The sequence below is a fragment of the Pecten maximus genome, chromosome 14, assembly GCF_902652985.1.
Source record: "Pecten maximus chromosome 14, xPecMax1.1, whole genome shotgun sequence".
NCBI lineage: Eukaryota > Metazoa > Mollusca > Bivalvia > Pectinida > Pectinidae > Pecten > Pecten maximus.
In genome coordinates this window covers 32,595,466-32,739,644 of record NC_047028.1, presented here as the reverse complement: position 1 = coordinate 32,739,644, position 144,179 = coordinate 32,595,466, and the positions used below count along the sequence as shown (strand labels likewise).

Genomic DNA, 144,179 nt, shown 5'->3' with positions numbered 1-144,179 from the left:
GTGTGATAAATGGATTAAATGTAAAATAGGAAGAATGTGTGATAAATGGATTAACTGTTAAATAGGACGAATATGTGATCAAAGGGATTAAATGTAAACAGGACGAATGTGTGATAAATGGATTAAATGTAAAATAGGACGAATGTGTGATAAATGGATTAAATGTAAAATAGGACGAATATGTGATCAAAGGGATTAAATGTAAACCGGACGAATGTGTGATAATATGGATTGAATGTAAACCGGACGAATGTGTGATAAAATGGATTAACGGTAAAACAGGACGAATGTGTGATCAAATGGATTAACTGTCAAACAGGACGAATGTGTGATCAAATGGATTAAATGTAAAATAGGACGAATGTGTGATAAAATGGATTAAATGTAAAACAGAACGAATGTGTGATAAATTGGATTAAATGTTAACAGGACGAATGTGTGATCAAATGGATTAACGGTAAAACAGGACGAATGTGTGATCAAATAGATAAACTGTCAAACAGGACGAATGTGTGATAAAATGGATTAAATGTAAACAGGACGAATGTGTGATAAATGGATTAAATGTAAAACAGAACGAATGTGAGATAAAGTTGATTGAATGTAAAACAGGACGAATGTGTGATCAAATGGATTAACTGTCAAACAGGACGAATGTGTGATAAATGGATTAAATGTAAAATAGGACGAATGTGTGATAAAATGGATTAAATGTAAAACAGAACGAATGTGTGATAAATTGGATTAAATGTAAACAGGACGAATGTGTGATCAAATGGATTAACGGTAAAACAGGACGAATGTGTGATAAAATTGATTAACTGTTAAATAGAACGAATGTCTGATAAAATGGATTAAATGTAAAACAGGACGAATGTGTGATAAAATGGATTAACTGTAAACCGGACGAATATTTGATCAAAGGGATTAACTGGAAAACAGGACGAATGTGTGATAAAATGGATTAAATGTAAACAGGACGAATGTGTGATAAATGGATTAAATGTAAAACAGAACGAATGTGAGATAAAGTTGATTGAATGTAAAACAGGACGAATGTGTGATCAAATGGATTAACTGTCAAACAGGACGAATGTGTGATAAATGGATTAAATGTAAAATAGGACGAATGTGTGATCAAATGGATTAACTGTTAAATAGGACGAATGTGTGATAAAATGGATTAACGGTAAAACAGGACGAATGTGTGATAAAATGGATTAAGAGCACATTTAAATAACATTTATGAAATCCGTAATGTATACAGAAATTCTTGAAGGACGGGAAGAAACTTCTAAATAAAAAATGCACATAAACACCCGCCTGTAAGTTGTTCTCAAACACTCGATAAATGAAATATCCAAACAATAAACCTCAGCTCCCAGCAAACCAAGTTGTTGCTGGCTAGAGTAATTAGTGAATGTGTACGTAATTAAGACTTTATCATTTGATTCAGCTGTATTACCCAAACAACTTCATTTCTATTTAGTGGATAGATGCGGTACTAGAGGGCCATTTACTCCCAGTCGGCAGTGAAGTATGGAAGTACTGCTGTTCTGCTTCCTTCTGTTAACATCTCAACTTCAACATGGAACATGCTCCTGTGATATAAATGCAGAAGTTTGTAAGTTCAATTAAATCGTTTGTGTTGATTTAATGATTACTGTAACAAATACGCGTACACCTTAACACATTTAAATGAATCTAAACGACATTTAGCGCCTAAATAACTTGATCAAGTTACACAGATGTGTCCCTCACATAAGGGTACTCGACGACGCCCAGACGTAAGTTACAAACTAGCGCACAAATATAAAGTTACAAACTAGCGCCCAACATCAAGTTACAAACTAGCGCACAATATAAAGTTACAAACTAGCGCACACATATAAAGTTACAAACTAGCGCCCAACATCAAGTTACAAACTAGCGCACAAATATAAAGTTACAAACTAGCGCCAACATAAAGTTACAAACTAGCGCACAAATATAAAGTTTCAAACTAGCGCACAAATATCAAGTTACAAACTAGCGCCCAAACATCAAGTTACAAACTAGCGCACAAATTCCACATATAACATTACAAGCTTGAGTCCCGATACAAGAATACTAAAACTATAGGCTCCACACCTGGGGCCTGATACATGTGCAAATTATTGAACTGCGAAGTTCATAAAACAAAACTTTGTATTTTCAGATATATCGCCAAAAAGTCCATTCCGGTACCAAGGCGAGCCCTTAAATATGATTTGCAAAGTGCGTGCAAGTTCTCGTCACACTCTCAAGAGCGGCACAGACGTGCGTATGGTATTACCAGACGGTGACATGAATTTGACTGAGGTCAATACCACCATTAACGTCCAAAACGCCACTACCATCATCAGACGTACGACTGCGGACGTCATCACTCCAGAAAATAGAAAAATTCGTGAGATTCAATATACATGTGTCGTCATCAATCCACAATGCGAAAACCTGCAAACCGATCCATTAGAGAAATTCACTTTTGTGGCAGTAGACAGTAAGTATCGTCAATATCAGAAAACAAATGGTATTGTTTAGGATTTACAAAACATGGATGCGGACATTTTAAAAAATTTTAACCAACGAAAGGTTTTTGTTTTATGATATATCAAACATTTGTATCGGTTAAAAACATTAATTATTTAAGGTTATCAAACATTTGTATAGGTTATAAGGATTAATAAGTTAAGGTTATCAAACATTTGTATAGGTTATAAACATCAATTAGTTAAGGTTACATATTTTGATCATGTATATCTGGAAAATCGAATGTTCTCAGAGATTGAGTATCTCGTTGTCAGATACCTTTATGTCAATGGCTTAAAAATTCAAGTTGTCAGCAAGGATGACGGCAATAAAGAAAAGTAGAATTGAAAAGCTAAAAGAGAGTCAGAACAAACAGAGGAATAACGCAGGATGTTCTCATTCTTGTGACAGCAGTGTATTCTCTAAGTACAATCAATACTATTTAAGGATGGTCGTGTTTTTGTCTGTTGTGTCTGCCTTTGTCTAGTTGAAAAACAATCTTCTTCGAAATTGTCATGTGATCAGTGTGTTTAGTTCATCTCGGGACATTTTCTAACAGATTTATAAAATGAGCATAAATAGTTATCATTCAACACAGCAGTGTTAACTGGTATGCACAACATTATTATCTGATTGTAACATGTAACCAAGACAGACATATTTGTTTTCGTACACCAAATCCCCACTCGACGAGTTGTGAATGGCTAATGACAAATCTAACTTCACAAGTGACCGACTTCAGTGAAAACAACACACTAGGGTCATTGTGTCTGTAATCTGTAGTTCTGTCCCGGCAATTACATAATTTGTAATCTCACAACGAACGAGAACATTTTTTTCCTGTTTCCTTAATTACTGCATTGATAGTACAATCGCAATCATACAATACATTTAATGGTATTTAAACTTCCTGTGGCGTGACTACGGGTGCCCTATCTTTAATCGGTGATCATGTAAGCTCGCGTTTTTAGATATTATATACATGAATGGAGTGAAGTTTATTTCTCAGGACTGCATGTATTTTATTTATTAGGTGATATTATATGAAATAAAAACTTTAATTTAAATTTGCTACATTTAAGTTTTAAGTCTCTAATTAACAGGCTTACTCATGCCTATTTTCAGCCGTCAAACACAGGACTTATTTATACCGAAATATTTTAAATAGATTAATACAGCAGTTGAAATTGACGATAAAATAGTAAAATCGATCATCGGAATATGTGAATAATAATGAAAAATATTGAAATAGACGAGGGATAAAGACAATAATAAAGGTATAACTATGGCATATTTGATCATAAAACTGTGAAATAATGGTAAAGATGGAAAATTGATTATAAAAATGGAGAATCCCATTATGGAATCGTGAAAATGATTATGAAAATTGTATAAACTGATTATCGAAAAAAGTGAAATTGATGATTAAAAATGGTGAATTAAAAATGAATTATAAAGAAGATGAATTGATAACGCTGTATTTAAAGCTGTACTATCTATATTTCTTTGTATTCAGCTTCCTTGTTTACACTTACTGGTTACTTTTTAATCCTCTTTTAATCTTACCATTTCATCGTTCTGGAAACAAACAAAGCTTTGCTGCTATACCATGTACTTGTTGTATCTTGAATAGATATCTTGTAACTCTGTCTTTGATTTCAAACAATTACCTTTATAGATTAATTAAAGGTTACTTTGTATCTCTGGTCAGTACTTTATTTTCGAAATATCTTCTTAATATTTTCATTTTCTTGTTTAGTTAATACATATTTAATGTGTTGTCAAATAAATAAAAAAATGATTTGGCACAACTTACTGAGTATTACAACTCATACAGTTAGAATCAGATCTTTGTATTATTGTTTTCCCTTTTTTCCCCTTTTGAGAATAAATTAACAACTGAATCAAAACTACAACAGTTTTGCTGTCCTACAACCTACCCAACCTAAATTAAGCGCTCTGTTTAAAGTTTATACGCTTTTATAGTTTCAAAACATGCCTAGCTATCGATACATTTTTAGGATTGGGCTGCACGATTTACGATAGTTTGGTTATCGATATCCTGATAGGAGTCATGAATGATGAAACAAGATGTTTGGTAAAACAAGGTGATAAGTAAAACAGGTTGAATGGTGAAACATGATGATTGGTGTAACAAGATGATTGGTGAAACAAGATTTTTCGTGAAACATGATGATGGGTGAAACTGGATGATTGGTAAAACAGCATGATTGGTGAAACAGGCTGATTGGTGAAACATGATGATTGATGAAACATGTTGATTGGTGAAACATGATGATTGGTGAAGGATGAATGGTGAAACAGGCTGATTGGTGAGACATGATGATTCGTGAAACATGTTGATTGGTGAAACTGGATGATTGGTGAAGGACGAATGGTGAAACAGGATGATTGATGAAACTGGATGATTGGTGAAACTGGATGATTGATGAAGGACGAATGGTGAAACAGGATGATTGATGAAACTGGATGATTGGTGAAGGACGAATGGTGAAACTGGATGATTGATGGAACTGGATGATTGGTGAAACTGGATGATTGATGAAGGACGAATGGTGAAACAGGATGATTGATGAAACTGGATGATTGGTGAAGGACGAATGGTGAAACAGGATGATTGATGAAACATGATGATTCGTGAAACATGATGATGGGTGAAACTGGATGATTTATGAAGGACGAATGGTGAAACAGGCTGATTGATGAAACATGATGATTCGTGAAACTGGATGATTGGTGAAACTGGATGATTGATGAAGGACGAATGGTGAAACAGGATGATTGATGAAACATGATGATTGGTGAAGGACGAATGGTGAAACAGGATGATTGATGAAACATGATGATTCGTGAAACATGATGATGGGTGAAACTGGATGATTGATGAAGGACGAATGGTGAAACAGGCTGATTGATGAAACATGCTGATTCGTGACACTGGATAATTGGTGAAACTGGATGATTGGTGAAGGACGAATGGTAAAACAGGATGATTGATGAAACATGATGATTCGTGAAACATGATGATGGGTGAAACTTGATGATTGATGAAGGACGAATGGTGAAACAGGCTGATTGATGAAACATGATGATTCGTGAAACATGATGATGGGTGAAACTGGATGATTGATGAAGGACGAATGGTGAAACAGGCTGATTGATGAAACATGATGATTCGTGAAACTGGATGATTGGTGAAACTGGATGATTGATGAAGGACGAATGGTGAAACAGGATGATTGATGAAACATGATGATTGGTGAAGGACGAATGGTGAAACAGGATGATTGATGAAACATGATGATTCGTGAAACATGATGATGGGTGAAACTGGATGATTGATGAAGGACGAATGGTGAAACAGGCTGATTGATGAAACATGATGATTCGTGAAACTGGATAATTGGTGAAACTGGATGATTGGTGAAGGACGAATGGTGAAACAGGATGATTGATGAAACATGCTGATTCGTGAAACATGATGATGGGTGAAACTGGATGATTGGTTAAACTGGATGATTGGTGAAGGAAGAATGGTGAAACAGGATGATTGATGAAACATGATGATTGGTGAAACTGGATGATTGGTTAAACTGGATGATTGATAAAGGATGAATGGTGAAACATGATGATTGGTGAAGGATGAATGGTGAAACATGATGATTGGTGAAACTGGATGATTGGTGAAACAGGGTGAATGATAAAACAGAATAACTGGGAAAGAGGCTGATTGGTGAAACAGGGTGTTAAGTAAAGTAGGATGATTGGTAATGGATGATTGATGAAACAAGATGATTGGTCAAACATAATAATTGTTGGAACAGGATTTTTTTCTGTATGGATTCCGGGTTATTTAAGTTTGTTACTGTGTTATATCATTGGGTGTGTAATGCATGTACCACGTTAATAAATCCAACTCCACGCCAGAGGTTTCCTGTGATAATTAAAGGTAATATGGTCCTAATCAGTTATAAAGGTAGCACTATCATTTTTCCAGACCACCCTAAGCCCGTGGAGGATGTATCTTGTATCATCTATGACTGTAAAGCCATCACATGTGTCTTTGACCTCGGGCAGTTTTACAGAAATCAACCGAATGGGAATCCTTATAATCGTGACGAAGGAATCAACATAGACATCGATATGAAGAATGCGTCACGTGACCACACAACGTAAGTATGATATCATAGTAAGGCTCACTATAATTTTGAAACAAAACAGTGGCACTTACAATATTCCTTCAATTCCTTTATATAACTTGACAAGAAATGGCTCTATCCCTGGGGGCCGCGGTGGCCGAGTGGTTATGGTGTCCCGACACTTTATCACTAGCCCTCCACCTCTGGGTTGCGAGTTCGAAACCTGCGTGGGGCAGTTGCCAGGTACTGACAGTAGGCCGGTGGTTTTTCTCCGGGTACTCCGGCTTTCCTCCGCCTCCAAACCTGGCACGTCCTTAAATGACGCTGGCTGTTAATAGGACGTTAAACAAAAAAACAAACAAAACTATCCCGGAAGTGACGTTGTCTATACCCGAAGCGGGGACTCGATGGTCGTATTTTGACTTTGTACAACGTATCGAAGGGTCGTTAGTTTCTTTGTACCTTTTACAGGGATACTGTATGGTAGGACAGTACATGAAACAGTTGTGCTACAGTATGGAAAGCCGATACGACATGCTAAATGTGAATGCTTTATGCTAAATGTTTACTGCTAAATGTGAATGCTTTATGCTAAATGTTTACTGCTAAATGTGAATGCTTTATGCTAAATGATTACTGCTAAATGTGAATACTTTATGCTAAATGTTTACTGCTAAATGTGAATGCTTTATGCTAAATGTTTACTGCTTAATGCGAAATGCTTGATGCTAAATGTTTATTGCTTAATGTGAATGCTTTATGCTAAATGTTTACTGCTAAATGTGAATGCTTTATTCTAAATGTTTACTGCTACATGTGAAATGCTTGATGCTAAATGTTTACTGCTACATGTGAAATGCTTTATGCTAAATGTTTATTGCTTAATGCGAAATGCTTGATGCTAAATGTTTATTGCTTAATGCGAAATGCTTTATGCTAAATGTTTACTGCTTTAATGCGAAATGCTTGATGCTAAATGTTTACTGCTAAATGTGAATGTTTTATGCTTAATGGTTACTGTTAATTGCGAAATGATCAATGCTGATTGTTCGATTCTAAATGGTAAAAGCTTGAGTTGTACTTTTGATATCTTTCCATTATACTACATATCAAAAGTTGTTAATGAGGATAAATGTTTATTTGTAATTGAGGACGTCGTCGGATATCACTAAGCTAAGTTTATCACGTGATAAGTGTAGCGTGGTGCAAATAGCCGTGGGTATCCGACGATGAATTAAGATTAATAATACTAGAAACAGAAAAAACACCCATGATTTGCTAAAGCTGAACGACAGTTGGTCCTGAGCAGATCGGGAATATTCCGCATTTCTAAAGACTTAGGCCAACTGTAAGGCTATTTCACAAAACAAGATTTTTGCAATAAGCATTGACCATTTTGGTTAAATGCGAAATGCTTAATGTTAAATGCGAAAAAATACATGCTTATTGCTTATTCGAAATGCTTTGTAGACCTAAAAGACGGAAATTCAAATCAAACGATGGTCGCTTTGTTTGTTAAAATTGATCCCTTTTGGTTCAATTATGCTCAATTACAAAGGATTTATGCTTTAAAAAATTCGCATGAAGCATTTCAAATAAAGCATTTCGCAAAAAGCAGAACGCATGTCGTACCGGCATTCCAGGTTTAGTACAAGATGTAAGCGCAAAATGGAAGGTAATGTGGTATGATCTCCATGGAGTTCAGGAAGATGTAAGCTAGCAGCCAAATACTATATAACTATGGATAATAATCACTAGTGTGACAAAGCGATATGAAAAAAATTCTAAATTGCCATTATCATCTATTCAGACGAATTAAATAAATAAATAAATAATCATTCAATATGTTCTAGGTTTAAGATGTAAATTCTGTATATCGACTTTAATTTTGTTACTGGCGTACTTAGTTTTATCTGTGTGTGTTGATGATATAGTACGGTTTTGTTTCTATGTGTTAATTGTTGATGATTTAGTATAGTTTTGTCTGTGTATTGATGATTTAGTTTATTTTTTCTATGTATGTGATGATCGACTTCTTTGTCTCCGTATGTTGACAATTTCGATTTTTTTATAACTTAGACCTTGACAGTGTTACCCTGTATACTGAATCTTTACAATGATTATATTTTGTTTATACAGTATGCGCCTTATATGTGTTACCATCTTGGTTTGTATTTGACCATAGTGGGTTTTCCAGAGATTGATTCGTGAGGCTATATTATAAGGTTATAACCGTACCTGGGACAAACAGGTACAGCAATGTATATCGACTTACGTCTAACACGCGCTAGCAGAGTGCCAGTCTTTATGTCACTGTGATGGTAATCTCGTGTGCCAGCGTTGCGTCGTTGATGCTATCTTTACAGAGACAATGGTTCACCAAGTTGGAATTCCGGGGGGCATGAACTCATTAACGAACCGATACGAAGATATATCTAAATGATTCAGGTTTTTATATTTGTGATATGGCCAGTCTAGCGTGGGAGAGCAGTACAGACAACACAATATAATCATAACACACAAAGTTCTCTACACGTCTTGTAGTAAATAATGTTTTGTAGCAATCCTTGTTTTTCCATATGGACATTACCACCGTCGTTTGATTAATTATTATTATTTAACATAGAAAACGAAGAGTAACAACATCAAATCGATTAAACGAGGGAAAATATAAGCAAGAAATATAACTTTGTATGAAGAATCATAGAAAAGTACAAAGGGGAACAAGACCAGGTGTTTCGGAAGAGTAAGTCTCGTCTGTCTCATCGAGGACACCTGGCAAATCTAGGTCAAATCCGGGTAAAGTTAGATAAGAGTTAGGAATGTGGTGTCACTGTCATAAGACAAGTAGAGACAATAGTCATGATATACATACAGAACATATTTTTATACACCCTATTAAATCAAGACGTATTATTACTATTATCTCTGATACATTTCATCATTAGATTATACATATTGTTAAGTATATTTCAAAGTGTTCTCCAGGCGATACAATGATAGATTGTATAGCTTATGGAATTTGATTCAATCATAGATAAAGAATATATATGTTAACGCATGAAAGGAAACATTCGATCAGTTATGTAATTGAATATGCTAACACAATGATACATTCCATATAATGAAGGTAGTTTACTTCAGTAAACTACTAACAATAACGTAAAGGACTGTATCAACATCTCTTTAATGACATGTACTGTATCAACATCTCTCTCTAATGACATGTACTGTATCAATGTCTCTCTTTAATGACATGTACTGTATCAATATCTATATTTAATGGCATGTACCGTATCAACATTTCTCTTTAATGACATGTACTGTATCAATATCTCTCTTTAATGGCATGTACTGTATCAACATTTCTCTTTAATGACATGTAGTGTATCAATATCTCTCTTTAATGGCATGTACCGTATCAACATTTCTCTTTAATGACATGTACTGTATCAATATATCTCTTTAATGACGTGTACTGTATCAACATCTCTCTTTAATGACATGTACTGTATCAACATCTCTCTTTAATGACATGTACTGTATCAACATCTCTCTTTAATGACATGTACTGTATCAATATATCTTTAATGACATGTACTGTATCAATATCTCTCTTTAATGACATGAACTGTATCAACATCTCTCTCTAATGACATGTACCGTATCAACATCTCTTTTTAATGACGTGTACTGTATCAACATATCGTTAATGACATGTACTGTATCAACGTCTCTCTTTAATGACATGTACTGTATCAATATCTCTCTTTAATGACATGTACTGTATCAATATCTCTCTTTAATGACATGTACCGTATCAACATCTCTCTTTAATTATATGTAATGTATCAACGTCTCTCTTTAATGGCATGTACTGTAGCAATATCTATATTTAATGACATGTACTCTTAATGTAATTGATAAGTTCCATAGATAAGCGCCTTCTTCTGACATTATTAAATACCTTTAACAATATTATATAAATAGCAGTACCAGGTTCTATAACAAAAGGAAACCCCATACTTTGCTGATGTTTGGTGACGATAGCAAAATAAAACAACAATATAGTTTTATCTTTATCATTATAAGCGTATTTGTTTATAAGCATAGTACATAAGATATATACTTAACCAATGTTTTGTAAACTAGATCAAATAAGAACATTCATATTCACAGCAAATTAGTTTTGTTTACATTTACATCAATTTTAAGAACACAAAACATAGATACTCAAATACACCTCTCTTGATCAAACATATCTTCAAACTTTTTTTTTAACAGTTGGAAGTAAATATTTGCGTTTTGATTGTTTTCAAAACATATTTTTCTTTAGAAATCGTATTTAAGACAATTGTATTCAGACTTTCAGATTTTGTCTACACGTATCCATACACAGTGTTTTCTGTGGAGGAACTCACCTTTAATGCTACATAGGTATTCCAATAGTAAAGTGGTTTCCTAGGAGGAATTCACCCTAAATGTTATTTACTATAATCAATTGTTTTCTCAGGAGAAATTCACCCTGAATGCTATTTACTATAATGAATTATTTTCTCTGGAGAAACTCACTTTTAATGATATTTCCTTAAGTAACGTCAAGTTATTTCAAAAATCAAATTTGATGTCAAAGATTATGAAAATGTTCGATAATATATCCGTCCTCGAAAATGTATCGTTTAAGTTATGAACCGTGTACTTTTACAACGATGGCAATCCATGATTTATTTTAGAGTGTTGGACAATCATTTTCATCATATTCGATGCTTCAAACTGTTGTCTTTTTGTTTGGTTTATGTTTTATGAAAAATACAGCTGGTGAAGATGGTTAAATATTATCAAATGCTCATACTGCGCATGTGCAGGTAATGCGCATAGTTTGTTCTTATCATTTGATCATTTACACATAATGCTCGAGCACTGGATCTCCCATCTCGGGTGATATCACCATTCCGTTATTATTCAGATATAAATATATCCAGGTTTACATATGTCTGTTTCAGGAAATCAAACTGGACAAGGTGTAATGATTTGTCCTTCACCGACGATAAGACTAGGGATGCCGTGACCTGTACCTGGCACGGGCAGGATTTACAGTCAGGGATATATGAGTTCAAGGTCAATGTCACTAACAAGTTTAGGAAAGATACTGCCATTTCCAATCCTCATACAACGGTATTTGGTGAGTATTGTAGAAATAAATGAATATCTATGTGTGTACAGGAAAAAACACCTTTTAATGAGATAAGCAAATGTATTTCAACCCTCATGATGTTTTGACGTGAACGATAGGTATTGATTTGTCCTACCATCTATTGCTACCTTTGTTTCGTTGTATAATTGATTTCATACCTTATAATTTAATGACGTTTATAATACGTTTTTATTGGTTCTTGGTGATTGCTGCTTTCTGGGTGTTTTTCTTTTGCTTCAAAGTTTTTAATTTGTCCTTTGTTTTCATTGTTTTATAACGACACATGTTCATATTATGCTTACACGTTTCTATTGTTCTAACATGCTCCTTATCACTTTATTTAGCATGTCCTCTGTTTCTATTGTTTTCGCATGTCCTCTGTTTCTATTGTTTTAGCATGTCCTCTGTTTCTATTGTTTTAGCATGTCCTCTATTTCTATTGTCTAGCATGTCCTCTATTTCTATTGTTTTCGCATGTCCACTGTTTCTATTGTTTTAGCATGTCCACTGTTTCTATTGTTTTAGCATGTCCACTGTTTCTATTGTTTTAGCATGTCCTCTATTTCTATTGTTTTAGCATGTCCTCTGTTTCTATTGTTTTAGCATGTCCTCTATTTCTATTGTTTTAGCATGTCCTCTATTTCTATTGTTTTAGCATGTCCACTGTTTCTATTGTTAGCATGTCCTCTGTTTCTGTTGTTTTAGCATGTCCACTGTTTCTATTGTTAGCATGTCCTCTGTTCTATTGTTTTAATATGTCCTCCATTTCTATTGTTTTAGCATGTCCTCTCTTGCTATTGTTTAGCATGTGTACTGTTTCTATTGTTTTAGCATGTCCACTGTTTCTATTGTTAGCATGTCCTCTGTTTCTATTGTTTTAGCATGTCCTCTGTTTCTATTCTTTAAACATGTCCACTGTTTCTATTGTTTTAGCATGTCCACTGTTTCTATTGTTTTAGCATGTCCACTGTTTCTATTGTTTTAGCATGTCCACTGTTTCTATTGTTTTAGCATGTCCTCTATTTCTGCTGTTTTAGCATGTCCTCTGTTTCTATTGTTTTAGCATGTCCACTGTTTCTATTGTTTTAACATGTCCACTGTTTCTGCTGTTTTAGCATGTCCTCTGTTTCTATTGTTTTAGCATGTCCACTGTTTCTATTGTTTTAACATGTCCACTGTTTCTATTGTTTTAGCATGTCCACTGTTTCTATTGTTTTAGCATGTCCTCTGTTTCTATTGTTTTAGCATGTCCTCTGTTTCTATTGTTTTAGCATGTCCTCTGTTTCTATTGTTTTAGCATATCCTCTGTTTCTATTGTTTTAGCATGTCCTCTATTTCTATTGTTTTAGCATGTCCTCTGTTTCTGTTGTTTTAACGTGTCCTTTTTTCTATTGATTGAATATTTTCTCTGTTCCTTAAGACATTTGATGTTGTTTGATTCTTTCTTGATATTTTACTCTTTTTTTACTGTCGAAGTAGTTCATACAATAACTTACACGAAAATTGCTTTCTTAGTAAAACCAGACCCTGTCACGAATGTATTTGTGAGGAAGATGAGTAGTACTGAGGTAACATTGGACTGGAACCACGCGTTATGTTGTCCTGTGGCGTACATAGTTAACATCCTCCCGTGGAGCAATTCGTGCGGACCATCGACACCTCAGGTACATTTATATAGCTTACAAATTATACATATGGCGTCTAAAACGAGTTCTTCAGGATTTTATTCTTTACATATATAACATTTCATTTCATTTCAACAAATTTTATTTCTCAAAGAAAATAATTCTGAAAGAAAAAGGATTGAACAACAGGCATAGCCTATGTAAGTTCTCTCCATTTAGTAACAATGAGTATATACATGTTAACATCATTCATATAATATATAATATAGTGAGATATCAGTTAAGTAGGGACAACTCTGAATCAAGTATAATTAGTCGATTTTATTTAATATATTTCATCCAGTTTATTTTTATAGAAAATTTTAAAATCCTGTAACCAAAACAGGATTCCCTCCGCCTATGGGATACCGACCAGTAAAGTATATAACATACGTTTGTATATATAAAATCACTGAATTAATTGAAACATGAGTTAAGTGCATCTCCTCATCCTGATTGATACATGTACGTTTGTTTCCACCTATTTTGAGTTGCCGGGGTATATTCCCAGGATTTATCAGGCCATTAGCCTGACTGACGAGTCCTACAAGACAAAACAGTTGTAGGATAATGTCTAATAATCAAGTTCTATCGAAATGTACTGAATATCTTATGGCTTTTGTACAATACTTTCATATCTTATAATATTACTCAAACCCAGTTTATTTTTACGGTACAAATATCGTACCCCTTCCCCAGCAGTAGATATATAAATACATATCTGTAGGCATCCAGCCAACGTCTGTAGGATCCAGTTCCTATATTGGACCATACCATCCAGCCAACGTCTGTAGGATCCAGTTCCTACATTGGACCATACCATCCATCAAACCCCTGTTTGTTAGGATCCAGTTCCTATATTGGACCATACCATCCATCAAACGTCTGTTTGTTAGTATCCAGTTCCTATATTGGACCATACCATCCATCAAACCCCTGTTTGTTAGGATCCAGTTCCTATATTGGACCATAAATTTGTTATTATCTAGATATATAAATATCATTTTTATATCATTATTGTATATATGCATTAATCAATGGATTTTCAGGGTTTGGGAGCCCTGGGTTCAGTTCCCCGAACAATAGGGTGTCCTCAAGCAAACCAGTTATAAAAAAAACAGTCTTGGAGTTTAAGTTATATTGATGCGTCACCATTTCTGTTAGCATCTAATTTGAATATCATGCATATTCATATTAATGAATACACTTTAGCTTAGAGAAAGTGTCCTGAAAGTATTTTTCATGGGGAATATTTACATTTGCTCCGCATTTCCCCATTGACACAATGCTAAGAGGCAGTTGCCACCATACGCCTATAACACCCAGTGCCTCAGGCTATAACACCCAGTGGGTCACGTGACATTAAAAAGGCGGGATTTTTTTTTTTTTTGTTGGTTCAGTTTTTTTCAAAGTTGACGGAAATGGTAAGACAATGTAAATATAAGTATTGAACAGTGGATTTGATTGTTGTTATAGTCGATATGGCAGCAAGATGTATGGTGGGCAAATGTAGCATTGGAACCCTTACATTTGCCCACCATACATCTTGCTGCCATATCGACTATAACAACATTAAAACCACTGTTCATTGCTTAAATGTTGTCCAAAAGATGTCAATAAATCAATAATCGAATGCTTCTATAAAATAATTACTTTATATCTCCCTAGAATGTGTCGACCAACATCACATCGGTGACAATACCGGGTCTGAGACCATTCAACAACTATTCAATTTCCATCACCGCCTACCAAGTGATACAGGGCATCAGTGAGGAACATATGAGTGATCCGACCTCTATCAACCTAACCACACTGGCTGATGGTAAGTAATAATGAGTCTATTGTTCACTATATCTATCTTACACTTATACACTATACGTGAAGGCATTCGGCTATCATTACGGCTTCGCAGAACTGTACAAGACACACAAAATATTTGCATATTTAAAAACAAATTAATTGTTTCATAAAGTAGAACCGTAACGAATCAGACTGGGCTCTGCTTCGTCATTCATGGAATCATCAGTGAATTGTTTATATAGGAGGCGACAAAAAACACCCTCAAAATTTGTCCAAAAAGACGTTTAAAATTGTTCTCATTTATCTAAAACTAGCTGTGTGTGGTCTTGAAATATAATGTGCTTCACATTCTTTTAATTTTGAGTTTCTATCAATTACTATGCTTAACAATACCAACAAGTTCTAAACGGACGAACCAGCGGTATGGTGCAAGTTCATTCATTTTGTCTCTACTGTTTAATTTAATCGAAATTTTAACAAAAGGTCTTGCGTGTCTATTGTACAATGAACATATTTTATAAAATTAAAGTTAAATATCAAGTGAAAATGGTAAAACATTTGTTTTATATTACACTAGTTAAATAAGAATTTATAAACATATTATTTTTCAGTTCCACAAGCCAATCCCAACATGCACCCAGGATCATTTTATACGGATGGTAACAGCAGCCGAACCCACCTTTCCTGGAATGTAAATATACCAACACATTTTGTTCATTAAATGTGGACATACGTATCAAGGACATTGATAAATATACCGTGTACCTGTATTTACATTGGCGCTGCTTTATCACTATATAAACCTCAGTTTATAACCTCTGTTTTAGTTCATAGGACTATATGAACCAACATGAGTACGAATCATGAATGAATTAATCATAGACCAAATCCAGTAATCTGATTAATTCTGAAGGAAATGTCAACGAAAACTCTGACCAATCAGAACCATTTTCTGGTATGTTCTTTGGTTTATTTGGCAAGCTGTGATACGGTAACTAACCATGACAAAACATGGGCGGAGACATCTTGTTATATCGTTCTTGATAATTCTGGAGTACCAGTTTGCGATCCATCGCTGGCAGAGCATTTATAAACCGAAATCGAGGCGTAAACAAATGTAAACAGGTGTCACACTTGTATCCCAGTCGCTATCCTCTTCCGTCTTTGTCGTGTTTATACCCGAGTTTTCTATTTCGATTTATAGATGATAATGTGTTCAGTAATACGAAATATTGTTCACGAGTGGGGCTTAATATACATTTTGATAATATTGAAGATAATCTTCGATATTCTGTTTAATTACATTTTATTCAAAACATACCGGACATATTTAAAGTTCGTCCATTGTCGGTTGTAAGCAGTGCTTTGATTAATCAAATCAGATTTAAGTGATATTTATCATTAGTGAAAAATATCAGTTTTACAGAATGAATATTCTTCAATGTTTCACTGGTAAAAATGTAAAGAAAAAAGTGTCTTTAATCGGCGATGTAACTTTAACAGAACTTATAAAATATTACGAAAATTCATTTTGGCTGTCCTTAGATAAATATCGATACAAGATGATTTTTAAGCGATTCATTTTTTGTACCTTTGTTTGTCATCAGCCACTTAACATCTGTCAATACAACGGTCCAGGCTTTCACTACAAAACTACCATCAAGTATGAAAATGGAACGGATGTTGTGGTGATATCTGAGGGGTTTTCGACTAGTTTGCCTACAGATTACAACGACACCAGCACAATCTATCTGCAAGCCTGCAATGATGTGGGGTGTGTGAAGGACCTGCCCCGTTTTACCACCATCTCCAACAAGCGTAAGTTTTATATTTACATATGAGCTGCTATATTGCTGTTTGTTTGATTTTTGATCACAGACAAATCTGACTAATGCTATTTCAAAAATTCACTTTAATAATGCGTTTATTCTTCTACACTATCATAATAACATTGACTTTAAACAAAACAGATCCGCCTTGGATTTCCGTAAAATCAAGTGTATTTTATATAGATAATTATTATCAGAATATTTAAACATTTTCTGCAAATAAAAAAGAAAGTCTGTCATTCTAAATATCTCCCTGCGTACAATCATATCTACGTCAGCACATTAAAGTTCGTCGTTATTGTTTGATATGTTTGGTTGATTTCGCCTTTTTTCTTATTTAAGTTTGCTCGTCGATTGTCATGAATTGATGTCATAGTCTTTGGATGACTATCTGTAACATCTCATTCTCGCCTTTTGAGATATCTTCTTATACATTGTCATTCAACAACTGATATAAATCGAACCCGAATGTATAGTTTCAAATTATGATTGCATGAAGTTTCCATGGTTCACGTTGTTAAGTATAATCCAGTTGAGGGTTATAGTTGAGAGGGGCGATAAACTTCACATAGAGACCATCACTAAAGATTAAGTAAACATGTGGCAAACCTGATTATACAACAACAGGTCCAGAAAAGTCAGCCGCAGTGACAGTAGACGCTATCAACAACACCTCGGTACTAATATCTTGGTCACGTGACAACCATTCGAATGCTTCGGCGATTACTGTACACTACTGTAAGACAATTGGGAATCACACATGCGTTGTAAGTAAATTTAATGTCTATAAAAAGTTGCATTTTATCATCAACAATTATGGAGCAGGCAGAATGTTATGATTTAAGCACCACTCACTAGGCCAAGGTGCCAAATGTACCATTTCTTTAATTGCTTTTCAAATGCATATCTCCGATTTGGGAGTCGAACCTTGGTCGTTAAATGTGTCTAGAACGCTTCCCACTGTGGGCCTCGAATTTCTATTGTATGGAATTGAATGGTATTCCTCTCAAAAGTCAAAAATATCGCTGATACTAATTATTAATTACCAATTGTTTATTATTTTAAATGCATCTTGAATTTCAGTCTTCTATGACGAACCGTACAACTTATCCAAACGAGAGCAGTATGGCTGTGATGCTTCCAGGTCATTATAAACAATACTTGTTCGGTGTATCAGTTGAGGCAGAATCAAATGGAGGACAGATTTTCAGTTCGGGGATAAGCTGGGCTACGTGTACACACTTTAGATACGGAGGTGAGATGTACTTTGATGTAAATGAGTATTTCTCGCTTTTTGATAATGTCCGTCCGTAACACGACTATTGACAAATATAACAAATCTGAACTGATAGGTACACGTATCATATGATCTATCTTCGCCTGCCACGAACCCTGACTATGCAATCGGAACACCTCGCCTCCGTCTGCGAACGTAGGGGAGTTTCGGAGAAAATGACGAGGGGTTCCGATTGCCTGACTATGGTGTGTGTATCACGTATCACGTGATCTGTATCGCCTGCCAAGAACCCTGACTATGGTGTGTGTATCACATATCACGTGATCTGTATCGCCTTCCACGATGCCTGACTATGGTGTGTGTATCACATATCACGTGATTACTTTATCGTTTTATATTTAGAACTTGGTATACCGATGTGGCATGATGGAATTCATCGTGGTCAATATACCCATAATGCCATAATGGTTTAAAGTGAACTGCGGTTCATTATGTTGAAATAACGGTAAATGAAGCCGCCATACATATTTTATCCAATGGATCCTATTGTGGCTGAATCACTGCTCCAAACCAAATAAGGGTTGGGCAAGGCCGACCTTCATTACTTCACCTCTATGGTAAAAAAAAAATTCTTACTTATTTTTTCGTGCAATCTTTTCAGATTGCATCGATTCATTTCTTGAAACACAACAACAACATAAAATACGTCTAGGGGTTAGTAACTTTATGGTGGGGCACTTTACCTTTTTCTTACTGATTTACTATCCAGTTAATTTACAGGTTAGTTTTTTTTTATTAATTTCATAATAAATCAGATGTATTTTCTTCTCACTTTTCAGTACTGCAATTTTTGCGTTAACCAAACTTACCATAGCGACAAAGCGGTACAAGCGAGATATATAAGTCGTGTTATTATTGTAAATATTCAATATCTGAAAACAAGATTCCGGTTCTAGTACAATTCGAAATGTGTTCGCACTTTTTTGTCTTGTCAGTGTTTTTAGTAAAAAATCATTCAAAACGTATGTGCACTGTACTTTCTTTATGTACAACTGAACTATCAAAACACATATCTGACATTATTCGAATAAGTGCCGATATCTTGAAATATAGAGATATTTCTTCTTTAATACAATGTTGTCGTCTTAACACTCATCGATAGTGCCAACAAATGTAAGAAAACCATTATTGTTTTACGTTTACAGTGCCTATAACTGTCATGAAAACGTCGGTCAACTACAAAGACGAAGGTGTCCTACTGGCGTGGGTCCCATATCCGGACTGTGATCCGAACTACGGAGTGGCGAAATTCGCCATAATCACGATTATGGATGAGAATATGCACAACACGACCAGTATGTTCCTTGATGTGTAACAAGATTGATAATTTAATGTATTATAACGTCAATAGACGAGATAAATCCAATGTATCATAACGTCAATAGACGAGATAAATCCAATGTATTATAACGTCATCAGATGTGAGAAATTCATTGTATTATAAAGTCAATAGATGTGAGAAATTCATTGTATTATAACGTCAATAGATGTGAGAAATTCATTGTATTATAACGTCAACAGATGTGAGAAATTCATTGTATTATAACGTCAACAGATGTGAGAAATTCATTGTATTATAACGTCAACAGATGTGAGAAATTCATTGTATTATAACGTCAACAGATGTGAGAAATTCATTGTATTATAACGTCAACAGATGTGAGAAATTCATTGTATTATAAAGTCAATAGATGTGAGAAATTCATTGTATTATAACGTCAACAGATGTGAGAAATTCATTGTATTATAACGTCAACAGATGTGAGAAATTCATTGTATTATAACGTCATCAGATGTGAGAAATTCATTGTATTATAAAGTCAACAGATGTGAGAAATTCATTGTATTATAACGTCAACAGATGTGAGAAATTCATTGTATTATAACGTCATCAGATGTGAGAAATTCATTGTATTATAAAGTCAATAGACGAGATAAATCCAATGTATTATAACGTCATCAGATGTGAGAAATTCATTGTATTATAAAGTCAATAGACGAGATAAATCCAATGTATTATAACGTCATCAGATGTGAGAAATTCATTGTATTATAAAGTCAATAGACGGCATAAATCCAATGTATTATAACGTCATAGATGTGAGAAATCCAATGTATTATAACGTCAACAGATGTGAGAAATCCATTGTATTAAAACGTCATAGATGTGAGAAATCCAATGTATTATAACGTCAATAGATGAGAGAAATCCATTTAAGCATTGATGTCATTTTTTTCAGTTTCATCGGGGTATGAAACGTTTGCAAACTGTATGAATCCGCGTAGAAGTTTGCAAACAAAATTTGTTTCATACCTCGATGAAACTAAAAAGAAATTGACATCAACGCTTATATTTTCTAATTTAAAACATGTTTTATGTACAATTTTACTTGTTTATAAATGGGATTATTTTTCTCAAATCAATACGCAACGTCAATTGTCGTATTGTGACGTCACATTTTTCGCGCAATTCTCGGAATTTCTTTCATAGAAGAATGATTTTTTTTTCAACCAATCACATTTGAGTATTTACCATGAAAACAAAGAAAAAATAATTATTGTATTAAAACGTCATAGATGTGAGAAATCCATTGTATTATAACGTCAATAGATGTGAGAAATCCATTGTATTATAACGTCAATAGATGTGAGAAATCCATTGTCGACACAACATATACATGCATTGTGTCATAGATTTTTCACAAGAAAACAGGAAATTAATTTTACATTTTTAGACATTCTAGTTTTCCTTTTCACAACATTTATTGTATTTGCAGTCAACGTTACAATGTCTAGTAAATCTCATCTCCTGAAAAACCTACAAGCCGGGCGCTATAATTGGTGGATACAGGGTGACTTTCCAGGAGATTTGAGCAGACGGAGTAAGGGGATTCCCTTTGTCATTCACGGTAAGTGATTTTGAATAAGGTCAATGAAAAGATGAACGCTTTTCTGTTATACTCGAGCAAAATTGTAAGAAATGATAAAAAAAATGGAACAAATTGTCACCATACCTAACATCGTGCAACATAAATACCGTACACGACGGATGTATCACATAATATATATAATACAGGCCTGGTGACTTGAGGTACGTGGCAAGTTTCAGCTTATATATTTAATCTGAAGAGAGCCGTTTGAAATAAGATCCAGAAGCAAGTAGCACACAAATGTAACCAACAGTACGACACAAAATCATAAACAAGTTTCCCGTTACTAACTTTACCGCGTTACTCTTTCCCTTCTAAACAGTCTAGTTTTTCGTTGATGTCACCACTGAAAATTCCGAAGCTATAAGATGTAGCTTTTCTTTGTGTTGTTGGACATATTAAGGTACATTTGATTTTTATATATAGATAGCAAACATCGTGTGAATTCAACTGATGTATATTCGAGTATGAATAACTACTTTTTACAAAATCTAAATACTATTATTACACCCTATGATAACTGTCGATTTTGTGAATCATAGATACATATGTCTTGTTTTAGGAGATCCAAACTACTTGACGTATGTCCTCATCTCTCTGGCTATTGTGTTGGCGTTGGTCATTTTAGGCATTATTGTGATCTGCTGCACAAAGTTCAGGTTAGTGTGTTTACTAGGAAGATGAATAGTAACAATCCAAAAGTTACAATAAAGGGAGACAAAACTTTTAAAACGGGATATGTGACACATTGAAGTACTTTTAATACAAGGAGGATTTAACTAAAGGGGCAAAACTGTGAATACAAGGGTGGGTAACAAATGGAAGTAACTGTGAATACAAGGAAGGGTAACAAATGGAAGTAACTGTGAATACAAGGATGGGTAACAAAGGGAAGTAACTGTGAATACAAGGAAGGGTAACAAATGGAAGTAACTGTGAATACAAGGATGGGTAACAAAGGGAAGTAACTGTGAATACAAGGAAGGGTAACAAATGGAAGTAACTATGAATACAAGGATGGGTAACAAAGGGAAGTTACTCTGAATACAAGGATGGGTAACAAAGGGAAGTAACTGTGAATACAAGGAAGGGTAACAAATGGAAGTAACTGTGAATACAAGGATGGGTAACAAAGGGAAGTAACTGTGAATACAAGGATGGGTAACAAAGGGAAGTAACTGTGAATACAAGGGGGATGTAAGAAATTGAAGTAATTTGGAATACATGGAGATGTAACAAGTGAAGTAACTCGAAATACAGGGAGATGTAACAAAGGGAAATAACTGTGAATACAAGGGAGATGTAACAAGGGAAATAACTGAAAACAAGGGAGATGTAACAAAGGGAAGTAACTTGGAATACAAGGGAAGTGTAACGAAGGGAAATAACTGAAAACAAGGGAGATGTAACAAAGGAACGTAACTGTTAATATGAAGGAAATATTGGTGAGAGAAAAAAAACGAAAAGTGTTCATACGAAATGCACAACAATGAGAGGAAGGAAAGTGATAACATGCTGAGAAATTGGATTTATTACACATTCAATGATCAATGATTGAGACGTTATTAATGATTTATTGTAATTTTTCATTTAGAAATATTCAAATGGGTATACAATAAATGGAGATAAAATTAACCTCAAGCAAGATGCTAGAACATATCAATATAACAAAGAGATTTTTATGTTTTTTCTTTTTAAAAAAATGTTAAAAAATTAATCCCTTGCTACTACTTTACATTTCAGAACCTATTTTAACGAGGTTGAAAAAGAAATGAGGCAGATACATACCCCGCTTATTAATATCGATGTAAGTAGAATCATAAAACAGCAATATAGGGGAACAAGTGCTATTTATGATATTACTGGATTTTTTAGCCTACCATCATCAGATTCTATTTCTCAGAATGTAGTGAAAGGATCTTTCTCAAATTTCATTTGTAGGTTTCCCATGGTCCCTAGTTATGCATATTGCATTTTGGACCAGTCGGAAAATAACATGGCCGACAGGCAGCCTTCTTGGATTTTGACAATTGAAGTTTGTTAAGGCTATTTCTTAGGAAGTACTAAAGGGATCTTTCTCAAATTTCATATCTATGTTCCCCTTGTGTGAAAGTACTTGAGGGATGTTTCTCAATTTGCACAGATTAGTAAGAGGAAGGGAAAAATAGAGAAAAGATCAATCTGACATGGAACCTATAAAGATCATTCAATGATGGGCGCCAAGATCCCTCTGGGATCTCTTGTTTATAATTGTGGTCATATTTAATTAGTACATGTATGTTATACAAATACCACACGCGTTTTATACTGGGTATCGTTCAGCACGGAAGAGTGGCATACATTTAGCTATTGAACAGTACTTAGTCACGTAAATAATATATTCTGTTTATCATACAACGCGATCAAAGTAATTACCATATAACGTCCAAAAAACTGATGCAGAAAGTATCTTTAAGATAAAATGCTAACCTGCAATATCACCAATGCATCATCAAAGGACGAAACCGCGCTGTTTATTTCTCAGTATATTCCTTTACTTAATTCATATAATTTAAACGGTTTCCTTCTTTTTTTTGCAATTCATTATTTACTTATAAATCAGCCGTGTCTTTCTAAAATAACGGGCAGTTATTTGAGCAATCAAAAGACAGAAAGGGTCTGATATAAGTAGTGGAAAAGACGTGCTTTATTTTACAAATTAATCTAGAGCATTTATTTATTTAGGTACCTGATTCCGGTATAGGAGCAGACGAACCATTGTTAATGAAAGAAATTGCTAATGAGAATGCTAATGAGAATGCTGATGAGAATGCTAATGAGAATGCCAATAACGACCTGCATGATTCAGGGAATATAAATAGTGGATCTGAAGAATGCTTCTCCTTGAGCGAGATTGTTAAAACGCGTCCGCCCAATCTCCGTGATGACCCTTTGCAGAAACGTTTAAACCCCGAGGGAAGGAACGGCATACCGATCCCCTGTGAATGACTATTCCATGGCTGACTTACATGATTCAGGGAATTCTAGTAAGTACACTTATACTGATAGCCCCTCCTGTATGTGTGATGAATCTAGGTCGGTGCCGGAGAATCATCTACCTAACCCCGAGAAAACAGACCACGACCATTTATCATATGAACCATTTTTAAAACCTGAGAGTACAATCAATGATAACAATTCGCAGCAGCACGTGCTCCACCATGATAACACAGTCAACGATTATGTTTCAGAGGCTCACGTGCTCAACCTCGATGATACAGTCAATGATTCTGTTTCGGAGGGACAAGTCCTCCACCATGATAACACAGTCAACGAATATGTTTCGGAGGGACAAGTGCTCAACCCTGATAACACAGTCAACGAATATGTTTCGGAGGGACAAGTGCTCAACCCTGATAACACAGTCAACGAATATGTTTCGGAGGGACAAGTGCTCCGCCATGATAATACAGACAATATTTATGTTTTAGAGGGACAAATGCTCCACCCTGATAATACAGACAATAGTTATGTTTTGGAGGGACAAGTGATCAACTCTGATTATACAGACAATGGTTATGTTTTGGAGGGACAAATGCTCCACCCTAATAAAATAGGAAATTCTATTTCTGAGGAACAAAGTTTAAAATCTGATAACACTAACAATGACCATGCTTCAGATTCTGGTAATAATTTCGTCTCAGAAGAACAGATTTGTGGAGATGAAGCTAACGAAAACCAACTGTCAGAAGGTACATTCTCAACACCGGAAAATCGTAGACCTACAAACAATAACCATGTTTCAGAGGGCCCACTGTTACTGGGACATAAGAATACGAGAAAATCTATGAAAGATACGAAACTTCAGCCACTGAAAGATGATTACGTAAAAGCTGTATTGCCATAAACAACGGCCTCTTTTCAGCCGTTTTCAAGACAAGAACCATTTCTTCATTACCTTTTTAGTCAACAGCTGTAGCAAAAATGGTTATGTTCAAGGGGTAAAAGATACATTAAACAAATATGCATTATCTAAGAAATTGTGCGAAAGACACTTGAAACTTTTGATAATGGTGTAGGGTGATGTATGCGTGGTGTTTATTTGGCAGCTTGTTAGGTAGACATTTGTGAAGAATGTAGCTTTAGTTACTGAACCCAACTTTATAAAATTGTCCCTCGCAAATCGGGAACAAATATAAACTTAACATTGAAAAGTGAGAAAGACACTATTCATATATGAAAGGACCATGAAGAATGTTTTTCTTGTAAACTAAAAAGGGCCATAGTGTTAGAAACATTTTTAAAAAGTATGTTATTTACATTAAGAACATGACTTATTGATATTGTAAGCCAAAAAGTATTGCATTTATATTCTTTTGAACCAACTATGGGTAATCGTGTGTTTTATGCCTATAGAATATGTTTGCTTAAATATTACTTATTAATGCGTTATGTTTAATTGCCCTAGAGAGTATATTATACTGAGTATTATTTTACGTATAGGCTACTACTGACTATACTTCAAATTGGAATATTCTATAGAGTACAAAGCAACGAAACCGGATTCCCTTCGTACTTTTTAAATATTTTTTCTTTTGTTTTATCAATATAATTGAATTCGTAAATGTAGCATTATTCGCAACTTAATTAGATGCTAAGACCGGCTTCTGGATTGTTTTCTGTTGTTTACATGAAGTGACCTGATTTATTAATCTTATTCATTTATTTATTTATTCCTTTTTTTCTTCTTTAAAAATCTTTTGTTAGAAATATTCTTGTGAACAGATTTGATAGTGAAAAATCAAATTGAGTTACTAAATGTATATACATCTGTAAATTTCATTTAAGTATCAAATTTTCATATTTCGACCATGCAGCATCACGATAGAAATTATCATAGTTCTTTTTTACATGCAATATTTTTACAAACGTATTGTATAACGAAAAAAATATATCGCATCTCCCATTGTAAAAATATTGTATAAAATGTAGCACTGCTTTGCCATGTTTGGGTTTATATTTTAAACAAATATACATTTTTTGTATTATATACGTTTTTACCAGGGCATTTATCTGTAAAATCAGGGACCGGTAGGGTTTTACATTTTATAAAAATCACACTGTGATTGAAAATCCGTCTAGAAATGAAATATTGACAATAGTGAAGCGATTTCGGTATAAGCCCTATCCGTAATCCTCTATATCCTCATTTGTGTAATGTTACCGGTTGTATGAATGACAACGGGGGTATTTCCCTCCCGTGTCACCAACTCATCGGATTTTGTTTCTTTTACATTTTCCAGTCATACGTCCAATCTACAATGTATGATCTATTGTGATACAATGGATGATCTTCTTTTGTCTCCATCTTATAACGTACGATTTGATTGATATAACACTGTATGACATACTTGATTTTAAAAATGTATGATCCATTACATCAAATTATGTCTTACTATTATTTCAAAATGCATGACATGTTCTAATAAGAAAATCTAACCTCAATTTTGATCCGACAATCTACACTCTATTCGATAAAACAATAGTTGAGTGTTTGATTAAATGATATGATTATGTTTCATTAGGTATAAAATATTTTGATTATTGTCTGATTCATATTTCATTCAATGATAACATTTGATTTGATAATCCATGATTTGACTAAACAAGGTATGAGGTATTTTGAATTACAATGTATGATATACTTGATTTCTTTGATCAAACAATGTATACATGTATCTGTTTAGATTCATCAATGTATCAAGGTGATAGTACATGCAACAATTTTTGTTGACCCAACATGAGAGTATGTGAAACGAGCTCAAATATATGGGTCAATAATGTATGTTACATGTCAATAATTAATGTGTAATACATGTGATATATTGATGTACCATCTATGTTATCTAATAACATATAGCATTTGATCCATCAAAGATTGATCTGTAGATATTAACTATTCCAGTAACCATATGATCTATCCGATTGAAAATGTAGGACCAATTTAATCCATCAATGAACTAACCATCTTATCCAACTCTCATCTATTTTTTTCTTATTTATTTATTTCTTCTTTTTTTACGTTATCAAAATTATTAAAAATGCCCGAAATAAGAAATTATGATCTACAAAACTGGACAAAACGATATGATCCATCTTTTCCAAAATGTATACATGTACCTTGCTTGATAAATCAATGCATGACATATTCCATACTATACTGATTGATGTGTGTGGTTGTACATATGGTTTGGTATTCATGTTCTCGTTATATCTCCGTGTTTGATACTTCCGTGTCTTCCTACCCTCTATGAACCCAATAATCGTCTTTGTTCGAATATTTATTCCGATAGCTATGCTACCTGAGCATATATTTTGACTTATTTATCTTACTTGACAGTTTTATCGTTTGATATGATATTAACCAGTTATACTTTGGCTTTAGTAAACAAGTTAATGCTAAAAAGGTTCATCATTTGCTACTAATATATACACTCTATATGCCATACTTGTATTGAGAAACATTTTGTACGAATTTAATAAATATAAGTTTATATTTTTCTTCAATGCTATATAGTCTGGCCTGATTCCATATCACTCTGATGCTCTTTCCATCAACTTTTCTGTTTTATTTTCTGTTCTTCTTTTCTTTTTCCAGCTCTCTACCATGTTACTAACTATGTCGTTGACCTAACCTCTTGCTCATGTACCAGTTCCTGCACATCGTCCTTATTTATTCATTGTTTGCTTGGCCCATAATATAATGCCTGTTAGTTTATCATCGTATCATTCTTGCCTTTGACAACTGTATAGTCTGCAAACTATGCTATTTTTGTGACCGTCCTTGACAAACATGTGTAAGGTTATTGCTATTGTTTATATACTTGTTAATATCTTATGTCAGTCTTTGCATCTCTTCATTTCATGAATGTTGTAACTATTAATCTCTTATCACATTTTCTATTGTTCAGTAGACGCTATGAGTGTTATTTCTATAGACAGTATCTGGTGACATTGAATCAAATCATTGTCCTTCTTTCTTTAGTTCATCAGATTCTTCCTTGATTTTTAATATTAGTGATCTGTTTGTTTCTGACAGTAAATACTACCGTGGATGTCTAATGAAATTCAAAGATTCATTACGAAACGGAAACGTGCACATAAAGGAGCCAAACGTGCAATTATCAATGATCATTGGGCTAAATTCCGTCAAATTCGTAATAAATGCATTAACACTATTCAGCATGCAAAAGCCGCATATATTAACAATATCTGTAGTACACTCGAGAAACCATCTACTCTCAATGTGAAGTGGTGGAAAACTGTATACTCATTATTCCCAAATTATAGAAAATCACCGATTCCACCACATCTTCACAATGACTAGTTTCAGATGATCTCGAAAAAGCTTCCATGTTCAACGTTTTTTACCTGTGCCCTATTAAATATTGATGATTCCAACTCTGGACTCAGAATCTTTCTAATACACATATCACTGCTACTGACGTAAACGACGCTTTGTTAAATTTAAACTGTTCTAAAGCCATTTAGACCCTGTGAATCCTCGATTGCTTTAAAGAATCTGTTGATATTTTATGTAAGCCCTAAGTTCACTCTTTAACCTATCTCTAACATCCGGTGGTTTCCCAACAGAATGTTAATGTAACCCCTGTGCATAAAAAAGAAAATAAGTGTATATGATCAAACTATAGACCGATATCCTTATTATCTATTGTTGGAAAATTAATGGAACAATAGATTTTTTAATATGTTTACAATTTTTTGCATACCCACTCGCTACTATCTCCCTAGACTGGCCACCAGACCCTAAGTTTTTTTTAAGAATTGCCAAGCTAAATTCTAATACCAGATTATCTGCCCCTAGTTTAAACTTAGGATCAGACATATCCTAGGGATCAAAATCATAAAGCTCAATTTTATTTATAATTTTAATATTCTAGAGACAGGGGGCCTAGAATCAGACATTTTGACGGCGTTTGGCATAAAGTAATAGTAAGTAACCTTTCAAGTTTTGGCATTCTGGGTTCACTTCTAAAATGGCTCGAATGTTAACTTTACAATCGTAAGCAAAGTTGTTATCTACGGAAAGTTTTGTAATTGGTCGGATTTAAAGGCCTTGGTTCCCCAGGGTATTGGACCCCTTTTGTTTCTTTTATTAATAAATGACATTGTGAAAGACACACCTGCTAATATTAGATTATTGCAGATGACACCTCTTTGTATTTCATTAATTTCGACCTTATTAAAATCCATGAACGTTCAGAGAATTAGTTGGTAACTTCACTCCTACTAAAACGGAAACCCTGTTGATATCTGAAAAGACTGATTCCCCAATTCATCCTCCACTATACATGAACAATATTTTGCTTACTTTTCATCTCTCCTCTTTTCTCAATATGCTCTTTTTTCATTTATGCAAGCATTACATTGCTTACTTATCTATTCTCTGACTTGCTGCCGTTTACTTAATGTGTCATAAAAAGGAGACGGATTAATAAAAGTTTAAAACTTGTTTCCGAATCCCTTTCAAATTATGATTCTATGATTGTGTATTGTATATGTATGAATTGAATGAATAAAATAAAAGTTTATATTAAAATGGTTTGGAGAGGGTCACATTTGATATGGAGAGAGTGGTATTATGTGATTTGTGTTTTAGTGATAAACAAAAGACAATGAAAAACTTCCTTGTATTGTAATATATAACAATAAAAAATAAAAATGTGAAGTTCATAAACGTGTTCTAAGCGTGACTTTTAATAACACTGTATAATGTAGAATGTTGTGATACTGTGTGCTTGAATCGGTCAAACGTATTTCCAAAGTCAGAGAGCAATATATTTGACCTTACATCACTTCGTTCTGGCAATCTACAGACCGACTTATCATATTCTTCAGTGTTCATTTCATGAAATAGACACCCTCCAGGTTGGGAGTAAAAGCCACGCCTACAGGTAATCAATGTATGCTTAATAGGAGGCGACAAATGTGAAACTTCGAAATTGGAGATTGGCGTCTATGGCATATATGAGATCGGAATTCGCGAAATTATGATTCGCGAATAAGTCAAATTAGGTGAGTTCGCGAAATTAAGTACTCGCGAAATATAAGTGATTTACAGTACTTGCAGATATCAAAGAGACAAAAATCAACCTGCTGTGACTATTTCAAGATTTAAGGAAATGTTTTTGTCTGATGTATCACTTCTTATAGAAGTGCTGAGTGTCAGTGAAGGGAGGTCATGGATTCTAAGCCCCTACCCACTACACAAATCAACTTCAGTAACTAGACCGATATGTGTATGGTGGGTGTCGTCGATGAAGAAGATGATTCACCATACAGAACACTAGGGTTTGTTTTATTTTATTCTCCTTATATTTTCCAAGTGCCCGAAGCAAATCTATATTTTGTTCATATTTTGCATATTTTCTGTCGATTTTGAGATATAACACTCTCGTTTTTGGGAGAAGTAACGCTCTCGTTTATGAGATAAGTTACACTCTCTTTTTTAAGATAAGTTATGCTCTCGTTTTCAAGATAAGTTACGCTCTCGATTTTAGGATAAGTTACGCCCTCATTTTTAAGATAAGTCATGCCCTCGATTTTAAGATAAGTCATGCCCTCGATTTTAAGATAAGCTATGCTCTCGTTTTTAAGATAAGCTACATTTGTATGCTCTCGTTCATAAGATGAGCTATGCTCACGTTTTTAAGATAAAGCCCGCTCTCGTTTTAAAGATAAGCTACTCTCACGTTTTTAAGATAAAGTCCGCTCTCGTTTTTAAGATAAGCTACTCTCTCGAAAATAAGATAAGTTATGCTCGCGTTTGCATGTCAGTGTCCATTGTTTGTATGTGCCGGCAGTTGACATTTGAAAATATTCTGTAAAAAAACTGGGCACAGCAATCACTGTAGCTTGTGGAAGAAGGGTCGGTAATCGGCTAACGGTGGCCTTAATTGTACGTCATGCATTAGAGGCAATTGCAAATTACATTCCATGGTTTGAAGTCGTCAGTATGGATTCTTTGACTCGTTTGGTTCTGTTTTATATAGACTAGAACTTCCCCATACTCCGTCGACATGTTTTTTATCAAGACTCACAAGCCTTTTGTCGATGTAATTACTTTATTACAGGTATACACGCCAATAGTTGAACTGAACTTGTTGAGCTCAATGTGATGTTAAATCAATGGTAACTCTTTTACAGAAAGTTCATCTTCTAGAAGTATGCTATGTCACCGTTACCATTTTAGCTCACCTGGTCCGAAGTGTCGGTAAGCTTTTGGCATGGAGCAGCCATTTTCTTTAAAATCGTTACTAGTCATGAACGACTGAATGGATTTTAATGAAATTTGGTCTGGAGGACTATTAGGCAACGGAGATCCAGGGTTATATAAAGAAAGGGTGTGGCTTTGCGTGGGGACGGAGAGGTGGGGCCCTATAGGGGAAATTAAGGTAATGTCTTTAAATTGCTACAAGTGAAAATTTCCCAATGCGTATTATTTTAAAATGTATGAAGTATTTATTGGACATTTAAAAAATTTTAAAGGTAAAACCTTTAAATTGCTATTGGTTCAAACAAATGAATGGATTTTGATAAAATTGAGCATTAATTGGCAAATGAGATCTAATGTTGTATTAACAGAGGAAGTGACCTCTCTGTCGCCGGAGGGGCGTGGTCGAAAGGAGAATTATAGCAAAACACTTGAAAATCCCTCCTCTTTTTTTTAATAATAATAAGCATTCAGTCCACACTTGGCTTGAAACATAATTGTGAGAGACAGCTCAAAAGGTAGGGAAATATTTGCAATATAACTTATATGAGAGTATTTTTTTATTTTCAAGCATGACAGGATTTGGTCCGCATTTAATTTGTACCAATGTTGGAAGATGCAGCTCAAAAAGTTGAAAAATATCTGTAATATAACTTAAATGAGCGTATTTTGCCATGATTATTGACATATCCAGGCGAAATATGCAGGCCATTTGGGACTCTTGTTTCCTTGATTGCAATAGGAACATCATCCTTGCTAGCCAAGTGTGTCTCGCGTGATGCTCCCATTTTGAAGTGCATACTGTAAACGTGGAAACGAGGGAGGACTTATGCTAAATAAGTGAAGGTCATTCTGCCACGAAAACTTCCCCATACGTATTATTTTAAAATGTATGAAGTATGGGACAGGTGAAAAAGATTTATTCTCGCAAATAACGCCACAAGTGTATAGTTTACCTTTTGAAATCGTGAAATTAAACCCCCCTCGGATATAACCACATTTCCAGTACTGTAAATTTATAAATTTTAATGACAATCTTGTTGTTGCACGTTTTGCACTGGGAACATTCCGCCAAATACCGATTGTGCGTACCGCAGTTCCCAATATTGTTTTCTGTCACAAGAATCATGGTTGCATCCATTTCGTCAATGCGCTTATTTGGTTAAGTTTATTTATGTACTCAAATTTGGGTGCGCAAAACTAAATGCGCTATTTTTTCCTAAAAGAAAGATCCAACAATTTTTTTCCAGCAATATGGATTGCTGAAGTAATCATTCTTATGGCCAGACATTTAATAAGAGTTCTGACATTTTTTTCAGTTTTTACACGCTAATTTTTGGCCCATCATCATATGGTGGGTAAATCGCCCTATGCCCTTGATCCGTCCGTAAAAAACCTTGTTATTGCGATTTTTTGAGAAGTACGGAAGTCTTATTTCTCTAACTGCATATGTTGTTCATATTGATTCCCAGTTGTACCTGTGCCAATTCAGTTTTGAATCTGAGAGAGACACTCGAGTTCTGAAATACATACTGATAGATTTTTGTTTTTATATCAAGAATTTAACACATTTGAAAAGTGTGACCTTCAAAACATATGAAGATCTTTCAATTCAACACACTTTTTCGGTCCGTTATCAAAGCATGCTACTGTCCTAGTATCATGACCCTGGTCCTCTTGGTTATTGATCTCTGTGACCTTGACAGTACATCAAGGTCATTCATTTGAACAACTATGGTAGCCCTTGTTCCAAGCCTGCTACAGGCCCAATATGGCTCTGGACCTCTTGGTTACTGAAAAGAAGTCATTCAAAGATTTTAAGACTTTTGACCCTGTGAATTTGAAAGTAGGTAAAGGTCATTCATCCCAGTATGGTACTGAGACAATCTCATGACCCTGGGCCTCTTGGTTAATGAGAAGAAGTTGATAATGTAAATTGGTTACGATGCACAATGCATGACACACAGTGCACAACTGACGCCGATCGCAATAGGTCACCTGAGACCTAAACACAAATGGCCGACAAACAGCCATCTTGGATGCTGACAGTTGAAATTGATCATCACTTTTGAGAAGCATGGGAAGGATTTTTTTCAAAGTTTTAAGTGGGTTGCCATTGGTCTTTAGGTGTGCCAATTCATTTCCGAGTCTGATAGGGAAAAACAAACGATGAGTGGCCATATTGGATTTTGATGGTTGAAGTTTTTATCAATTTCCTGGAGAGAACTCGCAGATATTTTTTCCCCAAGCTTGACATGTAGGTTGCACTTATTCCCTTTTCATAACAATTTGAATTTGGGACTGATCACAAAAAGATATGACTGATGGGTGACCATGTTGGAATTTTTAGATGTTAGTTATTATCACTGTACTCAGAATGTTCTTGATTTTTTCTCAAATTACGTAATCATTATGTAGATTCAACTTGTCTTCAAATGACTAAGAGGAGGAGAGGAAATATGAATAAGTAGATATAGATCAGTCTTACATAGACCCAATAAAGATCCTTCAATGATGGGCACCAAAATCCTTCAATGATGGGCACCAAAATCCTTCAATGATGGGCACCAAGATCCTTCAATGATGGGCACCAAGATCCTTCAATGATTGGCACAAAGATCCTTCAATGATTGGCAATCAAGATCCCTCTGGATGGGCACCAAGATCCCTCTGGGTGGGCACCAAGATCTCTCTGGATGGGCACTAAGATCCCTCTGGATGGGCACCAAGATCTCTCTGGATGGGCACCAAGATCCCTCTGGATGGGCACCAAGATCTCTCTGGATGGGCACCAAGATCTCTCTGGATGGGCACCAAGATCCCTCTGGATGGGCACCAAGATCCCTCTGGATGGGCACCAAGATCTCTCTGGATGGGCACCAAGATCCCTCTGGATGGGCACCAAGATCCCTCTGGATGGGCACCAAGATCCCTCTGGATGGACACCAAGATCTCTCTGGATGGGCACTAAGATCTCTCTGGATGGGCACCAAGATCCCTCTGGATGGGCACTAAGATCTTTCTGGATGGGCACCAAGATCCCTCTGGATGGGCACCAAGATCCCTCTGGATGGACACCAAGATCTCTCTGGATGGGCACCAAGATCCCTCTGGATGGGCACTAAGATCCCTCTGGGTGGGCACCAAGATCTCTCTGGATTGGCACTAAGATCCCTCTGGACGGACACTAAGATCTCTCTGGATTGGCACCAAGATCCCTCTGGATGGGCACTAAGATCTCTCTGGATTGGCACTAAGATCCCTCTGGATGGACACTAAGATCCCTCTGGATGGGCTCCAAGATCCCTCTGGATGGACACGTAGATCCCTCTGGATGGACTCAAAGATCCATTGGGGATCTTTTGTTTATCAATGGAAATATATCAATAATTTCCAAAGCAAGAATTATGCACAATTATATAAATATGACCTACTTTGTGAGTATGGCAAGTTTTTAGCAAAATATTTTCATAAATCAAACAAATTTTCAAATTAATGAAGTACAAGCAAACACCCTATATGTATGTTGTATTAAATATTGATGCATTACAAAATATGAATTGCTAATATCTAAAATTCACCTTAAGACTGTTAATGTATTTGTCTAACTATATCATTCCTTCTAAAAAGAGAGACAGAAGAAAATATAAGGTTACTTTTGAATGAATTTGAGAAATAATCAGATATCATAGAAATTCACAAAATATAAATCAGCCTTTTTCCTACTCAAAAATGCTTCAAAACTGAAATTCAAATAATCTTTAATTTGAGATACCAATACATAATAGCTACAATACCATTGTTTTAAATTTGTTTGGAATAACAAATATAATTTCTGAGACACTCAATTAAATGCAAATCTTTCAAGTGAAAGCTTCCTAGCATGTCAAAGTTTCCGAGGCCCAGAAAATAATATTTGAATGATATTCAGCAAATGATGCGTGTGTTGAGATGCATGTCCAGTTACATCATTATCAAATCATCAACAACATCAATTCTGAATTTCCTTTGGAAAGCAATTTATTGATCAACAAGGAAGCAAAATATACATTTTAAATTTACTATTATTTGACTCTTCCTTCCACCTCCATATCTGCTTGGCCTACAGAAATATAAATACATGTGAAATCTTCATTTGTTAGTTTTGATTTGTTTTATTTCAACTTAAAAACCTCCTCGATAAAGTGCCAGGTTCGTAGTCAGAAATCTGTGTTGTCTTTGACCTTTGGACCTAAATGACCTTGACCTTAAATCCAGTGAGGGGCTGCTATAACCTTATAACTTCAGATAAAGATCAGAGGTGAGTGGTTTTTTACTTCCTACCAAAGGTGGTTTGTGTTTCTTGAGAAGCTAAGAAACGGACACCTTGGAAAGACATGTTAAGCTAATTGCTCTTGATTTCATGTGACGTGCCTCCCCTATTTCGTTTATTGAGGTAGCCATAAGCTATACTATAGGGAGACCCCGCCTCAAAATGACCCTAGCTGTTCAGGGGGAGATAAATCCAACAAACTATAATCCAGTGGCCTTGGTCTTTGGTCAGTTGACTTATCCTTTAATTAAGACCAATTTTGCTTCATATTAACACAACAAAACGTTCATCACTAATAAGATACACAAATGTACATCAGTGAAAGATACAAATGTCACTTTGACTTTTCGTCAGTAGACTCCTTGTTTAATTGTGAGAAATTGCAACTTTCATAAAAAATTTTATCATTGAAAAGATGCAAAATTTGACCTTGACCTTTCAACCTGATGACCTTGACTTTTTTACCCGAGTGTTTATTTTTGTGAAATGAACATATTGACCAAGTTTCATATGGACTGGTCCATAAGAACTTAAGTTCAAGCCAGGAGTAAAATACTGAGTGATTGTACTATGGGTACAGATATGGGTCTTTAAATGAAGTCAATATTTGGGAACCACTTATTATTCATAATGTTTTAATATTTAATATATTGTAAGAGCCATGTTAAAGGTTATGAAGATAAATTGCAACAAAAGCACTAAATTCTTATGTTTTAGATCCAAAACCAGAGTTCTATCTTGGAAGTCACCAAAGTTTCTTCTCTGTGACTTCTTTCCCTTTAACCATCAGATTTTAATCCCTGCCAAACACGAGTTTATCTTAATCAACCCTCATCACTTGTCACAGACTTCACAGAGTCTCTTGGACTTTTGTCCTCCGAACTTTTATCAGAAGTCTTCTCTGATTGGCTGCCTCCAACGGCAGGTTTAATTCCCTGTTGTCGTTTCTCGAAGGCTTTCCGTGGGTCGTAGATGGCCCTCTCTGGGCGTTCCTGAGAGAAGGTTAAATAATATCAGTACATGATCATTTCTATCATTCATTTCCTTTGAATTTATATCTTATACATTTCTATCATTCATTTCCTTTGAATTTATATTCTATACATTTCTATCATTCATTTTCTTTGAATTTATATTTTATATATTTCTATCATTCATTTTCTTTGAATTTATATTTTATATATTTCTATCATTCATTTTCTTTGAATTTATATTTTATATATTTCTATCATTCATTTTCTTTGAATTTATATTTTATACATTTCTATCATTCATTTTCTTTGAATTTATATTTTATACATTTCTATCATTTATTTTTCCTTGAATTTATATTCTATATATTTCTATCATTCATTTTCTTTGAATTTATATCTTATACATTTCTTTCCTTCATTTTTTTGAATTTATATTTTATACAGACATGGAGATTTGTGACAAGCTAAGACCACATTGTACTGGACGAGTACTTAAGAAACAGAAGAGTAGGCCCCTAAATGGATTGTAGCTAATAAATAGTCCATAGAGAAATGTAGGAGTATTAAAGTAATAAAGTTTGTTACAGATGAAATCATAACTTGGAATTACTTAGTTTATATTTCACAGAATTCACTTCAAACAATATATGTTTACTTATTATACCTATGTATTACAGTAACTAAACATATATCTACACTTACTCGTCTTTTCCTTCTTTTATCTTCTTTGTCTCCATCTCCTGAATCTGCTCTCTCCAACTTTCTCCCATCTTCCTTTCTTGAAGACCCTAACTTCCCTACATCCTCCTTCCCAGAATCTTCCAAATTCTTATCACCATCCTCGTTCCCTGAAGTTTCTGACTTCCTGTCACTATCCTCCTTCCCTGAAGTTTCTGACTTCCTGTCACCATCTCTCTTCCCTGAACACACTAACTTTACATCACCATCCTCCTTCCCTGACCCATCTGATTGACTAGCAGGCTCAGAGTTTGTTTGTTTAGCAGATACACCTGATTTTGATTGGTCAGTTTTCGTCCTATATTCAGAAGCACTGCCCGACCTTTTGTCTCTTTGTGAGTTAACTTCCTCAACTTTCTTGTCTGTCTGTGTGTCTCCAGATGACTTTTCATTATTGGCTTTACTGTCTGTTGTCCTGGCAGCTCCAGATTTTGTGTCAGCTCCAGATTTTGTCTCTACTGCAGGTTTGTTATCCCCATGGAATTTTGTGTCTGTGTGTGCTTTGGTGTCACCCTGTTCAACGTAATGAAAAGGAAACTTGTTAAGCATATTTAAGACATTAACATTAAATCTATACCAAGCAGAGGATCAAAACTAATTGAATAACTGTCACAAACACATTCAATTCTAGAACTCATTCTGTTTGTCACATAACTGATACTCTGTTTGTCACATAACTGATACTCTGTTTGTCACATAACTGATACTCTGTTTGTCACATAACTGATACTCTGTTTGTCACATAACTCATACTCTGTTTGTCACATAACACATACTCTGTTTGTCACATAACTCATAATCTGTTTGTCACATAACACATACTCTGTTTGTCACATAACACATACTCTGTTTGTCACATAACACATAATCTGTTTGTCACATAACACATACTCTGTTTGTCACATAACACATAATCTGTTTGTCACATAACTGATACTCTGTTTGTCACATAACTCATACTCTGTTTGTCACATAACACATACTCTGTTTGTCACATAACTCATACTCTGTTTGTCACATAACTCATACTCTGTCACATAACTCATAATCTGTTTGTCACATAACTCATAATCTGTTTGTCACATAACTCATACTCTGTTTGTCACATAACACATAATCTGTTTGTCACATAACACATACTCTGTCACATAACTCATAATCTGTTTGTCACATCACTCATACTCTGTCACATAACTCATAATCTGTTTGTCACATAACTCATACTCTGTTTGTCACATAACACATACTCTGTTTGTCACATAACACATAATCTGTTTGTCACATAACTCATACTCTGTCACATAACTCATAATCTGTTTGTCACATCACTCATACTCTGTCACATAACTCATAATCTGTTTGTCACATAACTCATACTCTGTTTGTCACATAACACATACTCTGTTTGTCACATAACACATAATCTGTTTGTCACATAACTGATACTCTGTTTGTCACATAACTCATACTCTGTTTGTCACATAACTCATACTCTGTTTGTCACATAACACATACTCTGTTTGTCACATAACACATAATCTGTTTGTCACATAACACATAATCTGTTTGTCACATAACTCATACTCTGTTTGTCACATAACTCATAATCTGTTTGTCACATAACACATACTCTGTTTGTCACAGAACTCATACTCTGTTTGTCACATAACTCATACTCTGTCACATAACTCATACTCTGTTTGTCACATAACTCATACTCTGTCACATAACTCATACTCTGTTTGTCACATAACACATAATCTGTTTGTCACATAACTCATACTCTGTTTGTCACAGAACTCATAATCTGTTTGCCACATAACTCATACTCTGTCACATAACTCATACTCTGTTTGTCACATAACTCATACTCTGTTTGTCACATAACTCATACTCTGTTTGTCACATAACTCATACTCTGTTTGTCACATAACTCATACTCTGTTTGTCACATAACACATACTCTGTTTGTCACATAACTCATACTCTGTTTGTCACATAACGCATACTCTGTTTGTCACATAACTGATACTCTGTCACATAACTGATACTCTGTTTGTCACATAACTCATAATCTGTTTGTCACATAACTCATACTCTGTTTGTCACATAACTCATACTCTGTTTGTCACATAACTCATACTCTGTTTGTCACATAACTCAAACCCTGTTTGTCACATAACTCATACTCTGTTTGTCACATAACTCATACTCTGTTTGTCACATAACTCATACTCTGTTTGTCACATAACACATACTCTGTTTGTCACATAACTCATACTCTGTTTGTCACATAACTCATACTCTGTTTGTCACATAACTCATACTCTGTTTGTCACATAACCGATACTCTGTTTGTCACATAACTCATACTCTGTTTGTCACATAACTCATACTCTGTTTGTCACATAACTCATTCTGTTTGTCACATAACACATACTCTGTTTGTCACATAACTCATACTCTGTTTGTCACATAACTGATACTCTGTTTGTCACATAACTGATACTCTGTTTGTCACATAACTGATACTCTGTTTGTCACATAACCGATACTCTGTTTGTCACATAACTGATACTCTGTTTGTCACATAACTCATACTCTGTTTGTCACATAACACATACTCTGTTTGTCACATAACACATACTCTGTTTGTCACATAACTCAAACTCTGTTTGTCACATAACTCATACTCTGTTTGTCACATAACTCATACTCTCTTTGTCACATAACGCATTCTCTGTTTGTCACATAACACATACTCTGTCTGTCACATAACTCATACTCTGTCTGTCACATAACACATACTCTGTTTGTCACATTACTCATACTCTGTCACATAACTCATACTCTGTCACATAACTCATACTCTGTTTGTCACATAACGCATACTCTGTTTGTCACATAACTCAAATTCTGTTTGTCACATAACTCAAATTCTGTTTGTCACATAACTCATACTCTGTTTGTCACATAACTCATACTGTTTGTCACATAACTCATACTCTGTTTGTCACATAACTCATACTCTGTTTGTCACATAACTCATACTCTGTTTGTTACATAACTCATACTCTGTTTGTCACATAACTGATACTCTGTTTGTCACATAACACATAATCTGTTTGTCACAGAACTCATACTCTGTTTGTCACATAACTCATACTCTGTTTGTCACATAACTCATACTATGTTTGTCACATAACTCATACTCTGTTTGTCACATAACTCATACTCTGTTTGTCACAGAACTCATACTCTGTTTGTCACAGAACTCATACTCTGTTTGTCACATAACTCATACTCTGTTTGTCACAGAACTCATACTCTGTTTGTCACAGAACTCATACTCTGTTTGTCACATAACACATACTCTGTTTGTCACATAACTCATACTCTGTTTGTCACATAACTCATACTCTGTTTGTCACATAACTCATACTCTGTTTGTCACATAACACATACTCTGTTTGTCACATAACACATACTCTGTTTGTCACAGAACTCATACTCTGTTTGTCACATAACTCATACTCTGTTTGTCACATAACTCATAATCTGTTTGTCACATAACACATACTCTGTCACATAACTCATACTCTGTTTGTCACATAACTCATACTCTGTCACATAACTCATACTCTGTTTGTCACATAACACATACTCTGTTTGTCACATAACACATACTCTGTCACATAACTCATACTCTGTTTGTCACATAACTCATACTCTGTTTGTCACATAACACATACTCTGTCACATAACTCATACTCTGTTTGTCACATAACTCATACTCTGTTTGTCACATAACTCATACTCTGTCACATAACTCATACTCTGTTTGTCACATAACTCATACTCTGTCACATAAATCATACTCTGTTTGTCACATAACTCATACTCTGTTTGTCACATAACTCATACTTATCAGAATATACCATTAAAGTAAAAACTCAGTAATTAATGTAAGAGAAGTGATTTTCAATTCAGGTGGGATGTTTTTCTGCACAAAGACAATTGTGTAATGTCATATGTTATTGTCATGTTATAAGCTATTTATGACGTTACAATAGTGTTATTACACAATTGTGCCTTAAAATATGTATGTCATGGCCAAGAACAGACCAGTTTTACCATGTGATATGTTACAGTTAACATTGTTGAATGCTCTACTGACTTGTCTGACCATACAATCTACTGGTTATTAGTGTACAACCTATTTACAGTCAACCTTTTTTTATTTGAAACAAGAGATCCCAGAGGGATCTTGGCGCCCACCATTGAATGATCTTCATAGGTTCCATGTCAGATTGATCTTTTCCCTACTTTTCCCTTCATTCTACTAATCTGTGCAAATTGAGACATCCCTCCAGTACTTTTCAAGGGAATCCTAGCTATATAAGAAATTTGAGATTTAACGATAATGGCTGTTTGTTTGCGAGGTTGTTTTCAGGACAGACTGGTCCAAAAATGCAATACAAGGGACCAAGGGGAACCTACTAATGAAATTTGAGAAAGATCCATTCATTACTTTGAGAAATAGCGATAACAAACTTTAATTGTCAAAATCCAAGATGGCTGCCTGTCGGCCATGTTATTTTCAGATTGGTCTCAAAACGCAATATGCATAACTAGGCACCAAGGGAAACTTACATATGAAATTTCAGAAAGATCCATTCAGTACTTTCTCAGAAATAGTGATAACAAACTTCAATTGTCAAAATCCAAGATGGCTGCCTGTCGGCCATGTTGTTTTCAGATTGGTCTCAAAACGCAATATGCATAACTAGGCACCAAGGGAAACCTTCATATGAAATTTGAGAAAGATCCATTCAGTACTTTCTCAGAAATAGCGATAACAAACTTCAATTGTCAAAATCCAAGATGGCTGCCTGTTGGCCATGTTGTTATCCGATTGGTCTCAAAACGCAATATGCATAACTAGGCACCAAGGGGAACCTTCATATGAAATTTGAGAAAGATCCCTTCAGTACTTTCTCAGAAATAGCGATAACAAACTTCAATTGTCAAAATCAAAGATGGCTGCCTGTCGGCCATGTTGTTTTCCGATTGGTCTTAAAACGCAATATGCATAACTAGGCACCAAGGGGAACCTACATATGAAATTTGAGAAAGATCCCTTCAGTACTTTCTGAGAAATAGCGATAACAAGAATTGTTTACGGACGGAGGGACGGACGGACGGACGGACGGACGATGGACCACGGACGCAGGGCGATTTGAACAGCCCACCATCTGATGATGGTGGGCTAAAAAGTTCCACCTTCTGATCCGGGTACCTTCAAATCATAGCTATCAAATCCATGTTTCACAAGTCCAGAGACATAGTGGATTACTTTTTGTGAAATGATCCTAAATATTTACATATCTGTAGACTAAAAGTAGATATTTGAACTACAGAACTGTACTGTAATTAAAATTTGGACAGAAAATTATGAAATTTTACAATGGAGAAATTATAATCTTTCCAGAATGTAGGCAATTTTGGAGGACCACTAAAAATCGATGTACAGCACAGAGTGCTACCGTACGACAATGTGACGAAGACAGACTTTTACTTTAGTTACCTTTCCTTTTGGCTTGTCATACTTGTGACTAGTTGTCTCCCTCCTGGTGCGGGCAGACGTCTCTCTATAATCATATAAATCTTTATCATCATTCATAGTTATGTATCATGGGTTCATTAAATTTCAAAAAAAATTCAACTTTTCAGGTTGAAAAATAGTAACAATTGATCGGAATGTGTCCTATGTTGTAATAAACATCCAACAATTTTTTTGAATTAAGAAACTACTATATTTATCCAGAAATTACCCCATCCCCTACTGTAGCTATTAATTAAGTACAGTTCAGTATCCCCCTCCCTCAGAAACTTATTGCAGGATAATATCAAGGTATGAAAGAAGAGCAACAACTCCAGAGTCCAGGTTTTCAAACTTGGACTCTTAAGTTGCTGCTCTTTTTTCATACCTTGATATTTCTACTTCTTAAGAGCGCCCTGCATACCTTGTGGTATCCTCCTGAGACCTAGAAGACGAAGTTTTTCCTTAACTACACTGAATGGACGTTGGTTCTTTGGGGATTTCCCCACTTTAATTTATTGCAGGATAAACATGCCAGTTGCCAGCACAGTGAAGACACAATAATCCAATATCTCATGGGACATATAATTTACTTGGTTATAACTAAATCATGACAATATTTGGATATATGACTGTACAAATAGAACCTACACAGTCTGAAACACGATAAAAACAAACAAAGACAAACCTTCTATCGGAGTCTACATCTCTCTTGCCATATCCACGGTCTCGATTCCTGTCATACTCTCGATCTCTGTTTCGATCATAGTCTCTGTTTCTATCATAATCCCAATCACCATCATGGTCGTAATCTCTGTCTCTCCCCGATTTATATCTGTCCTGCTGTCGTGACTCCTCCTTCCCAGATTTCGGTCTATCAGAACCCCCTCTAGAGTTACCTCCCTTGCTTCTGTCATCATCTTTTCGGTCAGACTTATAGTCATCCTTCCCTGATTTCCCTTTATCTCCCGGACGAGTATCCCGTCCAGATCGGGGACGTTCTGCGGCAGCTTTCTCATTCTTCTGGTCTCGCTGCCGTTCCCGATTTTCTTTAGAGAATCTGAGTTTCTCCCTGTCCTTGGATTTAGAGTCGGAGGACTTTTCCTCCCTCGCTCTGGAAGTGTCCTTAGGTTTGACGTCATGTGACTTGTCTTTATCACCCTCCTTGTCTCTCTCGGGGTTTTTCAGAAGCTGTGTAAACACAGAAATGTATTTAATTAGCATGTAACAGTAACTACAGTGCTGTCAGTTTACTGACGCTAATTATAATTACATGACACATTATTATATTATGTAACAAGACCTAGTGCCTAGCAAAGCTGTAATTACTTTTATGTTACCATTGTTTTTGATTGTGACATCATATCTTCATGGCATCCATGTACTTCCAAGTCAGAAGTGAAAGACAGTAGAAATATCACCATTTTAGTGATCGTATCAGCCTGTCAAAATCCTCTACGAAAGTTTGCAAACAACTCTCAATTACATGACGGAACAACATCTTATATGCATTTTCATTTCATCTGAAATTTATGAAACTTTTAATGATTGATATATTCTCGGTTCATAACAATAGATTTTGTAAGAGGCCATTTTTTTGTCATTGCTAAACTGTACCAACACATCTAGGGACTAATTATTTAATTGAGGAGACCATATAACTTAGGAGACCATGTAATTGAGGAGACCATGTAATTGATCAGGAGACCATGTAATTTAGGAGACCATGTAATTGAGGAGACCATGTAATTGAGGAGACCATGTAATTAACGAGACCATGTAATTGAGGAATCCATGTAATTGAGGAGACCTTGTGTTTTTTTTCATATCTTTGTACATGATTAAGAAATATTTAACAAAATAAGATATATTATATATATGTCAGATTGAACACTCTGAAACATCCTAGACTCGACAGTGGGGAAGAGGGAGCTTGAAATTATGTCGACTATAGTCGACAACGGTACTGAAAGAATTAATCAGAAGAAAATGATCAATCCTAATTTATACACTGTGGTACATCTTTACATCTTTATACAAAATAATATGTTGATTTGCTTTCAGAATCACTGTCAGACTCTCTGATAATTTTTATATACCAATTTTTGAAAGTATCACTTGAGAAAATTTGTAATTCCTTTTTATATAAAACATCTTGGCACACACAGAAATATATACGAACGTTTGATTTTGTATTGAAAATTCTCCTTGACTGACACGTCCAACTGGCATGTAGGCATATCTACTACACTGTAGTTTAAAAAGTAAATGTGATATTGAAAGCTTTATATATTTATGTGACAACCATTTCTGATGACACTTAGTGTCAAATTTCAGTTTACTTTCAGAAAATTGTTTTTGCTGATATTCTTTTTTACAAACAAGGTCCATGCATGGAGGTATACTCAACTATCAATAAGGGACGAAAACATACATCTACAACAATCTGGTTTGATACGATATGTCGGAACTACAACACTACAATAATTATACACAACAACCATCCATATCGTTGGCCAGTAAACTTACAACCTTGATGGGCTGGTCTTTACTACTACTTCTATCAGGTCTTTCTTTCTCCTTCTCTGTGTCTTTATCTCTCTGTCGTTCTCGTTCACGTTCTTTATCTTTTCTTCGTTTCTTTTCTTCCTCCCTCACCTTTCTACGTTCCTGTTCCCGTTTCTTCCTCTCTTCCCTTATTTTCTGAAAACCATAAAATAAAAATTTATTTTAGAATCATACAATATTGACTATAATGTGTTGAAGCCTGTCTTTTTGAGCAACACAAGTCTTTTTGTATACAGGGGTGCACGCTTTCATATTTTTCACTTTGAAGCTCAAGTCTCAATGGAAACAGTAACAAACGTTTTTCAAAACATTCCCCAATTTCTCTAGCAGTTAAAAATGCAAATGATGAGCATGACAAAAGAGGGCAATCAAATCTTTCATGCAGTAAATGTGTGGGGATTATTTAATGAATGGTTATCTTTGTGTGTTTGACAGATTTTATAATATTCTGAAATGCCCGAATGCCAGCATGTGACGATCAAGTCTCATCTTCCCTGCTGTGACATAATAATGATTGATTATTATCCAACTATCCAAAACACAATCAATAAATAAATTCTATGCATTGTGGGTACTGGACAAAATATGGGTTCTCATTGGGTACACTTCATTAATCTTATAAATCAGTTCTTTTACAAACCTAGAATCATTGTTAGGTAAATATTTCAATGGAACAGCAGACATTGTATTACTGGATGAATGTTAGTAATAGCATTACGAACCAGAGCTAAAAATAGCAGACAAGGTAGTATTCAAGCTTAGAGCTGACATAAAGAAATACATGTATTATGCATGGTGAGGGTTGCAGAAAATGAAATCTAATAGCTAAGTACTAATTTAATTGAGAGACTTGTATGAGAGGTCTGAAAGTGACAAACCTGTAGACCTGTTGATATTTTACTAGAAGGGTGACAAACCTGTAGTCCTGTTTATATTTGACTAGAATAGTGACAAACCTGTTGTCCTGTTGATATTTACTAGAATAGTGAAAAACATGTTGTCCTGTTGATATTTTACTAGAAAAGTGACAAACATGTTGTCCTGTTGATATTTACTAGAATAGTGACAAACCTGTAGTCCTGTTGATATTTACTAGAATAATGACAAACCTGTTGTCCTGTTTATATTTGACTAGAATAGTGACCAACCTGTTGTCCTGTTGATATTTTACTAGAAGAGCCCTAAGTCTTACATACCAGTATAACTGCTTTCTTTTCCTCTCTGCGTTTCTTCAGGTATTCTATTAATGGTGTCGAGTTCTGAGGATTTCCATGGTGTGCTTCAAAATTAGGATTTGTTTCAATATTAAGTTAATATGCACCTATAATGTTTCTTAACTATTCAAAAATTCATGACAGATTTAATTTTAAAAAATTTAGTTTCTGTTTTTTAATTAATATCTTAAATTGATTACTGCTTCTTTTTACAAGAGTAAACTTAGATTGTTTGATGGAGTGAAACAGTATAGGACTGCTCAATCCCAAAATGACCTACATTCCTGTATTGATATGACGAAGTTTCCTAGAGATCATTAAAACAGTCTCCAGACAAGATTAATTACTGAAATAAAAGGAGGGAACTATTTCAAAAATTATTACCAGTAAATAAAACCATCGCTGAAGAAAACACAACTACAAACAATGATATGAGGCCCAGAGGGCCTGCATCACTCAGATGGATATTTCAGTAATTTATGATAATGGCAAAATATTCTCATATAAATCATATTACAAAAATTTTACTACATTTTAAGCTGCCTCTTCCAACAATGGATCAAACCAAATGTGGGCCAAATCATGTCGTTATAAAAGAAGAAGACAGATTTTAAAGTTTTTGCTACGTTTCCCCTACTGGGCCCTACCCCTCTGGCCCCAGGGGAACCACACCTTTGGACCATTTATACAACCCTGGATCTCCTTTGCTCAATAATGCACCAGACCAAATTTCATTAAAATCCATTTGGTCGTTCAGGACAAGTAGCGATTTCAAGGATCAATTATCCCTATTGGGCCCAGTCCCTCCAGCACCACCAGAGCCACACCCTCTGTTTATACAACATTAGCTCTCCTTTGCCCAATAATGCTCCAGACCAAATTTCATCAAAATCCAATCCATCGTTCAGGACTAAAATTGATTTTCCTCTATTAAGCCTATTGGGGCCCACCCCTCCAGCTTTTGGAAAGGTATATGCCCTCTGTTTATACAAGACTGGATTTCCTTTGTAAGATCAAATTTCATCAAAATCAATTGAGTCATTCATGACTAGTAGTGATTTAAAGGATTTACCATAATTTCACCTATTGCGCCGGCCTCTCTAGCCACAGGGGCCTGACACACACACACAACATTATACAAAATTGATTCCCCATTGCCCAAGGATGTTTTTATAGACAAAATTATAACAAAATCCTAGCATTTCATCTTCAGATAAAGGATTTTTTAAGAATTTGCACTATTTCCCATATTGGGTCCCACCCCTCCACCCCCAGGTGGCTGAGATACATCTAGGATCTGTTCATATCAATGGTACAAAATTGATTTGCCTTCACCCAAGTATGCTTCAGACTAAATCCAGTCAAAATCTGCTAAGCGCTTTATGACAAGTAGGGATTTACATAAAAAGTTGATGGACGACGGAGGATGGATGGAGGATGGACGACGGAGGATGGACGGCGTATGGACGGAAGATGGATCATGGAGGTCGCATCACAACATATATAGAAACTCACCTTGGTCCTCTGGACCAGGTGAGCTAAAATATATACTACAAATACTCCAGGACCTTTCAAATTTTGATCAGTGTACAAAAAGTCCATTATTGGGTTGGAGAAAACTAAAGATTTAATCATAACAAGACAATACGGATGAATGTGGCTTAGAAAAGTAAACTGACATTACACAAGATTACTGATTATACCTTTCAGACCTTTTTCTCGGTTTTCCAGTGTCTCAAGATAAGTTTCAATGGAAACTACCTCTTCTTCCTCTGGGTTCTCCAAACTCTCCACAAACTTAAGATAGTCAGAATCTGAAAAGAAATAATATTACATACTGTTTTAGTGCATTATTGAATTCTATTGGGTCAACAAGAAACATATATACAGTGGAACTTTGTTAACTCGAACTCGGATAACTCGAATACCTCGCTTAACTCGAAGTACCTCGCCGGTCCCGGCCGAATTCTCTCTTTATCTTAGTAAAAAAAACTCGGATAATTCGAATTCGGATAACTCGAAAAACTCGGATAATACGAAGTAAAAATTTGGTCCCAACAATAAAAATCCTACTTGAAATGTTCGAATAACTCGAAGTATAATTTTCGTCGATCGGTGGCAAACGCCGACATTTTTTAAGAGCTAAATTCCGTTTGTAATACTGAACATATCGGCACTACTAACCTACATGCTATTATAAGTGTTTCATAAATTCATAAAAGAAATTGTCGGTTGAATCTTATAACAACAAGTCTTGGTGATAAAAAGTACTGCTTTACTTACATCAGGTAATTTCCCAAGGCGGTCGCCGATATCAGTACACACGATAGTCAACTCATCTACCCGTTCGCTCAAGCGGAACTAATCTCTGACACACCGGTAGATCTACCCGGCTGATGTTTTTACAGGTGTAGAAATGACACAGTCACCGGCGCCTATTAAATCTTTAAACTGCTGAAACAATAGCGTAATTACTGCCGAGGTGTTCAGAGTACAACTGTAACGATCAGTGCTGTCTATTAAATCGGATAAAACGCCAACTCAGTTACAGTAACATTTTATACGCACATGCGCAGCCCAACTTCCGGTGCTAATACACATGGAAATGGCGTGGTTATCAATAAAAAGTAAGTAGGCCGATCAAACAGTATTTTATATATGTCCAATAAAAGGTAATGGTTCTATTACGTTTTGTATGCAATCTGTGTTAAACTTAAACGGTTATTTGTTTTGACATTAATAACTTGTTATTTTGTCGAATTCTGTTTTATCGTTTACCTTTTGCAAACATGACTTGCACATGAGATCGTTATTGAAGTGACTAAGTGAAAGAAACTTTATCGTGACTGTATATCGGCAAAACTACACCAAATTACAAGTGACATAACGAAACATTACATATATATTTACATGTATTGACCAGTCTTCACACTAAACTGATGAGCGACAGAGCGAAGTTATAATGATTATATAATGTTGACAAATATTGACCAAACTTTTCACCAAAAACGATAACTCGCTTAATTCGAACACTCGGATAACTCGAAGTTTTTTCGTGGTCCCGTCGACTTCGAGTTAACGAAGTTCCACTGTACAAGGTATTTAACATTTCAAATTAATGCATGTTTTATAAAGCCCTACTAAAATGCCAATTTAATGATTGGCTTTGAAATTAGTTGTCTATGTAATTTAGCGACTTCTATGCCCACGTCTTAAGCTGACATTAACTTTGGATTAATAGGAATTTGCCAAGATTTTATATTACTTAACCTTACAGCTAAGATTGATCTGGACAAGTCCTTTCTCTGGAGCTGAATTTGGATCGGGTCTACACTTATCAATGGAACTGACAGTTGTGTGGATTGATCTTGTCTTGAAACCTGGAGTCTTGAAATTACTGTGGTCTAGGGTGACCTTGCTGTGGATTTAACTTTGATCACAAGTTGACCATTCCCCATGGTTAGCCAAGGTTAACATTAGGTCTTAGAGGTCACATTAGTCTTAGATTGACCTTGTTTAGTGGTTGATTTTTAACCTTGCCCTACGGTTGACCTTGCCCTATGGTTGACCTTGCCCTACACTACTGTTGACCTTGCCCTACACTACTGTTGACCTTGCCCTACACTACTGTTGACCTTGCCCTACACTACTGTTGACCTTGCCCTACACTACTGTTGACCTTGCCCTACACTACTGTTGACCTTGCCCTACACTACTGTTGATCTTGCCCTACACTACTGTTGACCTTGCCCTATAGTTGACCTTAACCTACACTACTGTTGACCTTGCCCTATAGTTGACATTCACCTTGATCTATGGTCCCTTTCTTTGTGTCGGTTTTCTTTGATTTTCTCTTTGGAACTTTCTGGAATGGTGCAAACTCAACCAAAGCTGGGAACTCATTTCCTAAAGAAGAGAGAAACTACATTTAACATATCATTAATACAATGTTATTTGGCAAATCCTTATTTCTACTTATATTTAGTCCACCATGTTATAGGACATCTTCAGATGGTTTAATTTTTCTTGTCATTAATTGTGTCAAAATTGCCCAAAATCTATAACGCAATAGTTTTTATTTCTAGGTAAATCATTGTACATTATATGTATCGCTGATTAGATGAACATACTGTATTTATCCTCAAATAAGCCTCCTCTTTATTTTAATCATAGAATTGATGATTCTTCAAAGAAAAGGGAGGGGGCTCATGTATGTGTGGGTGAAATGGCTTATTGATGGGTAGGGGCTAATTTGTTGGTAGGTGCTTAGTTTTAGGGTAGGGACTCAGTTATGGGTTACAGGGGTAGATGCATATATGTGTGTAGAGGCTTGTTTGTGGGTAGGGGCTCATTTGCTGGGATGTGCTTATTTGTTGGTATAAGCTTATTTAGGGTTAGTGCTTATTTGTGGGTAGGAGCTCATTTGCATATACATAATCACTAATTTGCCAAACTGTTTATAATTGTAAGCACATAAATATTTACTGTAAACAAGAAGTAATTGTTCATTTTACAGTAAAACATGTTTAGTACTTGATTATTTACACGAGAAAAGACGTTTTCTGGAGTCTCAAAATGATAGGTTAGGTAGCACACCACAGTAAGACAGCCTGGCCATGGGCAATTTTTTTGTTAAGCAAATAACTCCTGTATTATGATATGCATAAAAAATGAAAAAATAAATGTACACTATAATTGGTATATTCAGTATGAAGTAGTACATACAGGCTTCACATTTATTAAAACAAAAATCAATAAATTGGTTCCGGATTTTAAATATCCGGATTTTCCGAACGTGTGTTTACACGGGAAATTTAGTTTTGCCTACAGCGCAAAATGGAAGCCCACAGAAAAGGTAAGATAGCAGAAAAACTTAATTTACAACATATGTCCAAACAAGATTAATTCTGTCTTTGGAATAGAGATATTTAATTTTAAATAGGTTTCAGAAAAAATATTGTGTAGAGTATTGTGCCATTTTGGGTCAAATATCATAATATTTTGCAATTTTTGAGAATTTTTTAAGCTGTTACCATGGTATTCACAGCTCTAAAAATCACAGAAAATATCAGTTTACTTATCCTTCAGAGCTCTATTAAAATTACAAATGTTGTACAGATTTCAAATATATATACTTTATTAGAGGTTATATGTAAGGTTAACTGGCAATGTTTACATATCTAAAACATGTGCCATATTTTTCAGAATTTGGCATTTTTACTGTACACTGCTACCTTAGATGTTTTTAGTACTTTGCACACACTTGCCTCACATGAAAAATTTCGGCAGAAAGTTGTAACCGACTTAAAATAATTGCATCGCTTTTAATTTGTACTTGTTTTTATTTTTATTTAATATTTTCATACAGCGAAATTTTTAGGAAAAAAAACAATAAAATTCGTAATACACGTAATACGAACTATCAATATAACGAACTGGGATTCATTATAACCGTGTTTTACTGTACATACAAAAGAAAATTCATAATTTTTCATGTAAAACAAAAGTTGTTCTGTTTCTATTGCCAGTGAACTTATATCAATCTAATGTTCAAAACATAGAAATGCTTGGTGAATGTATTTGTCAATGTGTATTGGTGACTTGTACAAATATTCATGTCAAAAACTGAAAAGAAAATCAGGTTGTTTGGTCACACTAGTTAAAGTAAAACTAATTTGATTTCAAAACATTGCAAAACCATATAAATACCTTTACTGTCCAAGAAAATGTAGTTGTCAAAGCGATCTCTGAAGTTGTAGACATCTTCATGGCTGTGGAAATTTAGATATGCTCTGGAGAAGGCATTCACACCAAGGCTATAAAAAGTCAAGGAAAAGTAGGATCATTTTCCTATCCTAAACATAACTGAAGTACAATACTGACTATATCTCACTAGGTCACTGAAAACCTGAATCATCGTATGTTAAAGAAACACCCATGATGTTCAATGCATTTCCTGTCTGTATATTTGGGTCTAAATACAACTCCTGGCTCCCTAATTTATATGCTGTTTATAATTTATTCTTCTCAATGAAGTCCCCAAAATTCCCCAAATCTTTTGTGATTACATGAAATCCAGTAACTTGTAAACTTAATTTTCCTCCTAATTCTAAACTTTTGCTGCAAATAATATTTCCAATTTCAGACAGCTGGTGCCAGTTTCCCAATATGGAAGAACATTTCCATCCCAATTAAGTAGGAAGCTTCTTAGTTGGACCCTAAATCAAAATATCAGTAAAATCTTTTTTATTGTTGATCATTTGTTATATAGTCACACAAATGATATACTTTTTATATTTTTGATAAACAAAGAACATTTAAACCAAAATTTCTTTCCTTTGTCTAAAAAGTACATTTAGTCAAAACAATATTTCATACTTCAGCTGCTGTTTCTATTACAAGTATTTTAATCAGCTTGAAAGTCTTAAAAAAATTGCGACATGAAGGCCTCAGATTGCCATCGCCAACCTTGATGGCAACCTACTTTTCCCACCTTGAAAATTTGATTTTAGATTACAACAAGAAAAATAAAGATATTTCAACTACTAATCATTAATTTCAATATATCTTTACCATACCACTACACTAAAGTCATTCTTGTAAACTCCTAATCACACAGAATTCAGGAAATCAAAAATGGAAACCATGTTAGAGATATATCTTACTTGTCCTGTATACAAACACATTTCACCTGTCTGAACCAAAATTTGGTTGCCCAAGATGTCAGGCAAGTGGATTTTTACACTCCTGCATGCTGACTTACTGCCAAGAAATTGAAACAAAAATGCCCAAGTGAACTGAACTTGTAGCATCATATCAAAGAAAAAAAGGGAAGTAATTTGCCTATGAGGTAAGTTGTCACCAACATTTACTTGCAAATGGACTAAATCTACTGGCCATAGGCCAATATGTTGGGCATGAGGTTTTCTTTGGGCAATTCATTTGAGATCCCACCCCAAACTAGTGTTATATAGATACATCACATTTGAGTACAAAATCCTGCATTCCAAGACTGTCAGGGCCCCATTTCCAACAACATAATAACTGATATTTTAAGAAACATGTGGTTCTTTATATGATAGCATTTTAGTGGAAAAAACAGCTAATTGTTGCTTCTGAAAGATGTTAACTTGCTAAGGGGACATGGGAAAGGAATAGGGCAAGGGGTTTAGGCCCCCAAAGGCTCACAAAGAAATGGTGCAAATTCCTGCATCCTTCAACTGTGAGCAAAAGCATGACATTCAATTTCGATTGCATGTGACCAATCAATGAAAAGACAGCCTATATCAAGAATAAACCCGTGAAAAGACAGGACAGGATTGGAAATGATTTTATTCCAAGGGGCGTCAAAAAACAGTTTTTTCACTTTAATTATTATTTTACCCCAATATTTCTGTAGAACAAATCATATAATTCTCTAATTCCTTAGTGATACCTCATGTCAGCCTTGACGAAGTAAAAGTCATGTTCTGTGAGTGGAGATATTTGCTCCAGAAGAGATTCTGGTGTAAGACTTGGCGGCAAACGACGAATCACAACCTGGAAGCAATAATCATAAATCATACCAGGTATCATTACATCATAAAAACAACATCAAATCAAAGTACATGATTGCAAGCATTCAGCACCCCCCCCCCCCCCCCCCCCCCCCCCACACACACCACCACCAACCAAGAGACAGACTGTAGAGTAATATATAAAAGATATCTATAATGTACATGACTAGCTATATATATACTATAGTATAACAAGTTTTGAAGGAAACACTGCTAAATATTCTACAGAATTATATATATAATTACAGACCGTAGTTTTTATCAGACAAGAGCATGGACGCGTGCTATTACAGTATAAACGATCTGGTGTGGATAAGATTAGGCCATACATAGTCACTAGGCCTAATTATCGTAAATTTTGATAATTAGACCTGAGACCAAAATAACTATTATAAGTATATGATTAGACGGACAAAAATATTTATATTTAAATCGATAGACCTCTTCCGACTCCTGCCGCGTCGGATACATTGTGCCTTCGATTTACAGGTTACCTTCGACGGAGGGTTTTCCCTGTCTCTTCGTTTTGATGACGACGACTTCTGTTTGTCGTTTTTATCGTGCGTCATTGTGTGTGCTTCGATGTTTAGGCCTACATGATAGGCTACTTCAACGACGACGATAATATCTGTTTATTTTCTTTTTGAATCTTAATCACGCGAACGCTTAAAATCCTTCACAGAAAAATACGAAACTACGATTTAACTTGTAACACTGACTCGACTTCCTCAAGGTCGTTGGGAAGAAGCTGAACGATGTGGTATGATGTTATACCAAGTGGCGGGGTTTTACTCGGACTGATGGCATCAACGTTCGCAGTACCTCCAATTGTCGCATGGGTCGTCCGCAGTAATAGAAAGGTGATGTTTTTTGAAGCTAGAAAAATGCATGCCATACCAGTAGCTTGTGTATAGACTTGTCAAATCTTGATCATGGTAATGTGTTGTACAGTAGTCTAGCTAGCTTACATTTATATTATGTCCTTGACTAGATATAATTATAAGGTTATATAATTATTGCACACTGGTTAAATGACCGAAATGGAGTTGAAAATTCCGAAATGGAGTTAAAAAAAAAAGCGCAGAGATTGACCAATTAACACATCTCTCACAGTAGTGCTGGCAAGTAGTAAATTTAAATGTCAATATAAATCATGTCAGTTATAAATAAATACTAATTTTACGTCACAAAAAAAATGTTATTCACTTACCTAACAGAAACAGGTCACCAAAAGTATACGCTGGTCATTACCACAAAGGCACATTTCCTCACAGTGATGACGTCACATGTCTAGTCTTATATATATAATTTTTTAAAATATCTAGAAATACATTGCGCCTGTCTTTATTTATAGGTATTTCTGGACATTTTTAGATGGCGATATGTCCTAATCCGAAGGGTTCTGATGTTAATATTGCCTTTAAAGCTGCATATCAGCCTTATGGCAAGATTGTCAGAATTCGGACTAGACATGAACCAGTGCTATATATACGTACAATATAGAAGAGTCGAAAGAATAAAAACACCATAATAAATCAGTAGGGATGCCTATGAAAATCATATTGTGACGTATTGCGATATTTATCCAATAGGCTGTACAGTGTCCACTCCATTATTGCCAGATATATATAAAAAGCATAATATACAATTGTCAGTAGCAAGAAGAGAAGGATTCTTAATAAGATAATTTTGAGAATGTTGTTAGTCTAGACTAATACATGTACATGTATATGTTTTGTATATATATATATTGATGAAAAACCTGCTTATTAACATAATGATTTTGAAAATATACTATTAATTATTCAAGTGATATGGTTCCAAGTATTTTGAAAATATACAACATTTCGTCAATATAGTCCATTAAGATGTTTTTTCTCATTTATAATCTTTCCTGAATTGCTAATAATAATAACTGACTGACTTGTGACTACAGAGTTGTTTGATATCCTTATTTAGTATTTCTGTAACAGAATTATCCTTTGTCTTTACAGTATCCACGCCGTTACTTCCATGGGTCTGAAGTTGACTACAGGCTGTATGTGCGGGACATCTATAAATTTGGTTCTGTATACAAACCACAGGTAAGAAAGAAAATTCAACTCAATCCTGTTTGGAAAATTTTCCTCTTAGTTAAATAAAATACAGTAATGTATAGCCTACAGATAGATGGTGAATTGGTACTTCTGACACCATGTGAAGATTGGATGAGGCTTTGCAATATGTTCGCATATTAAAACTGTTTGTGTCAGTTGTGCAGAGAGTTGTCTCCCCTGCCTGTATTCACAAGTGATGGGCCTCCTATAGGGGCTGCGGTGGCCGAGTGGTTAAGGTGTCCCGACACTTTAACACTAGCCCTCCACCTCTGGGTTGCGAGTTCGAAACCTACGTGGGGCAGTTGCCAGGTACTGACCATCTATAGGCCAGTGGTTTTTTCTCTGGGTACTCCGGCTTTCCTCCACCTCAAAAACCTGGCATGTCCTTAAATGACCCTGGCTGTTAATAGGACGTTAAACAAAAACAAACCAAATCCTATAGACTGTGCTGTATATATTTGATGTAAACCTATTCAGTAACTGTGTGTTTATAGCTATATAATCATGATGGTGATAATTAAAAGTCTGCTAAAAGGAGAGACGTATAGTGGATTATAAATATCTGGATATTTCTTGAAAAATACTGGAGGGATATTCCTCAAAATTCAAATATATGTTCCCCTCAGTCGCTAGTTGTGCAAATTCAATTTAGATTTTTGATCAAAAACAAAATGGCAGAAGGGCAGCCATCTTAAAGTATGAAAATTGAAGTTTGTTATCGCAATTTCTTGAAAAGAACTCGAGTAATATTCTTCAAACTTCATGTGTAGGTTCCCCTTGGTTCCTAGTTATGCCAATCCAATATAGATTTTTTGATCAGAGAACTTTTTTTGTGAAAATAACAATTAATGCAAAGTTTCTTCCAGATCTGAAGTCTATGAAGGCTTTTTCTCTGGAGATGATTTTAAAGTATGTTTCATGGGAGCTCTTTTATGTTACAGGGACTGGAAGCTTTGGACAAAGCATAGGGAAAGGATGTAACATGTCATTGATGGACAGCATTTGTACGACTTTGTTTTAACTGTTTTTACTTAAAATGTGCCTAGAGAGGTTTAATTCTGTTTAGTATTTACAAGATGGCTGAATGACATTTAACTCCAAGAAAATAAGTTAAAAACAAGGTTTCTTCCTTATTGGACTTATCACAGTTTGAAACATTTGTGATGGAGAGAAAACATCTGTGTGATTATATCAAAACTTGTACTTCAAATGGACAGATTGTTGGATTGCTCTAATTGGACTAAACTCTTGTAATGGATTGTGTGAATGGATTCTGTCGTGCTTCATACCACTGCTGATGAAATTCAACAGGATATAGCAGCTGATATACTTGTTTAGGCATCAGTCTTTTCTCATTTTAAAGGAAAACTTGAAAATGATGACAGAGATATCGACTTGTGATAAATAAAATAGTTCTATTCAAGGATGTACTGCTGTTGTTGTTGGGTTTTTTTTTTTTTTTTTTGCTTGGATGTTTTGCTCCCCATCTCAATTATGTATGTTGATGCATGTGAGGACATGACCAAGTAATCTTGCATTACCAATTTTTCCTCAAAAGAAAAACTTTCACAAAAAACATCAACCGAAAGAGAACTTCCAACATCAGAAAAGCTACATGTTCAAATGGGCAACTTGTTTCTACCTTTTTATGCCCGTCCAAATCCAGCATAAACTTATATTCATCCAGAGATCTACAATTTTCAACTAATCACTTTGAAACTTGGTACACTTCATAATCACAGTTGTACAGTTGTAATCTCCAGAATGGCATCATGATTTCACCTGTTTTTAGGTCACCTGAAACAAAATCGCAAATGACCAATTTTAATAATTTTTGTCGTGCATGAACCATAAACAATTTACATTTTTGATTATTTCTCAGAAATCCCTGAACCATGGCCAAAGGTCAACTAAAATGGGTAAAATTAACTGACAGTTCCAAAAAATTTCTCAATACCCAAATATACCGGGTAGTAGAATCATATATTCTTCAAAGATGGGCCTTAATAAAGTTGTTTACAGAAATTGTGAATTTCATTACCCCGAGGTCTCACATTTACCCCTAGGGAAGGGGTCAAGTGTTCTGTAGTTTTTTTTGAGATCTATCATTTTTATAACCCCGCAACGAAGTTAGGGGGGTATACTGGAATCAGGTTGTCCGTCCGTCTGTCTGTCTGTTGACACATATTGTCCAGACAACTCCTCCTAAACTGATGGGCCCGATTCCAATGAAACTTCACACAAAGATTAATGATCATGTTCTCAAAATTATGGTTGCTATGGCAACTGGACATTATAAAAAGTTTTTTCGGTAAGAACTATAACTGTAAGTTTGTCTGGACGACTCCTCCTAAACCAATTGGCCGATTTAATGAAACATCACACAAATATAGAGGACCATGTATAGATGTGCATGCCACTTTCTTTTTCTCAAAATTATGGTTGCTATGGCAACTGGTCACTATAAACAGGTTTTCCGATAAGAACCATAACTTTAAGTTTGTCCGGACAACTCCTAAACCGAAGGACCGATTCCAATGAAACTTCACACAAATATTAATGATCAAGTATAGATGTGCATCTCACTTTATTTTTCTCAAAATTATGGTTGCTATGGTAACTGGTCACTGTAAACAGGGTTTTAATGTCCAGACAACTCTTCCAAATCCTGTGGACCGATTTCAACAAATTTCAGAAATATTGGCATACACGGGTTATCTTAGTTAGCCTCTAATTTATACAGTTCCAATTCACCATTGACTCGTGCAGATTGCAGGGGTAATAGTCAGCCATCCTGGCGACAGTTCTGTCATGTATGTATTTTACCAGTCGGTAATTGTCGCCATTGTCCATACTGTAGGTCAATTAGTATATGGAAGTCACTCGCATGTTTGTATACTATAGCAATACTGTCCTACTATGCTAAGCGTTTGTATGACCATGATCGACATATAATAAAGTGACTTGTACCAGGAATACGATGTGGTGTTATGACAAGTTCTAGTTTAAAATATTTTTATTGGTATTTATTCTAACTTGGTTCAAATTAGCAGGTGGGGATGGCAGTTTTATGGTTTGCACAGGTTGGACCTGACTGACTCCCTTGGCTGATAGGCAGGTCCAAAAAGGGTCAAATTGAACAAAATATTTCAAAACTCAGTTGACTGTTGAAGCCCAAAAACCTTTTGTTTCAAAAGTTATTGCCCTTTGTTTAGGATTATATTTGAAACTTATGCATTGTGATATATAATAATCATGGATATGTCACTTGGCTTCCAAAGGGAAAATTGTTCTGTCTCGCAGTATTCTTCAGACTTGTTCATCAAATAGGAAACATACATTATGTACTTTTTATCCAAATGAGCCAACATTTGCCTCCTTTTACTTCAAATAGGCTAATAAAAAACAAACAAGTGAATATTTTTGTATACTTTCATTTAATTTTTGAAAGCGTGAATTGCACACACATCATAACAAAATACAATTTCTGTCTTTTTTACTTCAATTTGAACGATATTCTAGCAGAAACCTTGCAACAGTTGCAACTGACTAGTGACAATTGTAAACAAACACAGACCAAATGAGAATACACGGTATAGAATGATGTATAACAGTACCATGCCATTGATGTAACACAACTTTTCATTGGTTAATAACTATTATGTAGATTAGAAATTAATACCTGTGGAAGCAACAATCTATGCATGAGGAATATTCATCCAAAAACCTCCCAGTCCTGCAAATGCTGACAAGTGACTGAGCTCTGACATTTGCTTTGTCAGTTTTGTCAGAATGCATGTACAAATTTTGGACATTTCCTCAGCATTACACTGGCAACATGAATAGTGATATTAGACTGCTGAAGAAAGGAAACTCAAAGTTAAGAATCATAATAGGAAGATTGTTGTCTTATAGACAGTAAGAATACAATACATACATCTTTAATGTCATAATAAGTTATAATCAAGGATATGGAAACGTTGAAAAAATAGTTAAGTCGGGACTTGAGCAAGTATAGAAGCAAACACCATATTCAGCAGTACTATCATAATGTATTTCATAACATAACTATCATAAAGGCATCATCGTCATGACTTCCATGTAATCAGCGTCATAATAACTCCCAACACATGACTACCATGTTATCAGTGTCGTAATACCTATCACATTTGGCTGTAGGGCTTCTAGTCACTTTTCAAATCAGTTTTTGAGTTTGATATCTGCATAACTGGTTTAATATGAATTCTGGCCTTGACTCTTTCGCGTAAGATCAGATCCTCAGAATTTGTAAATCAAAATCTGCCAACACTTGCCAAGCTTCCTATTGAACATCTTCTAATTAAAATCTTCCCCTTTGGATTAAGCTTTCTTTACATAAACTTTAAGGAAGTGGTATATTGGACCTGTAAGTCTTATAAATACTACAGGTTAAGTTGTAATAATGATCTCGGAAAGACATGGCAGGCACACTTCTTAATTATGTCGAATCACATTTTGAAAATTTGATATTGAAAATTGTACACATCATTAATTAGTCATGTTTAGACACTTCTTTCACAAACAGATATACATATTAATATACATTTGTGTATGTTTCATTAAAATAAAAACAATTTTTAATGCAAATGAAAAAGACACGGAACACAGAAAAAAAATCTCAACTCATTCTGTTCATAATATGTATTATCGTATATAACAAAATTTGAGGACGGGAAGAAATGTATGGATGGATTTCAGTTTCAATAAATAAGATTAAAAATAAATGTATAGATATCATATATGTATATAGAAATGTTAAAAACGTATGCACAATAGGATAACTATGGAATGATGTTACGCTATTAACACCATCACAGACAGATTGTTTTCTTCAGTGGACGGAAACTATACAATCATAGGAGGTACTTCATCAACACAGACAAATTATATCACTTTATGTTTTTCAGTTTTATGTATCATTGAATCTGGTATTTGACAATTATTGATGTCAGCAGTCGAGGGGTACAGTATGTTATTCCATTTTTGGTTATATAAACACAAAGTAGCATATATCACGATCAATCTCCCACTGACAATAGATCACCTGTCACTAGCGGATCCGGGGTGGGGTGGGGGGGTCCCGAAAGATTGCAAAATTTGCCATAATCATTTCATTTTCCGTAATTTTGCCCCCCCCCCCCCCTCAAATTCCTGGATCCGTGCCTGCATGTCCCATATTTAGGGCTATTCCATTAATATATACCCCACAGGAGGACTCCAGAAATATAAAGAATATATGCATGTTGTAAACTGTAATCTGTTATAAAGCCCAAGACATGTTGGTCCTTGTTAAATTCTGATCAACTGTTTGCTTCAACATGTCATAAATAGAGAATAAGTCGTCTATAGCAATAAAACCGAATTGCCCCTTTTTGGTCGCACCCCCTCAATAAGCTAAAAAAAAATCATAGAATAGTAGAATAGAATTCAACAATTTGTATTTTATTTTGCTCTTGACAGCATAATGAGGGATAGTTTCAAATTGAAAATAAAAAATGTCCATTTGAATGAGACGACAGCAGTTTTAAACAAATTGAAAAAGATATAAAATCTAGTACTGGCTTTTGATTTCCTTATAGGAAATACATCACATAGGTCTGATTGGCAGCTCTAGACAAGTGAACAGATAACAGTGAATTGACAGGCTTATATGATTATCATAACATGATTTTAAACCTTAGAGACATCTATTAGCTGTTACATGTTTATTTATACCCGAGTTTTTATCTCGACAACCTTTACTGATAAATGGCAACAATAACTATTTAACATAACCTAGAAAAGGTGGATTGGAATGCACAAAATAAATGATTGTATATATGGCTAGATTTTTGGAATGTATGACGATTTGTTACCTAATGTACCACACTATACACTACAAACACACAAGATTTCCATTACTGTATTCTAAATAACAGCAAGTACTTTTATACAAAATTTTGTGGAACATATTTCTATCTACAAATTTTCAGCTTCTACACATATATATGTATTAGAACTACAACATGATGAAATGAAAGTCAAAATACATAGGCATGCTAATTAATTATACAAATTTTCTGTGCTTTGTTTAAGATATGATTGCCACACTAACCTCATGTTATACACATAAAATAATTTGAATTTTTTAGGTAAACTCAAAGCTGTACATAATGCCATCGACAACCTACATTACGACCTAACTCAGACCAGAGTGACCAGTCATCTATTGACAACCTACATTACGACCTGACTCAGACCAGAGTGACCGGTCATCCATCGACAACCTACATTACAACCTGACTCAGACCAGAGTGACCAGTCATCTATTGACAACCTACATTACGACCTGACTCAGACCAGAGTGACCGGTCATCCATCGACAACCTACATTACAACCCGACTCAGACCAGAGTGACCGGTCATCCATAGACAACCTACATTACGACCCGACTCAGACCGGAGTGACCGGTCATCCATCGACAACCTACATTACGACCTGACTCAGACCAGAGTGACCTATCATCCATAGACAACCTACATTACGACCTGACTCAGACCGGAGTGACCGGTCATCCATCGACAACCTACATTACGACCCGACTCAGACCAGAGTGACCGGTCATCCATCGACAACCTACATTACGACCTGATTCAGACCAGAGTGACCAGTCATCTATCGACAACCTACATTATGACCTAAATCAGTCAAGAATGACCGGTCATGTTGGCCTCCAGTCTAACTGCTACATAGAAAAGAAAGTGATCATCAGACAAGACATCCGAGACTGTTCACCATACTTGATACACCTGAACAATTAAAAGGTTGGAGAAAAAATACCCCATTCTAAACATTTATGTTACCCAGTTACGTGACAGATCACTTGGTCTGACTATATCATAATTTCACTTTATTCAATGTTAACACAATCTTGAAAATATAACTTCAAGCAGACTCTTCAATACAAATTACTAACATTTCATTTAAACCAAGCTTTCACAATAAAATGTGCTAATTTACTTATCTGATATACTCGCTGATCATAAATACACATATTCAAGTTTTTATTCTCTGCACTTGGAGAAACAAATTTCCATATCCTAAATGAGCACAGTCCAGTTACATGTATATATGGATTGCAGGTAAGAAGTTTGTTCCAAGTGCCTGTTTTCTCTTACTATGCCATACACCTTTCAACACAGACAATTAAAATTTTATTCTTGGAATGAAAAAGTATCATGATAAATAAAAAAGACGGAATGAAAAACTCCATTAATTTGAGGCGATCACAACCAATACATCCATATGGCAAGCGCTAACATGAATTCAATATCCTCCAATCAAAAACTGTACAAGTTCCTTGTAGACTGATGACTGTCTTTCCCAATGACCCTGATGTCCACAGTCTCCTACAGCGGAAAATGGTGAAGACGTTGCTGTGATATATGGGCCAGTCATCCAAGCGGACTGGTAAAAATGTTTTAATACTGACAAAGTTTTCTTCTTCCGCTAACATCACCTCCATATTCGACAAGTGTTGTCTTTGCTCCCTGCAAAAGTCATTTTATGTTAATTCATCAGTGACTGCAATAATAGATTTTATCATAAAGATGAAAATGTAGGTGACATAATTATAACAACCAAGCATATAACAAGATGCGAACCTGGGGACCTTAAGACCCTTCCATCTACGAAGAATATTTGATTCTATCCCATTTGGGTTTTGAGAAGAAGATTTTTTGAAATGTCAGTCAATTTGACCCCTTTGGCCATGCCCCTCAGTACCCTGCTGGTGGGTGGGGACCATATCATTTAATAATTCACAATTTAGGTTGATCTTTTGCCATGGAAGGTTTCTCCAATATTTCATTAAAATTGATTCAGGTATTTCAGAAAAGAAGTAGAAAATGTAAATTGATTGTGGACGCATGACAGACAAGGGAAGATTAGAAACTTTGTCCCACATGACCAAGCTATCCTACTGTGGTCTGCTACTAGAAGGCGATGAAAGATTTTAACCCCTTTGACCTCGAGAATAAGTTAAGATCATTCATTTGAACAAACTTGGAAGCCCTTCATCCAGAAAGCTATTAGCCCAATATCATGACCATGGACCTATTGTTTACTGAAAAGAAGTCAAAAGCAGACGACGGAAGAACTATGACAGACAAAAGATGATATATTGGACAAAAGACAATCACAATAGATCACTTGAGAAGTCCTCTCAGGTGCCCTTATAACTTACTGTGAAAAATAACCCAATATTTCTGAATCCCTTTAACACAAAATTTCTTGATAATTATGGCTTACAAACAAAATTTTCTGATAATTCTGGATTACAATGAAAATTCCTGATACATTTTGATTACAAACAAAATTTTCTAATAATTCTGGATCCAAAACACAAAATTTCCTGATAATTCTGGATTACAATGAAAATTCCTGATATATTTTGATAACAAACAAAATTTTCTGATAATTCTGGATCCCTAACAAAATTTCTGGATATTTCTGGATCCCAAACACAAAATTTCTTGATATTTCTATCACCAAAGTATTTTCATATACACACATCACCATCTACCATTAAACAGAGAATCACAATTAGTCATATCTTACAAGCTACAAATTTGAAGGTCTATTCAAAATCTGGAAACTATGTTTTAGTCCGATGACATGGGTTAAATGAATCACTGTTATAATGACACCTGGGCCCAGTTGTTCAAAAGGTGATTAGGCTAATCACATTTTAACAACATTTTTCAAATCCTGATATAATAATTTCTTGTAGAACTACCTTGACAAAACTTTATAAAATTCTGTAATTTTTAATTCTCTTCCAACTGGCATAATTCTAAAGACGTTATACTCACAGGTTTTTCAACAAATGAGAAATGAAATTTTCACTATTCATGTGATTAAGCTAATCACCTTTTGAATAACTGGGCCCTGGTAGAAGATTCTAGATACTTCACCAGAAAGACTACAAACTATTCAGTAAATTAATGTGCAAGTACCTGTGATAACCGTGTTTCCTTCATAATTAAAAGCACAGCTAAATATTTCATCGGAGTGTCCTTCCAGAATTTGTTTACATGTGCCTGTATTAGGATCCCAGAGTCGTGCTGTTTTGTCTGAACTTGCTGTGAGCACTGAGGTCCCTTGTGGGTTAAAGCAGATCTGTGGAATAATTATTATATTTGACATATGCTTCAATTCACAAAGGAGACAAAACAAAACAAAACAAGAGGCCAAGAAGGCCTGCATCACTCACCTGGAAATATCAATGCTTAACTTCAGCTGTCAGCAATTTTGCTTTCTTGGATCAGACTCAAAATCAAACAGGAACAACTAACGACCAAGGGAAACCTAGATATGAAGCTTGACATTTTACCCAAGTGACCTTGACCTTTGTCAATATGATCTGACCTTTAGTCAGCTGTCTACTTGTTTAATTGTGACCAACTTTGTTTCAAAATGTCATAAATTGTTCGTCAGTGAAAAAAAACACAAAATTTCACCTTAACCTTTGACACTATGACCTTTAGTTTTAGTTGGTTGACTCCTTATCTAAATCGGAACAACTTTGCTTCATCACGTCATAACAAAATTTCCATTAGTTAAATAATACAAAAAGTGAAGCTTGACGTTTTACCCAGTGACCTTGACCTTTAGTCGATCAACTCCTTGTTTAATTTAACAAAGTGGTCATCAGTGAAAAGATACAAAATTTGACCCGAACATTTGACACCACGATATTGTGTCAGTAGACTCCTTGTTAAATTCTGACCAAATTTGCTTCATTATTTTTATTACAGTATATCCATCAGTTAAAAGACACAAAATATGATTTTTGGCCTCTCACCCCATGACCTTGACCTTAAGCCAGCTGGCTCCTTGTTTAATTATGCCTAACTTTGCTTCATAATACATGTATCTTATCAAAATGCTTATCAGTGAAAAGATAAAAAATATGACATTGACATTTGGTCAGCTGACTCCATGTTTAATTCTGGACAACTAGGGTAATGTACATGTGAAGTTTGAGAAATATCCCTCCTTTAGTTTCCAAGAAATAGTAACAACAAACTTCAAATCTCAAAATCAAGATAGTTGCTGTGGGCCATCTTTTTCCCAGATCAGACACCAAATCAAACATGCTCAACTAAGGATCAAGTTGAAGCTATCTGTGAAGTTTGAGAATTTTCCCCGCAGTACTACAGAAATAGCAATAACAATACTCAATTGTCAAAATCCAAGACTGCCGCCAGACTGCCATCTCGTATCCAAATCAGACTCAAAATCAAATGGGCACAACTTAGGACCAAGAGGAACCGTCATGTGAAGTTTGAGAAATATCCCTCCTTTAGTTTCTACTAAATAGCGATAACAATCTTTTCTCAAAATCCAAGATGGCCACCATTTGGTTTCCTGTATCGGACTCAAAATTAAAAGGACACAACTACAGTCCAATGGGAACATAGATTTGAAGTTAGAGAAAATCCTCCTCGTGCTTCTCAAGAAATAGCAATAACAATCAAATGGGCACAAATACTGGCCAAGGGGAGCCCACATATGAAGTTTGTGGAAAATCATTGGAGTTCTTTTCCAGAAAAAGCGATAACAGGGTTTGCAGTGTTTGAAAGTATATATGAAAATTCCTTAGACAATTGGTCTACAGAAAATTTAAATTCCTTAGCCCAAGTCATTTTTCGATAGACCCATTTTGTAAACATATATTGTTTAAAGTAGCATAACTGCATCACGCAAAAGCTTGCATCATCAAGTTCATATTCGCTTAAATGTTTGAAGCCAATAACGCGCTATTCTCAGTAAAAACACCTTGATTGTAAACTCTGATTTCATATGATCGTTTGTCAGAAAATATAGAAATTTTGTTTGCATGAATTGAAATGTATGTCAGGACTCAAACCTTTCATAGCCATTCGGGCAAACATTGGAAAATTTTACATAGACCGGCCAGGTTTTCTATAGCCTCGGGCCATCGGACCACCTTTACTTTCGAACACTGGGTTTGTTTATGAACTAAGCTCTGTAATGCTACTTTTAAACTTCAAAACATTTATGAAGAAATGAAAGTCTCTATGCTGTGAAATGATGCTGTTAACCATGAAATTTTAAACTTTAAACTTCTACAGTAACTTTACCTTGGATATTTCGCCCTCATGCCCCTCCAGTTTACAGAGCAATTTGAAATTCACTGTTTCGTAGACACGGGCAGTGGAGTCCGCGGAGGCTGTCAATATATGCTGTCCAGTGTAATCAAACCCGACATCCAGCACTTCATCATCGTGGCCACGTAACGTCCCAACACATTTCCCTGCAGGGATGATAACAATCTTATGATGGTAACAATTCGAAAGTCACAGTAACACAAAACTAAGACTTGCTGGAATAACATTTTAATGTCATCTTACTGATGAGGTTGATAAAAATTGATAAAAACAACAAAATAATGTATCCAGAAATTCTGTTTTCTCTACCCTCAGGGAGTCTCTAAACTTCTGTCTTAAGGGTGTTTTTTATGTGAACAGCTGAAATTGTTGAACCCAAGAGACAAATATGAAGTTAATTGATTATATCTAACAATTTTCTCACCACTATGAGAACTATGTATTTCCAACTCTATCACATAGTAATATCAGGTATAAGTACACACTTTTATTTATAAATCACAGTTTAGTTCACCCATACTTTTCAACCGGGTTATGTGAAAGCAGCCTTTCAACCCATATCAAAGATCTATAAACAGTCACACCTTTATATGTGGACTGAACAGCTAAATTTTGTGTTACTTGCTCCATTTGACCAGTGGTCATCATGGGATATGTTAACAGTTGTAAGGTCATATAAAGACAGGTGTTGAATACTCATGTTTCCAAAATGGTTCAGAAACTTTCATCTATCAAATTCTGTGGCAAGACACAAACCTGAAGCCGCATCCCAGACGCGACATGTTTTGTCCATGGAGCCTGTGGCGATTAAAGAACAATCATAGTTGAACTGGGCACTGCTGATTTCTGCCTTGTGGCCGATCAAAGTGTGAATTTTTCTGAAAACACAAAATGTTAAGATTTACAAGAAGATGGCCTATATGTTGATGTCATTAAATAGAAGAATGTGGGAGATGAATTACATGTTTTTATATACAGTCAGGAAGATATCAAACAACATACATAGAGAATACATGGTCAGTGTCTTGAAATATAAGCTGTATTTTGGCGAGGGAAAAGAAAGACAAGAGTGGCGAGCCTTATCCTGCAACAATGAAAAAATAATCATCAAAAATAATCATTTTGAAGTGAAACGGTGTCAAAAATGACAGAAATGTGTTTGCCTTTTAAACGTTTCACTTTGAAATAGGTCAGTCGAATTGACGCAGGTGCTAAGATTCCATAATACAGCCGTTTTCCATCACTGCTGTATAAATATATACGGTGGGTGTATTCCAACAATGCGGTGGCAGTTGCAGGATAAAAACATACATTTTTACCAGTGTGTAATTGTCCGTCTGGACTGTTTAGAGTGATCATCCAGGTCCTAAACATGACCCTAGACCCGTTGGTTATAGAGGAAAATTAGTTTTAAAAAGAAAACAGAATGTGTCAGATAGACAATGGAAAAACACCATACAAAGACAAAATATTGCTTACTGTTTGGACAGGTGAGCTCATTATAGCACTGGAGATGAGAGTTAACTTTCCATTAATAATCAACCATTTTCTATATGCTTGTTTGTAGTGGTGTAAAGATTCACTGATGCATTGATACATTGGATCGCAGTGTGGTGCATCGATGCATCATCTATCTTTGATTTGTATCGCGATACTTGAAAATGCGAAGTTATCTCCCTTGACCAACGTTATATTACGTTTTGTAGTAAACAACGTGGCTGACAAGGCCTTTCTAGCAGCTTATAAAGCTGCCTGTTGGAGTTCTTTCAAATCCAAATTATCTAAATTCAAGAACGCTTCGTGGAACTCTCATATTCTGAAATACCAAAACATGCCTACTGTACAATGGAATATCAGCATCTGATAGGTCATCAGCTTCTCATATATCGCGATATATATCGTATCGTGACCCCTGTATCGTGATACGAATCATATCGCTATTCACCTTGCGATACACAGCTCTACTTGTTTGACTCGAACAATTAGCCAAAGCATGTGTAAACTCAAACCTAATCATTAATCATTTTTGAATTTGTGTGAAAACTGCGGAAAAAATTATCTACTGGGAGGAAAACAAGTGTTAGTAATGCATTGTAAACAGTTTGACCTTAACATGAACATGTTAGACAATGACCCACTCAAGAATGACCTTGACCTGTGGCTAAAGTGTAACCTCTGACCCAGATGTGAATGACCGTGACCTATGGGGTATGCATAATTCTGACACAGACAATTATGAAGTATGACTGAACTGAACTTTGACCTGAGCATACCTTCCCGAGTTGACATCCCAAACAGACACTGTGTGGTCAAATGAACCTGTGATAAGCTGACAACCATTGGAACTGAAGGATAAGGAGATGATTTCAGCCGAATGACCCTACAAACAGAAAGAATTTGAAAGAATGAAAATCAAATCTTAATTTAGTTTGAAAGGACAAAAGGCACACAATCAATAATTGAGAGTCAGTGTAGTAGAGACAGAAACTGAATTATAATCTGTGTTATACGGCTGTATTGTCCTTCTAGCACTTATCAATATCTTGGAGGTGATAGAGGAAACTCAAGAAGTTGAAAGAAATGTCATAATCTGGATGGATAGGTTCAATGGCTTTATAATTCAATATATAATTTTCAAAATTAGATTTTCAAAAGTTTGTATTGTCCCAATATGTAAATGAACTAGAACTAAATGATCTCATGGTAGGTTCATTTCAACATTTAAAATCCAACAGAATGTTGTTACATGTGTACTGTCAATTCAAAAGAAGAAAGAGAGTGTAGTTACCGAGAGAGTTGCCTTCTCCTGTCCTGTTTCAACATCCCACAGTTTGGCAGTGGTGTCCATACTACCAGTGGCGATCACAGAACTTTGGGGGTTAAAGCTTAGACACACCTGTAAATTATAGTCATGCACAATTTGATTTTAAGTGAAACTAGAAAATTTCTATATGGCTTAAACGCCCCCATTGCCACCCCGAACCACAGTTTGGTGAGGATTGCATCAGCAGTTCCTGAGATTAGCCAGTTACATTGCATCGGGACAGGGCAGACATTCTATTTTATTTTTACCATCTCGTCACACTATTTTATTTTTACCATCTCGTCACACTATTTTATTTTTACCATCTCGTCACACTATTTTATTTTTACCATCTCGTCACACTATTTTATTTTCACCATCTCGTCACACTATTTTTGAACTTGGTGTCAATAGGATCATTATTAAGACGAAACATCTTTCAGAGTAGATTGAATCTGTTACTATTTCGGACACTACATAAGACAGTGCTAGTACGTATTAGATTGGTCATTAATCTGATGAGGGTGAAAGTGTAGTCATTGAAACGTCACACTCTTAAATATCATATTGGTTGTGTCATATAACTTCTATCATATTTACTTTACCAACCTGAAGAAATGTTCAAAAATATGAAATCAAAGGTTTGGAAAGATGAAAAGTTCTTTAAAAAGAGCCAAGTCACACATAATATACTGGTTTTCACTTACAATTTCTGCTGTATGACCTCGGAATGTATGAAAGCACTTGCCAGTCTCGGAACTCCACAGCTTACATGTTTTATCAAAAGAACCTGTAGCTATCTTGTCCCTGAAATAATAATTAAATAAATATTCACTAACAGTTAAACAAGTCAATTTTGTAGACCGTGTAATCAAAGTTTAATGACTCAAATCATTGGTTCCATTTTCATTTGAGAAACGAGGGAAAAAATGCCATTAATGTCAGCAAAGTATTTGAATGTTTTATTTTCCAGATATTACTGTTTTGCAGAGAGAGTTAAACCTGTCTATAAAGGCCATTGAAGGAAGTAGAGAAAAGTGACCTTTTGACAGTTGGCCTTTTTCAAAGATTTATACAGTGGATCCTGCTTATTATTACAATATTATTACAATATTCTACTTTCCAGAGAAACATATTATAATTGCCTGGATATTACATGTATAATAACCATTTTATGCCCCTTGAACCGGAAGTTGGGCCCATTATGACCATAAGACGTGTATGCGACTAAGTGTAGAAAGAGATGAAAAACATGAAAGCAATATTATACAAAAACTATGTAACAACTGATATAAACAAGAAAACTTGTGGAATTTATACCCTCCGCTTTCCTGACACATTCTAGTTAAACATTTTTGAGGTTAGGAGAAAATATGTCATTCAGATCTACAAAATTATTAATTCTGTCAAATCATGGGATGATGATAATAATATTTGTGGGAGAAATAGCATGGTATCATCACAAAGCAAATTTTTTCATTAATCCAGGGGTCATAACTCTGCCAAATAACATTTGACTAAAGTGGTAATCGAACCTAAAGGCTTGTTACCAAGATTGAAGAAAATCTGTTAAGAACTGTTCCAGATATTTCATGGAAATGGCAGGAAAGGAATTTAGTTAATGAAGGGGCCGTAACTCTGTCAAATAATGCCTAGCAAAAGTGGCAATGAAATGTGGCCGAGCATGGAAACTAAGGGTGACAGAATAACAGTCAGCCTGCCGGCCAGACAGACAGTCGGCCAGACAGCCAGCCGGCCAGACAGACGGACGAACCCAATTTAGTGGCCATCTTGGATTCAGATTGACAAAAAAAAAAACACTCGGTCAGGACATATCAGGATCAATTCAGGCAAGTCTGAGCTGAATCCAACTGATGGAACTTGATAAGTTTAAAAAAGGTGTTGTTTACGGAAAACCAGGATTGCTCAATTATGTTAAAAATGGCCACTATGACTGCTGTGTCAAAGTTTTCAGTTATTAGGTACATGTAAAAATACAAGAATAAGTGTGATATTAAAATATCTGATGAGAAGCGAGATCCACTGTACTTCCAAGAGAGATCACCTTTCAGTTAATACATGCATGAAGTGCTGTCTAATACATATTGAATATTTGTAGACATATTGGTTACTTTTGAGAATGTATAGTTCATACAGATTTTTCCTACCAAAAGACAAGCACTTTTCAAGCAATGACTTCAAATTCCAGCATGAACCATGTACACACTATTTCAAATTAATACTATCATTATGTAATTTTAATTGTCAATGAAGTTGATGAAATACTTACCCATAAGGGTTATTAAAGGCGATGGCGTAAACAACGTTTCTGTGTCCCTCCAAGGTATGAAGCTCTTCTCCGGAGGCCGTGTCCCACACTTTACAAGTCCTGTCATAGCTACCAGTGATAAAACTGTAACAAAAGTTCACACTGAAAGTTCACTACGGTGTGATTTATTTTATATTTTTTATTTCAAAGAGCATTTATAAATAGACTGCACGAGTTATGGAGATAACACCCAGAATCTAATGCACATAAAGTCTCTGAATTAGCCAGGGCCATGTCAGTAAAATGTTTATCTCAAATGGTAGAATGACATAAAAAAAATCCATTTATAGTATGTGCTGGTCGAGGAGAAAACACAGCTTATTATATGAAACTGTTCCATTGGTGGTCCCAGTTAAATTAGCACCCTCCTGTTGGGTACATGAAGATACTTTACTAGAACAGCCTTGATGACAATAATGAATCCTGTGTATAAGTGTCCATAAACATACCATATTAATATGATGACAATTTAGAAAGAATAGAAAGTGTTTTCGACTAACCCTAAATATGACTGAAGTTTGTAACTCTTTACAAGCTCTAGCCTCTACTCTCAACACTGTTTTACCTTGATCCAGACTTGTTGAATGCAACATTTGTTAACGGCAGTATGTGAGCTCTTAGCACCTGTAAGGTAAAGAAGACCAACTTGTATACATAACAATGCTGTATCTTTCCAGTAATGCACATATTTCTCATTTTAACTCTTACATTTTTTCATAAAGATGTAGATGGCAGAATTCACATTAAACAGAATCGTTTTTCATGATCAAAAGTGTACAATATTCTTTGAGCACATTTTTTAATACCTGACATTATAGGCCTTGATTATCACTAAAAGAAAATTGCCACAAGTGTACCACGGAACGGAACAATATACGCCTGTCTAATGTCATATAGTGTTTACTATATCTAGCATGAAAATAAGATTTGCATTACCTGAAAAGTGGCTAGCTGGCTTACTATAAATCTTACCTTCTAATTCAAAATCAATGTTTAATTTTCTTTACCTTCTAATTCAAAGTCAATGTTTAATTTTATAACAGTTTGAGGAAAACAGTCCAGTTCCGCTACGCTATACTACAGCTGGATAGAACAAAATATGCCAGACTAATTCCATATATAGTGTTATATGCTATATCTTGCATGAAAATAAGATTTGCATTACCTGAAAAGTCGCTAGCTGGCTTACTATCAATCTTATCTTTTACTACAAAGTCAACGTTTAAGTTTGAGGAAAACAAGTAATCCAAAGTCTCCAACTAACACACAACATGATATCTGATTGTAACTCCTACCAAGTTTTCAAAGAAATTGATAGAAAACTGTAGAAGGAGATCTATGGATAAGATACAAACAAAGGGCAATAACTTCTACAAAGATATTTCAATCAAATTTATTTAGGGGAAACATAACTTAATATTATGACTATTATGTATTCCAAGTTTCAAAATTATCAGTCAAAAAATGCTGGGAGATCTACGGACAAAAATCAAATACACTACTAAAATAAACAAAAAACAACAATTTTTGCAAAAGTTGTGATTTTTTTTACATATTCTGGCCTAAAAATAACTTTTTGTATTGTACCAACCTTGAATAGATAGAAGTGGTGATCATCTCGCTGACTCAATTTTTCCTGCAAACCTGCACAATGTTAAGGAATGATCCCCAAATTTCAACAACTGTGTGACTTCATGTAAAAGAATTTTTTTTTTGAAAATTCGAGCACATGGACAACCAGATTTGATGGCGATGACAGGATATTGGGACAATCAGATTTGATGGCGATGACTGGATATTGGGACAACCAGATCCAACAGTGGTGACTGGATATTGGGACAACCAGATCTGACAGTGGTGACTGGATATTGGGGCAACCAGATCTGACGACGATGACTGGATATTGGGACAACCAGATTTGACGGCGATGACTGGATATTGGGACAACCAGATTGACAGTGGTGACTGGATATTGGGACAACCAGATTGACAGTGGTGACTGGATATAGGGACAACCAGATCTGACAGTAGTGACTGGATATAGGGACAACCAGATCTGACAGTAGTGACTGGATATTGGGACAACTAGATCTAACAGTAGTGACTGGATATAGGGACAACCCGATCTGACAGTAGTGACTGGATATAGGGACAACCAGGTCTGACGGCGATGACTGGATATTGGGACAACCAGATTTGACGGCGATGACTGGATATTGGGACAACCAGATTTGATTGCGATGACAGGATATTGGGACAATCAGATTTGATGGCGATGACTGGATATTGGGACAACCAGATCCAACAGTGGTGACTGGATATTGGGACAACCAGATCTGACAGTGGTGACTGGATATTGGGGCAACCAGATCTGACGGCAATGACTGGATATTGGGACAACCAGATTTGACGGCGATGACTGGATATTGGGACAACCAGATTGACAGTGGTGACTGGATATTGGGACAACCAGATTGACAGTGGTGACTGGATATAGGGACAACCAGATCTGACAGTAGTGACTGGATATAGGGACAACCAGATCTGACAGTAGTGACTGGATATTGGGACAACCAGATCTAACAGTAGTGACTGGATATAGGGACAACCCGATCTGACAGTAGTGACTGGATATAGGGACAACCAGGTCTGACGGCGATGACTGGATATTGGGACAACCAGATTTGACGGCGATGACTGGATATTGGGACAACCAGATTTGACAGTGGTGGTGACTGGATAATGGGACAATCAGATATGATGGCGATGACTGGATATTGGGACGAGATTTGACGACGATGACTGGATATTGGGACAACCATATCTGACAGTGGTGACTGGATATAGGCACAATCAGATATGACATTGGTGGTGACTGGATATGGGGACAACCAGACCTGACTCTAGTGACTGGATATGGGGACAACCAGATCCGACAGTGGCGACTAGATTAATGCGACTGTGTGCTAGTTCTGGCCATTGAAGAATTTACTTGTACATCTTTGTACCCAGCGTGTAGTTTGTCATAAAGGATACGAATAACAAGCTTCTTGACTTGGTCTGTTTTTGAGGATGTTATAAGAGGCTCCTTCTGAGCAATTTCCTCTACCACACTATCTACGTCAGTCCTAGAAGCAAATGTTAATGTATTAGCATCGCTTCTGCATTTAATCACAACATATAAAAGACAGTCTGATATCAGTAAAACATCTACAGGAGAAAAACTTATCTCGCATCTTTGTAAATATTTCAGGTACAATATTATCATAATTCCTGAAATATTCACATAGTCCAGACATTCAAACAAAACAGAATTTAACTTAAATGATCAGAAATGATAATAATATATAAATGTACACAGAAAATGATTAGATCAGTATTTCTTGACACTCACTTTTTATTATACACAATTATAGATGATTATAATCATATTATAAAATTAAGATTACAAGACTTACTCTGGTCGTAGGTCCAATAGGTCTATGGATTTGGTTTTTACATTTCCTCCTTGTTCATACTCCAATATAATTCCTAAAACATAAAATCATCATTTTTTATTTGTCAGTTTCTTAAAAAAAACCTTTGGATGTTGTAGCTGAAAGCCAAATTCCTCAAAATTGACTTGGACAATGAGGTTTAAGATATCAAAAACTGTTTTACATATAGATTACAGGTTAGGTTGTAGACAAGTCTCTTAATAATTATGTAACTGGGCCCGTCTCGCTCCTGTTACATAATTATTAAGAGACTGTCGTGTCCTTGTTTTATGTTAAAATACTATCAAATATAATTTTAATAATGAACGACATGATGCAAAAGTCAGCCGAAGAGTCAAAAATGTCATTCAAGCACTTTCTCCCACATTTCTTTCAATTTCTGAAAGTTGACAGGTATGAATAGGTCAGAATTACAATGGTGATCGGATGCTTCCCTTGTCTTTATAGTATAGGTATTTCTGAATATTTCTTAATATAAGTCTAGACATGCCCTGTGTTTAAACCCCATTCAGAACCATTCATGTCATTAGGACACAAAACATTGTATGAAAGTTTCGTTTTCAATTTGAGTTATCCCTCTTGCTTATCATGACCGGGTAGCAACACGTTGATTAAATTGCAAATTGCCATTAATCTACAGTAACAGTCAAATAATCCAAATGGTGTTTATTAATTTTAATATTGTCACTAGGAACCTATAGGGGTTTTCAGAGTTTGTCTTTTTATTTTTAACTGTCCATAATTAATCTGTACATTGAACCAGTTTATATCTGCTGACTAACTGTTGCGCTCTCACATAGCTTATGTTTAAAATCATATTAGCGTTACACATTTAACATGTGCTCAACCTGAAAGCGGTGAAGCGGCCCCGGTTGAAGTGTAGGTGAAAAGCCTGTCAAATATTTCTAGTTTAAAAGTTAAATGTGAATGAAATATATCCCAAAATAAAACGATGTCCCAAATGAATGCAATACCGTACCAGTTTGATTATCATCATCTTATCTTACCTGGTGGATAATAACGAAGTAAAAAGCGCTTCAGTTTCATTTTCGATGATCGCTGCGGTTTCTACCAAACATTCAATATGGAGGCCTATTTTGGTGCATTATGGGATATGCTACATCCCCTAGGGGACGTAACTCCGACAACAAAAACAGAGTTCCGGCTTATCCTGAACCATCAATGAACAACTACATGGGGCCAATCCACAGCGCGTCAGGCTTTTGTAAGACAACATGGTGTTAGATTACTAATTCATTTATATATACATAGACATTTCCAGATAACCACTAGTCATAATGGCATTTCCATGAATGACGTCCCCTGATAGAAGTAATGACCGCCAGACAAGTCTGCAAGTTGGGAGCAGTAATTATATCTGATAACCGACCGAGATAGTGTTTCGTCTAATTTTCTACCCTTTATTTGATCAAATGATGAAGAGCCTTCACAATATATATACACAGGTTGTTTGTTTCTAATTATGGTATCCTACACATATCTTAATGTCATTACACAATGTTAGAAATAAGGCCACTTTCTACACTTTAAATGACTTAAATTACAAGAGTGATCCATACTTTTTACACTTTGGCAAATTCTGTATAGTTGTTCATGTAGTATTTATTTCATTAACTTCTAGTCGTATAGATATAGGAGGATAATAATATAAAATATATGTACATACATGTACCATGCATACACTGTATGTAAATATTTGTATCAGAAATTATAATTTGTATAGTGATACATACTGTAAATGTCTGCATGTATATGTCATTACACACAAATTGTTCTGTGTATGAAATTAATTATATAAAGCAAGGGTCTATACGGACGGAATATAACACTGATATTGGACTAAATAGGTGTTTTGGGGTAAATATATATCTAATTTATCCATATGTAAGGTAGGTGTTATATATGTCACACCTGATTTTATTGTGTTTGCATCAAAATCTTAGCGACACCAAACAGTGTCAGAGAATTCCACGTTTTCATAAAGTATATATAGTGCACTCTAGCCCTACACCAGGCATATTTATATAAGTGTGATCAGGGCCAGAGCCCAGAGGAAACTTGGACTAAATGTATTGATTTTATGTCACACATTCCTACGACCAGAATGAAAAATCAGCCCTAGCATTAAATCCCTAGATCACTTATTGTTGACAATGATAAATGATCTAGGGATCAGACTCTGGGGTTAATTTTTCATTCACTGTCACAGAAAAATAAGATTTAAAATGGCTTCCTAAGATTGATGAGGTCTCTGATTTATTTACATTCCTAGCCTTGTCTTGCAGTATTGGCACTTTTGTTTATATCATTATAAGCATATTTAGACTCCTAGATACATGTCCCTACTAATTAATTATATGAAATAGGGATGCTGCTGATAGGGACTTATAACTTTATACAGGGTTAGCAAGGGCCTTGAGAAAGCCTTGAATTATATCTTGGGCCTTGAAAAGCCTTGAATTTCATTCTAAGCCCTGAAAAAGCCTTGAAAATTGGTCTTCAGCCTTGAAAAATCCTGGAATGTTAAGGTTTCATTTGGATAAGTTAAACCCTGGTCACTGATCATTTGGATTCAACTTTGTCTACAGCCTCCCCTACAGACGTTACTGTACTTTGATCAAGTGTATAGTTATAAGTTTCTTTTATGGTTTTTTTTGTTTCCTCTCAAGCTGATTTAGATAACAGGTAAAATGAGCCTTGGATATCTCATAAAGACATTGAAAAAGCTATATATAGCTATGAAAAATCCTTGAATTTGGTTTGACATAATCCGTATGAACCCTACTTATAAATAATAGTCCATAAAAATGAAAGAATTGAAACTATTGTACCTCTAACATCCATGGGTGAAATGGACCAAATGTTGAATAAATAATGTGTTCCCATCTTCACTTTTGGATAGAAAGATGGTGTGATGGTCCCAACTATAGAAAAATAATAGAAAGATGGTGTGATGGTCCCAACTATAGAAAAATAACTGTTATTTTTCTATAGTTGGGACCATCACACCATCTTTCTATCCAAAAGTGAAGATGGGAACACATTATTTATTCAACATTTGGTCCATTTCAGCCATTTAAACTTCATATTTAAGATACTGGAAAAGGAAATGTACATAAAATAATATTAAAACCTTGTTTGCCCATCAATTGGTTATAATCAATCACATAGCCGCTCAATTACTGACAAACTGTTTCATTTTTCTATTTTTTCTATTTCAGACAAGACGCCTGTCAGTAAAGGTCTGTTAGGAGTGTCCCTGCTGTCATCCTTCCTCCTTAACTTCCCCCTCCATAATCACCGACATCTGTTCCTCTACAGCCAGGCAGCCATATTAGAAAGACATCAGGTATATATATATATACACTCATAATTTTGTTTAGTTATTGAAATAATAGTTGTATGCTTCCTGAAAACAGTATATATGTAATTGGAACAACAGGTGTTTCAGGATGGCTGCATGTATTCTTTAAAAATCCTCGATTTTTGCCGTATGGACTTGAATAAGAAATCTCCAAATTGAGTTTCATTTATTTCTGACTTGAAAGTCCATGATTCTGGGTCTGTTGAACAGTGATCTATATTTAAAATACATCAAATAGGATTTTATTGGAATTGCTCATTCATCTGTGCATTACCATATACAATAGCATAAAGCAACTCTTCTTTTACTAGCTCACCTTGTCCGAAGTACCAAGGTGAGTTTATGCCATACTTTGGTATCTGGCGTCTGTCTGTCCATCTGTTTAAAAATGGAATTTATTTGACCGTAAATTATGGAGTTATTGCCCTTTGTAATTATATGATTATTGGACCTTGTGAATATGATAACTCGAGTTAATACCAGCCAAGTTTAATGTAACTTTGTATTCAGCCATATAAATCAACACGATCTCTGACAAGTTCAAAAATGGGAATTATTTCACAATAACTTACAGATTTATTGCCCTTTGTAATAATATTATTATACTTAACAATTTTTAGCTCACCTGTCCTGTATACAACAGTGCAGCTTCCAATATCTGTCAACATTTCCTTTACTAAATCCCTTTTAGTCCTGAATGCCTTAATGGATTTTGATTAAATTTGGTCTGTAGCATTATCCGACAAAGGAGATCAAATTTAGTTTAAACACAGGGTGTGGCTCCCCTGGGGTCTGAGGGGTGGGGCCTAGTATGTGAAATTGAGGTTAATCTTTCAAATCGCTACTAGTCCCTAAACAACTTGATGAAATTTGGTCTGGAGCATTATTTGGCAAATGACATTTAATGTTTTATAAATAAAGAATGATCGAGGCACTCTTTGGGCAGGAGAAAGCTAGAGAGCCCAATAAAGGAATATATAGCGAAAAACCTTTTAAAATAAATACTTTCTTTCTTTTTCAACATTGACAAGATTTTGTCCTTCTTTTATTTGAACCATTGTAGGGAGCGAGAGGAAGTTCAAAAGAAGAAAATATTTTAGATATAACTTAGATTAGATTATTTTGCCATAATCAGTGAAATATCCAGGTGAGCAATACAGACCCTCTGGGCCTCTTAACTATTACACTGTAGTTGAACTGAAACATTTATGATTTATGATATATTAGAATATACTTAAAACTTTTCATGATAATAACGTATTTTTGTTGTTCATCTTTCAGTTTTGGAGAGTGTTTACTTCCAAGCTCGCATTCCTGGACATCAAGGACCTATTTGTTTGTTCTGTACTTATATACTATTTCCGAGTGTTTGAGCGTCGCTATGGTTCCCGCAAATTTGCTGTGAGTTGTGATTTTCTGGAACAGATATTAACTATAAAGTACATTATTGCTGCATTAAAAAAAAGCATACCAATGTTCTGGTGTTTTTCTGACAATAGGAAGATTAATGCATGCTGTAGAAGGACATATTTGGATTTTTGACTTGACGAATTGCAACATTTCTCAGCACCATCTCAATAAATCAAGGCATATGGGACCAATGTATATTCAAAATTTAAATTTCCAATACCGTAATTGTAATAGGAACACAACATAACCCAAATCAGTACTAATTGATATGAGTGTTTGGTTATGTGTATGTTCAATATTATCATTATCACTTTAATCCTTTTATATGCTGGACAAAATAACTGGTTATATAATTGATAGCTTCACCTAATTTATAGCACTATACTGTGCAAAATGTATTGAAAACTTAACAACATTTAGATATTGATATTTTTAATGTTTCTCTTATAGTCCCATATGTTGGCAACATTTGTCATAGGAACTGCGCTGGAAATGAATGCTGCCTTCTTCTTGAAATGGCTGGGATTCAAAATTGAACTGTTGCCATCAGGACCGTAAGTATTTTATTTTTCTTGAACTTATTAATCTTCTTTATGTTTTCGTAACATATGAATTATAATAAAATTGAAAAAATATGATGAATGATGAAAATAGTGATTATATCATGTCAGAATCAGTGCTGTAGTTCTTTATCAATTCAATTAAAACTGTGACTCTGCCCAGTGATTACGGGGAATCTCTAATACGGTGATCCACTCTCTTTATGTAAATGTGCTGCGGAACAAATCACATGCACACGTGTGTAAACTGGTTTGTTCTGAAGAATGGCTGACTGGCAATCAAGGCACAAATCAGAAGACCAAAGTCTAGTCTAGAGAGATGTACTGGTTACTTCCACGGAGGCAAAGAATGGAATTTGGTTAAAATCACATCATCCTCTATGACTTACAGAATCAAACAAGTCTGTTAGACAAAAATTGAAAAAAGGTTAAATGTGGAAAGCCACCTTGAATTAGTGCTGAAACTTCTTGGCATTTGATAAACAAACCCATGTCTTCCTGTTTATCATCCGGAGATTTGATGTGATATGAAGCACTCATAAAATGCTACCTTCCAAGAAAAAGATTTCCAATTGAACACCAGACCTACCTTTGAGAACAGTTAGTAAGAATTATTGAGCACTGTCGTCAGGAGCCATGTTGGTCTGTGACACCAGGAAAATGACAGAATATGATAAAATATAAAGGGGACATAACTCATCTTTGATGAAATATAAAGGGGAGATTACTCTTCTTTGATGAAAAATAAAGGGGAAATAACTCTTCTTTGATGAAATATATAGGGGAAATAACTCTTCTTTGATGAAATATATAGGGGAAATAACTCTTCTTTGATGAAATATAAAGGGGAAATTACTCTTCTTTGATGAAATATAAAGGGGAAATAACTCTTCTTTGATGAAATATATAGGGGAAATTACTCTTCTTTGATGAAATATATAGGGGAAATAACTCTTCTTTGATGAAATATAAAGGGGAAATTACTCTTCTTTGATGAAATATAAAGGGGAAATAACTCTTCTTTGATGAAATATATAGGGGAAATAACTCTTCTTTGATGAAATATAAAGGGGAAATTACTCTTCTTTGATGAAATATAAAGGGGAAATAACTCTTCTTTGATGAAATATATAGGGGAAATTACTCTTCTTTGATGAAATATATAGGGGAAATAACTCTTCTTTGATGAAATATAAAGGGGAAATTACTCTTCTTTGATGAAATATAAAGGGGAAATAACTCTTCTTTGATGAAATATATAGGGGAGATTACTCTTTGATGAAATATAAAGGGGAAATTACTCTTCTTTGATGAAAAATAAAGGGGAAAATTACTCTTCTTTGATGAAATATATAGGGGAAATAACTCTTCTTTGATGAAATATATAGGGGAAATAACTCTTCTTTGATGAAATATATAGGGGAAATAACTCTTCTTTGATGAAATATAAAGGGGAAATTACTCTTCTTTGATGAAATATAAAGGGGAAATAACTCTTCTTTGATGAAATATATAGGGGAAATAACTTTCTTTGATGAAATATAAAGGGGAAATTACTCTTCTTTGATGAAATATAAAGGGGAAATAACTCTTCTTTGATGAAATATATAGGGGAAATTACTCTTCTTTGATGAAATATATAGGGGAAATAACTCTTCTTTGATGAAATATAAAGGGGAAATTACTCTTCTTTGATGAAATATAAAGGGGAAATAACTCTTCTTTGATGAAATATATAGGGGAAATTACTCTTCTTTGATGAAAAATAAAGGGGAAATTACTCTTCTTTGATGAAAAATAAAGGGGAAATTACTCTTCTTTGATGAAATATAAAGGGGAAATTACTCATCTTTGATGAAATATAAAGGAGAAATTACTCATCTTTGATGAAATATAAAGGAGAAATTACTCATCTTTGATGAAATATAAAGGGGAAATTACTCATGTTTATGTGACAAAAAGAAAAATTACAATAATATGTATGTTGTATTATTTCTATTTTCATTTTTTAATTCGTTCATAGTCTAATATTTACCACAGTCTATGACTGCAGTATTAAGATTATATGATTTCATTAATGACATAATAGTTTAATTGAAGCAAAGTTTGAATTTCCATATTTTGGTGAAATAAAAATGTCCCCAAAAGTAATTTTTGCTTGTAGGTAAAGTTTCTCAACTAAGATAGGATTCTCCCTGTAAACACTAAACATTCACAGATATTTGTGTCATTTTTCATCCTTAAATTTTAAAATAATGTTGTTGTTTTTTTAAAATGCATGTTTTTGCCAAAAAGTCTAAGATATTGAGAAAATGATTATGGAAATGTATTGATAATAATTTGTTTATTTAATTATTTTACTATAGTAATAATTACGTAAATAATTAAACTCTTTATTACAGAATGTGCATGGTCTATCCACTGTTTATACCGTATCATTTTGACATCCCACGAGTAGCACTTGGCCATATTCTGGGTGTACCTGTCACTGGCAAATCCTTCCAGTACTTTCTAGGACTACAGGTAAGATGTCCTTCCAGTACTTTCTAGGGCTACAGGTAAGATGTCCTTCCAGTACTTTCTAGGGCTACAAGTAAGATGTCCTTCCAGTACTTTCTAGGGCTACAGGTAAGATGTCCTTCCTGTACTTTCTAGGGCTACAGGTAAGATGTCCTTCCAGTACTTTCTAAAGCTACAGGTAAGATGTCCTTCAAGTACTTTCTAGGGTTACAGGTAAGATGTCCTTCCAGTACTTTCTAGGACTACAGGTAAGATGTCAATCAGTACTTTCTGGGGTTACAGGTAAGATGTCCTTACAGTACTTTCTAGGACTACAGGTAAGATGTACTTCCAGTACTTTCAAGAGCTACAGGTAAGATGTCCTTACAGTACTTTCTAGGGCTACAGGTAAGATGTACTTCCAGTACTTTCTAGGACTACAGGTAAGATGTCCTTACAGTACTTTCTAGGGCTACAGGTAAGATGTCCTTTTGGTACAATGTAGTTTCTAGAGCTACAGGTAAGCTGCATGTTAAGTGAAACTGAACTCTTGATTTACATAAAAAGTGTGGAACTATTTTTTAATGGCACATTGATAGTTTTGTGGTAGTAAATACAAACAAGTGGCATTAATGAATGGATATTTTCCTGCGCGATGTAGCCGTTCACGTCACTCGGAGTCACTTGTGCCGAGTGAGGTAAACAAATCGGTAATTTACTTGTTTTGAATGTCTTCAAATCGTAGAATATTGTTGCAGGATAAACAGAATACGTGGTTAGTATCTTACAATACAAGGTTTACTTTTGGCTCGGAACAGAAAGACGAGATGACTCGCCATTTCGTCTTTCCTAACCCTCGCCAAAAATAAACCTTGTATTGCAAGATACTATAACCATGTATTCTCTATAAAATGAAGGAGATATGCGTTGATTCCTATAATTTGTTTTGTATTCATAGTTGGCCAGTGGATCAGCAGAGTCTGTCATAGTTGCAGTTTGTGGTCTGGTAAGTGTTTAATCAACCTAAATCTTGATTTTTAAATAATTTTGGCGTGTATGCAGTTAAATATCAACAAGATCTTGAACCAGTTTGAAAATGGAAAGTATTTGACTATTATTGGGCCTTGTGATCATGATAACTGAAGTAGATATCAACCAAGCTTGATGAAATTTAGTATGCAACCATATTTTGACAAGATCTCGGGCAATTATGAAAATGGAAATCATTCGACAGTAAGTTACAGTGTTAGAGTTATTTGCCCTTTGTAATGATATTGTTGTTGGACCTTGTGAACACGATAGCTGAAGAAAATATTAGTCAAATTTAAAGAAACTTTGTATGCAGCACTATATCAACATGATCTTGGATGAGTTCGAAAATTCAAATTATTCAATGGTAACTTATAGAGTTATCGCCCTTTGTAAAAATTTCATTATTAACAATTTTTTAGCTCACCTGGTCCAAAGGGGTAATCTTTTTTTAAATACTAATAGTACTGAACAAGTAAATGGATTTTGATGAAATTTGGTCTGGAGAATTATGTGGCAATATTGTATGTTTGTATGTTATGAAAGGGGGCCCAATAAGGGAAATATATCAAAAGCGGAAACAACCTTTTTTCTTTTTCAAGAATGACATGATTTAGTCCACTTGTAGTTTGAACCATTGTTGGGAACTTGGGAGAAGCAGTTCAAAAAGTAGGAAAATATTTGAAATGTAACTTAAAGTATTTTGTCATAATTACTTAAATATCCAGGTGAGCAATGCAGGCCCTCTGGGCCTCTTGTGTTACAATAACTGATAAACTAGTCCACTACACTGTTCCATCTTTTTGACATTTGCATATCACAACTTGCTGATTTGAATAGATAAATTACCAAAACACTCTATGCATTTCAGTTTTGTGGTATCTTATGGAGAAACAATTTTCTGAAATTACAAACAGCACTGACGATACCTAAGTTTGTAGCTAGTGTAAGTCATAGTATTCTAGGACGGATACTGGAGTCAAAAGTCCCTCCGGGGGATACAACTCCCATGGGAGCGACACTAGAACTTCAACGACAGGAGCAGATGGAAAATCTAGAACAACAGATGATTTGGCAGGCTGTTCAGCAACAACAACAAGGCCAAAATCCCAACGTGGCTCAGGTAGGGGAAAAGGCATGATCTTTTAGTATTCATGTACAGTCAAACCTGTATTAAGCGGCCACCCAAGGGACCGACAGATATTGGCTGCTTAAACCAGGTTGGCCAGAAACAGCCTGTTGCCCAATTTTTCAACAGTTTATTGAATTTATCATATTAAAATGCACTTATTGATATTGATAACACTATACCATGCCCTGTGTATTTTGAAATGAAAACCAACAAAGATCAAAGTTTTGATGAATTTGATAAAAAAAATACCTGGTCATGTGATCATCGTGGATGTCTACTTCCGAACAAAATGTCCGCTTAATACAGAGCAATACAACAACTTGGGGCAGATTTTTGTGGGCGTTGGCCACATTAGACAGGTGACCGCTTATTTAAGAGTTTATTATATAAGTGTTTTCCATCTGGCGGACCAAAGACTGGCCTCTTAATGGAGGTGGCCGCTTATTCAAGGTGGCCATTAGAGCAGGTTTGAAATGTATATACAATTATAGTATGTAAATACTTAACTTCATATTTTAATTAAAAAACATAGAAAACATTGCAACTTACACAACGTAATGTGGAGCTTGATTTTCTCTGTACTGGTGTCATCTTTGTAGAATTTGGTAAATGGTCCAGGACTGTTTGGAAACCAAATAGATATTGGAGGATTACGCAACAGATTAAACATAGGTAAGTTTACCTGATTATTTAGCTCACCTGTGACGAAGTCTAGTGACATATTCTAATGGATTGTTGTCCGTCGTGCTTCCATAAACAAGTTACATTTTAAAATTTTTCTCAGAAACCCCTGAATTAATTTGAATGAAATTTTGTAGGAACCTTAAAATCCATGGCCAAACATCAACTATGATTTGTGAATTATATAGTCCCTACCCACCAGGGTATAATTAGGCAGGTCAAAATGGGCCAAATTGACTGAAATTACAGAAATATTTCTTTAAAAACCTAGATATAGTAAAATCAAATAGAAGATATAGTTTTAAGGTGCTTCATAAGTAAAACTATTTTATTTCCTGACCCTGGGGTCTCACATTTTGCTTTGGTGAGGCAGTAAAATTTGCTATTAGTTTATACATGAGAAATCACATTTTTGACCATAATTTGTTCAACTGTCATTGCAAAAAATTACAACTTGGGTAGAATTATCAGTTTGATGGTATGCGCATATATTAGCCCTGACTGATCCCTAGGGCTGCTGGGCAAGGTCAAAATGGGTCAAAATTATATTAGAACTCAGGAGACTGTTAAGGCCTATGGGCCTCTTGTTTCATTGATGGTATACGCATATATTAGCCCTAACTGATCCCCAGGGCTGCTGGGAAGGGTCAAAATTATATTAGAACTCGGGAGACTGTTAAGGCCCATGGGCCTCTTGTTTCATTTTTGTTCATGCATTATTTGTTATTGATGTAGACCCTGATTTGGTTAAGGTAGAAAATGATTCATGAAAACAAAAAAAAATGGTTTGGGTCTATTTTGCACTCTCTTGAATCTTTTGATTCAAACTGCCCTGCGTCCGTCCATAAACAATTCTTGTTATTGCTATTTCTAGAGAAGCACCTAAAGGATTTTTCTCAAACTTCATATTTGGGTTCCCCTTGGCCCCTTGTTGTGCCAGTTGCTTTTCAGTTGGATCTAGAAACAAGAAGGCAAACAGACGGCCATGTTTGATTTGACATTTGAAAGATTGTTATCTGTATTTTTTGAAACGTACTGGAGGGATTTTTCTCAAACTAAGATGTCTTTTAGATTTCGTGTGAAGGCTTCATTGTGATTGGATGATCAAATTAGAGAAAGGATCATTCATAGAGCAAATAAAGCTCATTCAATGGTGGGCACCAAGATCTGTCTGGGATCTCTGGTTTTGTATATACAGTGGAACTTCGTTAACTCGAAGTCGACGGGACCACGAAAAAACTTCGAGTTATCCGAGTGTTCGAATTAAGCGAGTTATCATTTTTGGTGAAAAGTTTGGTCAATATTTGTCAATATTATATAATCATTATAACTCCGCTCTGTCGCTCATCACTTTAGTGTGAAGACTGGTCAATACATGTAAATATATATGTAATGTTTCGTTATGTCACTTGTAATTTGGTGTAGTTTTGCCGATATACAGTCACGATAAAGTTTCTTTCACTTAGTCACTTCAATAACGATCTGATGTGCAAGTCATGTTTGCAAAAGGTAAACGATAAAACGGAATTCGACAAAATAACAAGTTATTCATGTCAAATCAAATAACCATTTAAGTTTAACATAGATTGCATGCAAAACGTAACCGAACCACTACCTTTTATTGGACATATAAAATACTGTTTGATCGGCCTACTTACTTTTAATTGATAACCACGCCATTTCCATGTGTATTAGCACCGGAAGTTGGGCTGCGCATGTGCGTATAAAATGTTACCGTGACTGAGTTGACGTTTTATCCGATTTAATAGACAGCACTGACCGTTACAGTTGTACTCTGAACACCTCGGCAGTAATTACGCTATTGTTTCAGCAGTTTAAAGATTTAATAGGCGCCGGTGACTGTTTCATTTCTACACCTGTAAAAACATCAGCCGGGTAGATCTACCGGTGTGTCAGAGATTAGTTCCGCTTGAGCGAGCGGGTAGATGAGTTGTTGACTATCGTGTGTACTAGAATTAATATCGGCGACCGCCTTAGGAAATTACTTGATGTAAGTAAAGCAGTACTTTTTATCACCAAGACTTGTTGTAATAAGATTCAACCGACAATTTCTTTTATGAATTTATGAAACACTTATAATGGCATGTAGTGCCGATATGTTCAGTATTACAAACGGAATTTAGCTCTTAAAAAATGTCGGCGTTTACCACTGATCAACGAAAATTAAACTTCGAGTTATTCGTTCATTTCAAATAGGATTTTTATTGTTGGGACCAAATTTTCACTTCGTATTATCCGAGTTTTTCGAGTTATCCGAGTTCGAGTTTTCAGAGTTTTTTTTACTAAGATAAAGAGAGAATTCGGCCGGGACCGACGATGTACTTCGAGTTAAGCGGGGTATTCGAGTTATCCGAGTTCGAGTTAACGAAGTTCCACTGTACATTGTTAATCTAAAGTATAGGGACACCATTTTTTTAATAGAATACAATTTTAGAGATTAGCTTTTTATTCTGCATCAATCATCTATTCTATAAGAAAATACTATGTTCAGTTGATGGTATTAAGTATGTTAAGTGTTATACATAATATTTGGACAAGGCAAAAATAGATTGATATCGAAGTGTATGACTCACATGTATGCTGACATTTTCAGGGGGAGACAATCCACCAGGACAAGCAGAGCCAATCTCAGAGGAAAATGTAAGATATAGATTGAAAAACATGAAAATTTACAAACAATTTTATCAGGTTCATTATAACAAGCACAGAAATGTGAATTGTGTGACAGTGTTGTTATAGAGATAAAGCCAGACAGCTTTATGTTAGAATGTTGTCTTACAGCACTGTAGTCTATAGATCTGTGGATTCAAGGTACTTATTCACTGAAACAGGGGATATTGATTTGGAATTGTCTGTCCGTCCGTCTGACCTTATGTACCTCTGTCACACTACATTTCCTTGCAATAACTACAACAAATGTTAATGGATTTTCTTTAAACTTGGTAACGTAGTTAAAAGCCTAATAAGGGCATTCCAAAAACAATTGTTTAGACTTCTTTTCGATAATCAATAGGCCCAGGGTCTTGATGTTGGTACAGTAGTATGCTGGGATCAATGGCTTCCTTTTCCATGTTTGTTCAAATGAATGACCTTGAACTACTTTCAATGTCACAGGGGTCAAATGTCTTATAATCTTTAAAATAGTAGCATGCTGTGAATGGATAAAGGTCTTATAAGTTTGTTCAAATAAATGACCTTAAATTATAAATTTCAAGGTCACAGTGCTGAGATGTGTTTAATGTTGTTTTAAAAGCAAAACATCATTTATCAGACTTAGTGTACACATCATAACTCAGATGACATAATCTTTAGGCCCACTGGGCCTCTTGTTTAGTTGAATACAATGTATAGTAAAACTGTAACTTAATTTTATCGTTTTCCTTTCAGGTTCAGCACTTACTTGATATGGGATTTGGTGCCGACAGGGTTCGGGAAGCATTACAAGCATCCAACAACAATGTCAGTGCTGCCACAAATATTCTGCTGCAAGAATCCTAACGAAGGTTAAAATTTTGCCAAAGTACATTTGTCTCATGTTGGGGAGACCTAGCTGCTCATCAAGCTTTATTTCTCATGATTCATAATTTGTTCCAAGGATGAGTCGTGACTTCTCGGGAGAATACGTAGCTGCTACTTCACTGAACTTGTATCTTTGTAGTAACTCGATTGTTTACCAAGCATAATTCTTTTTACACTGTTTACCTACAGTTTCCTGTATAAGACTGGTTGTGTGTTACAAATGTGATTAATATAACTACAAGGTTCTGACCCAGCTGAAAGAAAATTATTGAGGCTTCAAATTCCTGAGTTCTTTTAAAGTCTTGTTGGTCACCAAACATATAATAGACTTATCACAAGGATACAGAGATGACCTGTCCGACCACATGGTTTTTCTCTGTGGTCTGTCTGTATAGTGAGGCTCTTCAACCTGGCTAGAAGGACAGATGTATATTTGTCTTAATAGCAGTTGATGCAAAATTCAGTTTACATTCAGAAAAATAAACATCACGCATGAACATAAAAATTTCTGCAATGACATTTAACTAGTATTTATCTGTGAAGAAGATCAATATATGGTTTGTACATGCTATGTATTCATTCCCTTTAAGGTAAAATTTATTGATATTGAAGTGTATGAAATGAAAGTGATCATTAAAAGATGTAGATGTCTATATATGATATGTACATCTCATTAATTTTGATATGTATTAACAGTTTTTATATAATCAGTATATTTAATAGCCATAAGTAATGTCATATTTCTTATTTGGTCATCTAACCTGACGGGTCAGGATGACCTATAGCCATTGTTTTTGGTCCATCATCGTGCGCTGTGTAAACTTTTCACTTTTCAAGTTCCATCCCTGGGATTCAGTTTACCTTGAATTACAATGACATGATTCTCACCAAGTGTTGCTATTTTTCAAGTTGGTCTCAAATCTAAGATGCTGTCCTTTTTGAAGAAAAAAAACCCAACATATTTTAAGCTTTTTCTCCAGTTCCACTGGTACTGAAAATTGGTAGGAATGTTGAGGAGGGGAAGCAAACAAAGTGTTGTTGTTGTTTTTTTGTTTCTTTTTAACTTGACAAATGTATGACATGGCAGTCACAGTAGACATTTTTTAACTTCTTTTCAAGTTCCTTTGGGATTCAGCTCTGACACTCCTGAAATGGTCTCAAGCAAGTGCTGTTATTTTTCGAGGTGGTCCAAAATCAAAGATAGCCACCATGGCTGCCATCTTGAAAAACACACTTTTAACTTCTTCTCCATTTCCACTGGTGCCATTGAGCTGAAAATTGTTGAGGATGTTAAGGAAGAGAAGCTGAGAAAGTGTTGTTATTCTTTTGTCTGGTTAGAACTTTGACACTGCAGCTACAGGGTCCATTTTGTTATTTGATTGGGCAGTCATGGTTTTCCTGAATAACACAAATTTTGAACTTTTTCTTAAGTTCCACCAGTGGGATTTGGGTTGCTCCAAAGTCTAAGATAGCTGCCATGTCCACCTACTAAACCATTTCAAAACAACATTTTGAAATTTTTCTCAAGTTATACCTGTGGGATTCAGCACTTAACTTCCGGAAATGATCCTACATTTCAGTTCAGTCTGAAATCCAAGATGGCTGTTTGAAATCACATTTAAAACTTCTTCTCTAGTTCCACCAGTTGTTTTTAATTGAAACTTGCCTGAAATGATGCCAAGATGATTTTGACCAAGTGTTGCTGTTTTTGGGTTTCTCAGTAATCTAAGATGGCTGCCATGGCCAACATTCTGTATTGTACAATCACAATTTTCATTACTACTTTTGAGTATGCATACTACAATAGTAATAGTAAGAGTCTATTGAAGTCAGATGGCCATTTAGGCCCATAAGCATCTAGTTGGAATATGAAGTCGGTGATTTTGTTAGGGAAAACAAATTGATATCTGCTGGATTATAGATAGTAATTACTGATGAAGACATTGATTAATTATGTTGCATTTTCCTTACATACAAACTTCTAAAATAAAACCGGACAAAAAAGTATGTCCAAAATCCATTGAAAAGGCTAACAATATTGATCTCATCGATATACTTTTGTATCAAGCTTTCTGATTGGTCATTAGCCCACCATCATCAGATAGTTTGCTGATCAAATTGCCCTGCTTCCGTGGTCCATCAGTCTTCCGTCTGCCCTCTGTCTGTTGTCCATCCATCTGTAAACATTCCTTGTTTTCGCCATTTCTAAAAGATTACTGGGGGGATATTCCTCAAACTTCATGCTTAGGTTCCCCTTGGTCCCTAGTTGTGCCAATTCAATTTTTATTTTTTGTTCAGAAAAACAAAATGGCCAACAGTTGGCCATCAAGGATTTCATTTGTGTTATCATATCATTAAAAGGAAAAGAAGGAAGAAGCTAGATAAGTCTGACATAGAACTAATAAAGATCATTCAATGGTGGGTGCCTTGATCCTCCTGGGATTTCTTGTTTTTATACAGTGACTTATTTTCCGTGTTTTCATCAGTGTACATGTTTATCTGCAAAAGTGCTATACATGTAGGGATTATTTTACTAGTTTGATAGTTTGCTATTATATTTTATGGCGGAAATGTAATTATTTAAAATAAAAAACGAAAAAACCAATTGGCATTCTAGACTTTTTAATAGGTGGAGGTCATTCTTCTCAGCTTAAAAAAATATTTTTGTTTTTCATAAGGCTTATATTTTCACTGACAAATTTGAATCAGGTAACTATTTCAGGAAAAACATTACAGTGAAAGTTTAATTGTCTGAAAAAGAAAGTTTGACAATGATATTTATAGATTTATAACTAGAATTTTTTGGCTTTTCACCAATATCACACACAAAATCTAAAGGCTTAGTTTTTCAAAAGTAAAAACTAGAATAAGTGTAAAATAATTCAAATGCATCAATCCAAATTCTAATATTGTTTTAAGCCTCAAATACAGTAACTTTCAGAGATATTATGTGTCAAGAAACAATATTCAACTGTTGAAGGAAATCAAATGAGTTGTTAACAGTTGCATATCGTATACAAGTTAGCAGGAGTTGCCTCCCTTGTCAATCAAATCGATTGGTTGTTATCCGAAATATACCAATTGGAGCGAGCGTATGTTGTATAATTATGATCTATATGTAACCCTGGTAAATACTAGCCGCAATATACCGCTCGGCTAGAGAGATCTTCTCTTTAGCTCGATCGGTTGAGCGTAAGACTAGTAAGCCAGAGGTCCCAGCGGAGGCAGTGATTTAAATTTAATTAATCCTGCGCTCTGTTACATTGGTGCCCATGTAGGGACCCGGGAATGATACTCATCGCTGCTTGTGAAAACATCGCTGTTACCCCTGGAATCTCGAGGATGAGTTCTTTCCTGGAGGGGGAGTATGTAACCCTGGTAAATAGTAGCCGCAATATACCGCTCGGCTAGAGAGATCTTCTCTTTAGCTCGATCGGTTGAGCGTAAGACTAGTAAGCCAGAGGTCTCGGGTTCGATCCCTAGCGGAGGCAGTGATTTAAATTTAATTAATCCTGCGCTCTGTTACATATATAATACACATAATTTGACCCTACTAAGTACCTTGAGATTGACTTTTGATGCCATTCTTGTACATACATTGTATGTTCCTTGTTACGATTCAGTGTGTTTACAGCTAATTGTCGTTGTAAAGACTCTGAATGAACTATGTAATGATACCATCACCCGATTATCTCGATATCAGCCATTGGCTTTATGGATGAAAGAGAAGAAAATGTACGTCATTTGTGTTGTTGGTCTGAATATTTTTAATAAAAATAATATGCAAAGTCAAAGTTTAATGTTTATTTTCAATTTCATTAAAAAGTTATTCATGCTTTCTGCAATTTATAAGTTAAAGAAAACAGCAATTTCTTTTGAACATATTTTAAATTTTGTTGAAAATATTTATGATATATACTTATTATCATACATCGTGTATGAATCATTCCAGGTAAAATAAACTCTTAATGTGCAAGCTGATGAGATCACAAAGCGATCTTGGTGCCCATTAATTAAATGATCTTTGTTGGTCCTATGACAGGCTGACCTCTCTGTAATTTTCCCTTTTGGATTCCTCTTGATTATTTCATAACAAGGGTAACTACATATGAAGCCTTAGATGGATAAAAGAACTTTCTGAGAAAAAATTCTAAAAATTTCAACTGTCAAAATTCAAGATGACCCTATGTCAAATATTTTCTTTTCCTGATCAGTCATAGAACTGATTGGACACAAGGAAGAATGGGAGTCCTACTCATACGTATTCAGAAACATCCTTCAAGTGCTTTTAAATAATAAACTTTCAATATCAAAATCAGGATAGCTGTCTAGCTGCCGTTTTGTTTCCCGTATCATATTCGAATCAAAAGGCCACAGCTACAATAGGGGGCCAAGTGGAACCTGCTCATGAAGGTAACAGAAAAATCATTCCTGTAATCAACTATCAAAATCAAAGATGGTCACATGGCGACCATTCCGTCTTCTAGGTCAGACTCAAAATCAGTTAGGCACAACTTGGGACCATGAGGTACCTACATTTAAATCTGAAAAAAACTCCTTCTAGTGATTCTCAAGAAATAGCAATAACAAACTTCTGGATCGGACTCAAAATCAATGATCAATTTGGCTCAGCTTGGGATTGGGATTTACCTGCTAAAATTTTTGGCCTTATTAGTCTGTAACTGAAAATCCTCTATCCGACCTTGCCTACATATGATCTTCCCCGTATTTCTCGTGAAAACAAGGACTGTTTACCGGCAACGCAAAACGGACGGATGGCGGACAGATTTAAATATCCCACAGCCATCAGAATATCAAAAGGTGACCTGTGGCCACAAAAGGCAACACAAGGCAATGCTTGTTTATACTAGATAGGTACTGGAGTTCTGACTAGGTCAACAATTACCTTGCTCTTATTTTTTACTCGTGTGCTGAAGAGGAAGTGAGATGTTTATCCTGCAGGGCAGCATGTTTTCCTCGTCCATTTAACATCAACTTCTTCTTCCTTTAAACAGTTTAAAAGGCTCAGTTTCATGGCATTTGGCTTGGTTGTCAAACAAAGTAAGAAAATATATTACCTTTGTCATTAAGCAATTAAGCACCATTGTCAAAGGATAAAGTCCGTTTGGGGGTGAAATCGGCCCCAGATTTGATAAAAAATAAAATCTAGTATCTTAACCATGTGTTGTTGATTTTACCTTCTAAAGTATGTAATATTTTTCGTAATTAATTCTTTTGTGATTAATATTCGCCGAAAGAGGAATTTTCGCGTCCTTAGTTTCCATAGGAACCAGCGTATTTCTGAAAATTAGCTGGTTTGCAGACCTTTAACTGCTGTTTTATTGTTGGCCGCAGGTGTGCCCTTTTATAAAACTTTGAGAAAAAATTTATCATACTGTAATTAATTTATGGTATCAGTTTGGTAGAAGGGCACGCCTGCGGCCACATCTTTTTTTCACTCTTTGTGTCAAAAATACGATGCGATCGGTACTCGGGGTAATTATAATACTATGATCGGTTTACTAGAAATCCGGACTGTAAAACAGAAAATGATATATAATTATTTGGCTACATGTCAGACATAAAAATTATTTAAAATATTGTTTTCAAAATCATACATACCAATTTGCACGCACAAATAAACTATATAACGCATGTAGTTAATTAAATGACTTGTATAAATTCCGTGGCCAGTCCGGATATTCTGAAATCATTCCAGCTTCAAATTATTAGACATAACCTGTCGTTTGTTTACATGTTGACGAAGAAGTTTTGACGAGTGCTTTCGCTTGTCTGTCTACGATCTTCTCCACGTTTTATGTATATATACCAACAATGAAAAATGAGCTGATTCAGCAGATGTGATGCAGGGTTCAGGTATGTTTTTATGTTGTGTTTGTATGTAATTAACCAGTTTTTGTACGAAGGTCGTATGTAGTAGTCACGTACTGTACGACTGGACAGGGAAGGCTCACCGCCAGGGGCCGGCCTGTTCAGATTGTTTATGATCGTAGTAGCTTATATATCCTATTATCACATATACAAACGAACAATATGCAGTAAAGAAATAATACTTAAAAATACATTTGACTGTAAATTGCGTTATTTTCTCAGGCCGACATGTTTGATAAGTTAACGAAAATGTCAGATCATTTCAATCACTACCAAACGGAAAACTTCTCCCTCGATCCCGACTTTGTAAGACATCTCCAAGTCACTGAAATATATGTTTTCCCATACCCTTTACTATGAAGAAAACACACAGCATATTTTCTAATTATTTACTAGGTAGAATCTACCATTTGTGAAAAAGGAAACTGTCCAAAATAAAACGTTTCGTACAAACCGGAAGTTAGTTAGTGTGTAGCACAGTCGGCTCGCTATAGCAAAAGGTCTGAAGTTCGATGCCGGTTGGATGTATTCTTTTATTATTATTTTTTTTTATCTTTTCAATTTTTTGATTAAAATTTTCAATTATTCTCTCATGCAAAATTGAAAAAAAACCGTAGAGAATCTAGTTTACATACACAAGAAAAACACCTTTGTTGAACTAACATCAAATTATTGTGCACAGGTTTCTATTGCATTATTTAGGTAAATGTTTCATACAACCTGGTATACATGTATTTAGAGGGATCATTTCCTACAATTTGTCATTTGACCTTATTAGAATATCCATGAAACAAGATAACATGTTCAATTTTAGTCTCTTATAGTTTGATAACTTTTTCATTACTGTATTAATCATGTGAGCAATTGTCATAACATGGTCTATGTTTTCTTTGACCACCAACACCAGACATTAGACATTTTGACAAGCAGACATGATGTAAAAAAAGTATGTCAAAATACTCATCAAGTATGTAATTAATGATTTTAAGAATTAAGAATTTTGTTGTAATTTTTACTTAATTGATGCGTAGATTTGTATTCAGATATTAAATTTCATAATAAAATATGCATTAAATATGTGAATGGAAAATACATGTACCAGAGATATCTCTATCCAAATAAATGTATCAAAATTATCTATTTAAGTAGATGTTTCTGCATTTCATATAGATAACTTTTTTCCCCAACAACTATAAATATCTTTGTTTGGAAACACAGATATATGTTATTCATTTTGTATTTCAATGCTGATAACTAATCAAACTACTGAAATCTCTATTCTAATGAAGATAAAGATTTCTCTGTTTTCTTCTAAATACTGATACCTTTTCAAATCATATTGATATGTTATTTCAAATAAACAGATCTTTAATTAAGATACAGATATCTTATCATCTGGTGGACTGAAAAGAAAAGACAGACTTATGTATATATGTATAACAGTATCTATATCATTTACATATAATTGTACAATTGTTGATGAATAAACTAAATTACAAACTTGTTTATTTCAGAAATGCCTGGGGCTGGTCCCAAGAGTTACCCTTGCATTTTGTGCAATAAAAGGACCAAGCTTGGGGATCGGCAACCTGTTTCTTCAAATAGGAAGTACAGCTGTATACAGATACTGATGTACACTATGTGCAAGTGATATGAGAAATAGTTAAATTAGACATTATGTATTAAATAATGTTATTTCGACAAGTTTCCTTGTCATGATATTGCTAATGTTAGCTTAAAATGCATGTACCAGATAGTTTAAATATGGTTTAAACACCAGATTATGGAGCAGTGTGTGTGTGTTCATGTATGTTAGTGCTTGGTGCACAAGAGTAAATCAATTTGATACAGTGTATTTGTTTAATTAAGACTACAAACACTATGTAAAACTGGTTTTAACTTCGTATACAAGCAAGATGTGTAAGTAGTAATTGGAGAGTCTAACAATTGAGAATGAGTACAGTAAAGATGACAGGAATTCTGATATCTTTTTATTATAACACTAAAGCTTGATACTGTCACTACCTATCAAAGTATTTGTGAAGGATTCTATTGTTATAGTATGGGTGAATGTGAAGGACTCTATTATTATATTATGAGTGAATGTGAAGGACTCTATTATTATAGTATGGGTGAATATGAAGGACTTAATTGTTATAGTATGAATGAATGTGATCCCAATTTGTTATAGTGATGTTTCTGTGGTATGGAATAGAATTAAATAGACAGTTATGGTCTCAAATTAAAATGTTTGTGTAATGTTGTATAACTTGTTTGTAATATTTCTTTTCTCTTTCATAATGCAAAGTTCATTCAAGCTCAGTTGTGCATGTAACAGGTAATGGAAAAATACAGTAAAATTAAATGTATACATAAAGATATCATTCATCCAACATTGTTGGTGTTCAGCAGGTTGAACAAACTTTGCATTTTAATTAACATGGAACTGATCTGGTTATGTATTGAAACAGTACATGTATTTCTGCAGTCACAGATAAACTAGTAGCAGAATTAAAGAAAAGAGAGTTAATTACAACAATTGATATTCCAAACATGGGTCATAAATTGAACCTGATTTCTGTATTTGGCGGTAACATATCTGCCAGTCAGTTCTAAAAGAATGATAAATCCACAGTTATCCTAAAAAAGCACACTGCGTATTGCTTAAGCAACACATGTCCCCTACAGGCTCTTCTAAAAACAGTAACAGTGACCTTGATACAAAAGCTCTGAAATTGAAAACTGGATTATATATTATGGTCCCATATCACTGTGTGGAGTTTGATCAAAATCCCTAAAGGAGTGAAGTCACTTGAGTGCTGACTGACTTTGGCATTATGACATACACAGTTGAATACATATATGCATGTCTGTACAAGATGGGCAGACAGAAAAACTAGTCTCCCAGGTTTCTCTGGTAGGGGCGATACTTTTAATTAAGATGTAATTATGGATAAGGATATCAAGGGTATTAACAAAGAGATCTTAGTCAAATTAAGATTCTTATAACATTCAATCATCTATCTCCCCATTTCATTGAAATTGTCTTGCTGTTGCTATGGAGAAAAATTGGTTGCTATGTATTACAAGGGTAAAAACTAGATCTACATGTAGGTAACCTAGACATTATTACATTAAAGTTTACAATAGAATAAAATATAACCATATTTTCAAGTTTAATAATTGATTGACAAACTTTAAGATATAAAATTAAAGAAAAACTAGAATTTCACCATTAAAATGAGCAAATGTAATGGGTGCGTTACCAGGCCTGTTGCTAGGCAACCTTTTGTCAGAATTGTTTGAAACTCCATATTTTATAAATTTCATATGTCAATGTTAGTCTGGTATGTAATTCAATTAAATCAAAGATGGGGCCAAAAATGACCCTAAATGCACCTACTCCTTTGTTACATCATTCTTACTATCAACTAAAACGCACAGCATCTCAAGATATCTATCGCTAGGTTGAAAAAAAAAGTACTTTGTCCAAGGCTGTTGTACTAAAATGTAATTAATACATTTATAGTCTACACTGATTTCTAGGACGCAGTTGTTCTGAAACCTAATAAATATAGTCTACAATGTTCTCCAAGGGCTCCATTGTCCTAAAACCCAATAAATATAGTCTACAATGTTCCCCAAGGCTCCATTGTCCTCAAACCTAATAAATATAGTCTACAATGTTCCCCAGGGCTCCATTGTCCTCAAACCTAATAAATAATATATAGGGATTGGATTTCACTTTTATGTTAACCATGCTTTTATGGAGCAATTCCTCTAAGAATATATTCTATGGGGCGCGCTAAGCGCCCAATTTAGAATATATTCTTAGAGGAATTGCTCCATAAAAGCATGGTTAACATAAAAGTGAAATCCAATCCCTATATTTACACTTACGGATGTTGTCTTTGTGATTACAATATTTTTTCTTTGTAAATAAAAAAAAAATCATATAAAAGTCGTACACAGTGGGAGGAGTCAATTATTAGAACAGCCAATGGTGACGCTTCACAACAAATTGAGACTTTTTTTCCGCGGTAAAAAAATAGTTCTGTTTTTTATTATGATATTAACATAAATAATAAAAACATTTTGATAGATTATCATATTTAATATTGTCAAACATGTTAGATTTCAAATAAAAAAATAGCCCTTTGTAACTTAAATTGTAAATGTAAACAAAGCCATGTGCTTGGCGAAAGTAGTTCCCGTACCCTGTCATATTTTCATACGCAAGTTCAAAGGTCAATGTTTCCATGCAAGAATGGTACACAAATCGGTCTGGTATTGTTATATAGTGACAAAACTTTGCAAGTGTAAATATATAGTCTACAATGTTCCCCAGCGCTCCATTGTCCTCGAACCTAATAAATATAGTCTACAATGTTCCCCAGCGCTCCATTGTCCTCAAACCTAATGAATATAGTCTACAATGTTCCCCAGGGCTCCATTGTTCTCAAACCTAATGAGCATAGTCTACAATGTTCTCAAGCACTCCATTAATTGTCCTCAAACCTAATTAATATAGTCTACAATGTTCCCAAGGGCTCCATTGTCCTTAAACCTAATAAATATAGTCTACAATGTTCCCCAGGACCCCATTGTCCTCAAACCTAATAAATATAGTCTACAATGTTCCCCAGGGCCCCATTGTCCTCAAACCTAATGAGCATAGTCTACAATGTTCTCAAGCACTCCATTAATTGTCCTCAAACCTAATAAATATAGTTTGCAATGTTCCCCAGCGCTCCATTGTCCTCAAACCTAATAAATATAGTCTACAATGTTCCCCAGGACCCCATTGTCCTCAAACCTAATAAATATAGTCTACAATGTTCCCCAGGACCCCATTGTCCTCAAACCTAATAAATGTAGTCTGCAATGTTCCCCAGGGCTCCATTGTTCTCAAACCTAATAAATATAGTCTACAATGTTCCCCAGGGCCCCATTGCCCTCAAACCTAATAAATATAGTCTACAATGTTCCCCAGGGCTCCACTGTTCTCAAACCTAATAAATATAGTCTACAATGTTCCCCAGGGCTCCACTGTCCTCAAACCTAATAAATATAGTCTACAATGTTCTCAAGCACTCCATTAATTGTACTCAATCCTAATAAATATAGTCTACAATGTTCTCCAGGGCTCCATTGTCCTCAAACCTAATGAGCATAGTCCACAATGTTCTTCAGCACTCCATTAATTGTCCTCAAACCTAATAAATATAGTATACAATGTTCCCCACTGCTCCGTTGTCCTCAAACCTAATAAATATAGTCTACAATGTTCGCCAGCGCTCCATTGTTCTCAAACCTAATAAATATAGTCTACAATGTTCCCCAGGGCCCCATTGTCCTCAAACCTAATAAATATAGTCTACAATGTTCCCCAGGGCCCCATTGTCCTCAAACCTAATAAATATAGTCTACAATGTTCCCAAGGGCTCCATTGTCCTCAAACCTAATGAATATAGTCTACAATGTTCCCAAGGGCTCCATTCTCCTCAAACCTGATGAATATAGTCTACAATGTTATACAGGGCTCCACTGTTCTCAAATCAGTTCAGTGTAGTCTACACTGTTTTTCAAGGCCCTGCTGTTCTCAAACGAGGTCAAAAACCGCAGACACTTCTTGTTGATCAAAAACTGCGAAGACTTCTTAATGATAAAAGACTACAGACACTTATTATTGGTCAAAGACTGCAGACACTTATTATTGGTCAAAGACTGCAGACACTTATTATTGGTCAAAGACTGCAGACACTTATTATTGGTCAAAGACTGCAGACACTTATTATTGGTCAAAGACTGCAGACACTTATTATTGGTCAAAGACTGCAGACACTTATTATTGGTCAAAGACTGTAGACACTTATTATTGGTCAAAGACTGCAGACACTTATTATTGGTCAAAGACTACAGACACTTATTATTGGTCAAAGACTGCAGACACTTATTATTGGTCAAAGACTACATACACTTATTATTGGTCAAAGACTACAGACACTTATTATTGGTCAAAGACTACAGACACTTATTATTGGTCAAAGACTGCAGACACTTATTATTGGTCAAAGACTGCAGACACTTATTATTGGTCAAAGACTACAGACACTTATTATTGGTCAAAGACTGCAGACACTTATTATTGGTTAACACCACTATATAATAATATAATTATAGATATCAATAACTGATAAAACTTGTTCACGCCATAAAAAGAAAGGCAAACAACATTTAAGATGATTCAGAACACTTTGTGTTTTTTAATTGAAAGTAGTGGAAATAGCTACACTGAGAGAGAAACTAGTTGTGTACTTAGTTTTGAAACTTTTTGTTCCTACATGTATATACCAATTGTATTGAACACAAAGATAGTACATATTTATCCCACGTGTATTGTACCACGTATATTAAACACATATATCGTACATATTTATCCCACGTGTATTGAACACATAAAGATCGTACATGTATATACCATGTGTATTGAACACGTATATCATACATGTGTATACCACGTGTATTGAACACATATATCGTACATGTATATATCATGTGTATTGAACACGTATATCATACATGTGTATACCACGTGTATTGAACACGTATATCATACATGTATATACCACGTGTATTGAACACGTATATCGTACATGTATATACCACGTGTATTGAACACACATCGTTCATGTATATACCACAAGTATTGAACACACATATCGTACATGTATATACCACAAGTATTGAACACATATATCGTACATGTATGTACCACGTGTATTGAACACGTATATCATACATGTATATACCATGTGTATTGAACACGTATATCACACATGTATATACCATGTGTATTAAACACGTATATCATACATGTATACACCACGTGTATTGAACACATATATATCGTACATGTATACACCACGTGTATTGAACACATATATATCATACATGTATACACCACGTGTATTGAACACATATATCGTACATGTATATACCACGTGTATTGAACACATATATATCATACATGTATATACCATGTGTATTGAACACATATATCATACATGTATATACCACGTGTATTGAACACATATATATCGTACATGTATATACCACGTGTATTGAACACGTATATCGTACATGTATATACCACGTGTATTGAACACATATATCGTACATGTATATACCACAAGTATTGAACACATATATCATACATGTATATACCATGTGTATTGAACACGTATATCGTACATGTATATACCACGTGTATTGAACACGTATATCACACATGTATATACCACGTGTATTAAACACATATATCGTACATGTATATATCATGTGTATTGAACACGTATATCATACATGTATATACCATGTGTATTAAACACGTATATCGTACATGTATATACCACGTGTATTAAACACATATATCGTACATGTATATACCACGTGTATTGAACACACATATCGTTCATGTACATACCACAAGTATTTAACACATATATAGTACATGTATATACCACGTGTATTGAACACATATATCGTACATGTATATACCACGTGTATTGAACACATATATCGTACATGTATATACCACGTGTATTGAACACGTATATCATACATGTATATACCACGTGTATTGAACACATATATCGTACATGTATATACCACGTGTATTGAACACATATATCATACATGTATATACTACGTGTATTGAACACGTATATCGTACATGTATATACCATGTGTATTAAACACATACATATATATCGTACATGTATATACCACGTGTATTGAACCAGAGACATATATACAGAGAGATTAGTAACATCGCTATTTCCCCGTACACGTAGTGGCTCCCTTTATTCGTGACCACTCAAGCATATCCCTTATCGAGAGCGTCCTGTCTCCTATGAAACACACGCGAGCGCAGGTAAATCGGGCTATGCGCATGTGTGTATCGTAGTATTGGAACTTATTCGACATGTTCTGGTTAATCCGCCATTACGTCAGACCAAAACATCGTCATTTTAAATACACACAGAAAGCACATCGTTTTATTTTGGCCACTACAAAAGTTACCACATAAACCAAAAACTATCTAACTTATGGGATATAGTCTTATTGATCATGCACATTGTTGCCATTTATCCGTATTTTCTAAAATCCATTGGGTCCTATTCGACATGTCCAAGTTTGTAAATAGCCGCCATTACGTCAGACCAAAACATCGTCAATTCTAAACGCACACAAAAAGCACATCATTTTATTTTGGCCACAACAAAAGTTACCACATTAACCAAAAACTATCATACTTATGGGATATAGTCTTATTGATCATGCACATTGAGGTCATTTATCCGTATTTTCTAAAATCCATTGGGTCCTATTGGACATGTCCAAGTTTGTAAATAGCCGCCATTACGTCAGACCAAAACATCGTCAATTTTAAACGCACACAAAAAGGACATCGTTTTATTTAGGCCACTACAAAGTTACCACATTAACCAAAAACTATCAAACTTATGGAATATAGTCTTATTGATCATGCATATTGTTGTCATTTATCCGTATTTTCTAAAATCCATTGGGTCCCATTCGACATGTCCATGTTTGTAATTAAGCCGCCATTACGTCAGACCAAAACATCGTCAATTCTAAACGCACACAAAAAGCACATCGTTTTATTTTGGCCACTACAAAAGTTACCACATTAACCAAAAACTATCAAACTTATGGGATATAGTCTTATTGATCATGCACATTGAGGTCATTTATCGGTATTTTCTAAAATCCATTGGGTCCTATTCGACATGTCCATGTTTGTAATTAAGCCGCCATTACGTCAGACCAAAACATCGTCAATTCTAAACGCACACAAAAAGCACATCGTTTTATTTTGGCCACTACAAAAGTTACCTCATTAACCAAAAACTATCAAACTTATGGGATATAGTCTTATTGATCATGCACATTGAGGTCATTTATCCGTATTTTCTAAAATCCATTGGGTCCTATTCGACATGTCCAAATTTGTAAATAGCCGCCATTACGTCAGACCAAAACATCGTCAATTTTAAACACACAAAAAGCACATCGTTTTATTTTGGCCACTACAAAAGTTACCACATTAACCAAAAACTATCAAACTTATGGAATATAGTCTTATTGATCATGCATATTGTTGTCATTTATCCGTATTTTCTAAAATCCATTGGGTCCTATTCGACATGTCCATGTTTGTAATTAAGCCGCCATTACGTCAGACCAAAACATCGTCAATTTTAAACGCACACAAAAAGCACATCGTTTTATTTAGGCCACTACAAAAGTTACCACATTAACCAAAAACTATCATACTTATGGAATGTGGTCTTGATTATCATGCACATTGTTGTCATTTATCCGTATTCTCGAAAACCCCATAGGGACTTTTCGAAAATTGGAGATTCCCGCCGATCTTTCCTGCGTTGCCCTTGTGTTTACATAGTGGCCCCTGACCTTCCCACAATCCTTTGCCGTCGCTCGGTTCAGTCTTCACTAGACACCATATTGGAGAAAACTTGAAAACCAGACACATAATTATCGATAATTTCTATTTGAAATCATCACCAAGATCCAATTATGTGCTTTAATTTTATTAATATCAAAGTGCAGAAGTGTCATCAATATGAAATATATCACAATTTGCTGTCCAAGTGTTTGTATTTTGAGTATGAAAGTCAAGCACAACGCAGGAAAGATCGGCGGGAATCTCCAATTTTCGAAAAGTCCCTATGGGTTTTTCGAGAATACGGATAAATGACAACAATGTGCATGATAATCAAGACCACATTCCATAAGTATGATAGTTTTTGGTTAATGTGGTAACTTTTGTAGTGGCCTAGATAAAACAATGTGCTTTTTGTGTGCGTTTAAAATTGACGATGTTTTGGTCGGACGTAATGGCTGCTTAATTACAAAACTTGGACATGTCGAATAGGACCCAATGGATTTTAGAAAATACGGATAAATGGCAACAATGTGCATGATCAATAAGACTATATCCCATAAGTATGATAGTTTTTGGTTAATGTGGTAACTTTTGTAGTGGCCAAAATAAAACGATGTGCTTTTTTTGTGCGTTTAAAATTGACGATGTTTTGGTCTGACGTAATGGCGGCTATTTACAAACTTGGACATGTCGAATAGGACCCAATGGATTTTTAGAAAATACGGATAAATGGCAACAATGTGCATGATCAATAAGACTATATCCCATAAGTATGATAGTTTTTGGTTAATGTGGTAACTTTTGTAGTGGCCTAAATAAAACGATGTGCTTTTTGTGTGCGTTTAAAATTGACGATGTTATGGTCTGACGTAATGGCGGCTTAATTACAAACTTGGACATGTCGAATAGGACCCAATGGATTTTTAGAAAATACGGATAAATGGCAACAATGTGCATGATCAATAAGACTATATCCCATAAGTATGATAGTTTTTGGTTAATGTGGTAACTTTTGTAGTGGCCTAAATAAAACGATGTGCTTTTTGTGTGCGTTTAAAATTGACGATGTTATGGTCTGACGTAATGGCGGCTTAATTACAAACTTGGACATGTCGAATAGGACCCAATGGATTTTCGGAAATACGGATAAATGACAACAATATGCATGATCAATAAGACTATATCCCATAAGTTTGATAGTTTTTGGTTAATGTGGTAACTTTTGTAGTGGCCAAAATAAAACGATGTGCTTTTTGTGTGCGTTTAAAATTGACGATGTTTTGGTCTGACGTAATGGCGGCTATTTACAAACTTGGACATGTCGAATAGGACCCAATGGATTTTAGAAAATACGGATAAATGGCAATAATGTGAATGATCAATAAGACTATATCCCATAAGTATGATAGTTTTTGGTTATTGTGGTAACTTTTGTAGTGGCCTAAATAAAACGATGTGCTTTTTGTGTGCGTTTAAAATTGACGATGTTTTGGTCTGACGTAATGGCGGCTTAATTACAAACTTGGACATGTCGAATAGGACCCAATGGATTTTCAAAAATACGGATAAATGACAACAATATGCATGATCAATAAGACTATATCCCATAAGTATGATAGTTTTTGGTTAATGTGGTAACTTTTGTAGTGGCCAAAATAAAACGATGTGCTTTTTGTGTGCGTTTAAAGTTGACGATGTTTTGGTCTTACGTAATGGCGGCTTAATTACAAACTTGGACATGTCGAATAGGACCCAATGGATTTTCGAAAATACGGATAAATGACAACAATGTGCATGATCAATAAGACTATATCCCATAAGTTTAATAGTTTTTGGTTAATGTGGTAACTTTTGTAGTGGCCAAAATAAAACGATGTGCTTTCTGTGTGTATTTAAAATGACGATGTTTTGGTCTGACGTAATGGCGGATTAACCAGAACATGTCGAATGCGCATAGCCCGATTTACCTGCGCTCGCGTGTGTTTGATAGGAGACAGGACGCTCTCGATAAGGGATATGCTTGAGTGGTCACGAATAAAGGGAGCCACTATGTGTACGGGGAAATAGCGATGTTACTAATCTCTCTGTATATATGTCTCTGCATATATATCGTACATGTATATACCACGTATATTAAACACGTACAGATCGTATATGTATATACCATGTGTATTAAACACGTACAGATCGTACATGTATATACCACGTGTATTGAACACATATATCGTACATGTATACACCACGTGTATTAAACACGTACAGATCGTACATGTATATACCACGTGTATTGAACACGTTTAGATCGTACATGTATATACCATGTGTATTGAACACGTTTAGATCGTACATGTATATCACACAGTCAAACTCGGCGATGATATAACATTTTTATATCTTTTACATCATTTCACCGCTTACATATTCAACATCACACCCCAACAATTTAAAATTTGTGGAATACGTTTTTGAAAAACTTAAACATCACAATGAAATTAATTAATTCGGCATTAATATATTATTTTCTTATGCTTCTGAAACTCTAGTGTAAGGATATTGCGATGTATGCCGACGGTGAGATTGCAATCAATCATTGCACCTATTAATTATTTATGATGTTGTCCATCACAATCACAAGACAATAAACGAAATTTCTTAGTAGTACATCCCTTTATGCCTCATCTTAGGTACATACATGTTGCAGATATAAAATCCGTATTTAAATACCTGTCTAATTAGGAATCGAGGTCGTTTCATTAAGAATCCGATGCCAGATGTCTTACATTGAGATAGTGGTGAATCTGTTGTCATTTAATGAAGTATGTTCAAATATAATATGTGAATACTTAAAATAGATACGAAGACACATTCGACAAAGATTAAAATATGAAACCTCATTCGGCAAAGATTAAAATATGAAGACTCATTCGGCAAATATAAAAATATGAAGACTCATTCGACAAAGATTAAAATATGAAGACTCATTCGACAAAGATTAAAATATGAAGACTCATTCGACAAAGATTAAAATATGAAGACTTATTCGACAATGATTCTGATATGATCACTCATTCGACAAAAATAAAAATATGAAGACTCATTCGACAAAGATAAAAATATGAAGATTCATTCGACAAAGATTAAAATATGAAGATTCATTCGTCAAAAAATAATACGAAGACTCATTCGACAAAGATTAAAATATGAAAATTCATTCGACAAAGATTAAAATATGAAGACTCATTCGACAAAGATTAAAATACATTATTATGTATGAAGACTCATTCGACAAAGATAAAATATGAAGACTCATTCGACAATGATTCTGATATGATCACTCATTCGAGTAGTACATCCCTTTATGCCTCATCTTAGGTACATACATGTTGCAGATATAAAATCCGTATTTAAATACCTGTCTAATTAGGAATCGAGGTCGTTTCATTAAGAATCCGATGCCAGATGTCTTACATTGAGATAGTGGTGAATCTGTTGTCATTTAATGAAGTATGTTCAAATATAATATGTGAATACTTAAAATAGATACGAAGACACATTCGACAAAGATTAAAATATGAAACCTCATTCGGCAAAGATTAAAATATGAAGACTCATTCGGCAAATATAAAAATATGAAGACTCATTCGACAAAGATTAAAATATGAAGACTCATTCGACAAAGATTAAAATATGAAGACTCATTCGACAAAGATTAAAATATGAAGACTCATTCGACAAAGATTAAAATATGAAGACTTATTCGGCAATGATTCTGATATGATCACTCATTCGACAAAGATAAAAATATGAAGACTCATTCGACAAAGATTAAAATATGAAGATTCATTCGACAAAGATTAAAATATGAAGATTCATTCGTCAAAAAATAATACGAAGACTCATTCGACAAAGATTAAAATATGAAAATTCATTCGATAAAGATTAAAATATGAAGATTCCTTCGACAAAGATTAAAATACATTATTATGTATGAAGACTCATTCGACAAAGATAAAAATATGAAGACTCATTCGACAATGATTCTGATATGATCACTCATTCGAGTAGTACATCCCTTTATGCCTCATCTTAGGTACATACATGTTGCAGATATAAAATCCGTATTTAAATACCTGTCTAATTAGGAATCGAGGTCGTTTCATTAAGAATCCGATGCCAGATGTCTTACATTGAGATAGTGGTGAATCTGTTGTCATTTAATGAAGTATGTTCAAATATAATATGTGAATACTTAAAATAGATACGAAGACACATTCGACAAAGATTAAAATATGAAACCTCATTCGGCAAAGATTAAAATATGAAGACTCATTCGGCAAATATAAAAATATGAAGACTCATTCGACAAAGATTAAAATATGAAGACTCATTCGACAAAGATTAAAATATGAAGACTCATTCGACAAAGATTAAAATATGAAGACTCATTCGACAAAGATTAAAATATGAAGACTCATTCGACAATGATTCTGATATGATCACTCATTCGACAAAGATAAAAATATGAAGACTCATTCGACAAAGATTAAAATATGAAGATTCATTCGACAAAGATTAAAATATGAAGATTCATTCGTCAAAAAATAATACGAAGACTCATTCGACAAAGATTAAAATATGAAAATTCATTCGATAAAGATTAAAATATGAAGATTCCTTCGACAAAGATTAAAATACATTATTATGTATGAAGACTCATTCGACAAAGATAAAAATATGAAGACTCATTCGACAATGATTCTGATATGATCACTCATTCGACAAAGATTTAGCCATGGATTGTCATTCTACCAACCCGCGTCGATTACGATCAAATTAACAAAATTAAATAACACTTAAAATACTTTGACTGCATGTTTTGACATGACAGCAGTAAACAGTCCGCCCTAAATGTATACATTCATATATGGATTGAATAGATTTTTGAAATTTTCATTGCGGCTATGAATACCAGTAGCTAGCTACATATCCCGTGGCGCGCGGTAGCGCGCCTCGGAGGATATGTAGCTAGCTACTGGTATTCATAGCCGCAATGAAATTAAAAAAATCTATTCAATTCATATATTTACATAACCTTGATTTAAGAAAATTATATCGAGAAAACGAGAAATTTCATTAAAAGAAAAATTTGTCATGTATACGACGAAACGCCAAATTATTAGAACAGCCGGGAGATCCCGCCTATGCACCATCGTTTACCGTGTCCTTCCGCTCCGCAGTTTGCAGTAGTTTATTTATTTATTTTTTGCTTGTTATTAAAAACAAAGAGACATGAAATAACATCGAATACAATAATTTGTGTTAAATTAGATTCAATTTATGTAAATAGATTACAAAGAAAACATAATTTACGGAAATGAAACGAGGACTATTTTTCAAGCGTATTGATATTTTTCTGATGTTATGTGTGGAAAATCAGCACGAGAGACAATGTTTTCATACGGTTTTCATAGTGTATTCATGGTCATATGTTTGTTGTTTTCACTTGGTATGTTCATATCAGCAAACCACATTAGGAATGTAAATATATTGATATCACATGCAACACGTGACAATGCTGGAATTTCTCGTCATTTCCCAAATAGGTTGCGTTTCATCAGTTTCAAAGAAATTGTTATCGTAGGGAGGTCAATTAGAACTAATCCTCCAAATACAAACGCTAGGATGGCTCCTCCTACATACCCTATGATTTTTGAAGACATGCGCATATCGGGCGCGCTTGTTTTCCGTCTGATAGTGGTGGTAAGGGACGACTTGTTGACAGCGAGGTGACTCTTGAGTTCTTCAATTACTGCCATCAGGGATTGTAGCTCAGAGCTGTTGATTTGTGCGTTCCAGTTTCCAGGCAAATCGTAATAACAATTTACAGGTGGGGTTGTTTCCTCCTCTCCTTTCGTCTTTGGTCCCGTTGTTAGCATATGAGATGTTGGTGATGCTGTTTGAGGTCCTGGTGATTGTGGGGTTGAAAGTTCTGGTGATGGCCTCTGAGTTGTTGATGCTGTTTGAGGCCCTGGTGATTGTGGGGTTGAAAGTTCTGGTGATGGCCTCTGAGATGTTGATGATGCTGTTTGATGCCCTGGTGATTGCGGGGTTGAAAGTTCTGGTGATGGCCTCGGAGTTTTTGATGCTGTTTGAGGCCCTGGTGATTGCGGGGTTGAAAGTTCTGGTGATGGCGTCTGTCCTGGTGTTTGTGAGGTTGAAGGATTTTGATTTCTTTCCGTTTTAGGTTCTGACGTTGCTTGTTCTGTTAGTTGATATCCTGGTACTTGTGGGGTTGAAGGTCCTGTTGCTAGCGTTCCTTGTGGTGGAGGCGATGCTTTGTTATGTTGTTGTGATGGATATTCCGTTGTTTGAGGTCCTGTTAGCTGTGTGTCATCCTCCGTTCAACACTATTGATAAGTCTGATGAGGGCACGTTATTGGGAGGGAGAAGAGAAACCACTTCTTTATATATGAAATTAAAAAAATAAGGTTTGACCCCAGATGTTTTATGTGAATGATAAATATTTAAATACAAGGCATGGAAATATCGATATAATGCTACAGGATTTAACTTTGTACAATGAAAAAAACAACAACAAATGAAGCGGGAAAGGTTTCCAAATTATTCGGTATATCGTCAATATGGTTACGTAACGTCAATATTCCATTCTCGACGCCATTTTATCTGTCATTTTACTGTTCAATATTTTAATACCATGGGTGTGGATATTGTAAAAACTGTCTTTTAAATGAAGATAAGTTTCTTATTTTATCAAAACGACACAAATGCATTGGACTTTCCATTTTAACAACTTTGACATTTGTCAGTATACACAGTGAGAATGCTGGTGTCAAATCATTGAGAAGTATTACAATGTAGTCGGTTATTCATCAATTAATATTTATTCATGTTTTTATCTTATTTGGGGTGGGGTGCGATTTTTTTGTAAGCGGTATTTCTCCACAGTTTAATGTGTGTAAAAATAAGACAGGGGTAAATTCACAATATATATATATATATATTTATCTATGAAAATAACCAGCTACACGGTTTCGTTATCACACAATAGCGAAAGTATTAATATTATGCCTGTGTTACACTCTTGGTCCGTTAAAATGACACCAAAGCTATACACTAAAATGATTAATATTATTATAACGATATTGTAATGTTAAGATAAAGACGAAGTGGAATATTTACCGTAATAACGGATGATATTGTAATATTACCATGACGTGACATAGAATATTTACCGTAATAACGGATGAAATTGTAATATTACCATGACGTGACATAGAATATTTACCGTAATAACGGATGATATTGTAATATTATCGAAATGTGAGGTGGACTAAACGTAAAAACAATTGATTTTACAATATTGCAATGAAAAGACGTTGGGATATTAACCATTTAACGGGCGATATTGTATTATTACCATAACGCGACGTGGAATATTTTCCGCGAAGACGATTGATATTGTAATATTTCAATAACGACGACGTAGAACATTTAAATTAATAATGATAGATATTGTTATATTACCATAACATGACTATTAACCGTATTAACAATTGATATTACAATAATACCATGACATGACGTTGGAATATTGACCGTAATAACATGTGATATTATAATATCACCATGACGTCACGTGGAATTTTTACCGTAATAACGGATGATATTGTAATATTTTCATGACATCACGTGGAATAGTAACCTTAATAACGATTAATATTGTTATATTACAATTACGACGACGTGAAATATTTACCGTAATAATGATTAACTTTACTTTATTATTGACCCTACTATTATAGTTAAATTAATCATTGACCGTACGATCTTAGTTTACTTTATTATTGACCCTACTATTACAGTTTACTTTATCATTGACCCTGCTATTATAGTTTACTTTATCATTGACCCTACTATTATAGTTTACTTTATTATTGACCCTACTATTATAGTTTACTTTATTATTGACCCTACTATTATAGTTTATTTTATTATTGACCCTGCTATTATAATTTACTTTATTATTGACCCAACTATCTTAGTTTACTTTATTATTGACCCTACTATCTTAGTTTACTTTAATATTGACCCTACCATTATAGTTTACTTTATTATTGACCCTACTATTACAGTTTACTTTATTACTGACCCTACTATTATAGTTTACTTTATTATTGACCCTACTATTATAGTTAACTTTATTATTGACCCTACGATCTTAGTTTACTTTAATATTGACCCTACCATTATAGTTTACTTTATTATTGACCCTACTATCTTAGTTTACTTTAATATTGACCCTACCATTATAGTTTACTTTATTATTGACCCTACTATTACAGTTTACTTTATTACTGACCCTACTATTAAAGTTTACTATTATTGACCCTACTATTAAAGTTTACTATTATTGACCCTACTATTATAGTTTACTTTATCATTGACCCTACTATTATAGTTTACTTCATCATTGACCCTAACATTATAGTTTACTTTATTATTGACCCTACTATCTTAGTTTACTTTATTATTGACCCTACTATTATAGTTTACTTTATTATTGACCCTACTATTATAGTTTACTTTATTATTGACCCTGCTATTATAGTTTACTTTATTATTGACCCTACTATCTTAGTTTACTTTATTATTTACCCTACTATTATAGTTTACTTTATTATTGACCCTACTATTATAGTTTACTTTATTATTGACCCTGCTAATATAGTTTACTTTATTATTGACCCTACTATTATAGTTTACTTTATTATTGACCCTACTATTATAGTTTACTTTATTATTGACCCTACTATTATAGTTTACTTTATTATTGACCCTACTATTACAATTTACTTTATTATTGACCCTACTATTATAGTTTACTTTATTATTGACCCTACTATTATAGTTTACTTTATTATTGACCCTACTATTATAGTTTACTTTATTATTGACCCTACTATTATAGTTTACTTTATTATTGACCCTACTATTATAGTTTATTTTATTATTGACCCTACTATTATAGTTTACTTTATCATTGACCTTACTATTATAGTTTACTTTATTATTGACCTTACTATTATAGTTTACTTTATTATTGACCCTACTATTATAGTTTACTTTATTATTGACCCTACTATTATAGTTTATTTTATTATTGACCCTACTATTATAGTTTACTTTATCATTGACCTTACTATTATAGTTTACTTTATTATTGACCTTACTATTATAGTTTACTTTATTATTGACCCTACTATTATAGTTTACTTTATCATTGACCCTACTATTAAAGTTTACTTTTATTGACCCTACTATTACAGTTTATTTATTATTGACCTTACTATTATAGTTTACTTTATTATTGACCCTACTATTATAGTTTACTTTATTATTGACCTACTATTATAGTTTACTTTATCATTGACCCTACTATTAAAGTTTACTTTTATTGACCCTACTATTACAGTTTATTTATTATTGACCTTACTATTATAGTTTACTTTATTATTGACCCTACTATTATAGTTTACTTTATTATTGACCTACTATTATAGTTTACTTTATTATTGACCCTACGATCTTAGTTTACTTTAATATTGACCCTACTATTATAGTTTACTTTATTATTGACCCTACTATCTTAGTTTACTTTATTATTTACCCTACTATTATAGTTTACTTTATCATTGACCCTACTATTATAGTTTACTTTATTATTTACCCTACTATCTTAGTTTACTTTATTATTTACCCTACTATTATAGTTTACTTTATCATTGACCCTACTATTATAGTTTACTTTATTATTGACCCTACTATTATAGTTTACTTTATCATTGACCCTACTATTATAGTTTACTTTATTATTTACCCTACTATCTTAGTTTACTTTATTATTTACCCTACTATTATAGTTTACTTTATCATTGACCCTACTATTATAGTTTACTTTATCATTGACCTTACTATTATAGTTTACTTTATTATTGACCCTACTATTATAGTTTACTTTATTATTGACTCTACTATTATACTTTACTTTATCATTGACTCTACTATTATAGTTTACTTTATCATTGACCTTTCTTTCTTAGTTTATTTTATTATCAACATTGTTTACAGTTATAATAAAAATAATTAAACAGCAATGTTTTCAGATACTTTACTACTTCTCTATAGAACGGAGTAAAATCAAAAGTCCCCTTATGCTATGGGAGCTCTATCGGATCAAATATGTGTTTATTACTACATCACAGACAAATAGTAATATGATTATGATCGAATCTTATGTTTTCAACCTTATAATGACGTAATGCCATTGTTGTATATCTATATATCATACTTACCGTAATATCCTTCAACCTTTATATACTTCCCTATGTTGTAGTAGCCCTCTAGAACAAAGACAGTGACGTCAGTATTGTCTCAGATACAATTTAAACAAAGACAGTAACGTCAGTATTGTCTCAGATACAATTTAAACAAAGTCAGTGACGTCAGTATTGTCTCAGATACAATTTAAACAAAGTCAGTGACGTCAGTATTGTCTCCGACACAATTTAAACAAAGACTGGGACGTCAGTATTGTCTCACACACAATTTAAACAAAGACAGTGACGTCAGTATTGTCTCAGATACAATTTAAACAAAGACAGTGACGTCAGTATTGTCTCAGACACAATTTAAACAAAGACAGTGACGTCAGTATTATCTCGGACACAAATTAAACAAAGACAGTGATATCAGTATTGTCTCGGACACAATTTAAACAAAGGCAGTGACGTCAGTATTGTCTCGGACACAATTTAAACAAAGACAGTGACGTCAGTATTGTCTCACACACAATTTAAACAAAGGCAGTGACGTCAGTATTGTTTCGGACACAATTTAAAAAAGGCCAGTGACGTCATTATTGTCTCCGACACAATAATAAAGAAACGTATAACATTCTGTATCTAGTCCTGATTGTGACAGTTTTCCTTTGTATTGTGATCAAGATGTTGTTGACCAGTAGTTAAAAGGACAGATTTGAAAATTGAATCAAACAATATAACAATTATAGCCAATATCTTAATTGCAACGACATTGAATATATAAAACTTTCCAGAAAGCTTGTAGAATGAAGTACCTTATTGGAAGCATGAACATATAATTTCTATTATGTTGACATTTTGACTTACCGACTTCACTGAAAGCGACGTCGGCGAGAGCGTTCGTTCCTGAATATCCATCGTAAGCGTGTAGAGTAATATTTTGAGGGCACACGACGCTGTCAAAATTAATAGATGACGAACTTTGACTCACGCCTTCTGAGAACTACCAAAAAAAAATGATTGTCAGTCAAAATATCAAATCAATATTATCCAATCTGATTCGTAAATTAACATTTTCAAAAGACAGATGATCTTAAAAGCATTTCATGTGAAGCCTGATAATATTAATTGTTTTAAGCCTAGACAATTTAAGATTATGACTTTATGAATTTAATTCTACAAAAAAAAGTACGTACTTATATTTTCAAAGGTAATTAAATTTTATTACTCTACTTTTCAAAGGTTCAGGAGGCATAAGTATTCAGTCTAACGATTTGCTAGTTTTCTATAGAACTATATTTACATTCTGAGTGTTAATTCTTTAAATGAACACGTCAAGTGAAAACAACAAACATTTGACCATGAAAACGCTATGAAACAGTATGAAATCATCGTTTCACGTGCTGATTTTCCACACATTACATCAGAAAAATATATATACATGTACGCTTGAAAAGTAGTCCCCATTTCATTTCCGTAAATTATGTTTTCTTTGTCATCTATTCACATAATATTAATCTAATTTAACACGAATTGTTGTATTCGATGTTATGTCATGTCTTTTTGTTTTGAATAACAAGCAAAACAAAAATAAATAAATAAACGACTGTAAACTGTGGAGCGGAAGGACACGGTAAACAATAGTGCATTGGCGGAATCACCGGCTGTTCAATTAATTTAGCATATTTTCGTATATAGTTATCAAAAGTTAAAAAAAATTAAGATAATTCTATTCTTTATGTTTTTATTCTAAATCACCCTAATGTAAATTTATGAATTGAATGGATTTATTTCATTTTCATGGCGGCTATAAATCGCAGTAGCTATCTACATATCTTCCGAGGTGCGCTGACACGCACCACGGGATATGTCGATATCTACTGCTATCTATAGCACGCACCACGGGATATGTAGATAGCTACTGCTATTTATAGCGCGCACCACGGGATATGTAGATAGCAACTGCTATTTATAGCGCGCACCACAGGATATGTAAATATCTACTGCTATTTATAGCGCGCACCACGGGATATGTCGATATCTACTGCTATTTATAGCGCGCACCACGGGATATGTAGATAGCTACTACTATTTATAGCGCGCATCATGGGGTATGTAGATAGCTTCTGCTATTTATAGCACGCATCATGGGATATGTAGATAGCTACTGCTATTTATAGTGCGTATCATGGGATATGTAGATAACTACTGCTATTTATAGCGCGCATCACGGGATATGTCGAAAGCTACGGCTATTTATAGCGCGCACCACGAGATATGTCGATATCTACTGCTATTTATAGCGCGCACCACGGGATATGTCGAAAGCTACTGCTATTTATAGCGCGCACCACGGGATATGTAGATAGCTACGGTTATTTATAGCGCGCACCACGAGATATGTCGATATCTACTGCTATTTATAGCGCGCACCACGGGATAGGTAGATAGCTACTACTATTTATAGCGTGCACCATGGGATATGTAGATAGCTACTGCTATTTATAGCGCGCATCATGGGATATGTAGATAGCTACTGCTATTTATAGTGCGTATCATGGGATATGTAGATAACTACTGCTATTTATAGCGCGCATCACGGGATATGTCGATAGCTACTGCTATTTATAGCGTGCACCACGGGATATGTAGATAGCTACTGCTATTTATAGCGCGCACCATGGGATATGTAGATAGCTACTGCTATTTATAGCGTGCACAACGGGATATGTAGATAGCTACTGCTATTTATAGCACGCAACATTGGATATGTAGATAGCTACTGCTATTTATAGCGCACACCACGGGATATGTAGATAGCTACTGGTATATTAAGCGCGCACCACGGGATATGTAGATAGCTACTGGTATTTAAAGCGCGCACCACGGGATATGTAGATAGCTACGGCTATTTATAGCGCGCACCACGAGATATGTCGATATCTACTGCTATTTATAGCGCGCACCACGGGATATGTCGATAGCTACTGCTATTTATAGCGTGCACCATGGGATATGTAGATAGCTACTGCTATTTATAGCGCGCATCATGGGCTATGTAGATAGCTACTACTATTTATAGCACGCATCATGGGATATGTAGATAGCTACTGCTATTTATAGCGTGCACCACGGGATATGTAGATAGATACTGCTATTTATAGCGCGCACCATGGGATATGTAGATAGCTACGGCTATTTATAGCGCGCACCACGAGATATGTCGATATCTACTGCTATTTATAGCGCGCACCACGGGATATGTCGAAAGCTACGGCTATTTATAGCGCGCACCACGAGATATGTCGATATCTACTGCTATTTATAGCGCGCACCACGGGATATGTCGAAAGCTACTGCTATTTATAGCGTGCACCATGGGATATGTAGATAGCTACGGCTATTTATAGCGTGCACCACGGGATATGTAGATATCTTCTGCTATTTATAGCGCGCACCATGGGATATGTAGATAGCTACTGCTATTTATAGCGTGCGCCATGGGATATGTAGATAGCTACTGCTATTTATAGCGCGCACCACGGGATATGTAGATAGCTACTGCTATTTATAGCGCGCACCACGGGATATGTCGATATCTACTGCTATTTATAGCGCGCACCACGGGATATGTAGATAGCTACTGCTATTTATAGCGCGCACCACGGGATATGTAGATAGCTACTGCTATTTATAGCGCGCACCACGGGATATGTCGATAGCTACTGCTATTTATAGCGCGCACCACGGGATATGTCGATAGCTACTGCTATTTATAGCGCGCACCATGGGATATATAGATATCTACTGCTATTTATAGCGTGCACCATGGGATATGTAGATAGCAACTGCTATTTATAGCGCGCACCACGGGATATGTAGATAGCTACTGCTATTTATAGCGCGCACCACGGGATATGTCGATAGCTACTGCTATTTATAGCGCGCACCATGGGATATGTCGATAGCTACTGCTATTTATAGCGCGCACCATGGGATATATAGATATCTACTGCTATTTATAGCGCGCGCCATGGGATATGTAGATAGCTGCTGATATTCATAGCCGCCATGAAAATGAAATAAAACCATTCAATCCCTATTTTGGGCCGAAGACCTATTGTATTAATACAATTGTATGTTAACAAAGGTTGTCGTAATTCACTTACGGTCAAGGTCACCCGCCATAGGACATCTGGAAGCTCACTTCCTATGTACATATACACATCAACAATAGTTTCAACACCTTGCTGACTGTTTACATACATCGTACGTATACAGGAGGACGCAGGAAGCTCCGCCTACAATAAAGCTGTTCTTCTTAATGGTTTACATAGGGTGTATTCAATGTATAAGTAACATGATATATCATAACATATACAATATACTATATAATTGTCATATATATTTACATAATGAAAGGTTTTGTGCTAAACATCTTGTGATATATACACATGTCATATCATTGTTTAAATACAAATATTTGAATGTATATAAGAGTGTCAATTTGTTTTCCCGCAATTTTTTTTTTTTTTTTTTTTTTGTGCTCGATTGTTACGATAGAGTATCGACGTTGTAACAGAAGACGTATTCTCTCCCGGAACACCTGGTCTGTCGGTACTTTTCCTAGGGTCTCCATGTCAATATATATTTGTTTTTTTTTTTATATTGCCAAGTCTCGTTCATTAGGTTCTATACTTTATTTTATAATATTTTAATTAGAATTATGGTTTCGTTATTAAGTCCGTCCTTAAATGACCTTAGCTGTTAATAGGACGTTAAACAAAATAAACCAAATTAAGTCGATATTCTCTCTCAGAGGCCCAAAGACCTGATATTGAGCTTTGATATTTGAGCTATTCTAGGATAATGGGCTACCAATTTTGTCCAAATGAAAGACCTTTACTTTCATGCAAGGTCACAGAAGTCAAATAGACTGAACTCTGCAAAAGACTTCTCTATTACCAAGAGGTCCAGAGACCTGATATTGGGCTCGTAGCATGTTACGATGAAGGGCTATCAAGTTTATTATATAACCTTAACTTGCTTTCAAGGTCTCAGGGGTCAAATAGGTTAGAAAGAAAACTTCCCAAAGGCAATAATGAATGGTAACCAATATCTAGGGCATTGCTATTCTCATGAATGACATAAATATATGGATATTTGACATTTAACCCACTTCTCAGATTAATGAGCGATACATGCCCATTAGGCATCTTGTTTGTTTTAGTTGATTGGTTTTATCTTTTTAACGTCCTATCAACAGCTAAGGTCATTTAAGGACGGCCTCCCGTGAGTGCGATATGCATGTGTGTGCTGAGTGTGTATGTGTGTTGTAGGAGGTTGTGATATGTTCGTGTTATGTCACCTTGTGTTAGTCTTGAAATGTTGCCGATTTTTAGTGCTACCTCACTGAAGCATACTGCCGAAGACACCCAGCAGGACACCCCACCCGGTCACATTATACAAACATCGGGCGAACCAGTCGTACCATTCCTAATATGCTGATCGCTTAGCTGGAGTAGCAACTATCATTTTTAAAGACTCTTGTATGTTTCGGTCAGGGGACAGAACCTACAGCCTTCCTCACAGGTCCGAACGCTCAACTACAGGCCAAAAGTGAGGCATTGTCAAGGGAGACATTAGGAAAGATAGAATCCCAAATTTAGTCGCCTCTTACGATCATGCAGTGGGGCAGCGGGTACAATTAATACGCCCTGCCTGCAGAGCAGTGTTTATTTTGCTTTCAATATCTCGTCAGCAGAATAGATGAGAGATAATTCTTTATTGTATCGCATACAATAGAAGTTTTCTCCCTTACCTCTATTACATGTAGTATTGGTGATAAAACTTTACATATTGCATCGATTAACGGGTTTTACTGGACATTAATAATTAAGTAGTGGATATTCGGAGATTTAACATATGCTTACTTCAATTTTTCCATACACATTGAACATTCCAATCTCTGTTGTTCGCTCTAAGGTTTCCCAAAACAACTCATTAGGACTGGACACATTATTACCTACAAAACGATAATTCATGATATATAAGATGTATTACTAAAATAAGCAAGAGGCATGGGATTGGACAAACCAGTAGATAACAGTTATATAGGTTATCTAAGAAAGACATTGTATAGATAATTAAAGATGTGTAAACATGTTTAAATAAATGAGTAATGGATAAAGACATTGTATGGAGGCGATCTTTAAATAAGCATGGGCAATTTGACAGTATAGACATTGTATAGAGGTGGTGTTTAAATAACATTGACAGTTTAGACATTGTATAGAGGTGATGTTTAAATAGCATTGACAGTTTAGACATTGTATAGAGGTGATGTTTAAATGAACATTGACAGTATAGACATTGTATGGAGGTGATGTTTAAATAGCATTGACAGTATGGACATTGTATAGAGGTGATGTTTAAATAGCATTGACAGTATGGACATTGTATGGGGTGATGTTTAAATAACATTGACAGTATAGACATTGTAGAGGGGTGGTGTTTAAATGAACATTGACAGTAAAGACATTGTATAGGGGTGATGTTTAAATGAGTTGACAGTATGGACATTGTATAGAGGTGATATTTAAATAACATTGACAGTATATACATTGTATAGAGGTGATGTTTGAATGAACATTGACAGTATGGACGTTGTATAGGGGTGATGTTTAAATGAACATTGACAGTATGGACATTGTATGGAGGTGATGTCTAAATAACATTGACAGTATAGACATTGTATAGAGGTGATGTTTAAATAGCATTGACAGTTTAGACATTGTATAGGGGTGATGTTTAAATGAACATTGACAGTATAGACATTGTATGGAGGTGATGTTTAAATAACATTGACAGTATAGACATTGTATGGAGGTGATGTTTAAATAACATTGACAGTATAGACATTGTATAGTGGTGGTGTTTAAATGAACATTGACAGCATGGACATTGTATAGGGGTGATGTTTAAATGGGCAATGACAGTTTAGACATTGTATGGAGGTGATGTTTAAATAGCATTGACAGTTTAGACATTGTATAGAGGTGGTGTTTAAATGAACATTGACAGTATAGACATTGTATGGAGGTGATGTTTAAATGAACATTGACAGCATGGACATTGTATGGAGGTGATGTTTACATGGGCAATGACAGTATAGACATTGTATAGAGGTGGTGTTTAAATGAACATTGACAGTTTAGACATTGTATAGAGGTGATATTTAAATGGGCATTGACAGTTTAGACATTGTAAAGAGGTGATATTTAAATGAACATTAACAGTATAGACATTGTATAGGGGGTGTTTAAATGAACATTGACAGTATGGACATTGTAAAGAGGTGATGTTTAAATGAACATTAACAGTATAAACATTGTATAGGGGTGATGTTTAAATAACATTGACAGTATAGACATTGTATAGAGGTGATATTTAAATGAACATTGACAGTATGGACATTGTATGGAGGTGATGTTTAAATAACATTGACAGTATAGACATTGTATAGGGGTGATATTTGAATGAGCAACAACAGTATATACATTGTATAGAGGTGATGTTTAAATGAACATTGGCAATATAGACATTGTATAGAGGTGATATTTGAATGAGCAACAACAGTATATACATTGTATAGAGGTGATGTTTAAATGAACATTGACAGTATAGACATTGTATAGAGGTGATGTTTAAATAACATTGACAGTATAGACATTGTATAGGGGTGCATATGGATCGACAATATATTGTATGGAGGTGATGAGTTTATGAACGATGACAGTTAAAACATTACATTGAGGATTACGAAATTGTATTGAGTTGATGTATTCATACCGAAGACATTGAACGAAGGCGGAGTTTTGAACTTGGATGAAAGGATAACGTTGGTCTTGTTTCCCTCCTCATCCACCCGCTGAGAGACGATGACCCAGTACAGTGTACTACGACCCTCAGTTCCGTACATAAACGTATCACCACTGAAAAAAAAATATTTTGGCTGTGATTACTCGATTTTCAACATTTTTATCGTGGTTGTGATCTTTGACCAGACACATTACCCAAATTACTCTGGATAATAAAAGTTGGGTATCTAAAGTCTTGTTCAGTGAGGCAGCCACCTGCTACTACATCACGGCAAGACGAATCTGATATGAAATTAATTTGTAGACGTAAAACAGGACAATTGTCTCCGTAAACAACATGAATAAAATAAACAGGATCCACTCCATTACGTAAAGAAATAAAATAATACAAAAAAATATCACATATACAAAACATCAGGTAATATACATTTTTGAAGAACATCAATAGCATTATTGACTAATACTGTTCCCCATACAATAGCCACTATTACACTCCGACACAACATATACTAACTCATGAGTCCAATGATAACAGTTATGTACCTCGACGTTTGCGGGGGAAGCAGATGGCACCGCGCAACTACGTGCATATAGTCCTTCATTGTTTATTGTATACACTTAAGAACTTCATACATAAATGTTTGGACGACGCCAAACTACCACCGAGTCATGTAATTGTTCTTGACTGAATAAACTTGAAAATTATGAATCATTTGTTAAAGTTTAATTTTTGAATATTAGTTGGGGACTTTTTATATTCTATAATATCATTACTGCTTATTTGCATATGTCAGCAAATGTATTCGAACCACGTCACAATCATGTCGCTGCTCAGTGAAATAAATACCATATCTAGCAACCGCTCGTTGTGTAACCTCCGTATATCCGTCTATATACTCACTTTTTCACGACCAGGCCGACAAAATCGCCAAAATCTCGCCCCCCTTTTCTCGTGCCAACACTGCCCCGCCCCTCTTCCCAGGTTAGCTTAAACACAGTGACGTGCACAGGGGGAACAACGGAGCGGTCACCCATCCAAGAGCTGGTCACGCTCGACGTTGCTTAACTTCGGTACACAGACACGACCCTCAACCGCACAGCCACAAAAGCTAGCTATTGGACTTTGCAGCTGAAATGCCCATATCCATGAACCAACACAAATCTAACCAGATGTGCTATATAGCATTAAAATATTATTTTCAATATACATACCTGATCGAGGTGATCATATCTCCCCGTACGTTCGTAACTCGACTAGTATGGAACCAATTGCTTGCTGAGGCGCCATTTGTATCGAATGTCAGTTGATGTAACGTCTGGGACACGGACGGGATATTCTCTACATATTCTTCGAATGTCCTCACTGTAACGCTTACCTAACAAACAAAAGCGGGTCAAATATTTAACACCAATAAACCATCGTGCTGGATGTGTCGTGTGTACAGGTTCCCTGCAAGAAATAGAAATATTACATATTTTCAATCCTCTCACTACACTCCTGGTTGAAACCATCCAAGATAGGTATCGTCTCTGTTAAAACCGTAATTTAAAACAAAAGACTTCTTTACTGTCCGAGAGTATGTTTTTTTTATTTATATATGTTTACCTGATAGATCAAATCATTAGACAACAGAATCAATGCATAAATGTGTGTGTGATTTGATTGGACTAACCCGTCTATAGTACACTCCTCTCGTGATATAGCAATATGGCCGATAAAGTTTCATGTACATATCGCCAGAGGGACCATTGCTCGATTCTACATAATGCCAAACCTCCCGCTGGTATATAGATACCCCTTAATTATGTTTAACTTAAATGAACTATGCCGGCGTGTTTGTCCGATTTACATATCTCACTCTGAAACGTTGCCATAGTTTACACTAGACAGTAGTGTCCGCCTCAGTAACGTTTCCCTCCGCCAGACTGTGACAATGAATAAGTTCCGAAGCTTTGTCTATCGGTAAGTCGAAAAATTACGACAGACAATCCACAATAGGAATCCCTCGTTATTTTCTTCAAAACAAGACTATGACAAATGAAGTAACCATTTTGGACTACTTTCGATCACATGACACAAAAGATGTCGGCGCCCTGATTTGATTAAACGGTCGTTTGCACCTTTTGCTATGAAACAACGGTAGGTAGATAACTGTAATACAAAGGTAGATAACTGTAATATAAAGGTAAATAACTAATACAAAGGGAGATAACTGTAATAAAAAGGGAGATAACTGTAACACAAAGGGAGATAACTGTAATATAAAGGTAGATAACTGTAATAAAAAGTTAGATAACTGTAATACAAAGGTAGATAACTGTTATACAAAGGTAGATAACTGTTATACAAAGGTAGATAACTGTAAAATAAAGGTAGATAACTGTAAAACAAAGGTAGATAACTGTAATATAAAGGTAGATAACTGTAATACAAAGGTAGATAACTGTTATACAAAGGTAGATAACTGTAAAATAAAGGTAGATAACTGTAAAACAAAGGTAGATAACTGTAATATAAAGGTAGATAACTGTAATACAAAGGTAGATAACTGTTATATAAAGGTAGATAACTATTATACAAAGGTAGATAACTGTAAATCAAAGGTAGATAACTGTTATACAAAGGTAAATAACTGTAATATAAAGGTAGATAACTGTAATATAAAGGTAAATAACTGTAATACAAAGGGAGATAACTGTAACACAAAGGGAGATAACTGTAAAACAAAGGTAGATAACTGTAATACAAAGGTAGATAACTGTAATATAAAGGCAAATAACTGTAATACAAAGGGAGATAACTGTAACACAAAGGGAGATAACTGTAAAACAAAGGTAGATAACTGTAATACAAAGGTAGATAACTGTAATACAAAGGTAGATAACTGTAAAACAAAGGGAGATAACTGTAATATAAAGATAGATAACTGTAAAATAAAGGTAGATAACTGTTATACAAATGTAGATAACTGTAATATAAAGGTAGATAACTGTAATACAAAGGTAGATAACTGTAAAACAAAGGTAGATAACTGTTATACAAATGTAGATAACTGTAATATAAAGGTAGATAACTGTAATATAAAGGTAAATAACTGTAATACAAAGGGAGATAGCTGTAATACAAAGGGAGATAACTGGTGCTGTATCTCAACGTCAAACAAGACGAGGTGATGGGGAGAGGGGTTATAGAAGTTGAGGGGTGGGGTAGGGATGGGATGTATTCAAAGTTGGGGGTGGGGCTGGAGGAAGGAATGTATACAAAGTAGGTAATACCACATTTTGATATATTTTACCGATTTTGGAGGATTCGAATTCCATACTGATTCCTGATACGATGGACTGATGTAATTCTCGTTTTGGGACAGAAAGTTTGAATACTGGCTTCGTTCCTTTTGATTAATGTCGAAGGTAAACCCTGACGTCGTCGCCGTCGACGCTGAGGTGATGAACTCGTTAAATGTCTTCTTACTATTTGGATTGAATAGTAGCAGTGTTTGGTAGAATCCTACAATACAAAATCAAAAGATTGTTATACGAAAAAATGGGAGGAGAAAGTTGCTTACGTCGGGTAAATGTGAGGTTTATCGATAATTTGACAGCTCAGGAATCTTACATTTTTATAATGTAGTAAATATGTTTCTTACCCAGCTGATCTTCTCGTGTATCTGATATTGACATGGGCTTAATCCCTTAATCCGATTAAATTCTGAACAATGCATCATTGTAAGTTGATGTTACTTCATTGGACATGATGCTGTGACATCATAAAATTGTTGGAAACTGTGGCGACCAATCAGAAGCCTCCATTTCGTTACCATGATAACCAAGCTTTTGGGAAACCAATGTGTTTGTATTTAAACCCTTCTGTACAAATTTATGATTCAATCAGAAAATATTTAGATTTAAAAAAAAAAAAAAATTATTTATTCTCTTGTGTTACATTAGAATGCAACATAAGCACATATAAAGCTCGATTCTTTCCACAAATGTCTATATGTTGACCAGCTTGTCAAGTCTGTTGTATGTTCGAATTATATTATACTATTGATTAGTAACACGGCCCCGAACTTGGAGGACATAACTGGTTTCACAAAGTTAGAATTTTGTATGCATGCTATAATAAACATAGACTATATTAGGTTATCATGGCATTGTTTTGAATTGAAATTATTTTATTATTAGGAAATCATCCATTCCACAAAAACTGCTTTGTCAGTTCTTAGTGTTTGCAGAATTTTCATTAATATCAGTTTTTTTCTTGACAAGTACGTCATTTGTCCTTTCATTATATTTCCATTTTAAACTGTTTAGTTTTAGGTCTTATTTCATGAGTTGAAAATACATCATTAGCGCCACGGCGACAATATAATGGCATCACGTTGACAATTCAATCACTCCAACCAGGTGTTGTATTGATACAACAACAATGGTAGATAGGAAAACAAAAGGGTAAGAGAACAATAATCACCCACCCCCTTGGGAGTCAGGTAGGGGATCTCAAGCTTAAAGAAGAATTTTAGACCTACTGGACCTAGCGTAAATCAACATTAAGTGGAATATAATCACTCCCCTCCACGAGTACATGTTTGTTGTTGTATGTGATAGAAAGTTCTCCATTGATACTCCTTATCGCCTAATCCTCGGCCCAATGCTTTTAACTCTTGTTACCACCTACATCTGCGTATTTATACTTTAATTAATATTATTTCCATAAAACACGTGTCTGATTCCTATTAAAGTCTCCGATGTGACCTACCTACTGTACTTCTTGACTCTATTCTGTGTAGAGGGTATTTATATATTTTCCCATTTAGGTGTAACAAATTGGTTCTGTGAAATGTATGGCTTTTTATGTATTTTTGAGGTTATTTTTCAAACATGTTCATCTAGATGTTTGAATTCATAAACGCATAAACGTCGATTCTCTTTTTACCTCGAAATGCAAATGAAGGGTAAAAATCATATAACACATTTTTGGCATACAGGGAGGCATTTCAATCTTCAAAAACGCTCTTATCAGACACTATGAAGAACTCGGATCATAGCAAGTAGCCCGTCTGAAAATAGACCCAGACTACACTATTTAACTATTTGTCTCGAAAACATTCCTCTTACTTTGCCCATATTAATATATAATATGGGCATTTTTAGTAATTGAAATGCCTCCCTATATTTCATATTTGTGCAATTTAATTCACATGACACATATTAACAATTGGTCAAGTTACTTGAATAAATAACTAACGATGATTCGTGTATTATTGCAGGATAATTAAATTAATAACGAAGGCCGCAGGCCTGAGTTATTAATTAAAATTGCAAAATATCCGAGTCCGAGTTGTATATCCTGCAACAATACACGAGTCGAAGTTGATTGTTTCTATTCTCCCATGTACTGTTTAGTTCTGAGATCTACCTCTTCCTAATAGAAAAACGGTAACGAAACCCCGGGAAATGTGTCGCTACATGGCTGTTACAATTCACAAGAAACGATAAGGCGCGCGTGCTAATGAATATTCAAAACTGACGTCAATCCCAAGCCAGTTGACGGCAACGTTACGAGAACTTTCGGGGATGTCGGCCACCAAAACCATGTAGAAATGCTCTCCAAAGGTTGCCTGTGGAAATTGACCTCTCATCATACTGTTAACAAAGTCTGCTCTGGGTTGATAGAAATTAACAATCTGGCAAATTTCTCCGTGTAAAATACACGGTCTTCGACGTTCAAACGTTTTGGCGCCGCCATGTTTGTTTACGAATGCACGATTTTGGAGGGGAAAGATTGTAACAGCCGTGACTCACGAGCGTGTATTATTGACACGAGAGTGTATTACTGGCAAATAATACACAGTTTTTAACCAAAAAAACTGGCGTTGCATAGCAAATGTGGTAGAATTCAGTTTAATAACAACAGAATAGTGATTTTTAATCTGGATTTATTCACCACATCATTACAGTTTTTTCAAAGTCCGATATTTTCTACCTCATTTTTGGAAGTTCAATGTCTATATCGACTTTAATCTTGTGTACTTTTCATTTTGGTATGGATGATTTCCGCTACTTTCTCCGATAATTAAGTAGTAATTAACTCTTCAACATTAGCTTCCAACTTGACATGCGCTACTCTAATGTAGTAGAAACATTTTTTTCCACATCCGCAGACAGCCGGGACGTTTGAGACTTAAGCATGCATGACTTTTGAACATTAAGAAATCGGAGGGATTGATTTGTTTATTAAGCGGAACTGTTAATTCGTGTAAATCAAAGTACTTAGACTGTTTAATAATTTAGTTGGCTACGCTAACTATTCTTGTCACCTTGTAACGACACTGAGAGAGATCTGGGACTACACACATAGACTTGTGATTTAGTGATGAAATGACACATGGTATATATAATTATACATATATCTGTCGTTATAACGCAAGGTTTTATCCATTGTTATTTGCGTAGAATATCCAGCAAAATGCATATGTATCATCTGTAAACGTCCAATAAGTTACTTGTAGCTGTCCAATAAATTACCTGTAGCTGTCCAATAAGTTACTAGTACCTGTAGCTGTCCAATAAATTACCTGTAGCTGTCCAATAAGCTACATGTAGCTGTCCAATAAGTTACCTGTAGCTGTCCAATAAGTTACCCGTAGCTGTCCAATAAGTTACCTGTAGCTGTCCAATAAGTTACCTGTAGCTGTCCAATAAGTAACCTGTAGCTGTCCAATAAGTTACCTTTAGCTGTCCAATAAGTAACCTGTAGCTGTCCAATAAGTTACCTGTAGCTGTCCAATAAGTCACCTGTAGCTGTCCAATAAGTCACATGTTGCTGTACAATAAGTTACCTGTAGCTGTCCAATAAGTTACATGTAACATTCCAATAAGTTACCTGTAGCTGTCCAATAAGTTACCTGTAGCTGTCCAATAAGTTACCTGTAGCTGTCCAATAAGTTACCTATAGCTGTCCAATAAGTTACCTATAGCTGTCCAATAAGTTACATGTAGCTGTCCAATAAGTTACCTGTAGCTGTCCAATAAGTTACCTCCTTGATAGCATTATGAAGTAAAACTTTAAATAGTTTACTTGGGGCCTGTTCGTTTATGCGGACAATTCGGTTCGTCAGTTTTTAAATGTAATATTTAAAATATACATGTACATGTATATCTCGACGGACTTGCAAATGTTAAAACAGGCCTTAGAAGTCTTTGTTAAGGCTCGTCTGAAAACAATATAAAATCACCAGGCCCGTCTTTATTTCATAAACGAAAAACTTCGGTCCAACTGGTCCGTCCGTTTGGACCGCAAAAACGAAAACGGCCTTTGTGTATATATTAGTATTCGCCGGGTAGTTATTTTTCGCGCTACATTCCAGCGAATTTTACACATAATGAAATAGTGCGAACTATTTTTTAACATATTGTTTCTAAAACGCAACACTGAATAGCGAGATTTCATAAACATAACTGCTTAGTTGTAATTGCTGAACTGGACATATGGAGACAATGTCCACTAATCATCGCGCTACTGATAAACGCTAGTGTAGTGTTATCACACTGAAATACCAAGTCTGGACACGGTAGCATGACACTCTGTACAGCCACATTATCATAGAAGCAGGCTGTAAAGTTTTCGCCATCTGTAAAGTCTAACCTCAAACAGAGAATCTTATTTACCGACCGGATCATCCCCTTGAAGGGATAGCACCCTTGTCCGATTAGGCGAAGACGGATACCGAACTGACATGTCAATTGATGGAAAATCAAACCGGAAATGGAGAGAAAAATTATGTATGGATACTATTAACATCCTTAATCACCGTTTAAGCGTAAAAAACATATAAGCATATACATGTAGCAAAAATTTACAATGTACGTTATACCACTCACAGGCGCTTGCATAGAAAATATGACTTTCATTTTTTTTTGATATGACAGTTGTATGTGTAATCTGTTAAGTACACAGATTACACATACCACTGTCAAAAAAAATGAAAAAAACATTTTCTATGCAAGCGCCTGTGATACCACTCAGCTCATTCTGGCGAATAAAGAAATAGATGGACAGAGAGAGAGATTTGTCAGAGAGTAAGACTGTTTCAGAGTCGTAGTACGAACTATAACACTTACCTTGTCCTGCGGTGCACATGTCTGTTAATAGATTGATGGCTATCACGATAGAACAAAACAGTTCTGCTTTCATGATGGGTACCGCACTGAAATAAAACATGGAGGTTATATTTCAATGTCAAACTATCTCCAACACCCAGCCCTGATAGAATTCACAGTGCCCTTCGTAATACAGTATATCTATTCACGTACAGTACCTAAATTGTGAATAGTTACTTTTACACCTTTTTGACGATACAAACAATAATACTTCCTTCCATACCAATAGCACTACTGTAACACTCCCTCTCGTCACCAATTTAACTGATTACTATCAAAATGTATCTATATTATAATACACAACAAAACCTACTTTCTTTTTATAATTGGTTGGGTTGATCGTCCTCGTAACAGCCAGAGTCATATTAGGGAGGGCGTGAAGGAGAAACGAGACAATAAAAAGAAGGGAAGAGGAAACAGGAACGACAGGAAAATATTTAAATATCAATAAATAGACAATCCTAATTAAAGGAGATGGCAGAAAACCCCTTATTCTGCTGGGGGCCAACAAATTGGTGTGAGAACTGATTAATCCGATCGGAGTGATGTTTCAGTTTTGCTCCTGCGTTCAGGAGGAGAAGTATTTTAAAGCAAAAGTTAATCTTTTTACCCATTTCTCAGCCCTATGGCACCATGGGTGAACCCTTGATCCCAGTCGTCTCAGAAAGATATTATCTTCCTCAGTGATGTTATAAGCCATTTTAGTTCGAATTAGCTAAGTCATGTATGACTTCCGTTTAGAGGGAAACCTATACCACCGGCGGACCACGTACGGCGGTAGATTTAAACATGTTGGGAATGTGTCAGCAAAATGACCCTTCGGCAAGATGATTTAAAATGTTCGCCGTCTCCGTCTTCAGAAGTATGCTTCAGTGAGGCATCATTACGAACTCGGCATCACTTCCGCCTGCCCTGCTGGTAGGGCGTAAGAATTGTACCTGCTGCCCCCATTGCATGATCGTAAGAGGCGACTAAACTTGGGATCTTATCTTTTCTCTTCTTTCTTAACAACTTTCTTCTTCCTAATGTCTCCCTTGACAATGCCTCACTTTTGGCCTTTACTTGAACGTTCGCCGCTGTGAGGAAGGTTTTGGGTTCTGTTCCCTGGCCGAGATATACCGGAGTCTTTAAAAATGGTAGTTGCAACTCCTGCTTAGCGCTCAGCATATTTGGAGTGGAACGACTGGTTCGCCCGTTGTCAGTATAATGTGACCGGGTGGGGTGTGCTGCTGGGTGTCTTCGGTAGTATGCTTCAGTGAGGTAGCACTATAAATCGGCAAAAGTTCCGGCCTATCACAAGGAGACTTAACACGAACATACCGCAGCCTCCCAAAACACACATACGCACTCACCACACGCATGCATGTCGCACGCACGGGAGGCCGTCCTTAAATGACCTTAGCTGTTAATAGGACGTTAAACAAAATCAACCAAACCAAACCATCACTTCCGCGCTATCACAAACACGAACGTACCGCAAATAAACACTTAATCACAATACACATTCATCTTGCACGCAAGAAAGGCCATCCTAAAAGGACCATAGCCGTTGAAAGGGTGTTAAACCATATACAGACCAAACCAACCGTTTACATTGGATTCATTACTACAGTAAGTACTGAGCCTTAACCTAGTCTATATTCACTCTTTCACTGCCCTAGTTTGTTCACTTCCCCCTGCATTCGCTCCATATATTTTAACTTGATACACATAAGTATTTCACCATACAATCAGATCTGCCTGATCTCAACGGGGGATGTGCGAGTTTCTGGTAGGGGTATCCCCAACCACTCTCGCATGTCCCCCACCATTGAGATCATTCATTTGGATCAAATACATAGCTTTTAATATACTGTTATTATATCAATATTATATGTAACCAATAGTACATGATTTGACTAAGTATAGACTTTTATATTTAATATAACTTATGTCAGTGAATGTCAGTATCATGCAAATCTTATTTTCGAAGCCAATAAGATCCTGGCTATATGTACAAACTCTGAACTCGTTCTCCACTTTGTAATTTCTATTGCTGTTCACGTATATTACGACTTTGTATATTATAATATGTGCTAATGGGCAATATGGCCCACAGTTAATAAAGAAATTGAAATTGAATTGAATATACATTACCTTTTCCCCCAATATTTCCACAATATATCTTCTCAAACAATGTTCTTCCAAAACTCGGAACAATGACTACCGGTAGTTTGACATCACCTTCTTCGCCTTTGTCTTGTCATGGTTTGAATAGTGTTTGGTATCTCTTTAAACGCACCGGTAAACGATTGATCATAAAACACAGAGAATGTGTTTAAAGTAAATTACTGCTAATTGTTAATACTATTCTCATCTTCTTGTTCTACATGGATAAGTCCTGTGTACAAGAAAGCTATTTCGATTTTCGTATTGATTGACTTCGGGATTTACGCTTCAATTGTTTTGTTTGTCCTCACGGTTCATAGTCAGTGTAAACATTATTTCCGGAATTATTTCGAAAGAATCAAGAAATCAAAATTATCTATAGATGGGGCATGTTCTGTTGATATTGTTTCTAAATTAATTGTGGATGATCAGATTTCTGCGATGAGATTGGCTCCATGATATATTGCTAACAAGATATCAAATGTACTTTCTTTGGTAAGGAGTATGTAACTTGGGTATTCACGCATGGTTATAGAATGGTGTGTTTGAAAAAAACAAAACAAAAACAAGACTGAAGTTTAAACACAATCATCTTTGCTACTCAGCTAATAACAAATCCTCGAAACTTGCACTATATAGAGACTCGTCATGGAACAACATTTGCCCAATAAGTTCTTTAAAGATCTATATAAAGATGTTTAAAATTTAATAAACGAGTAAGTTGACATTAAGACTACACATTTGATTAGTTTCCAATTAGTTTCGAGGTGGTAGCAAATGAGGCCTTTTTCAATTGATTTTTTTTTCTTAACATGCACTTAAATGATTGCTCCCGTTAAAATTACCATATCTCTTCTATTGACAACGCTGTTGCATTTCGGCATTAGTTTGCTTGGAATATATTCGTAACTTGGGGCCAGCGCGTGCAATTCTTCTGTGGCGTATTTAGCGATACTACCGAGGACAATATCGTGAAATGACAACATATAACTTCTTCAAATGATATCGGCCACTTTCCATGATCTTTAATGACAACAGGGGCCGCGGTGGTCGAGTGGTTAAAGTGTCCCGACACTTCATCACTAGCCCTCCACCTCTGGGTTGCGAGTTCGAAACCCACGTGAGGCAGTTGCCAGGTACTGAACGTAGGCCGGTGGTTTTTCTCCAGTTACTCTGGCTTTCCTCCGCTTCCAAAACCTGGCACGTCCTTAAATGATCCTGGCCGTTATTAGGACGTTAAACAAACAAAAACAAAATGATAACAACATCACCGACAGGATAGCCTTTATGGTAAGCGTGATGATTTCCATTTCTATATGATGAACGCCCTACCGTCTGTCTAACGACCCTTCGTCCCCAGTGGTGTTGACTACGTGTCACATTGGCATATATAAGTAACTACTTGTTCCAATATCACGATTTTAGTAAAAGACTCCTAACGTAAACAAATTTATGGCACACGAATTTGATAGATGCATGCAGGCTAATGTGTATGCCGTCATGTTGATATGTAGCATTTTAGCGATCAGGGCCCAGTTGTTCAAAAGGTGATTAGGCTAATCACATTTTAACAACATTTTTCAAATCCTGAAATAATAATTTATGGTAGAACTAGCTTTACAAAACTTAATGAAATTCTGCCATTCTTAATTCTCTTCCAATTGGCATAATTTAAAGATGATATACTCACAGGGTTTGTAACTAATGAGAAATGTAATTTTCATTAATGAAGTGATTAATCTAATCACCGTTTGGACAACTGGGCCCTGATGTATGAATTTTGATTCGTGTTCGTATCGGTAAAACTTTGTTAATTTTTCATAGTTAACAAGAGAGACGTGTTACCTGAAAAGTATTTGGAGCGATGATGGCGGGTCGACCCATATACAAGATGGTGTATGGTTAAGTAGGCTATTTCAGCCCCATGGGCCTCTTGTTGAAGAGTTGCTGGAAATCGGACTACCGTATAGCTACTAGTCTTTCACGTTTTCCATGTATATATTTTATTTATTTTTTTGCACTGGGAAAAAATCAGTCATGTAAGTCAATGTTCCTGAAATCAATATGAGACTGTTTTCTTGAGTAGTTTGTCAGAGCCTATTATTACACGGATATTGATAATCAATAATGTTTCGTTCACTCTTCCATAGCAAACCTTAGTGTATTATATATGATAAGATGATAAGAGGATAATATTTGTTGTTACTAATTAGCACCAACTACACCATCCCACCCACCCACAGACTGAAATATATAATAACGATTTAAAACACCCACCCACAGACTGAAATATATAATACCGATTTAAAACACCCACCCACAGACTGAAATATATAATACCGATTTAAAACACCCACCCACAGACTGAAATATATAATACCGATTTAAAACACAGATCCACAGACTGACATATACAATACCGATTTAAAACACCCACCCACAGACTGAAATATATAATACCGATTTAAAACACCCACCCACAGACTGAAATATATAATAATACCGATTTAAAATACCCACCCACAGACTGACATATATAATACCGATTTAAAACACCCACCCACAGACTGAAATATACAATACCGATTTAAGACACCCACCCACGCATATAATAATACCGATTTAAAACACCCACCCACAGACTGAAATATATAATAATGCTGATTTAAAACATTAAACATGTCTTCTTTGAGCTATCGGATGATGCGTATTGATTGAATATTTGTTTGTTTGTTTGTTTTTAATGGCAAATAAATAGGAAATAAAACTGAATTTGAAACCATTCTCTTTCTCATCTTAATTTTTGAAATACGTTTTCCGTTACACAATTATTTGTTATTATTCCCCGCCTAATGACGTTGACGGGGGATAGATATACAAATGGGCTCCGTCCGTCCGTCCGCTCGCCCGACCTGATTCGCTTTTCCACACGATATTTTTTGGAGGAATGTTCGGATATTGATGAAACTTGCTTGGTAGACTAATTACCTAAATCATTTACTCAAGTTTGACAATCGTCATATTCCGCGCATATTTAATGAGGCTGCTGTGACCCGATTGGCTGATTGCTTTCCGCACAATATATTTTGACAGAATTATCAGGTGTTTTTTTTTTATTATTATTTATGAAACAGTTTTGGTAGACTCATTACCGAAGCCCCTAGCTCAAGTTCGATTATCGCAACAAGTAATGATACTGAAGGCTATGTCACGTGTTTCGTGTTTTACAGGGTTTTCCCGGGAATACATACAGACATAACAATGAGCAATGTCTGTTTGCAGATTATCAATCTTATCTTATTTTCAATCAAAAATGAACAAAATAGAAATAACAACAAAACGTATACTAAATCAAAATGGATGCCGCCCTGTCTTCCTCAGTTCTGGTGAATCCAATAAATAAACAAGTCTGAAGTAATGATCTTCGTATTTGACATCGACATGACATTTCATTTCTAAAATGTGTAGAATCATTTAGAGTTAGGTTTAAGATATCTGCAATCTGGAGATAGAACTTGGATCTAACCGATTGTTTAATGGGACAATGGAAAAGGAAATGCAATTCAGGTTGTACATGGTCTTTGCATTCTTGGAAAGGTTTCTTTTTAAAATCTACCTTTTATCTACAGCTGTATTTCTGATCTTTTCTCTTCTTTTCACTTCTTTCCCTCTTCCTTCAAAACATTTAATAGCTTTATATAACACTATATAGCAGGAGTAATATTCAATTGTCAAATTTCAAGATGGCCATACTTTTTATCATCCATTTAGTTCTTTCAATCAGACTTGCATGCACAACTGACTAAGGGCAACATTCAAATTTAAGAACGACACATAACAGCGATTTAGTACTTCAATTTGAGAACTAGCAAAACTTCAATTGTCAAAATACAAGATGGCCGCCTGGTTGTCATGTTGTTCTCGGATCGGTCCCAAAATTGGTGAATTTACACATAAAATTTGAGAAAAATCCCTTTAGTATTGTCTGAGAAATAGAGAAAACAAACTTAAATTGTCAAAATCCAAGATGGTCGCATTTCGGCCATGTTATTTTCTGATCAGTCTCAAAGTGCATCATGCACATATGTAATATGAGAAAGATCCTTTCAGCACTTTCTGAGAAATAGCGATGATACGAACTGTTCGCGGACGGACGGACGCACCACGGACACGGGCGATGTGAAAAGTCCACCATCATCAGCTAAAACAAGATCTATATGACCTTATATACAGAACATTAAGTAAAGTTACCTTCCCTATATATATCCTTATATACAGAACATTAATTGAAGTTACCTTCCCTCTGTACGACCTTATATACAGAACATTAATTGAAGTTACCTTCCCTCTGTACGACCTTATATACGGCACATTAAAAGTGAAGTTACCTTCCCTCTATATGACCCTTTATACAGAACGTTAAGTGACGAGACCTCTACAAGACCTTATACGGTGAAGTTTTCTGCCATTTTCACCTATAGTTCCGATTGAGTGGTTTTAACAAATTTTTTTTTGTGTGGGTAACTTTAGCTTTTCTACATTCTTATGCATGAATAATTTGTTTCTTCTTTGAAGTCTTCTTGTTACTGGTATAACTGTGAAAATATTAGAAGGAAAAAAAATACCGATATTATATATATGGTTTTTCGTTTGTATTTTCAAGTTCTATCATTCTTTCATCTTGGTAAAAAGATTTCTGAAATACAGGACATATTAGTAACTGTTGTCATTCATTTCGTAGTGATAATACATTTTTGAGATTTTTATGACATGTATACAAACTACTAAAGGAAAAAATCCGAGGTCGTAGAAATTCAGACCAATTTTTATTTAGAAACTATGTAGTAAAGATATAGTTATATAACTGTTTCAAGGATCAAATACATTTTGAATATCTTAATCATTTTCAGACTATTACAGTCTTTTTATGTGGAAAAAAATACAGTCATTTCGTGTACTGGTAAAAAAATAACAAATAGGAAACATATGAATTATCTATCTATATGACAAACATTTATGGTATAATTTAACATAGCCGCCGCGTATCTGGAGCTTTTGAATTACTGCCATGTAATATTGGAATGGCGTAATTTCCTTAATATTTCAATGATAAATCGATAATCATGTAACCTTAAACGTATAAATGCAAGTAATAGATTTATACAATTTAGTAGCATAAAAAACGAGACGTTGTTGTTATAAAGTATACACTTTTAAATAATTGTGAATAAATAAATAAATAAATGATAGAATATATATTAGAATATATATTAATATTGAGAAAGTTTATAGTAACAAATGAAAATAACATATTTGAGTCATATATAATGCTTTACCCTCCTTATATAGTAACTCTCTTATGGCCAACTTTGTCTTTATACATAGTCTGATATTGTCTGAATTGTACAAGTAGTCCGTTATTTCAGGCAAAAGTAATCGATAAACGAGAAATGACTTCACTTCATTGCGAACAGCGCTATTTTCAAAGAGAGAGTCTTCATCATCATCCAGCCGCTTGATGGCAGCGAACACACAGATGCGCATAGTAATCAAGTGTCTTGTTGAGCGAGACAACAAAATGGCCGAACTGATGGCGATGCATTGCTCACCACCATCGAAAAAACAAAAAAGGCAGAATGTTGTCAAGGATTCAATTGAAAAACTGGGAGAAAGATTACCATTAGTTCAAAAGGCAGTTAAGTCATTATCAGAAGGGAGTTTTAACGCATTATTCTTTCTGAAAATGAAAACATGCAACGGTTGTACCGGATTCGGTGTTCGGTTCTCTGATGCGTTCTGCGAAACAGAATCGTTGCAAGAAGAATTCTACCCGTTTTATTCACTTTTTACCAAAGGGACTACTATGCTTTATAATTGTTTGAAAGACCCGAGTCATGTTGATTCCTTGGATGAAATATCAAGAATATTACTTGCAAGACTGTTTACGTTTTTAACGGACAAAGGTAGGTGTCGTCAGGTCGATACGACGAAGCTTCGATTATACCCCAACACTGTTAGAGGATAACACGACGAGAAACTTATGACAGGCGCCGTGTCGGTTGGTGTCAGAACTAAAAAATAGCCAGATACCTTAAGCTAGCTTAAGTAAGCTTCAATACTGCAGGAACCAACTTACCAAGATGGGAAAATACGAAGGCCGATACGACCAGTTTCTTATCAACACTTTATTACTTAAAAAGTTAACATATACATATCAATTTCTAATGATGTTTTCATGTAATGTGTTGATGTTGTGAGATGTTTTTGGGTAAATCGTTCTGCTGTCAGCTCGAATTGGGGGACCTCCTTACTGTACACCAACACTTAGCCCGAATTTCCTATGGCTCTGAAACCATGTCTGGTGTAAGGCCCTATACCAGACATGATGTCATGATCAGGGCCAGAGGAAATTTGGGTTAACAGACACTATCAACTGGTCGTCGACGATCAACCCAGTCTAGTTCGCTGATGACACCCTCCTTTATATTCAAGTCTTCACCCCTGAAGACCACTTGTTCGGATACCCCCTTGCTTAGCATGCTCCCAATATAAGTTAAGTTAAATATGTGTTACAGATGAGCAATGAGGTACAATTTTAACTACAAAAGTATCAAAATGTGTTCCATGGTCAGAATAGGTTGGTCACATTTAGTGTAAAAATGTGTTTAAAGCGTCTGGCCGATATTGTCCAACATGCTATTTTTCATCATATACATATTTCTTTATATTTGCAATAAATTGACAATTAAAAGTCTAACGATCCAAAGCAGAATGGTACACTTAACAGTAAAAGCAGTCAAATGTGTAACATGCAAAAGTCTAACGCTGTACATATACACTTTAAATTATAAAAGTGACCGGTCTGTATCTGCCCTCAGGAAAACCCCCAATATAATTTTAACTAAAAAAGGGATGAAAATGTGTACCATGGTCAGAATATGTCAGTCACATTAAACAATGACGCTGGACCCCCTGGGTTTTAAGGGTGGGGCTGAATAGAAGAAATATTTCAAGTTCTTCAAAATGCTTCTGTTTCAATGGCAGGATTCTGTCCAAATTTGGTCTGAACCATCCTTGTTACATAGTGGGTCATGGGCATGGGCCCAACAAAGGAAATTTAGCTTATTCTCTAAAATATTTTTGTTATAGGAAAGACTGGATTTTGTCTTAATCTAAGCTAAGGTGCCCATAACGGAGATACTGGTGCCCTTCAGCAATCACCCAGCAGTCGATCTGTCCTATCAACTGTCTATCTATATATAACTTAAGTATCTATTGATCAATTTACATGAAATTTGGTTGAGGTCATTGTGCCAAAAGGTCAAGGTCATGTTTTGTATCTTTTCACAGATGAATATTTTGTTTGTCAGGTCAAATTTTGTATCTTTTCACAGATGAATATTTTGTTTGTCAGAATGTATCAACTTACCAAAGATCAAGGCCTCTGGGTTAAAGGTCAAGGTCATATTTGTTTGGGTCTAATGGGAAGTATCTAGCCATATTTACTTTCAAGTAAGGGAAACAGGCCATCTGGGCCTCTTGTTGAATTTCTATTGGAATTAAATGTTTTAATTCTGACTTGGTTAGAATTGGTACTCACATGTTGGCCCTGACTGACCCCTAGGGGCTGATGGGCATTGTCAAATTGACTTAAATGTTCAATAATCTTCTTCTCAAGACCCAAACAAGGAATAATCAAATACTATACATTGATAGAAGAGTATAAGGTGCTCTACCAAAATTGTGCATTTCGTGACCCTGGGGTCTCATGTTCAGGGAGGGGGTAAATTCTACTTTGTACTTTAGTTTATATAGGGAAATCACATTTTTTACTATCATTTGTTGAAATTGCATTGGAACCAGTTCTAACTTGATAAGAATTATATCAGTATGGGATAACAATTTCATGATATGTACCTGGTTTATGTTGGCCATGACGTCGACTAACCACCTGGGCTGATGGACTAAAAAGGTTGAAATTGACTGAAATATTTCAAAACTCAGGTGACTGTTAATGTCCATTGTCCTCTTGTTATCCCCAGCCCAATTGTTTCAATCTGTCTGTCCGTCCGTCCGTCCGTCCATCTGGATTCACTTTCCACATGATATCTTTTGGAGGAATGAATGGATTTTGATGAAACTTGTCCGGTAGACTTTTTACCTACGTCCCTTGCCAAGTTCGATTATCGGCATATTCCATGTATATTTATAATGAGGCTGCTGCTGTGATCTGATTGGCTGATTGCTTTCCACACGATATCTTTTGAAGGAATGATAAGATTTTGATGAAACTTGCGCAGTAGACTTGTTACTAATTATGTTGATATTACTTCCACAAGATGATTGAACACAAATACATGTAATGATTCTAAATACTATGTCATATGTTTCATGTTTTTATGCATGTTGCCCACTTAAATTTCATGTAATACAATATTTGCATGCGTGGGAGATCTTGACAACTACGTCCTTGTTTAGTATTGTGACAGGGTCAATACATGTAAGGCCTATAGGTCGACCCATTTCATTAATTAGATTGACAGGCCCACAAGCTTCTTATGTGTATTTTCAGATGCTTTAACATTCGTCAAAGAATTGGAAAGGAAAAGCTGTGGAAAATTAAACGAGGAAGCTGAGATAACAGTAGCAATGGCAGAACATGTGTTTTCCAAATTAGCTTTGAGAAACAGATATACTGTTGATAAAACATATAAAAAGCATGGAGTAATCAGTGGCTTATGTCAGTGTGGATGTGACACAGATATTAAATGCAGACTTGGGGATACCAGCTTAGGTAAGTAAGATATGTGTTCCGTGTTCCATTAATATGTTGTACTGTCACATAAATTTGTGTGTTACATGTTTATTGTTTACCACTTTTACAAACGACAAATATTATCACGAAACTTATGTGGCATTCAATGTTTGGCATCAATTTCAAACCCCGAAACACTTTCTTTTCTAAAACTCAAAAACTAAGGGAAATGATTTTGGACCAGCAGCATACTGGAAGAAGAATATCTACTTATTTTGTTGAATTAAATGAACGACCTTGACCTACTATAATTTTTTTCTGTTCAACTTGATGGACCCATTTGATTCACTGTAACATTGGACAGCAATGGAATTGAACGGAATACTGTCTGGAACAAGTTCAGGCTGTGCCGACAAAAAAGCTGCATATGTCTTGCCTCTGAGCCTAATGTCATTATTTTCTATCACATCCATCGTGATAGAAGCCATTTTTCGTTTGATGGTAATGTCAGCCATGTTGATCAGTTCCTGTCTGGGACAGCCCCATGCATTCAATTGGGAACAAATCCTGCCCCTGTTCAAAACATGTGCCAGACAGTAAGTTGTGCACACCTGATTTGATTTTTCTTAGGTCATCTGACCTGAATGGTTAGGATGACCTATAGCCATC

General features: G+C 35.1%; 4 protein-coding genes and 2 long non-coding RNA genes across 10 annotated transcripts in view; 4 read left to right on the top strand and 2 right to left on the bottom strand.

Moving 5' to 3' along the window:
* Positions 1 to 35,695: 35,695 nt before the first annotated feature.
* LOC117342748 (regulator of nonsense transcripts 3A-like) lies at positions 35,696 to 55,327 on the bottom strand. 3 transcript variants are annotated; one of them, XM_033904984.1, is made up of 11 exons: positions 55,156 to 55,327; positions 54,541 to 54,644; positions 52,815 to 52,921; positions 50,913 to 51,011; positions 48,809 to 48,919; positions 47,088 to 47,170; positions 45,853 to 46,026; positions 44,012 to 44,514; positions 43,309 to 43,372; positions 37,686 to 38,234; positions 35,696 to 37,001 (listed from the first exon to the last, which is right to left on the bottom strand). In XM_033904984.1, the coding sequence occupies exons 1-11, from the start codon at positions 55,228 to 55,230 to the stop codon at positions 36,834 to 36,836; spliced, it is 2,037 nt and encodes a 678-aa protein (XP_033760875.1). In that variant the 5' UTR covers positions 55,231 to 55,327; the 3' UTR covers positions 35,696 to 36,833. The 3 variants fall into 3 exon arrangements, with proteins under 3 accessions (XP_033760875.1, XP_033760876.1, XP_033760877.1); XM_033904985.1 differs by having other exon boundaries at positions 45,856 to 46,026; XM_033904986.1 differs by having other exon boundaries at positions 48,818 to 48,919.
* Positions 55,328 to 55,344: 17 nt separating this feature from the next.
* LOC117342750 lies at positions 55,345 to 58,191 on the top strand. The gene is made up of 3 exons (XR_004535890.1): positions 55,345 to 55,521; positions 56,656 to 56,745; positions 57,699 to 58,191. It is a non-coding gene; the product is annotated as an uncharacterized LOC117342750 (long non-coding RNA).
* Positions 58,192 to 60,175: 1,984 nt separating this feature from the next.
* LOC117342749 (dynein assembly factor with WDR repeat domains 1-like) lies at positions 60,176 to 77,700 on the bottom strand. 3 transcript variants are annotated; one of them, XR_004535889.1, is made up of 14 exons: positions 77,608 to 77,700; positions 76,562 to 76,634; positions 76,140 to 76,231; positions 74,695 to 74,747; positions 73,669 to 73,727; positions 73,065 to 73,187; positions 71,482 to 71,581; positions 70,760 to 70,867; positions 70,245 to 70,351; positions 68,728 to 68,849; positions 67,945 to 68,117; positions 65,794 to 65,956; positions 63,013 to 64,326; positions 60,176 to 62,962 (listed from the first exon to the last, which is right to left on the bottom strand). XR_004535889.1 is itself a non-coding variant. In XM_033904987.1 (13 exons), exons 1-13 carry the CDS (start codon positions 77,645 to 77,647, stop codon positions 64,292 to 64,294), a joined length of 1,248 nt encoding a protein of 415 aa, XP_033760878.1. In that variant the 5' UTR covers positions 77,648 to 77,700; the 3' UTR covers positions 60,176 to 64,291. The 3 variants fall into 3 exon arrangements, 1 of the variants encoding a protein (XP_033760878.1); XR_004535888.1 differs by having other exon boundaries at positions 60,176 to 62,974; positions 63,025 to 64,326; XM_033904987.1 differs by having other exon boundaries at positions 60,176 to 64,326.
* Positions 77,701 to 77,748: 48 nt separating this feature from the next.
* On the top strand, positions 77,749 to 93,443 carry LOC117342378 (ubiquitin-associated domain-containing protein 2-like). Its single transcript, XM_033904530.1, has 10 exons — positions 77,749 to 77,825; positions 79,843 to 79,970; positions 81,267 to 81,386; positions 81,846 to 81,949; positions 84,358 to 84,478; positions 85,413 to 85,460; positions 86,355 to 86,606; positions 87,215 to 87,287; positions 89,911 to 89,957; positions 90,705 to 93,443. Exons 1-10 carry the CDS (start codon positions 77,783 to 77,785, stop codon positions 90,813 to 90,815), a joined length of 1,047 nt encoding a protein of 348 aa, XP_033760421.1. The 5' UTR covers positions 77,749 to 77,782; the 3' UTR covers positions 90,816 to 93,443.
* A 2,520-nt stretch (positions 93,444 to 95,963) lies between these two features.
* On the top strand, positions 95,964 to 98,994 carry LOC117342836. The gene is made up of 2 exons (XR_004535908.1): positions 95,964 to 96,713; positions 98,243 to 98,994. It is a non-coding gene; the product is annotated as an uncharacterized LOC117342836 (long non-coding RNA).
* A 41,230-nt stretch (positions 98,995 to 140,224) lies between these two features.
* The window catches only part of LOC117342136, a 5,514-nt gene continuing 1,559 nt past the window's right edge, over positions 140,225 to 144,179 (top strand). The window contains exons 1-2 of the mRNA XM_033904146.1: positions 140,225 to 140,718; positions 143,328 to 143,549. Of these exons, the coding sequence (XP_033760037.1) occupies positions 140,274 to 140,718; positions 143,328 to 143,549 (667 nt within the window). The 5' untranslated portion in view covers positions 140,225 to 140,273. The remainder of the gene's footprint in view (positions 140,719 to 143,327; positions 143,550 to 144,179) is intronic.

Bases quoted from the DNA above. Each gene is read 5' to 3' on its own strand.
- LOC117342749 (XM_033904987.1), bottom strand. From the start codon at position 77,647: ATGAAACTGAAGCGCTTTTTACTTCGTTATTATCCACCAG. The intron at 74,748-76,139 runs GTATCCTTTATG...AACATTGTGCAG, and splicing joins AGTCAAGAAGCTTGTTATTC to GTTTGCAGGAAAAATTGAGT. The intron at 73,188-73,668 runs GTAAAACAGTGT...CTTTTGTTACAG, and splicing joins TTCAACAAGTCTGGATCAAG to TTTTATCACTGGTAGCTATG.
- LOC117342748 (XM_033904984.1), bottom strand. From the start codon at position 55,230: ATGACGCACGATAAAAACGACAAACAGAAGTCGTCGTCATCAAAACGA. The intron at 47,171-48,808 runs GTATAATCAGTA...CTAATTTTGAAG, and splicing joins CCGAGAAAAAGGTCTGAAAG to CACACCATGGAAATCCTCAG. The intron at 37,002-37,685 runs GTAAGTGTAGAT...ACCTTCTCTCAG, and splicing joins ATAAAAGAAGGAAAAGACGA to GAACGCCCAGAGAGGGCCAT.
- LOC117342378 (XM_033904530.1), top strand. From the start codon at position 77,783: ATGAACAACTACATGGGGCCAATCCACAGCGCGTCAGGCTTTT. The intron at 77,826-79,842 runs GTAAGACAACAT...TTTCTATTTCAG, and splicing joins CCACAGCGCGTCAGGCTTTT to ACAAGACGCCTGTCAGTAAA. The intron at 85,461-86,354 runs GTAAGTGTTTAA...TATGCATTTCAG, and splicing joins TAGTTGCAGTTTGTGGTCTG to TTTTGTGGTATCTTATGGAG.